This window comes from Garra rufa, chromosome 10 (genome assembly GCF_049309525.1).
Source record: "Garra rufa chromosome 10, GarRuf1.0, whole genome shotgun sequence".
NCBI lineage: Eukaryota > Metazoa > Chordata > Actinopteri > Cypriniformes > Cyprinidae > Garra > Garra rufa.
The window spans coordinates 25,821,250-25,943,145 of NC_133370.1; the positions used below are offsets into that span (position 1 = coordinate 25,821,250).

The 121,896-nt window shown below is 36.6% G+C and overlaps 8 protein-coding genes, 1 long non-coding RNA gene and 4 other non-coding genes across 13 annotated transcripts in view; 5 read left to right on the forward strand and 8 right to left on the reverse strand.

Annotated features, from left to right (window-relative positions):
• glis1a (GLIS family zinc finger 1a) overlaps window positions 1-16,484 on the forward strand; it is a 17,384-nt gene extending 900 nt beyond the window's left edge. Inside the window, exons 2-6 of the mRNA XM_073849407.1 lie at window positions 1-382; window positions 9,230-9,391; window positions 11,965-12,075; window positions 12,793-12,937; window positions 16,351-16,484. The exon at window positions 1-382 is cut by the window's left edge and continues 688 nt beyond it. Coding sequence (XP_073705508.1) covers window positions 1-382; window positions 9,230-9,391; window positions 11,965-12,075; window positions 12,793-12,937; window positions 16,351-16,484 — 934 coding nt within the window. The remainder of the gene's footprint in view (window positions 383-9,229; window positions 9,392-11,964; window positions 12,076-12,792; window positions 12,938-16,350) is intronic.
• A 22,559-nt stretch (window positions 16,485-39,043) lies between these two features.
• LOC141344191 (uncharacterized) lies at window positions 39,044-48,407 on the forward strand. The gene is made up of 2 exons (XM_073848987.1): window positions 39,044-39,182; window positions 44,362-48,407. The coding sequence occupies exons 1-2, from the start codon at window positions 39,170-39,172 to the stop codon at window positions 45,555-45,557; spliced, it is 1,209 nt and encodes a 402-aa protein (XP_073705088.1). The 5' UTR covers window positions 39,044-39,169; the 3' UTR covers window positions 45,558-48,407.
• A 2,142-nt stretch (window positions 48,408-50,549) lies between these two features.
• On the forward strand, window positions 50,550-65,064 carry best4 (bestrophin 4). Its single transcript, XM_073849034.1, has 10 exons — window positions 50,550-50,587; window positions 50,671-50,831; window positions 51,412-51,506; window positions 51,596-51,829; window positions 54,354-54,508; window positions 54,590-54,667; window positions 54,757-54,912; window positions 54,999-55,079; window positions 55,159-55,295; window positions 62,719-65,064. The coding sequence occupies exons 2-10, from the start codon at window positions 50,680-50,682 to the stop codon at window positions 63,008-63,010; spliced, it is 1,380 nt and encodes a 459-aa protein (XP_073705135.1). The 5' UTR covers window positions 50,550-50,587; window positions 50,671-50,679; the 3' UTR covers window positions 63,011-65,064.
• Window positions 64,872-65,004, reverse strand: LOC141345049 (small nucleolar RNA SNORA47). The gene has a single exon (XR_012356915.1). It is a non-coding gene; the product is annotated as a small nucleolar RNA SNORA47 (small nucleolar RNA).
• Window positions 65,065-65,100: 36 nt separating the features above from the next.
• rps8a (ribosomal protein S8a) lies at window positions 65,101-67,482 on the reverse strand. The gene is made up of 6 exons (XM_073849035.1): window positions 67,459-67,482; window positions 66,401-66,507; window positions 66,091-66,190; window positions 65,725-65,900; window positions 65,393-65,522; window positions 65,101-65,260 (listed from the first exon to the last, which is right to left on the reverse strand). The coding sequence occupies exons 1-6, from the start codon at window positions 67,460-67,462 to the stop codon at window positions 65,151-65,153; spliced, it is 627 nt and encodes a 208-aa protein (XP_073705136.1). The 5' UTR covers window positions 67,463-67,482; the 3' UTR covers window positions 65,101-65,150.
• On the reverse strand, window positions 65,604-65,672 carry LOC141345041 (small nucleolar RNA SNORD38). Its single transcript, XR_012356906.1, has one exon. It is a non-coding gene; the product is annotated as a small nucleolar RNA SNORD38 (small nucleolar RNA).
• LOC141345043 (small nucleolar RNA SNORD46) lies at window positions 66,259-66,365 on the reverse strand. The gene has a single exon (XR_012356908.1). It is a non-coding gene; the product is annotated as a small nucleolar RNA SNORD46 (small nucleolar RNA).
• Window positions 67,483-69,409: 1,927 nt separating the features above from the next.
• LOC141344529 (serine/threonine-protein kinase pim-2-like) lies at window positions 69,410-70,928 on the reverse strand. Its single transcript, XM_073849408.1, has 6 exons — window positions 70,866-70,928; window positions 70,558-70,608; window positions 70,088-70,457; window positions 69,806-69,982; window positions 69,598-69,686; window positions 69,410-69,439 (listed from the first exon to the last, which is right to left on the reverse strand). Exons 1-6 carry the CDS (start codon window positions 70,926-70,928, stop codon window positions 69,410-69,412), a joined length of 780 nt encoding a protein of 259 aa, XP_073705509.1.
• A 14,526-nt stretch (window positions 70,929-85,454) lies between these two features.
• LOC141344881 (uncharacterized) lies at window positions 85,455-87,706 on the reverse strand. The gene is made up of 5 exons (XR_012356860.1): window positions 87,661-87,706; window positions 86,744-86,804; window positions 86,368-86,528; window positions 85,988-86,163; window positions 85,455-85,780 (listed from the first exon to the last, which is right to left on the reverse strand). It is a non-coding gene; the product is annotated as an uncharacterized lncRNA (long non-coding RNA).
• Window positions 85,865-85,934, reverse strand: LOC141345042 (small nucleolar RNA SNORD38). The gene has a single exon (XR_012356907.1). It is a non-coding gene; the product is annotated as a small nucleolar RNA SNORD38 (small nucleolar RNA).
• A 1,668-nt stretch (window positions 87,707-89,374) lies between the features above and the next one.
• Window positions 89,375-103,180, reverse strand: hectd3 (HECT domain containing 3). Its single transcript, XM_073849064.1, has 21 exons — window positions 102,569-103,180; window positions 102,160-102,320; window positions 99,217-99,309; window positions 98,520-98,655; window positions 98,299-98,420; window positions 97,937-98,050; window positions 96,067-96,149; window positions 95,808-95,973; window positions 95,641-95,722; window positions 94,410-94,592; window positions 93,856-93,908; window positions 93,610-93,674; window positions 93,415-93,518; window positions 92,944-93,057; window positions 92,770-92,859; window positions 90,585-90,791; window positions 90,366-90,495; window positions 90,025-90,099; window positions 89,851-89,932; window positions 89,689-89,760; window positions 89,375-89,601 (listed from the first exon to the last, which is right to left on the reverse strand). Exons 1-21 carry the CDS (start codon window positions 102,914-102,916, stop codon window positions 89,517-89,519), a joined length of 2,565 nt encoding a protein of 854 aa, XP_073705165.1. The 5' UTR covers window positions 102,917-103,180; the 3' UTR covers window positions 89,375-89,516.
• Window positions 103,181-104,660: 1,480 nt separating this feature from the next.
• On the forward strand, window positions 104,661-110,025 carry acadm (acyl-CoA dehydrogenase medium chain). The gene is made up of 12 exons (XM_073848739.1): window positions 104,661-104,752; window positions 105,255-105,366; window positions 105,457-105,554; window positions 105,644-105,713; window positions 107,153-107,253; window positions 107,778-107,858; window positions 107,972-108,102; window positions 108,173-108,281; window positions 108,956-109,096; window positions 109,171-109,266; window positions 109,356-109,604; window positions 109,683-110,025. Exons 1-12 carry the CDS (start codon window positions 104,729-104,731, stop codon window positions 109,752-109,754), a joined length of 1,284 nt encoding a protein of 427 aa, XP_073704840.1. The 5' UTR covers window positions 104,661-104,728; the 3' UTR covers window positions 109,755-110,025.
• Window positions 110,026-113,275: 3,250 nt separating this feature from the next.
• Window positions 113,276-120,593, forward strand: rabggtb (Rab geranylgeranyltransferase subunit beta). The gene is made up of 9 exons (XM_073848986.1): window positions 113,276-114,113; window positions 114,401-114,508; window positions 114,589-114,786; window positions 114,865-114,970; window positions 116,356-116,408; window positions 116,515-116,625; window positions 116,717-116,842; window positions 117,265-117,414; window positions 119,324-120,593. Exons 1-9 carry the CDS (start codon window positions 114,111-114,113, stop codon window positions 119,462-119,464), a joined length of 996 nt encoding a protein of 331 aa, XP_073705087.1. The 5' UTR covers window positions 113,276-114,110; the 3' UTR covers window positions 119,465-120,593.
• Window positions 120,594-121,896: the final 1,303 nt, after the last annotated feature.

Sequence of the window (121,896 nt, forward strand, 5' to 3'; positions counted from 1 at the left end):
TCTTCAGTATCTCTGCACTGACTCAGATTCAGCCAAGGAGCAAACTAAGCACCTTAAGCTTCAGACAGAAGTATCAGGAAAGCTTCCTACACTGCAGCAGTTGAAGAATGATTTGGGACTGTGTGGGCTTCCTGGAGCTGAGGGATTGAATGAATGCCTGAGTGAAGAACAGCCATGCAAATGGATGGATTGCAGGGCTACCTATGGGCTGAAGGAAGAACTGGTGAGACATATAGAGAAGGTTCATGTTGATCAGAGGAAAGGTGAAGAGTTTACCTGCTTCTGGGCAGGATGTGTCCGTCGACACAAGCCCTTCAATGCTCGATACAAACTGCTCATTCATATGAGAGTGCATTCTGGTGAAAAGCCCAACAAATGTATGGTAAGTTCAGTTATTTTTATGCATAAAAACTGTCCTGATCAAGTGAATGTACAATAATGTTTAGTAGCATGCATGCATATTTGCCCTGTAACAAAACAGGAACAGGACATAGTTTCATAGTCTCAAAAATACTCTCAAAATTCCACAAATATATATATATATTTTTCCAATTTTTACACAAACTGTAGTGTTGACTGAAAAAATGATCAAAGATTTTTCTAAAATGCAAAATCTGAATTTTTCAAAAACAACAAACTAACATTTTATCCCAAACTGGAGATCAAGGCTCCTAATGATTTTTGTTTGTATATTTTATGTATTTCATTTTTATATTTATTGCCTAGACATGACTAAACTATACATTTAATATAAAGTAATATAATATTTACATGACATCCTGGGATGGACAAATAACATTTTCTGGTGTGTCAGGCTCTTTTTCTGCCATTTTCAATGAGCTCATTTGTATAACCTACAATATCTACATTGCTATTCAAAAGATTTTTAAAGGAATAAACCCTTTTATTCAGCAAGGACACATTAAATGAATAAAACAGATATTTGTAATGTTACAAAAGATTATTATTTCAAGTAAATGCTTTTTTTTTTCTATTCATCAAAGAATCTGGAAAAAAATGTATCACAGTTTCCACAAAGGTACTTTTAAAATACACTGCTGTTCAAAAGTTTGGGATCAGTAAGATTTTTAATGTTTTTAAAGAAGTGTTTTCTGCCCATCAAGGATGTGTTCATTTGATTAAAAATACAGAATAAACTGTAACATTGTGAAATATTATTGGTATTTAAAATAGGGGTTTTCTATTTTAATATACTTTAAAATAGAATTTATTCCTGTGTTGCAAAGCTGATTTTTTAGCATCATTACTCCAGTCTTCAGTGTCACATGATCCTTCAGAAATCATTCTGATATGCTGATTTATTATTTTTATTATTAAATTGCTGCTTAATTTATGTATTTGTTAAAAAACATAGTTTGGAACCTGTGATACTTCTTTCAGGATTCTTTAACGAATAAAATGTTACAAAGAACAGCATTTATTTAAAATATAAATCTTTTTTTTTTTTCAAAGTTTGGGGTCAGTAAATGTTTTTATTCAGCAAGGATGTGTTAAATTGATAAAAACATGATAGACAATATTTGTATTTTGAGTAAATGCTGTTCTTTTTTACTTTTCATTCATCAAAGAATCCTTAAAAAGTATCACAGGTTCCAAAACAATATTAAGCAGAACAACTGTTTTCAACATTGATAATAAATCAGTATATTAGAATGATTTCTGAAGGGTCATTTGACACTGAAGACTGGAGAAATTATGCTGAAAATTCAGCTTTGCATCACAGGAATAAATTACATTTTAAATTATATTAAAATAGAAATTTGTTATTTTAAATTGCAAAAATATTTTATAATACTTTTTTTGTATTTTTGATCAAAAAATGAGCTTTGATGAGCATTAAATACTTATTCACAAAAACATAAAATACTGATCCTAAACTTTTGAACGGAAGTGTATATCATATTAAAATACTATAATATACTAATTAAATATTATTATAATTATATTACGATTTTAATTTAAATAATTATAATATTAAATATTATAAATCGGCATATTAAAATGATTTCTGAAGAATCATGTGACACTGAAGACTCGAATAATGGCTGATAAAAAATCAGCTTTGTCATCAGAGGAATAAATGACATTTATTTATTAAAATGAATAAAAGCAGAAAACAGTTATTTTGAATTGAAAGCCTTGGTGAGCATAAAGGACTTATTTCACATTACCAAACATTTTTGGCAGGGTATATTACAATATTATGCCAGACACTGTATGCAGGTGTTGTTGTCCTAATACTTCTAATTTGTATTAATCAGTAAAAAATTCCAGACATTTTTATTTCAAACTATGCCAGTTCTTTGAAGTAAGAATTTGTAATAGAGAAAGACAGACATGTGGACTCAATCTCCCTTTACCTCCAAAGATGGATGGATTGCAGATTTGAGAGATTTAGACATTTTAGAGTTGTTTATAGTTCACTTACAAATTGCCTTCATGAAAGTATCCTGGAGACTGACATTATGCAATGATCAATTTATTCGACAACTTTGAAGAAGGATTTTTAGACTAAGCTTTTTTGGTGTTCATTGCCTGATTCATTGTCTGACTCTTGTATACAGTGTGAGGGAACTGCAAAATGTTCTTTTTATTCTGTTTATTGATATTGAATTATCATAACCAGAACTTAAGTTTCATCCTCAATTTTTGAGATTTGCAAAGATATATAATACATAGAATATAATATACAGTAACTGTCAGCAGTTTTATCCATTACACACAGATATTACTGTAGACAGGAATGACAGATTCCTGACCTTTAATAATTTAATACTTTGATGAAGCTGTGCTTTATTTCCTTCACCATGTGCCACATGGGAAATGTGTTTTTTTTTAATGATGTAATATAGCCATGGGATATTGTTTCATCCATTTGCTGTTATTATATTTGTTTATTTTTCTTTTTAAACTGTGGTGGCCGGAGGACTATCATTTGGGAAGCATTTTATCCTGAAAGATAATCTATTGGTACAATTAAATTCTGATTTTTAATGTAAACAGCATGGCTAATAATATACATGTAGGTTTTTTGTAATTCTTTAATGTTCTTTTTGATAAAGTTTTACAATTTAAACATTTTAAATCTGCATTATGCAGAAATTGTCTGCTTTAACAGACTGAGACATTTGTTTTTTATTGTATCCACATTCATAACCCAAGTCTCTTCTGCTCAAAAGCATTTAATTGATCCAAAATACAGCAAAAGAAATATTGAAATATTTTTACTATTTAAAATAACTTTTTTATTTGAACATTTTTTTAAAATGTAATTTATTCCTATGATCAGAAATCATTTTCATGTTCAAGAAACATTTATTATTAGTATTATTATTATCAATATTTAAAACAGTTGAGTATTTTTTGATGAATAGAAAGATCCAAAGATCAGCATTTATCTGAAATAAAAAGCTTTTGTAACGTTAAACACTATGCCATTCAAAAACTTCAGTCAGTGTATATATATATATTTTCAAGGAAATTATAGAAATTAATACATTTATTAGGCAAGGATGCTTTAAATTGATCGAAAGTGATGTGATAAAAAGATTTGTAATTCAGATAAATGCTGTTCTTCTGAACTTTCTATTCATCAAAGAAACCTGAAAAAAAATCCACTCAGCTGTTTTCTACATAAATAATAAATGTTTTTTGAGCAGCAAATCAGAAAAGTAGAATGATTTCTAAAGGATCATGAGACTGGAGTAATGATGCTAACAATTCAGCTTTGAAAGCACAGGAACAAATTACATTTTAAAATACACTATATTGCCAAAAGTATTCACTCACCCCCTTCTAATGAACAGGTTTGACTACTTTAGTAATTTCCATGAGTACAAATCTTAATGTTTAAGTATAAAATTATATTATAGGGAATTATTTGCTTCTAATTTTATAGCAACAGTTTGGACAGGACCTTCTTCAATTCTAACATGACAATGCCTATGTGTATAAGGCAAGGTTCAAATCGAAATGACTGATTCAGTCAGTGTGGAAGAACTTGTCTGCAGAAAGCAAAGTCCTAATCTCAGCTGAACACCTCTGGAGTGACTTTAAATGCAGACCTTGAGCCAAAAACTCATCACCAAAGACCAATGATTTGTAACTATGGGTACAGTCATTTTAGACATATCCAAAACTTTTGCAACAGAGATGGAAATACAATTTTTAAATACATTAATTTTGTTTCCGTATTTGTTGCCACAGTTTTAGAAGTGCCTGTTTCTATTTTAAAGAAGGGTTGTTCCAATACTTTTGTCCATGTAGTGCATGTACAGTCGTGGCCAAAAGTTTTGAGAATTACATAAATATTGGAAATTGGAAAAGTTGCTGCTTAAGTTTTTATAATAGCAATTTGCATATACTCCAGAATGTTATGAAGAGTGATCAGATGAATTGCATAGTCCTTCTTTGCCATGAAAATTAACTTAATCCCCAAAAAACTTTCCACTGCATTTCATTGCTGTCATTAAAGGCCTGCTGAGATCATTTCAGTAATAGTCTTGTTAACTCAGGTGAGAATGTTGATGAGCACAAGGCTGGAGATCATTATGGCAGGCTGATTGGGTTAGAATGGCAGACTTGACATGTTAAAAGGAGGGTGATGCTTCAAATCATTGTTCTTCCATTGTTAACCATGGTGACCTGCAAAGAAACGTGTGCAGCCATCATTGCGTTGCATAAAAATGGCTTCACAGGCAAGGATATTGTGGCTACTCAGATTGCACCTAAATCAACAATTTATAGGATCATCAAGAACTTCAAGGAAAGAGGTTCAATTCTTGTTAAGAAAGCTTCAGGGCATCCAAGAAAGTCCAGCAAGCGCCAGGATCGTCTCCTAAAGAGGATTCAGCTGCGGGGTCGGAGTGCCACCAGTGCAGAGCTTGCTCAGGAATGGCAGCAGGCATGTGTGAGCGCATCTGCACACACAGTGAGGCCAAGACTTTTGGAAGATGGCCTGGTGTCTAGAAGGGCAGCAAAGAAGTCACTTCTCTCCAAAAAAAAACATCAGGGACAGATTGATCTTCTGCAAAAAGTATGGCGAATGGACTGCTGAGGACTGGGGCAAAGTCATATTCTCCGATGAAGCCTCTTTCCGATTGTTTGGGGCATCTAGAAAAAGGCTTGTCCGGAGAAGAAAAGGTGAGCGCTACCATCAGTCCTGTGTCATGCCAACAGTAAAGCATCCTGAGACCATTCATGTGTGGGGTTGCTTCTCATCCAAGGGAGTGGGCTCACTCACAATTTTGCCCCAAAACACAGCCATGAATAAAGAATGGTACCAAAACACCCTCCAACAGCAACTTCTTCCAACAATCCAACAACAGTTTGGTGAAGAACAATGCATTTTCCAGCACTATGGAGCACCGTGCCATAAGGCAAAAGTGATAACTAAGTGGCTGGAAACTCCCCAGATCTTAATCCCATTGAGAACTTGTGGTCAATCCTCAAGAGGCGGGTGGACAAACAAAAACCCACTAATTCTGACAAACTCCAAGAAGTGATTATGAAAGAATGGGTTGCTATCAGTCAGGATTTGGCCCAGAAGTTGATTGAGAGCATGCCCAGTCGAATTGCAGAGGTCCTGAAAAAGAAGGGCCAACACTGAAAATACTGACTCTTTGCATAAATGTCATGTAGTTGTCGATAAAAGCCTTTGAAACGTATGAAGTTCTTGTAATTATATTTCAGTACATCACAGAAACAACTGAAACAAAGATCTAAAAGGAGTTTGGCAGCAAACTTTGTGAAAACTAATATCTGTGTCATTCTCAAAACTTTTGGCCACGACCGTCCAAGTCATTGGTGTTTGGTGATGAGTTTTTGGCTCAAAGTCTGCATTTAAAGTCACACCAGAGGAGTTCAGCTGGGATTAGGACTTGGCTTTATGCAGACCAGTCAGGTTCTTCCACACTGACTGAATCAGTCATTTCGATTTGAACCTTGCCTTATACACAGAGGCATTGTCATGTTAGAATCGAAGAGGGTCCTGTCCAAACTGTTGCTATAAAATTAGAAGCACACAATTCCCTAGAATATCATTTTATGCTTAAACATTAAGATTTGTACTCATGAAAAATGACTAAAGCAGTCAAGCCTGTTCATTAAAAGGGGGTGAGTGAATACTTTTGGCATTATAGTGTATATTCAAATAGAAAATGTTTATTTTAAATAGTAAATCTCTTTCAAAATTGTCCTGTTTTTTCTGTGCTTCGGCTCAAAAAAAACAGGCTTGGTGAGCAGAAGAGATTTCTTTAAAAAACATAAAAATCTTACTCCAAAAACTTTTGACTGCTAGCGTAAGTGTACTTCACTGAAAGTATATTTGATTTGGACAAACGTGTGTGCTAAATGAAAAAAAAGTCGAAACGTCAACTTAGTTAATTTAAATTTTATAGTCGTAAATGCATTAATGCAAAGATGCCCAATAAAACCCTGTTCATTTTTCATATAACCTCATCATGACATCACACCTGTGACCGCCAAAATGTGTTTTATAATTTTGCAGAATTGCTCCAACCAAAAGTCTGCATGACTGCGGCTGCCACCTTGAATCAGCTGGGCTTATTACTGACTCCCTCGCTGGCCTCTCTCCAACTCAAACATCTTAGCAGAGCCTTGTTCTAACAGGAACCAGCTTTGAACATGTCTGCTTAATAAACTTCGTAGTGTGGCATGTGTGTCTGTGTGCGGAACAAGCCTCATAAATGTGCATGAATTGACAACATGAATAGCATTTATAGTAATTTACAACTATAGGAGCATAACAGTTTTATGTGGCTTAATGTCTTTCATTTCCCAACATCATTTTCAGCTTAAAGCAGTTAATCACCCTCATGCCTTTCAAAACCTAAATGACTTTCTTTCCTCTGAAGAACACTAAAATTTAAATTCTGTCATTAATTACTCACCCTTATGTCGTTCCAAACCCGTAAGACCTTCGTTCATCTTCATGAAACAAATTAAGATATTTACTAAAACAGAACACAGGAAATTGTTGAATAAAGTCGTTATTTTTGTTTTCTTTGTGCACAAAAAGTATTCCTGTAGCTTAGTCAAATTAAATGCGTCATGACATGGATTTTTTTTATTTTAATATGTTCCTTGAGGAATTCTGACCCTCTGTCTAAAGCCTTTAAGGATGACTAAAGCCTTTAATGACTATTCGTCGATGTCTTGCTGTGGAGGCAGTGTTTATGCAAATGTTTGTGCCCTCTTGTGACTAGGGTTGGGTATCGAGAACCGGTTCCATTTTAGAACCGGTTCCAAATTTCCAATAACCAGGTATTCGATAAGACACGTTTAACGATTCCTGTGTTCACATTTTAATGTGATTTTTAAAGTATTTAAGTGCAGGAAGGAAAAGAACTTGCAAACTGTTTGCGTGCAGCGAGCACGGAGCGATGCAGGTTCCAGACCTGTGTCCGTTCTCAAACAGTTCCATGCATTTCCACTGCAGAAAAGGTTGTTCCGTCCCGGAACTGACTTCTCTTTCACATTTATTGACCCTTATGCATGAAATACGTCAGCATATCCTCATAAACACAGCGTTTTTTTTGTCTTGAGTGAATGTAAACAGATGAGAAAGAAAATGCATGTGTAACAGTATTTTTTTAGATCTGTGTTCAGTGTTAAAGAGACAGTCGTCTAATAAACGTGCCGCCTGTCATTAATGTTAATCAAAGAACAAAAGAAAATCATTAACTGGCTAAATATCTTTTATAAATTTAATGAGGGTTAATCAACATTTTATTTATGAAAAGAAAACTATGCAGTGTTTTTAAACTTTTGATTTCAATTTCTGTACCGGACATTTGTTTGGTTTTATTTATTTATGCTATTGCTTATTGATTTGTTTGTTCCTATTTTATTACTTGTCTTTAACAATTTAATGTTTGAAATTGATATTAGTCTAGTTGTTTGTTTCTGTGGTATTTTTTTTTTTTTTTAGTAAAACCATAGGCAAAAGATAAGTATGTTTGACATCTAAGTGTTTGACTTAAAACTTTTTAATGGATTTTTTTATCTTATTGGAATCAATAAGGAATTGATAAGGATTGGAATCGATTAGCAGAATCGGAACCAGAATCGGAATCAAAAAAATTCAAACGATACCCAACCCTACTTGTGACATCATCTTGCACCTCAGATCCAAACAAACTGTTTTTGGAGCTTAAGTAAATAAATGCTTTGTTTATAATAAGGAGGATGTTTTAAGCTATGAAACTTGCAGGATGTTTTTTAATGGTACAAAGACCTCTGATATACCAAAAGATCAAGGCAAATGTGATTTCTCACGTCATGACGACTTTAAGGTTGAACCACTGATGTCACATGACTATTTTAATGATGTCCTTACTACCTTTCTGGGTCTTGAACATGTCAGTTGCGTTGCTGTCTATGGATTAGAAAGCTCTTGGATTTCATCAAAAATATCTTCATTTGTCTTCTGAAAATGAACAAAGGTCTTCTAGCTTTGTAACGACATGAGGGTGAGTAACTAATAACAGAATTTTCTTTTTGGGGTGAACTATCCCTTTAAGTGTTCAGAAGAAACTTGGAATTTGGAGCAAAACTATAAAGTCTATAGGTCACATCAAATTTTTTTATGATGCTGTTACTGTGCTTTTTTGTCACTTTGGAGTTTGACAGCCCTTGGTCCTTATCCACTTTCATTGTACAGCAAGAAGCAGCTTTAACATTCTTTAAAGACTCTTTTTGTGTTCTATGAAAGAAAGAATGTCATATGGGTTTGTAACAACATGAGGGTGAGTAATCGATGGCAGGATTTAAATTTTTTGAATTCAAGAAAATTCTGTTTTTCACATCTTTGCAAACGTTACATAACTGTCACAGTAGCAAAAACTTTTCCTGTTCCAAAACTGATATCAATTTGAGCTTTAAAAAAGAGCCATGGAAAACATTTCATGCCACCACTTTCTTACTTTTCTACTTTGCGTAACTTGGTATCAGACAAGACATGTCTTCTAGCTTTTTGGAATGGCAGTAAGTAAAAAAAAAATCTGCTTTGTGTTTAATATCTTCTTCCAATCAATTGCAAGTGCATATATTAATCCCTGCTTACATACAAAGCATGTTGTATGCCACTAAAGCATAAATCGTAAAGTGCAATTACATGTAAATACAGTAACATTTTTGTAAGACTTTTTCCCCTCACATGTTCTTGTGCTTGGGTGTTGTCTTCTAGTTTGAAGGCTGCAATAAGGCATTTTCCCGTCTTGAGAACCTGAAGATCCACCTACGCAGCCATACCGGAGAGAAGCCCTACATTTGCCAGCATCCCGGCTGTCTCAAGGCCTTCAGCAACTCCAGTGATCGGGCCAAACACCAGCGCACACACCTGGACACGGTATGTATGACCACTCTTATGCGTCTATAAAATTAAAACACAAAAACATTAAAAAAGCACTGCGGAAAAAAGTCCAAATGTCTCAGAATAACATTAATATTTACACGCACACATTAGTTTAGCTCACTTTTCTTCATTTTTAGGAGAAAAGTTCTTCAACTAATTATAAATATGCAAAATATGCATTTTTTATTAGTGATTCTTGGACCCCACTATATATATATATATATATAATTGTGTTTCATCACGAATTTGCACTTAGACCTAGTCTGCGAAAGGTGTACACCACTAATGAAAACAAACAAGCGAGGGAAGCTTACTTGTCATTTTTTCCAGACATGGTAGTAGTAGTAATAACAGGGTTTTATTTACACTAAATTCAGAGTAAGGAATTATAGTCTGGAACACTGGTCAGATCTCCTTTCACTTTAATGGCTTAAGAAAAAAAAAAAAGAGAGCCACTTTAGCGACTACCAGCTCTGGCTGCACATCTCTCTCCACAACTCTCCCACTGCGGCTCTCATGCCAGTCTGTAGAGTTGTGTAACAACCAGCCTGCGAGTGATATCGGTTTTCTCAGTGCACTTAAGTCAACAGAGCTGATTTATTCAAAGCAGGGTGGTTTCGTTCACTGCTGTCAGTAAGCTTCTGATGGCAGCCGTCGCGCTTCTAATTGGAGATGTGCTAAGCGTGCGAATGTCGTGATTCGTCACGTAGATGAGTGGAGCACATCTGTGGAAGTGATTGCTCAGGGTTGTTAGAATTATGTCACTCTGTGTTATATCTGTGTAATGCAGACTTTGGGAAAGTTATCCAGGAAAGCATTCACTTTTTCTTCGCACTCTCTAAAAGTGCAGCTGAAATGCATGATGTAAGAAGTGCGTTTTTAGAGACTCGACATTATTGATTAGTCAGTGCTTTTTTAAGAATTTGTGTAGCTCTGGGTGACATGTGCGATTAATATTTGAAGTGGACAGATGCGGCGATTTCATAATATTTACTGAATCTTTTTTGTGTGTGTATCGCTCTGCACCTGTGTAATATCCTGTGGAAGGTTTGTTTGATGAAGCCATGTGAAGCATCGGAAAACATTTTTTTTTTTTCGTGAACTGTCCTATACTTTGAGTTTAGAAATTAAAGTAGTTCTTTATCATTTTAATACTGTATTTGCTGCCTAGTCAAAAGTCAAAAACAACAAGTGCTACAGATGCTATTCAAATAAAGGATTATTTTGTAATGTTTTTTTAAGTCTCTATTGCTCACCCAGGCAGCATTTTAAAAACAAAATGCAGTAAAAACAGTAATATTTTACTGTTAACTATTTTCTATTTTAAGAGTTTTAAAATGTAATTTATTCCTGTGATGGCAAAAGCAGAATTTGCAAAAGCATCATCACTTGTTTTCAGTGTCACATGATCCTTCAGAAATTATTCTAATATGATGATTTGATTTTTTGTTAAAATATTATCAATATTTTAATTATTTTCATTGAATCAAAGTCATATGGTGCAACCAAATTTAGAAAAAAAAATGCATATATACACAGTCAAAAGTTTTTGAACAGTAAGATTTTTAATGTTTTTAAAGAAGTCTCTTCTGCTCACTAAACGTACATTTATTTGACCCAAAGTACAGCAAAAACAGTAAAATTTTGAAATATTTTTACTTTTTAAAATTACCGTTTTCTATTTGAATATATTTTAAAATGTAATTTATTCCTGTGATTTCAAAGCTGAATTTTTAGCATCATTACTCCAGTCTAATATTCTGATTTGCTACATTATTATTATAATTATGTTGAAAACAGCTAAGTAGATTTTTTTCAGGTTTCATTGATGAATGAAACGTTCAGAAGATAGAAATAGAAATCTTTACAACATTATAAATGTTTTTTTTTTCATCATTTTCGATCAATTTAAAGCATCCATTCTAAATAAATTATTATTATATTAATTTCTATATATAAAAAAATTATTATCCAAGCTTTTGAATGGTATAGTAATGTTACAAAAGCTTTTTATTTCAGATAACTGCTGAGCTTTGGATCTTTCTATTCAGCAAACAATCCTGAAAAAAGGTACTCAACTGTTTTAAATATTGATAATAATAATAATAATAATATTAAATGTTTCTTAAACAGCAAATCAGCATATTAGAATGATTTCTAAAGGGTCATGTGACGCTGAAGACTGGAGTAATAATGCTAAAAATTCAGTTTTGAAATCACAGGAATAAACTACATTTTAAAACAAATAAAAAACAGTTTTAAAATAATTTTTACATTTTTTTTATTTTAAAAAGTAAAAATATTTTACATTTTTACAGTTTTTGCTGTACTTTGGATCAAATAAATGTGGGCTTGGTAAGCAGAAGAGACTTATTTAGAAAAATCTTACTGTGCAAATACTTTTGACTGGCATTGTACAAAACAAGAAATGTAATATTTATTTATAAATTATTATTATTTTCAAATTCTATTTTCAGTTCATTGTTCATTAACATTTGAATGACTAATTTACCCTTTTCTCTTCTGCTGTGCCTCTTGCTTTATTATTTTATGCTCACTTTTGGTAGAAACCATATGCATGTCAGCTCCCAGGGTGCACCAAACGTTACACCGACCCCAGCTCGTTGCGCAAACATGTCAAGGTCCACTCCAGTAAAGCCCTGCAGGCACAAGACAAGGTAACAATTTCAAGTGTTTGTTAGTTTTGCATCAAACCCTCAGCCTCATTCGATAATTTAATAACCTAAAAACAAAAATACATGCACACACAGCGTGCAGCTAATTAGATGATCTTAATGACCTGATAAATGAAGTCACATCGTTTAATGCATTAACTTCATCAGTAATCTTCATCCCAGAGATCTTTGATGAAAAGGCCTATTGTTTTATGGGCTGTTCCTGCTTTCCAAACAAAGGAGAATGAAGGAGATCTTTGTGTATTCCCATGGCTTTGGCATTCTAAGCAGGAACACATGTGTTCCCGTAATACAGTTAATAAGCAGTGCAGTGCTATTCCTCAAGAGGCCAGATGTGACATGCAAATAGCAAACATGCTCAGCAGCTCTGCTGAATGCTCAAATGAATCAACAACAGAAAGTTGTTTAAGCCTCAATAAGATTTCGCTGCTCTCACTGTCAAGCAGTACAGGCAAAATGCAGTAAATGCGCCCAAATTGGAACTGAAAAAAGGCATTTCTTTTAGTTGAATTTTTATTGATCTCATGTCAGTTTTCACTCTGTTTTCTCTTTTTGACTTTAGTTGGGCCAAATCTGCCACAGATCATAGTTTAGTTATGCCTTTATAAATCAAAGTGCAGTATGGTGTCTGCTTTAGGAAATAGGAAGTAGAAAATGAGTAATGTACATTTTATGCATTTGTTTTCTATATCTTCACAGGTCCAAATACACAATAAGGTGGAGCAGGAAGTTGTGGATGTATGCCTTGGCTTGCAGCATCTCCATGGCTCTACTCAATCAGTACAGAGTCCAGACCACAGGCACCCTGCATCCCTCACTGAGATTCATCAGGAAGGCTTTACTGGTAGGTGTATTCTCCATAGCTTATGGTATATCCTGAATTGGGCTTTTTGACTTTGGAAGGCTGAGAGACATTTTGCCGTTTCAACATTTTACACAGTTTGTGGTGCATAACTGAAGGTGTGCCAGATAGAAATGACCAGCATATTGTGTTTTTGATGCTTGTCCTGGCATCCTCTTGACATTTCATACAAACCAGCGTCCTCAAAAGGAAATTCATGCTGGTCTTTTCTGCTTGGAAAGTACATATATTTTGCAGAAGGACCCATGTTTTGTTTGTTATCTTAAAGGGATAGTTCACCCAAAAATGAAAATTCTGTCATTAATTACTCACCGTCATGTTGTTTCAAACCTTTAAGACCTTCATTCATCTTCAGAACACAAATTAAGATATTTTTGATGAAATTCGAAAGCTGTCTGACCCTGCATAGACAAACAAAACTACCATGTTAAAGGCCCAGAAAGGTTGTAAGAACATTGATAAAATAGTCCATGTGACATCAGTGGATCAACTGTAATATCATGAAGGTACAAGAATACTTTTTGTGTGCAAAAAAAAAAAAAAAAATAACAACTTTATTCAACAATTTCTAATCTTCCATGTCACAAGTACTGGACAAAAAAGCTGCACTTGAACACACCGCACAGACTACAGCTGACTACAAAGTATAACGTGTGTTCTGTGCCTGCATGAGAGGAATTAGCTGTCTACATCAGCAGCTATCAATATTATATGTTCGTCGTTCAAAAGGAAAAAACTAAACATTGATATACCTGATATACGCAGATATACCAAATTACAAAGCAGTGCTTGCTTACCATTTTGAATATCAGTTACGTTGATAATTTTCTGCATTTTAAGCGTTTTGGCGTCTGTGTCGCCTTTATTGACTTACTCGTTTTCATCCCTTTTGCTTTAATTGTCTGACACTGGCTCATTCAGTAAACTGAACATCCAATCAGAGTTCTTACTCGCACTGACGGCCCCAACGGCAATTCTCCCGCCAATTGTCGGCTTGGTGTGTCCTGGGCTTTAGTTCATCATTTGTATATTCTGGTTTGAATAAGTAAGGCTGGGCAAAAAATGGCAAGTCATCCTCTCTGTCAAAGTCTTTAGACATGTTTACAAAGACTGTTCGTACAGCATCCGTCTTCCTCTGCTTGTAAACAAGGCACAGAATAATTTTTATTTTTTGAAAAAATTACAAAAAGACTGTAAAGGGGTCATCGGGTGCAAAACTCACTTTTACATGTTGTGTGAACATGAATGTGTGTTGGCAGTTTGTGTACACAACCACCCTACAATGATAAAAATCCACTCAGTGGTATTTTTTTAATCTTTAAAAGTAAAATCCCCTTTTTAAAATCAGGTCATTCTCAGCTTCTTGTCATTGTGACATCACACCGACGGAGACAGCTCCCACGATTGTTGATTGACATGAGTGTCTTACCTTAGACCCGCCCTCACCGAGCTGAAACAGTCCGACTCTGATCGCCATTGTGTGACTCAGGTGCAGGGGAAGATGAGAATGTCTCCAATTGAGCGATTGAGGTGTTTTGTTGTTGGATGTAATAATGAACATAGCAGTCATTTACTCCCGACATCTGAGCTGCTGAAGATGCAGAGGATAGCGTTACTTTCGTTTTTAAAAAGGAAAGCGCCGATCCTGATTTACATATGCGTCTATGTTTGTGCGAATCGCTCCTGATGCAGCTTCACCCACAGCAGAAGTGAGTTTAAGGGTTTTTTATGCATCTTTGCAAATGGCCTTTCTTAATAATGTGCTTGTTGCCAAGTTTCACCTTTAAATACGGCTATACGAGGCTAAATGCGGCTAAAGTAAACATTACGGCTCATAATCCCACATCAGAGAGGGGCGGGCTGAGCAGAGCTCATTTGCATTTAAAGGGACCATGCAAAAAAATTAGTTTTTTGCAGAGCTGATTTTGACAAGGTAAAAGGGTGTTTTTTACACTACTATTGAGAATTTTTAACCAAAGTATATTATAGACTTTTCATTAAAACCCTAAAGAATCATATGAACTTGTGGAAAATGGGCATCTGATGACCCCTTTAAAAAAGAATTAGCATATTTGAAATTTAGATGTGTGGCATTTAATACAATTTAATTATATGGTTTATTTTATTGTTTAGTTTTTATTTAATTTTTTGTACTACAATTTTCTGACACAAGTATTTGGCCAAATTTCTCAGTTCGAGCATTACTGTGAAACTCAGAACTTCGAACTTTGGTCTAATTTTTGAACAATTTATTTCTGAGTTTTAGAATTTGAAATCTCCAACTTTTTTAATTTTTAAAATGTATTTTAATAATTTTTCATTTATAATTTTTTTTGTATATTTGTAATTTGAATATTTACTACTACCTTACTAACTGTTAATAAGCAGCAAGTTAGGAGTTTATTAAGGAAAAACTCCTATTTAATAGTGAATATGTGTTCCCTATTGTACATTTTTACCTAATTTTTTTTCTAGCTGAGCATAAAACTAAACATAATATTAATCATGATATGCAAAAGATAAGACAGTGTAATATGCAGTACAATTTAAAAGTTAAAATAACCGCAAGTACAAGAGTGTAAATTAGCATTAAAATGTAAATTAATTATGGATTTAAAAAAACGCACCCGAAAGAATTTTTACCTAGTAAAAATAAAAAAAATAAAAACCTAGTATTTTTACCAGCTAAAAAATTGTTTAAAGTCAGTTATTTCTATCTTTTGCTGTAGTGTGTCAGTGGGAAATACCAGTTTACATTTACAAATATTTATTTTGCCATTAATTGGATTAATAATAATAGTTTAGACAAGAAGTTTGACACCAGCCAGTGCTCCACACAAAGATCTGATCTCATCTTTATCCAGTCTGTCTGAAATTACATGAAGAAACAACAAACTGAGACAGACTAAATCCAGAAGAACTGTGGCAATGTCTTCAAGATGCTTCAAGAATCAAATGCAGTAAAATTATTTTTAATTAAAAATCTGAAATATTATTACTATTTGTTGAATAGAATTTTTTTTTAAAAGAAATTGTAACATTATAATATGTCTTTACTGTCTTTTAACCTTTGAAGTGCATTTTTGTGCTCATTTCATTTCTTTCAATAAATAAATAAATCATACTGACCCCAAACTTTTAAACGTTATAGTGTAAAAGAACCCAATGCTAGTGAAAGATGACATTGTAAAACCCTGCACACAAGCAGTCTGTATAATTCCAGCCACTGTCCAATTTTAACCAGTGCGCAGAAAAAAAAATTGTTTATATGTGCATGCCATTTAGCATTACAAATGTGTCCAGGGGAGAATGTGCTCAGACCAGTGAGCCCCGTCCACTCCCTTCCTCATTTCCCTATACCCATCATTTACACTACGTACTATTTCTGACATCAGCTGTTCCGACGAGCTCAAAAGAGCAGTGTTTGCGCAGCCGCTGGGCACCCACCGTGGGCAAGCGGCCACCCCACGCATGTCTCTCACACTCCAGAATCTTTTCCATTCCAGCCGCTTTTCCTTCAGATGCTTGAGACCGAGTCAAGAAGCTGTCAGACAGCGCTGGGCTCCTTTATTCAACACCTGAAGTGAAAATCCATGAGGGCAGTCCGCACTAATTGCCTTAGACTGCTCGCGACTTTTCTAAGAGATGTGGAAGGCAGACAGAAGCCACAGATATTTCAGTCGTCTGATTCTGATGAATAAGAAAGAAACAACTGTGTTTCCAGTGAAGAATGACTGTGAGGGATGTTTAACATCAGCCAGCCAAGCTGACAGCTTTGTTCATTCTGACCTTGATAATCAGGAAGACTAAGGGAAATTAAACCGCAGTGTTATGAGGTTCACTTCTTGTTCGGTTTTAAAATTTAAAAGCACATTAACATGTTGTAATTCTCTCAGTGAACCCAGATTTTAGGTTTCTTTGAACATTTTTGCCAATGAATGAGCAAGACTTCACACAGTTTGCAATCATGTGATATGTGTTTTAAAGTTCGCATTTAACACTTTGGTAACACTTTACAGGCTAAACCAGTTAACATGAACTAAGAATGAACAATACTTCTACAACATTTATAAATCTTAGTTGATGTTAATTTTTAATTAATAACACATTATTAAAATCAAAAGTTGAGTTTGTTAACATTATTTAATGCACTGTTAACTAACATGAACAAACAATGAACGATTGTATTTTCATTAAGATTAATAAAGATTAATAAATAGTGTAATACATGTTTTGTTCATGTTATTGTAAAGTGTTACCAATATTTTAATTGGCTGGATATGCTCTCATGTGACTGTCTCTTTCTCAGAGCAACATGTTGTTGTTCTTTTTTTGGAAACATATTGAAGCTTGTTTTTGTGTGTTTCATGATCTCTTAAAATCCCTTATTAGACTGCAACAAATTAAACAGTATAGAATTATAAAATTAACTTGATCATAGATGTACACTATTCAAAAGTTTGAGGTCTGTAATTTTAATGTTTTGAAAAGATGTCTCTTATTTCAGGCTTCATTTATTTGATCAAAAATACAGTACAATGTAATATTGTGAAATATTATTCCAATTAAAATTGGTATTGATCTATTTTAATATATTTTAAAATGCAATTTATTTTTGTGATGGCAAAGCTATTTTTTTCAGCAGCTACATTTACAGATACATTTGGTTTTAGAGGGGTAGTAAACCCAAAAATGAAAATTCTGTCATTAATTTCTCACCCTCATGTTTTTCCAAATTTGTAAGATCATTTCTCTTTGGAAAACAAATTAAGATATTTTTGATTAAATTTGAGTGCTTTCTGACCCTGCATAGACAGCAACATAACTGACACATTCAAGGTCCAGAAAGGTAGTAAGCACAGCATTAAAATAGTACATGTGACATCAGTGGTTCAACCGTCATGTTATGACTTGGCTTTCATCAAAAATATTATAATTATAAAGACATCTCTTTTTTCCAGTATACCCAGAGGAGGATGAATCCTGTAGCAGAGCCATATCTCTGGAGCAGCCCAGCAGACACTGCATCATGGAGCACAGCAGCATCAGCCTTCACAACTATCTGCACAACAACAAGCTCAATCAGCCGAGGTGAGGATAAGCAATGTGTCAGTGTAAGCATCACACTATATGACCAGGAACATCATTATACAGTATAAGGCTTTTCACGCTGTGCTCAACCCCAGGTTATCATCATTCCAAACCCAGCTTTTAACCCCAGGTAAAGAAATGTTATTTAGATGAGCGTTTTTTTTTTTTTGTTTGTTTTGTTGTTTTTTTTACCTGGGCTTTAAAGGAATCCTATTATCCCCAGTTTTACAAGATGTAGTATAAGTATCAGGTCCCTCAAATGTGTCTGTGAAGTTTTAGCTCAAAATACCATAGAGATCATTTATTATATCATTTTATACTACAGGGCCGTTGAATGCTTGAATCTGATTGGCTGACGAACGTTCTAGAGGTGTGCATTATTTTCAGGGAAACGCACGGCGAACGTAGTTCCAGTCAGCTTTTGACCGCAGTACATGTCTATATCACTTCGCCACACGATTTCAGTTATTTCAAAGGTCCTTACAGCCCAAAACTAGCCTGGGTGTCCCCATGCTGCCTTCGCGGGGTAAGCTGTCCGCGAAGCGCTCGGCCAAGCGGAAAAACGCGCTGTTGCTGCCAGATCCTGATTGCCGAAAATCATATTGTGTTTGATGAGCAACTTACTCGACTAAATCAAATGAAAAAAAAAAAAAAAACATCCTAACTGTATATTATTTTAAAGCCCACTGAAAAAAAAGCCTATATAAAATGTCTGTAATTTTTTTTAAATAATAAAAAAGAGGAAATATTAAAATATGATTTCGTCTCTGATTTTATTGGTATCTAAATAATCTAAAGATATTATTATTTTTGGTATTACTGGTGGTTTTAGCACTAAGCATTACTGGTAAAAAAAAAAAAAAAAAAGTCACCGCTCGCCACTGCTGTGCATTAGTTTGAATGCAGCCTGTTAAAGCTGCCTGTCTATGATCTCATCAGTAACAATAAAACTGCAGTAATGCTGAGGAAAAAGTTGTCTGTAAACTTTCAGATACCTAAAGAACACTTATTTTAAATAAGTACTTGTTTTAAAAAGTACCTTGCTTATATAATTTAAAAAATAAAGTAAAATTGCCACAAAATAAATTTGACATAAAACGTATATGAAAATGTAGCCATGTGCAATACTATTGAAAACTGAGAATGTGTCCCATTGTGATATTTAGTTGATAATTAAAACAGTAATTAAATTGAATCTTGAAACCAGTGAAGATTGACACACCTACTTTTACAGAGATTTCAATAAACAAAAAGCATAGAAACTGCAATTTTACATGTTTTAAAATTCTAAAGTTGTATTTGCACAGCAGAAGAATTAATTGGGGAAAAAATGTAGATCAAGAATCGGACTCCTCGTGACTCCCAGAATCGGAATCGGATCGGATCGTGAAGTGCCGAAAGATTCCCACCCCTATTATTAACTGCATTAGTTTGCTATCAACGGCTCAAGCGTCGTTACTAGGTCTAAAATGACGTTTTGAAATTAGCAACGAAGCTGTTGGCTGAGCTGCGTAAGAAATTAATCCTACTCACAATAGCGTTTTAAGGATAAAAACCCGACGATTGTCTTGAAATATATCATCTGATCGATGTCTTGAGGTGTGGTAACTGTAGTATAAGCGGAATAATTGACTTCGGGCCGTAGAATTCTTAGAAAATAATACACACTAGTTATGGGTCGTTCTTGAACGATTTGTTCATTTTGAACGAATCTTTATGTGACTCGAGAAGAACGAGTCGTCTTGGGGAGTGATTCGTTCAGTCGCGCATGCGCAATTGCGCAACTATGAACGAAGGACTCAAACCCGAAGACTCGAGAGATGAGGTGCGTTCCATTCGACCGTAAGTGGACTGCGAAGTGGACTTCACAGGGTGTTCCGCCATCTTAAGTGAGATTCCAAACCGAAGGGAGCGAACATGTTCAGTTCGAAGGGCACTGCGAACGTCATAGGGAATAAGGGAACATCGCTACTTCACTTCACAGGAAGTGGACGGGGAAAACTACCCAACTGTCATTGCGCACCGCGTCACTAGTTAGAAGTAATGATGGAGCAGAGCCGTTGAAGTTTATTTAAAGGCTCTGAAATGGAGCGGTTGCAATAAATGTTGTTATTATTATACAAATTAGAGTGTTTATGAATGGTTATGGCGATTCATGTTACATTTGCATATTGTATTTTATGAATGAAAGTAAAACTGGCGGGGTGAAGCTCTGTCTTGTTTTATTTAATGTTACCACAGGATAGTTAAATATAGGCTGTGTGTGGGGAATAAAGTGCCTGAGATAAGACCACAAAAATCTGTTAATCTGTTAACGGTCTAAACATATACATTTGGACTATATTTTTTAGATACATGTGTTTATATGTATTTAAATTTTAAAGTAAAATAAATTACAATATTTATTTATGTTAAATCATAATCTGCGTGACCCTGCCGTTGAATTGCTTTGATGACGTTTCAGGGCATTCCAAATGAGCGATTATTGTCAGCGAAGTCCACTTCAACGGATATACCGTGCTAAGGGAGTAGGGAGCAGTGAACACTGCGTAGGGACCCTGTCGATCGGAACGCACCTATGAACTAATCAATTCTGTTTCCGGCTCCAGCAGCATAGGTTAAGCGTATGGGGCTGTCACGTGATGAACGAACGACTCGGACCCGAAGACTCGAGAGATGAACTAATCAATTCTCTTTCCGGCTCAGACTGCGTTAGTTAAGCTTATATGGGTTTGTCACGTAATGAACGAACAACTCGAACCCGGACAGATAGAAGTGAGGGAGCTATAATCATGAAGACCCAGGTAAACAATGCATAAATCTTTTGTTTCTAATAGCTTATAGTTTTGTCTTGTTTGTGGTGTGATCAACGTTATATAAATGTGTATGAGCATTACATGTGTTATGGAAGTAAAACATGGCTTTTTAATTATATTTTGGTAAAATGAACGAAATGACTCGAAAAAAGATTCGTTCATTTTGCTGAACGAGACTCAAAGATCCGAGTCGGTAAAATGATCCGAACTTCCCATCACTAATACACACCCGAGGTGGAACGGCCACTCCGCTTCGCGTCATGACCGCATCACCACCTCGGATGTGCATTATTTACTAAGAATTCTACGGACCGTCGTCAATTATTCCTTACTTGAAAAATGCCTATTTTGACTGGAAGTAGAAACACGCTGTTTTCGTGCATGGCTCTCTAAATCCAAATGAGGCTTTGTGCTTTGTTACTTTTATTCTAACACAAAGTCTCAGCCTATTAATAATGTCAATTTTATGATAAATTAAAATACAAACAATAAATGTGTTTTTATGCTCTTTAATTTGTAGTTAGATACTGTAATCATCTCAGTTCAAGTGGCATGTGAATCAGTGATCTTTTTCTCTTTAATAGCCTACTTGCTGCGTGAAGTAAACATTAATAAATCTTTGAATGCATGCTGAAAAAAAATCTGAACAATTTAATAAAAATTAAATAAATTGTTTCATGTCTCATCATGAAATCAATCTATCAGCCTCTCAGAAAAGCCAACAATATAACTTTGCCAACATTGTTTTATTATTCTCATAAATCAGCCAGTAAACCAAGTTGAAGCATACGTTTTTATTGCTGTTTTTTATGTTATGTGAAGAATGACACTTTGGATATAGTTACGCAATATAACATGATTTTATTATTGAAATTTTACTTTATTCCTAAAATATTATGACAATAATCTTATTTATTTAGTTACTTGTTTGTCAACATAGTACTAAAATGCTGCCGTAGGCTATTTGTCCTGCATGCAAACACAATATTAGCCCAAAAAACAAACAATAGAAAAAAAAAAACAATTCCTCCAGCTGCGCAGCTGGAAGAACTCCACGTTCAAGCGCATGCAATAGGCTAAAGCTTGTTTCAAAACCCCAGCTAAAGTAATTAGCCTACCTTGAATGTGTTGGGGGAAAATAGTAAGGAGATATTTGAATTATTTATTAATAAACTAGATTGTTCTGTCGCAAAAATGAAGTTGCTGTTGCTTACTCGCCAACTCCTCATTGGACGCGCCTTTAGAGAGAAATTTGACGGATTTACAGATATTTCTGGATTACAGAATGAAAGAGTTTTTGTTTTTGATTTGAATTATTTTGTTTTAAAATAGTAATTTAAAGCTTTCTACAGATGCATTTATCATGCACGTATTCGCTGAGTTTCAGTTTAATTTTTTGTGAAGCCTCCTGTTTAAGAGCGAGACGGCAGAAAGCACATCCTGTTTGTTTGTTTTTTTATTTTACAGAGGCGCAACGTTTTGTTGGTATTGTAATTTTACAGAGGCGCAACGTTTTGTTGGTATTGTAAGTGCACACAAATAAAAGTAAACATATATCTAAATTAAGATCTATCTAAATAAAGAGACAAAATATAGTCACTTTGCCATTAAAAACCCAAAACTGAACTATTTTAATGGCTGCAGCAGCAGGTAGTGTAGTGGAGAAGAAAGAGAGAAAAAGACATGAGCTTCAGTCATATTCGGGCCAAGAATTCTGTCTGGGTTAGGTCCCGAGCATCTCAGCTCAGCTCAGCAGGTCCCTAATCTGACTGGGTCTATATGCACCTGCATACCCTGCCGATGCCTCAGATACTCTGCCAAAAATCATCTGTTTGGTTTTGATTATCATATCTATTGCGCTGAAATCATTCGTTTTAAACCATATTTGTTTTAACTTTTGATATACGGTTTTCTGAGCGCACACATCTGAAGCATGCGCACAGAAAGCAGCTGTCACATGCATCTGAGTACTAAACTAAATTGTCTTTCATGTCGTATTGCGCTTAAACTGTCAAATACAATAGTTTATGTTAAAAACAAAAACTGTCAGTTTTGTGTGTGAGGGAAAATTAGCTGGGAAAGAAATTGCAAGTTTATATTAGAAAACACAATGACAACACTGTGGTTGGAAACGTACGGTAATATTATAATAAGATCCCGATTTCTACTTCACGGGGGGAGCGAAATCTGCAAGACTTGTTTGTTTCACATGCTTGCAGAGAAAGACTTGCCAAAAAAATTACTTTTTCTGTGTTTATAGCACTTAAACACAGAAAAAGTCAGAGTTTCATAAAATGTCACCTTTAAAACCCTGCTCCGGTTAGCATTGCTTTTGTGGTGATACCCAGTCATTGCGGTGACAAACTTGTCTTGTTTGTCTTTGTTTGATGCTTAGCAACAGACACCCAATCGCATGCCTAATATTCACGTGTTTCGAACAGTCACGGAAACAAAGCGTGTTGTATAAACAGCTGTTTCAGCATTCGAGGGAAAAAGTCAATCAGAGTGAAGAAGAGAAGAGAGTTTCATTCTTACCTTAATAGTCCGAAAGGGCAAATTCAGGAAAAATGTATCAGCAGTCGACAACATATAATGAGGATGCACCGTTCCAGAGCTGTTATGTAAACAAGTCACATGCTACATTCTTCCGATAAATGACACTGAAACATGCAAATATTAATACCCAAGATAAATTGTTAACCCCAAGTATAGTGAGAAAAGTGATGCTCATGCATTTAAAGAGATACCCAAAAATGTTTACCCAAAAATGAAAATTGCCCCACGATTTACTTTTACCCTCAAGCCATCCTAGGTGTACTGTATATGACTTTCTTCTTTCAGACTAATACAATCCAAGTTATAAAATGTCCTGGCTCTTTCAAGCTTTATATATTATTATATTATTATGCATTCGCATGGGTCTTTTTTACAGCACACAGTTAACCCGTGACCTGTTTTCTGAATGTTACTGTTGCGCTGTCACGCAAATATGTCCCGATTGTGAAGGGATTTGATCTAATCCGGATGTCTTGCATTAAATTTTAGCTTTATAATGGTATTGAAAGGGTGTTGAGATTAGAAAATTAGAAATCCAATAAAGTGCATCCATCCATTATAAAAAGTGCTCCAGATAGCTCTGGTGGGTTAATAAAGGCCTTCAGAAGCAAATCAGTGTATTTGTAGATAGCCATATGTGACTCTGGAGCACAAAACCAGTCATAAATCGCATGGATATATTTGTAGCAATAGCCAACATTTAATGGGTCGAAATGATCGATATTTTTTTAATGCCCAAAATCATTATATTAAGTAAAGATCATGTTCCATGAAAATATTTAGTAAATTTCACACCATAAATATATTAAAACTTAATTCTTGATTAGTAATATGCATTGCTAAGAATTTCATTTAGACAACTTTAAAGGCGATTTTCTCAATATTTCGTTTTTTTTGCACCCTCAGAATGCAGATTTTTAAATAGATGTATTTCTCCCAAATCCTAACAAACCATACATCAATGGAAAGTTTCTTTTCAGCTTTCATATAATGTATAAAACTTAGTTTTAAAAAATTGACTCTTTTGACTGGTTTTGTGGTCACACATACATTTTAGCAAACATACAGCATAGGAAACATCCAGTTTGCTTGTCTGATACATATGGGAGCAATTTAACTTGAGTCTAATTGGCTATTTGTCACTGAGTGAAGGACTCCATCTGCAGTGCATATATGTGCGTCAACCACAGCAGTTAGCAACATGTGCTTATGATGTGAAACATTAAAACAGCACAGCCGATGGGAGCAAATCGTCCCTGCCCCAAGATCGAAGACATTATGAAGTGTGGCAACACGTGTTTCTTCAGTAGAAAAATATTATTATTATTCATTCGCATGGGTCCTTTTTACAGCACACAGTTAACCCGTGACCTGTTCTCTAAAAGTTACTGTTGCGCTGTCACGCAAATATGTCCCGATTGTGAAGGGATTTGATCTGATCTGGATGTCTTGCATTAAAATGTTTGTACAATCTTACGCCATATGGGCGATTCAGAGATCATAGGGATTTTTTTGCAAGTGTGGTCACTGCTGTGGTCACTAAAATTCGGTTCTTAGAAATGGCAGTAATGATTCCTCTCATTATTTCATTTTTCTTTATTGCTGTTGTTAAAGCAGTGTATTGTTATGCTGTCATTCACCACAAACAGGCACTGTTTGTTTCCGAACGTTTGCTTATCCAGACGCGTCCGGAAAAGAAACACATGCCATGACTTGCTTTGTGTAAACAACAATCACTCTTGAGGTGATGTGACAAAAAACGGCACTGCAAACTCTGTGGCTGTAAACAGGAAATCTGTTTTATCAAATAGCAAAACATATCAGCAGAACCTACTTAACACTTCACGCACACTCTCTGTGCCAGCTGAAAGCTTGGGTTTGTGGCTTTTTTTTTTCTCCCAAATGCGTTTTAAATGATATTATAGATTTTATAACTAAATTATCTTTCCTAACTCCTGCCATCAGAATCTGATCTCTTGCTAAATCTGTTTCTTTTGGCAGAAAATAAGCATTTAGGAGACTTTGCTTACTAAGTGTTGTTGTTATTTCAAAACCTTGTTATGAAATGTGAGAGTTTGAGTGATTTGCGGTTTCGTTTTGAGTAAATGTGCGTGAATGCTGATGTCTCTCTTTTAAAGCAGAAGAGATGCTATCATTTGGCCTTGACAAAGAATTCATACACTACCAGTCAAAAGTTTTTGGACCGTAAGATTTTTAGTCTCAGAAGACTCTCAGAAGGCTCACCAATTCTGCATTTATTTGATCCAAAATACAGCAAAAGCAGTAATATTGTGCAAAAAACGTTCTTATTTAAAATAACTGCTTTTTATTTGAATATATTTTAAAATCTAATTTATTCTTGTGATCAAAGCTGAATTTTTTAGCATCATTACTCCAGTTTTCAGTGCCACGTGATCCTTCAGAAATCATTCTAATCATTCTAAATCATTCTTTTTTTAATCAATATTTCAAAAACAGTTGAGTACATTGTTTTCAGAATTCTTCAAAAATCAGCATTTATGTGAAATAAAAAGCTTTTGTAACATTATACACTATACCACTCAAAAGCTTGGAGTCAGTATATTTTTAATATTTTTTAGGGGGGAAAGAAATTATGGAAATTAATACTTTTATTTAGCAAGGATGCTTTAAATTGATCAAAAATGATGATCAAGACATGATGTTACAAAAGATTTCCATTTCAGATAAATGCTCTTCTTCTGAACTTTGTATTCATCAAAGAAACACAACATAATAATAATAAATGTCCTTTAAACAGAAAATCAGAATATTAGAATGATTTCTGAAGGACTGGAGTAATGACTAAATATTCAGCTTTGAAATCACAGGAATAAATTACATTATTAAATATATTCAAATAGAAAATATTTATTTTAAACAGTAAAAATATTTCAAAATGGTATGTTTTTTTATGTACTTTTTATCAAATAAATGCAGGCTTGGTGAGAAGAGACTACTTTAGAAAACATTACCAATCTTACTCTCCAAAAACTTATTGCTGGTAGTGTTTGTTTATTAAAATGTATGAGTAGTTTGCATGACAAGCCTTGTGGTGTAAAATACTTTACTAAAACTATTTTAAACAGGTTTTTCCACATTATTTTATCATTTATATTCATGCAGTTTTATCATACTAAATTGGACTACAGTGACTTTATGTAAATTCATATATGAACTATATGAACTATTGAAAATAAAAAAGTAAGTTTCTTTTGAGAAATGTATTATTTTTTATTTGAATTTTATCTTAAAGAATTTTGGCAAGGACACATTCAATTAAAGGTAAAACATGTACAATGTTACAAAAGATTTAAATTAAATGCTGTTCGCTTGAACTTTTTATTAACTGAAGAATCCTGAAAAGACAGTATCACAGTTTCTGCAAATAATTTATTTTATTTTAATTTAAGCAGTTCAGCTGTTTTCAACATTGGTAATAATAAGACAATGGGGTAATGGCTGCTAAAAGTGGAATTTATTGCAATTTAAAATGTATTCAAATATAAAACAGTAGTACTTTTCACCATATTACTCTTTTTGCTGTATTTTTTCATCAACAAATATACAAAGCTTCTTTATAAGGTACACAAATCTTGATGTTTATACATGTAAAAATGCTTATGGACCATTACATCTTATATTTAACCTAAAAACGTGATGTTTATGAATGTAAAAAGCTCATGGACAAGTATTAAATCGGTAACACTTTACAATAAGGTTCCAGTAGTTAATGTTACTTAATGTTTTAACTAACATGAACAAAGAATGATTCATATACGTACACTGTACTGTTTATTTCTCTTTGTTAATGTTAGTCAATAAAAATACAGTTGTTCATTCTTTATGTTAGTTCACAGTGCATTAACCAGTGTTAACAAGCACAACTTTTGATTTCAATAAAGCATAAGTAGGGTAAATTCAGGTTGATTAGGACACATTTTCTAGTTGAAATTACTTGGAAAAATTGTCCCAATAAACTTGAATTCACCCCTAAATGTTAAAATAATGTTAACTAAAATGAATAAATGCTGACGTATTGTTCATTCTTGTTCATGTTATCTAAAGTAGTTAACTAATGAACCTTGCTGTGAAGTGTTACCATTAAATCTTAATTTAAAATGATCATTGGCAAGAAATGTATTTTTCCTGCCCAATCCACTTAAACTCTTATTATGTACCTGCTGTTTTTAATGAAGAAGGATGACTTAATGATGCTTTTGGAGCTCCTTTGGTAGTCTGAGCACTGTTTGGTAGTAGTAATATGTTTTCGTCCACCTGTGTGTTTAAAAGAAGGACTGTTGGATCCATAAAGTCTTTTCCGAGATGAAAGTTCCTGCCCTGTAAAGTTGAGTCATTTCATTCACTTATTTAATGAGCTCCTCAAACATGACAGGATACCTTACCCAAACGCCTTTAAGCAGGTCTTTCAGTGCCGAAAATAACACAGTGTCAACCGAGAGGAGGATCAGTGTGATGGGTAAATTGGGATTTTTAAAAGCTGCATGAAAGATTCCTCTCATTCCAGCCTAAGGGTGCGTACGGGCAGCTGGCTGCGATTAGTGCGTATAGAGAGGCTCGCTGTGAAAATATGAAGAGTGGAGCTGTTTTCCGAGTTTTGTGCTGACAGCCGCTCTATTGGGACGCAGCCCTCTGCTCCACACACATGGCAGCGCTGCAGGGCTCCCACACACAAACACACACACACATACACACACTCATACACTCACTACTTATCTGCTTCACTTATACTGTGAAGCCCAGTGATAGGATACAGCACTGCCAGGAACATGATGGATTTTGTTTTCTTTTCACCAGTTTTAAACATTTTGCTGCTAATTTAATTGAAAATATAAAATGGGTGAGTTGGAGTTACATTCAAAACAAAGTAAAATGTATGATCAAAACCATCATGTGCAAAATTTGAGTATATAGAAAATCAAATTGAACTGAAATGTCTTTTCCTTAAAGAAAACATTGTCTGGGACTACTGGCTCTGTACACATACACAAAACAATGTCACAATCATTATATGAATAAGAGCAGTAAAATAATACAAAATTAGATAGAATACTAAAATAAAATAAAATGTAATAAAATTAACTAAAATAAAAATGTTATAAAATATGACAAGATTACAAAATAACATTATAGAAAAAAATGTAAACCAAATAATAATGTAATGTAATATAAAAATATTACAAAATAACAGTATAAGCATCAAGTTAAACAAAACATAATGTAATACAAAAAATAATACAAAATATTAGTACAAACATTAACGTAAACAAAATAAAAACAGAAAAACAAAAAAGTAGTAAAATCAACTAAAATCAAAATTTTATAAAAATGACATAATTACAAAATAACAGTATAATCATACATTATAATGTAATGTAATACAAAGAGTATAAACATTAACATGAGCAAAATAACATTGTAATGTACTAATAAAAATAACAAAGTAGCAGTACAAACATTAATTTAAACAAAATAAAAACATGAAAGCAACTAAAATAAAAATGTAATAAACAATGACAAGATTACAAAATAACAGTATAATCATATATTCTAATGTAATGTAATAATACAAAAAATATTACAAAATAACAGTATAAACATAAACGTGAACTAAATAAAACAAAAACTAAATAAAATATAATAAAATCAACTAAGATAAAAATGTTATAAAAGAATGACAAGATTACAAAACAACAGTATAAACATTAACATAAACAAAAAACGTAATGAAACAAAAAATGTTTAAAAATATAACAGTATAAACATTAACAGACAAAATAAAAACAAAAAATGAAAGGAAAAAACCAAGTAAAATAAAAATGTTACAAAAAAGGTTAAAAATAACAATATGAACATTAACATAAATAAAATATAATATACTGCAATAATACAAAAATATAAAAAACCAACAGTATAAACATTAATGTAAACAAATTAAAACTAATTGTAATAAAAATCAATGAAAATTAAAAGTTATAAAAAATTACAAGATTACAAAATAACATTATAAACATTAACATGAACAAAATAACATTATAATGTAATGTAATAATATAAAACAAAAACTTACAAAGTAGCAGTACAAACATTAATTTAAACAAAATAAAAACATGAAAAAATGAAAGTAATAAAAGCAACTAAATAAGAATGTTATAAATGACAAGATTACAAAATAACAGTATAATCATACATTCTAATGTAATGTAATAATACAAAAAATTACAAAATAACAGTATAAACATTAATGTAAACTAAATAAAAACAAAAAAATTAAAGAAAAAAAATGAAATCAACTAAAAATAAAAATGTTATACAAGATAATAGTATAAATAATAACCTAAACAAAAAACGTAATTAAACAAAAGTTGTAATAATATATAAGTATAAACATTAACATAAACAAAATAAAAACATAAAAAAATTTAAGAAAAAAAATCAACTGAAATGACAAGGTTACAGGATTACAAAATGTACATTAACATAAATAAAATAACATTATTATGTAATGTAATAATACAAAAAATATAAAAAAACAACAGTATAAACATTAATGTGAACAAAATAAAAGCATAAATGAAAGTAATAAAATCAACTAAAATTAAAATGTTATGTAATATAAGATTACAATATAACAGTATAATTATACATTTTAATGTAATGTAATAATACAAAAAATATAACAAAATAAGAGTATAAACATTAACGTTAACAAAATAAAAACGAAAAATGAAAGAAATAAAAATAAAATAAAAATGTCAATATATATTATAAATATATAATATAATATTAATAACAAATATAAAATAACAATATGAACATTTACATAAATAAAATGACATTATAATATAATGTAATACAAAAAATATAAAAAACAATATAAACATTAATGTAAACAAATTAAAACAAACTGTAATAAAATCAACTAAAAAGATTACAAAATAACATTATAAACAATAACATGAACAAAATAACATTATAATGTAATGTAATAATACAAAAAAACAACAACAGTACAAACATTAATTTAAACAATAACAATGAAAAATAAAAGCAAATAAAATAAAAATTTAATAAAATTACAAGATTACAAAATAACACTATAATCATACATTCTAATGTAATAATACAAAAAAAAACATAAAACATAAAAATCGAAGGGAAAAAAATAAAATCAACTAAAATAAAAATGTTATAAAAAATGACAGGATTACAATATAACAGTATAAATATTAACGTAAACAAAAAAGGAAAAATACAAGTATAAACGTTAACATTAAAATAAACAAAATAAAAACATAAAAATGAAAGAAAAAAATCAACTAAAATAAAAAATGTTACAAAATAACAATATGAACATTAACATAAATAAAATAACATTATAATATAATGTAATAATACAAAAAATATATATATATATATATAAAAACAGTATAAACATTAATGTAATAAAATATTGTAGTTGTAATATTTTAGGTTTTCTTAAGTTTCTTTCCTTTTCTCTGAGATGTTTAATAAAGACTCTTTTAATGATTTGTACTTATTAATTTTACTTCTATCTTTTGTCCACACAGTAGGGTCTCTTCCAACATAGCACAATATTTGAATTAGAGGGGTTGATCAAATTTACTGGAAGAATTGTCCCAAATTTTTAAACAACTATTTTTTTTCTTTTGAAGATGTGTTCATGATTGGTTAGTTTTCTCTGTGGTGTAGCTCCATTTAAGGAGATGTGAGTTATATTGACAAAAACATCTCTTGTTGATGAATAACACTGAAGATCTTCCAGAAGGGCTGAACACCCTCAGGCCTCTTTGTAAGGGACCACATCATTTAAGTGAACACTGTGCTCCACATAAAGAGAGCATCATGACGGTTCATCTCTCAAGAGGAAACGCTTACCAATAGTAACATTCTTTCATCGGTTACTGATCTTTGCATAGTTGGAAAAATATATTAGTCATAACCACAACTTTTAGTACTCTTTGTATTAGAACTGTTTGTTTTTGTGTTGTGTGAGGCAATATTTTCTGACGTTTTTATATAATCTTTTAAGAAGTTCTTGAATCTGGCCTGAATTTGACATGTACTAGATTAGATTAGATAGAATAGATTGTTGTAATATTTTAAACAGTAATATTTTGAAATATTGTTTCATTGTAAAAAAATACTGTTTAAAATGTAAAATATATGTTTTCTATGCGAATATATTTTAAAATGCAATTTATTCCTGTGATGCAAAGCTAAGTTTTCAGCATCATTGCTCCAGTCTTCAGTGTCACATGATCCTTCAGAAATCATTCTAATATGCTGATTTATTATCAATGTTGGAAACAGTTGTGCTGCTTAATTTTTTTGAGTAACCTATGATACTTTTTTCAGGATTCTTGGATGCATTAAATGTTAAAAAGAACAGATTTTAAAAAATAAAATAGAAATCTTTTGTAGGACAAATACATTACACTACCTTTAATACACTACCATTCAAAGTTTGGGGTCAGTATTTTTTTCTTTATGTCTTTGTTTGAATGAAACTAATACTTTTATTTAGGAAGGATGTGTTAATTGATAAAAAAGTGATAGTAAAGGCTTGAAAAAGATTTGTATTTTGAATAAATGCTTCTCTTTTTAACTTTTTATTCATCAAAGGTCACAGGTTCACAGGTTCCAAAAAATATTAAGCAGTACAACTGTTTCCAACATTGATAATAAATCAGCATATTAGAATAATTTATGAAGGATTATGTGACACTGAAGACTGGAGTAATGATGCTGAAAATTCAGCTTTTCATCACAGAAATAAATTATATTTGAAAAAATATTAAAATAGAAAACTCTTATTTTAAATTGCAATAATATTTTATATTACTTTTTTCTGTATTTATGATCAAATAAATCAAACTTTGATGAGCATAAGAGACTTATTTAAAAAAAACATAAAAAACTTACTGATACCAAACTTTTGAACAACTGTGTATTAAAAAAAACAAAATTATATATATATATATATATATACACACACACACACACACACACACACACACACTACCATTCAAAAGTTTTTGAACAGTAAGATTTTTTTTTCAAAAACAGTAAAATATTGACACATGTTAACTATTTAAAGTAACTCTTTTCTATTTGAATATATTTTAAAATGTAATTTATTCCTCTGATTTCAAAGCTGAATATTTAGCATCATTTATTATTATTATTATTATGTTGAAAACAGCTGAGTAGAATTTTTTTAGGTTTCTTTGATAAATAGAAAGTTCAGAAGAACAGCATTTATCTGAAATAGATAATCTTTTATAACATCATGTCTTTATCATCATCTTTGACCTTGCTTAATAAAAGTATTTCTATAATTTCTTTCCCAAAAAAATATAATATTGACTTCAAGCTTTTGAATGGTATAGTGTATAACGTTACAAAAGCTTTTTATTTATTCAGAATGATTTCTGAAAGATACTGAAGACTGAATTATGATTGAATTCATGTAACCTTGAATATAAATTGTCACCCCCATAATTCCCTTATAATAGCTCATGCTGTAGAGCATTAACCCTCCTGTTATCCTTGGGGTCAATTTGACCCCATTCAATGTTTAACGTATGTACATATATAATTGACTTTTTTTTTTTTTTGCTTCAGATTGAATGACTTTTCCTAATTTAATGGGGAAAACTTGGTAAACATAAAACTAACATGATATTATTTGTTCAATGCCCTGTACACATTTTTGTTACATCGGTGTTCTTTGGGGTCAATTTGACCCCAGGTTCTTTTAGCTGTATAAAACATAAGAAATATAAAAAATTTACACACATTTGTTTTGGGTGATATTGAGGTCACTATAACATGCTATGATTTTATAATATGCACTATAATTTTATATGTTAAGTATAATAAAAATAAAAAATAAAACTAACACAACCATACCTGTAGTATTGCGAGAACCACTGTCAGTTGAATTGCTCTCTCAATCGAAAATGGCCTCTACGCAAAGGTTTTCTGTCAGTGAGATTTTGTCACAGGTTTTTGACAGTGAAAGTTGGGGGGTGTTTCAGAGTGTTGTTAAGTAGTCAACAAAGACATCAATTACCTGACACTAACCTTTTAGCAAAAAAATATCATATTCTAGAGGTTTTAAATTTGGGGTCAAATTGACCCCAGTGGGAAAAAGGTGTTAGCGGATTTTAGGGTAACAGGAGGGTTAAAGGGCATTCAATAAATAATTCAATACATGTTTAGGCTGCATGATTATAGACATGAATGCATGAATTTAAAAGCAACTGCTGGGTTATTTCAGACTTTCTCCGCTGGTTTGTGGAATCAGCCTGGTCAGTGGTACCAATGAGGTCCAGTCTGTCCCTGACAAGCACAGCTCCTTCCCAAACCCACATCACAAACTCAACCAGATGTTTCATGAAGTACCAATAAATCACCACGGTAAGAAATCTATGCTGTATTACCTTCATTAATGTTAAAAAAATGGTGCGAGGCGTTCTTCACTCCGCTGCTATATACTCCCAACATTTCCGCAAACTGACAACTTGTTGGCACTAATGCTGGAATATGCATTAGCTTTACAAAACGCAGCAGCGTTAGTCAGCAAAGTAAGTCTGGGACAAATACCTCCTTCAACTGATTTTACAGCCTGTTTCAGGAAGGCCTTCATTTACGGGAACACAGAGCATTTCATGAAGAGGCTCATTGTTGCCGTTAAAGATTTATAGCATGCATTTGCTTGTTTCCCATTGTCTACGTGGTTAGTTTATAATAACAAGTGGTAATGATTTAAATCTGGCTCTGCTGAATCAGTGTTCGACGACAGCTCGAAAACCACTAAATTAGATCATTTAATCAGATCCATGTGCATGTTAACTGGGGCTAAGCAGGAAAAACGATGATTAGACCCGTTTGTAAACAAAATATATTGAGGTGATTTTAATTTTACAAAGATGTTTGTTCTTTTTTTATTTGGGGAATATAAACTAATATGAAGTATTAAACACCAATAAAATCTGTTTCGCTAATTCAGTTCTTTCTGTGTCTGTATCTAGTTTTTCAGGCCACGATTAATCGAGCCGAGCCGATTTCCAGCAATGGAAGAGATGAACCGCATCATTTTGACCAAAATGGATTTCCTTTTACGTGTATGAACTCCTCTGGTAAGTGTCAGGTTATGTCACTCATCCTTTCACCTTCATCATCTCTGGCTCAATTCTGCAATCTCTCTCTCTCTGTTGGCAGGCTACAGCCTAAACCAGGACATACAGTCAGGGAGTGGGAATCGCCCTCCTCCCTGTCCTGTTCCAGTTGGGATCTATGAGCGCTGCCTCAGTCAGATCTGCTCTCTATAAACTTGAGACAAACCTTTGATCTGCTGCACCTGAGAGCAGCAGTGAAGGAATGACATGAAAGCATGGACCTTCGAGGAAGAGCAGCTCTGAATGAAGACTCTTTAAAGAGAACTGTGTGAGGAAACGTCCTCTGAGAGATTCCTCGAGCAGTGAGTCAAAGATCGGAGAATCTCCTCAGATTGGGCACTGGTGATGGTGATGATGGTGTTGTTGCAGCCTTATGTTTTGATGTTAAAGGTACAGTTCACCCAAAAATGAAAATTCTGTAGTTAATTACTCACCATCATGTTGTTCCAAACCCACAAGACCTTCGTTCATCAACACAAATTAAGATATTTTTGATGAAATCCGAAAGCTTTCTGACCCTGCATAGACAGCAACGCAATTGACACGTTCAAGGCCCAGAAAGGTAGTAAAAAGGTAGTAAAGTTTAATCTGGATCAGAATGATCTGGATTCGGTAACCCATCTTACTTTTGTGCTGGTTTTTCAAAATTGGATTGGATCACTTTGATACAGATATACACTTTTTCAGATTTCCAAATCTGGATTACTAGTGCTCTACAGAGCCCCTAAAGGGACATGGTGATGGGAAAAAATGCCAATGTTTTGAATTCTAATTTTGCATTGCATCCATCTCTGATGATTGTGCCAATGTGAAAAAAAGTAATATATTTTTGTTTGATATTGACAGCTGTTTGGGGATTTGGAGATATATTAAACACTGTAAACAAAATCTGCAAAATTTACGGTAAAAAACAGCCGCTGTAGTTGCCAGAATTTTACTGTAAAAAATACGGTAGCAACATTTTAGGTTTTACGATTTTAACTTAAATTAACATTTTAATATCGTAATTTTAAAAACTGATACGATGCTAATATACCAACCTATTTAAAGGAGTAGTTCACTTCCAGAACAAAAATTAACAGATAATTTACTCAACCCCTTGTCATCCAAGATGTCCATGTCTTTCTTTCTTCGTATGTTTTTTGAGGAAAACATTTCAGGATTTCTCTCCAAATAATGGACTTCAATGGTGCCCAAAGTTTGAACTTCCAAAATGCAGTTTAAATGCAGCTTTAAATTGCTCTAAATGATCCCAGCCGAGGAAGAAGGGTCTTATCTGGCGAAACAATCAGTCATTTTAAAAACAAACAGACAATTTATATACTTTTTAACCTCAAACACTTGTCTATGTCTGCATGAACTTTTTTTTTCAGGTTCAAGACAGTTAGGGTATGTCGAAAAACTCCCATTTCGTTTTCTTCCCCAACTTCAAAATCGTCCTGCATCGCTGCAAAAGTATTGACCCAGTGTTTACAAAGGTAAAACAGAGATGTAGGATGATTTTAAAGTTAAAGAAGAAAAGAGATGGGACTTTTTCAACATACCCTAACTGTATTGACCCGGATTACACAGACTACGCATGCGCATCGCAGAGACGAGAGAAGACGAGCATTTGAAGTTAAAAAGTATAAATTGTCAATTTGTTTTGGAATTGACCAATCGTTTCGCTAGATAAGACCCTTCTTCAAACTTAGGGGCACCATTGAAGTCCACCATATGGAGATAATTCCTGAAATATTTTCCTCAAGAAACATAATTTCTCTACGACTGAAGAAAGACATGAACATATTGGATGACAAGGAGGTGATTAAATTATCTGTAAATTTTTGTACTGGAAGTGAACTAATCCTTTAAGAACTGAAATCTGTTTTGTATCTTTGTAATACACTGATAGCCTCCAAAAGCAGGTGCTGATGAGAAAGTCACATAATGAACCAAAGCCCATCACAAGCAGCTTTTAAATACTAACATATTAGAACAGTACAGTGCCATTTACACAAACACTAAACACCATTATGTTAACACACATGAAACTGATGCAATAGACATTATTTTAACAACGTAGGATGTAACATACAATCCTAATGTACAAAAATTAAGAAGAAACAGTTATTCCAACAAAAAAACATTAAATTTGAAATGTAATACAGGGAATTCTGGGAATGTCAATTTATGGTTATACACTGTAAATCTTATGTTGTTTTTTCACTTATGAAAACGGTATACTACCATAAAATTATATGCGATGTCCAATACAGTTTTTCACTGTATAAAGTACCCCTACTTACCGTTGACCATTTAACAGGTTTTTACTGACTTTTTACAGTCTTTTACTGTTAAATTCAGTCATTTTTTACAGTGCATGTTAAAATTTTGTATTTTTTGGACCAGTTTTAAAGTTTTATTACATTACTGTTCCTGAAATCCACCCTAATGCTGAGATCAGAATAATCCACTTTTTTGGCTCAAAAGTATCCCAATCTTACTAAAACAACACAAACTGAGCATTTTTTCCAGATCAAAACCAATATTAGATTTTGTGATCTAATCCAAATTCAGAATCTTTTTTTTTTTCTTTTGAATTCTGAATTCTGATTCAAATAAATAAGGCTGGGCAAAAAATTGCAAGTCATCCTCTCTGTCGAAATCTTCAACTTTTGTGTCAGCAAAACCACACACATGTGCCAGATTACTCTTGTCAACAAGCAACGAAAACTGATACAGTAGAAAAGGAATTATTGAATAAAGTTGTTAGTTTTGTTTTCTATTCTAATCCCGTGGACTATTTTAACTATGTTCTTGCTACCTTTCTGGGCCTTGAACGTGGTAGTTGCATTACTGTCTATGCAGGGCCTGAAAGCTCTCAGATTTAATCAAAAATATCTTAAGCTGTGTTTTGAAGATGAACAGGTTTGGAACGACATGAGGGTGACCAATTATTAACAGAACTTACATTTGTGGGTGAACTATCTCTTTAAATAGACACTGTAATTTTCTGTTGGAGGGAGTGTGCACAGAGAATGTTGAGGAGAGATGCTGTTTACTTTGAGTTGGTAACATTTCTTTATGTTTTGTTGTAATTTTAAGCATTATATTCCATCGCATATATGTGATGTCAGTATCACATCATATGGTGTACCATTTTGCCTTCTTTCTCAAATAAATTAGAGAAAATCAATAAGAGCATACCACTGTATCTATCTATCTATCTATCTATCTATCTATCTATCTATCTATCTGTCTATCTATCTATCTATCTATCTATCTATCTATCTATCTATCTATCTATCTATCTATCTGTCTATCTGTCTGTCTGTCTGTCTGTCTGTCTGTCTGTCTGTCCTGATTTTTTTTTTTTCAGGTGTTTGACCTTGAAATGCTCGTCTTCAGGCGAACAGAAGAAACGACTGCTAGAAGAATGCAGCCATCTTGTGGTTAACTCGAATATAGCTTCTGAAAAGTTTGTCCTTTTTCTACTCCAACAGTTTAGGATTACTTAAAGCTAAAAAAAAAAAAACTCTTGTTATTATTTTAAAGCTCTTGTTATTATTTTATTGTCACATTGTTTTTTCAGCTTTCTGTAGGATTTTTAAAACGACTACTTTACTTGCTCACTGGACTTAAACAATCATGCTAACGGTATGAAACGACACAGTATAAAACAGCGGCGTTATAAAGGTAAATTTTAGTGCCTTAAGTAGCTAAACGCGGTAAATAAAAAGCAAAAACGCTTTTGCGATTGGAAAATTAGAGTTGAATAAATAAGCTTTTCATTTGTTAGCATAGGACAATATTTGGACGTGATGCAACAATTTGAAAATCTAGAATCTGAGGTTGCAAAAAAAAAAAATTGAGAAAATTGCCTTTAATATTCTCCAAATTAAGTTATTAGCAATGCATATTACTAATCAAAAATTAAATGTTGCTATATTTACGGTATGGAATTTACAAAATATCTTAATGGAATATGATTTTTACTTAATATGGCAATAGAAAAATCAATAATTTTGACCCATACAATGTATTTTTGGCTATTGCTACAAATATACCCGTGCTACTTAAGACTTGGTTTTGTGGTCCAGTCTTTAGCATAGTGGTTTGTGGACTGTTATCTATCTTTTGGGATAACTAACGCTGTTTGAAAATCCTAATAAAATTAACATCTTTGTAGTTATATGTATGAATCAACCAACCAGTTGACTCTCCTTCCTAACATTCAAGCCATTAAAAGGGGGGTCAGACCGTACAGTATGAAGCAAATGACGGAGGTCTGCCTTGCCAGGTAAGTTTGTTTCCCTAACAATATTCACTCACACTTTCTCTCTGCATCACACTCACAGGAAGCAGAATTTCCACATTCCAGCCGGTGTTGTGATCAGGACACACCCAGCGCGCGCGCACACACACACAGAGGCTGTACAGTAGAGAGCGATGAGACTGCTGCTCTAAGCGCTTTGTGTTGCGGTGATCTGAATGAATGACAGTTCCACCAACAGCTCACAACAATGACACGTGAAGGTAAGCATCACTTTTTACACTTTACAGTTGCTCCGGTACGATTGCACCCATGTGGGTAAATTGTAGTAAACTTAAAATTGCTTCGGCAAAATACTTTGCACATATAGAGTTGCTTTAGTCAATAGTTTATGAATAATAAAGGTCTTGCGTTGAGCGTTTCTGCTTATTTGCAGTCATAATCGGATTGTGTTATGAACTGATTTATTGTTGTTTAATGTTGTGAACCAGACGCATTGTGCAGTTGCGCTTGAGTAAAATAAAAGATCCGCTATCTGAGAGGAAACTGCTGGAACTGGGTGTAACAGTGGACATTGTTTTGCCATGAGATCATGTAGGATAGGTTTGATCATACCCGCTTTTTTCATCCATTAGTTTAAAACTTTCATTTAGTATGCATATCATAAATAACATGTTCTTCTTTCCTGTTTAGCTGGAGCAAACCTTGCACTCCAAATACACCTTTAACCTCACAGAATTGATCTCCCTTGCACAATATGGATAACTCAATCAGTCAAAATAACTGTCATGGTTTTAAAGAAAATGTTTCTGTATTCCACAGAATAGCCAAGGCCCAAATGTTTACTAGTGAGTTGATATTTTCAGGACTCCAGTTATAGCTAATAATAAATGAATGAATCCCTCAATTCCTCTTTTGCTGTCACATCTGAATAGAAGGGAAACAGAAAGACCGGAATTGTTTTATTATTATTTAGTTTGAAAAATATACAGTCATAGCTGAAAGGAACCGAAAGGAACTAGTTGTTTGTTCGGGTCAAGTTTTTCCCACATTGTGGGAAAGGTTTCTGTAATGGTCCGGGTTAGAAAATATCATTCACTCAGTATAAAACAATAGAAGTTGATGGAAATTCTCCATTGGGATAGAAAACAAACCTGTGTGCATGCTTTCTGAATTTAAGCCAGTATTCTTTTCAATGGTATTGCTTGAAATAAAGAATTTAGAGCACATAATGAAAGACTTAATGTGGGTGTGGACATCAAATCTTGAAAAGGTGATACTGCATTACCTATCATTACGTATTAGTTGTTTTTCGGTATTAATTTAGAGTCATGATGTACGTCACTGCCTGACACAGCCTTTTAATATCAGTGACACAGAAAATCTTTAGGCTGGTGTTGGGTAAACAAATAGCTGTTGATGATATCTGAACTAAAGTGAGTGTTTCAGCAGTATTGACTGCAAGGCTGGATTGGCTTGGTTCCTCACCCCTCGTTCCTGATGTGGATAGTCTGTGTTGTCAGGGGGTTTGCACATTCCACTCCCATTGTTTACATCAGGAAAGTCTGATGCCAGGCCTATACTTGCGGGGGAACGAAAACATGCACAGTCCTCTGCACAGCAGGGAAAAAGATACTGGCGCAAAGTTCTCTTAAAGAAAGCAGAAGTAGCTTTTTTGTGAAATCGTAAAGTAGTCTATAAAACCTAAAAGTATTATTTTAACTAATAAAAGTTTGCATAGCTTCAGAAATTATATTACACACTTCTGTTTAATGTACATGAGCAGGAAAGCACTTATTGCTTTTCGGCATCAAAGGATGTGTGATATATTTGTTCTGTTCCCAACCAACCGTGAGCTGCATGGTTGCCAGATAAGATGTTTCTCCTTAAGTGTGGACTCCTGATCCCAGACTCACCTCATCTCCATGCCAACTCGCACACAAATGACAACAGTGCCGAAGCCCCAGCCATGTTGCTATGCGCACAGGATCTTTACCTCACTGCTCAAGCTGAGCGAACAGATCCCTGGAGATCACGCTAGAGCATGCATAACAGAATGAGAGAAAATATAATGAGCGTGCATGTGATACAGTTGAAGTCAAAAGTTTGCAGAATCTGAAAAATGTTAATTATTTTACCAAAATAAGAGGGATCATACAAAATGCATGTTATTTTGTATTTAGTACTTACCTGAATAAGATATTTAACATAAAAGATGTTTACATATAGTCCTCAAGAGAAAATAATTTACAAAAATGATCCTGTTCAAAAGTTTACATACACTCGATTTTTAAGACTGTGCTGTTGCCTGAATGATCCACATCTGTGTTTTGTTTGTTTGTTTGTTTAGTGATAGTTGTTCATGAGTCCCTTGTTTGCCCAAGGTGTCCGCTGTTTTTCAGAAAAATTCTTCAGGTCCCACAAGTTCTTTGGTTTTTCAGCATTTTTGTGTATTTGAACTAGGGCTGGGCAATTTGGCTTAGAATCAAAATCTCGATTAATTGAACATTTTAACCCGATTACGATTAATGAACGATTATTTTATTTATTAATAAAATTATATTTAATTATATTTATATAATATTTATTTTTTTGCCCTCATAGTTCACTGACAAGTTTTGTACAGTAAATATGTTCACATATTACAAGCGAGAGATTTTTGGATGAAGGGTGCATTACTTGATTTTAAAATAATTGAAGGAAACACACTATCTACGATCTATGATTATTAATTAAACATCAGTGTTGAACAACTGAAATTAAAGCAAGCATTGCTTAAAATGAAAAGTCACATTTTTCTTAAATTAGTGAAAATAAATAACTTGCACTATTGGAAACAAAATAAATAATTTTCAATGTTTTTCATATTAAAAGTAGAAAATAAGCAGTATCTCCTCTAAATAAAATTACCCTTGTATATCCTGTAAATACTTTTTACTGTATAAATACTGTTTAAGCTCTCCATCGACATGTCGGCGGAATAACGGAACGGAGCGCTAGTGTTTTTTAAAGGGAAAGTAATTGAAATAATCTTCCTGGAAAAATTTTAACGATTATAGGTTCTGAATGTCGATTTCGATTATTTTTCGATTAATCGCCCAGCCCTAATTTGAACGCTTTCCAACAATGACTGTACGATTTTGAGATCTTGTTTTCACACTGAGGACAACTGAGAGACTCGTATGCAACTGTTACAGAAGGTTCAAACACTCACTGATGCTTCAGAAAGAACCATAATGCATTAAGAGTCAGGGGTATAAACTTTTAAACAGTTTTGACCTGTCTTTAATGTGAAATATCTTATTCAGGTCAGTACTAATTAAAAACAACATGCATTTTGTATAATCCCTCTTATTTTGGTAAAATAATTTACATTTTGCAGATTCTGCAAGGTATGTAAACTTTTGACTTCAACTGTATTTCTAGATGTAGAATAAGCATGAAATCAGAAAGTCTTAAGACTGTGTAAGTGCTGTTTTTCTGTAGCACTTTTTTGTTTTAGTGGCCCAACTTGTCAGCATTATCTCTGATTATTTTTGATGCACATTGTTATATATACAATGTTATTGACAGTATCAATATTATTGGCAATATATACAATGTTTTTGAGTTCTCCAGCCTTGAGTCCTCATCCTATTAGTTCAGTATTTTCCAAAATGTTCATGTCTTTCTTTCTTCAGTCAAAGATTAAGGTTTTTGAAGAAAACATTCCAGGATTTTTCTCCATATAGTGGACTTTAATGGTGGCCAACGAGTTAATGGTGGTCCAAATTGCGGTTTCAATGCCGCTTCAAATGGCTCTACACGATCCCAGCTGAGGAATAAGGGTCCTATCTAGCTAAGACAATTGGTCATTTTCTAAAAATGTTTTTAAAATTTATATACTTTTTAACCACAAATGCTCATCTTGCACTAGCTCTGCTTTGCGAATGCACATCTTCATGCATTCAAACTGCCTTTACATTGGAAAAGCGTGATTTTTCCAATGTAAAGGCAGTTTGACTTTCTTTGCACGTTCACTTTGTAAACACTGGGTGGTCGGTACTTCCGCCTACGTCACACGTAACCTTTTCAACGTGATTATGTAATGCGTGAAGTCAAGCTAAATCAAGACAAGCATTTGTGGTTAAAAAGTATATAAATTAAACAATTTTTACAAAATGGCCAGTCGTTTCGCTAGTGTAGGGCCCTTTTAAACTGCAATTTGGACCTTCAACCTGTTGGGCACCATTGAAGTCCACTATATGGATAAAATCCTGGAATGCTTACCTCAAAAACCTTAATTTCTTTTGACTGAAGAAAGAAGGACATTAACATCTTGGATGGCATTAGAGTAAGCAAATTATCAAGAATTTTTATTCTGGAAGTGAACTAGGGTTGTGACGATGAGGAAATTTCCCCACCGGTTAATCGGCACGTGTAATACCGGTAATACCAGTATCACCGTGGGGGTGGGGGTTTCCTCTTTTTTTCTGCTTTTAAATAGCTTATAAATGTGTGCGTATTATACTTTCACTTAGTTTTGCGGGAATTGGCAATTCGGCGTCAATTGTTTGAATGGACGACAACGAAACTACAAAAAAAAAAAATCACTGATATTAAACACAGAAATTTATTAACATAACGAAAAAAAACAACAACAATGCTGCAGGCTGAAAAAACTGTGGAAGTTGGAACCAAACAAATAACAACCATAGAACGTTTATTACGTAGCCTATGTTAGAATGTTTTTAAACCGAATAAGAAAATAAAATAGAAAGATAACTAAATAAATTGCACAAAGTTGAAATAAGATTAAACGAATGAACAAGAAACGAATATAAAAGAAAAACTTCCAAAATGACATTAGGCTACAAAAATGACAAGTCAGCAGTCGGGGCACGCTTGAAGGTGCGTGTATAAATTAGTTGTGTTTCCTCCAGATGCTGCCACCTTTGTCAGGCAAAGTTTGCAGATTGCCTCATTAACGTTTTCAGGTTCCCTTTTTGCATTTGGTTTGAACCCAAAATATTGCCAAACAGGCGCTTTTGCATTGCGTTTTGACACTAAATCGTCCGCCATTCTCTTTCTGTAAATTCGACTCCTCTCGTTCTCCTCACGTGATAAATGAAATATGACGCATTGTAGCTATGTTCAGTTTTTAATTATAGTGCATGCTCTCGTCTTAAGTAAATTATTTAGAATTATATTTTCCATTTAATTCAAATAAATATTTAATAAAAAAACAAATACTTTAAAAAAATGTGGGGACGGTGTCATGGTGGAAAAGTGATGTCACCGGTGTTGCGTTTTAAAACCGGTAACACCGTCAACACCGTCTATCATGGCAAGCCTAAAGTGAACTAATACTTTAAATGCTGTCAATAAATGAATGCTTCAGTTCTGGGAGATAAGTGTGAAGTTATTTTTAATCATTTGTTGTTGTTGTTGTTGTTGTTATAGGAGTTGTCTTTTTATCCTGGTTTTGGATTCTCCAAATGCTGCATGTGACTGAAGGAAGTGCTAAGGAATGTGGATGTCCATCAGTCAGCATTTTGTCTCACTTTCCATCTGAGGTACCCAATGACACTTGCTGCTTGAACTACTCAGGATCCACATTCAGCCAGGTTCCCTGGGAGGCTTTTTTGTCACATACACACTTGCAGGTTTTAGACCTAACTAATTGTAATATCAGTCACATTGATCACAGCGAGGTCGGTGATGCTGTCAGTTCATTGAGAGAGCTCTATCTTAGCCAGAACAGACTTACCTCTCTTCCAGCTGATTTCCTAAATAAAGCCTATAGTTTGGAAGTGCTGGATCTGGGGGAGAATCGTCTGAAACATCTGCCCGAGCAATTTCTGCAAAGCTCAGATAAACTACGAGCGCTGATCCTAGAATGGAACCAGCTGAGTGCTCTACCTCATTCAGTGCTTAAGCCGTCACTCGAGCGCCTGGAGCTCGCCGGAAACCCTTGGGCCTGCACATGCTCGCTGTGGGAAGGTCTTCAAACTGGTCTACATGACAACTCCAGCAACCTTCATGACCTTGTAGGTAATCTGTCCTGTGCCGCTCCTCAGAATCTGGAGGGACGCTCGGTTTGGTCTTTGCAGACCAGTGACGTGTGTCATTTGGCCAACCTGACCGCTCTCTTCATCCTGCTTCCCCTGTTCCTCCTCCTCAGTTTGGTGCTCTGCTGGTGCTGTGGGAGGAAGAAGAAGAGGAAAGAGAGCTCATCCTTCAGCCCGACTCGCAAAAGATCCAACAACTCCCATTGCAACGGACGCTGGCCACATGCCAAACTTCCCGCTAGCGAATCAGCAGTGGCTGCAGACGGTGGAAAAGAGGTCATACTGAGGAACCAACTGATTCTTCAGCCCTCGTCCAACTTGTTGGGCAGCACTCGGGATATTTATGAGGAGGTGGAGATCAAACTGGGTTCTGTGGACTCGCTGGCCCCTCCGCCGTCAACTTGCTCCACAGAAGGGACGGCGGGAAAGCAGGACCTGGACACAGTGAGCGTGAGCGAAGTGATGAAGGACTCAGCCGATCGGGAGAAGGCGTATCTGACCCAGTCCACTGAATACTACAGCCTGGTTCCTGGGATTGAAATCGAGGACTCCGATCATGGAGAGTATGAGAGCGTGGACCTCTCGTGACAGTACAGGAAATGGTGTTTGACTGACATACTCAGAGATGCTATCAAGTACACTGGAGTTTTGTGAATAAGTCTGAAGGTGCAGTCACATTTACAGTACATTTCATGGAAGAAGCCAGTCATTCCAATAAGAATCTGCATAGTAGAAAAGGAGGTAAAACAGACTGCTCATGTTCAAGCAGACCAACAGAAAGCTGCTTGGTTTGAAAGTGGCAGATCATTTCTCTAGATAAGTCTGTTATTCATTGGCTCGGATCATGTAGATCCCTTTGAAGCTGCATTGAAACTGCAGTTTGGACCTTCAACCCATTGGCCACCATAGAAGTCCACTATATGGAGAAAAATCCTGGAATGTTTTGCTAAAAAATCTTAAAGGGACAGTTCACCCAAAAATGAAAATTTGATGTTTATCAGCTTACCCCCAGGGCATCCAAGAAGTAGGTCACTATGTTTCTTCAGTAAAACACAGACAAAACCAAATTAAACCCTGTGTCTTGTGACGATACATTGAGGTCTTAACACACAAAACAATTGATCTGTGCAAGAAACTAAACAGTATTTACATCATTTTTTACCTCTGATCCACCACAATGTCCAACTGTCCTGAGCGCATTCACAACAGCGCCAGCTACCATAACTTCAGTCGATCAGGCTCAAAAGTTGGGAGTCGCTGAAAAGTCAACACTCCCGGATGAGTTTCGTGCAAGCAAACGTAATTTTTTAGTTTTTAATCGGTTGCAACAATCAGGATAAGCATAAGTAATTTTGAGTAGTCATCGTACCCACAATCTCTCTGTGTAAACAATGAGTGACGTATACAAAATGATATAAATACTGTTCAGTTTCTTGCACAGGCCGATTTTTAAGTGTGTTAAGATCTCAATGTATCATCACGAGCCGCAGAGTTTAATTTGGTTTTGTGTGTGTTTACGGTTTTTTTGACTCTCAAAGCCGTGGGTCCCATTGATTGCCATTATACAGTATGACTGACAGACTGCAATGGTTTGAGTTAAAAATCTTAATTTGTGTTCTACTGAAGAAACAAAGTCACCTACATCTTGAATGCCCTGGGGGTAAGCAGATAAACCAATAAATCAAATTTTCATTTTGAAAATCCCTTTAATTATCCCTTTAATTTCTTTTCGAGTGATGAAAGAAAGACACAAACATCTTGGCAAGAAATTTTTATAAGAACCCACAGAAGAAAAGGAGTTGGAGGGCGAAACAAACCAACACAAAGCTGCTTTGTTGAAAGGGACATCTGTGTAAGAAGTGCTATTGACAGTGGACCATAATGGATATTTTTTAGTACTCAAATTTTTTGCTGAAATGTGACTACACCTTCAGTCAGGACTTTTCCCTTTGGTTGCAAATGCACAGTGAACGCTGGTGTTAAAGGAAGTCACTGCGCCAGTGCGAAACCATTACTTTTGCATACATGAATGAATTACTGTACTGACAAAAGTGTCAGATGGAGCTGTTTGCAGACTCTGTCTGTTGCCAAGATAAGCTATCATATAGCTGTCGCCTGGATATTTTCATTATATTGAGATTTTTATATCTTCGTCCTTTACTGTAATTTAGACAGGACGTTTTATTATTGTAAAATTGCTTTGTGTTTCACATTCAGTTACAGTGTTTAGTGTCAATGTAAAACATATTTGATGTCACATATAATTTACATATATCATCACGAAGAGGAAAAGTAACAGTAGAGAGCCAGAGAACATTAAACAGAACCACCTAGCCTCTGGTCTTTATCTTGACTCTTGAGTAATCAAATCTGCTGAAATTTGACATGATGGACTAACATTTCTCTCCTACACAGACGTTTCGAGGGTTGCTGTTTATGTAACTGTAAATGTTGAAAACACTGACTGTTTAGTCAATAGTATCTAGCCTGTATCCACAGCTGGCCACAGCTGATGTAATCATTTTGGCCTTGTTAATAATTAATGCACTCTTAGGGAGTTAAAAACGTGTAGAATCAAATAAACAGAAACAGCTATACTAGTCAAATGAAGTGGCTTTCGGATAAGATCAGGCTGACTCAGCAAGTAAAATTTAACATAAGCAGGTTTCAGTGGAAAGCCTAAATAAAGTAGGAGGGGTTGAGTACACCATACAGAACAAACACTCAGCTTCTATAAAATTACTTTTACAGTACGGTTAATTGAAGTAAAGCTGAAATTCAATAAAATATAAAATTAAATAAAATAAAAAAATAAAATATAATAATCTAAAATAAAATTTAAAAATGCTGCCTTGGCATTTAAGTTAAAGACATTTAAAGTTCACCTAAAAAGGAAAATTCAGTCATTAATTACTCACCCTCATGTCGTTCCAAACCCATAAGACCTTAGTTCATCTTCAGAACACAAATTAAGATATTTTTGATGAAATCCGAGAGCTTTCTGAACCTGCATAGACAGCAATGCAACAATCACATTCAAGGCCTAGAAAGGTAGTAAGAACATCATAAAAAATATTCCATGTGACATTAGTGGTTCAACTATAATGTTATGAAGCTACAAAAATATCCACTTTTATTTAACAATTTTGTCTTATCCGTGTCAGTCTTCAACGTGCATTCACGAGAGTAGCGCGACTCAATATTACTCAATAATAGAGTAATTAATGACAGAATTTCAATTTTTGGGTGGACTATCGCTTTATGTTGAAGTACTAAAATTACTAACTAAAACTGAAATAAAAATTTAAAATTAAAATTTATATTAAAAACTAATAATAAAACTTCAAATCAAAACAAATCTTGTCCAATTTCTAACAAGGTCAGTGACAGAAAGGTCAGAAAAAGAGTGATGGTCAAACAACACTGAACAAACACACATTTTTTGTCATTTGAATGCATATGAGTTGCACTGGACTTTCTGTATGAATTTATGACAACTTGTGACATTATCAAACAATCCTGAAAATGAGAAATTATATTTAATTCATGGCTTCAAATAAAAAATTTTCACACAACTGTTGTTTTGCATGACTGAACTCTTTCAGTGTTAGTTAATTGAACCACAGGCTCTAATAATTGGTTGCTTAACTGAAATTGTGAAAACACTTCAAATTTGTTAATTATACTCAGTCCTAAGGGACCAAGTATGAAATTAATGTACAGCCCTTCCAGAGTCTCACACTGGCCTTCACAAGATCTGCTTCTGTGTCCCCATAATGACCCAGCCCATTCATTAGTGGCTGAAATCACTCAGCAGTAATAGAAAGGTAGCTCTGATTTCCTCCTGTGTGGGAGTTTGTAATTATAGCATTGGGTTACTCCATCCCAGTAAAACCTGCAGAGCTGTAATGGCCTCACAGGCATCTCTACCTGCCCTGCTGTGGAACAGTGTGTAATATTTTGTACTCTGTGTGCACTTTACAGTTGTGACATTTCTATTTTTAAAGCTTGCCTATACAGAAACAATTAGCACAGAGAACAAAAGTTTGTTCTTTTATTTTGAAGCAATCTAATTATTTAAACCCCTACTGCATTTATGAACATGCTTTAAAAGTATAGTTTATCCAAAAATTGAAATAGTCATGTCGTTCCAAACCCGTAAGACCTTCATTCATTTTCGGAACACAGATGCGAAGTAAGAACATCGTTAAAATAGTCCACGTGACATAAGTGACTTCAGGATCAGTAATTAATGACAGAATTTTCATTTTTGGGTTAACTATCCCTTTAATTCAATTTATTAAGTCTCAAAGTTTTGCAAATTTTAGCAAAGACGTTATTTTAGTGATTTTACGATTTTGCTTACAATTGTTAAATTATGTTTTCCTGAATAACCGCTTCAATCTGATAGCCCTCAGCAGAGATGGTTTTTTTTTTTTAGAATAAGAAAACGTTCCTTGAAGAGCAAAAAGTTCTCATATAGGCCTATTATTGCTTTTAACATATTCATGTATTACTTAAAAATGAATTGTGTATGTTTGACTGTCTTGATAGATATCTAAAGAAAATGATATCATGATTCTTCTTACCTAATTGAATTCAGATGGAAAACAGGATATGTAAACATTGTCTCAAGAGGAAGTCTGAGGGGGGAAATGTGATCAAGCTTTTGCTTTATTTAACAAGGAAGAGAAGGCGTGTTCAGTTTGTATGAAGTGAGCTGATGCTGCCAGTGCCGTGATGGAGTAAACTCTAAACTGGAGTAACTCTGTAGGCCTACTTTCTTTCCCTTACAGTGTCTATACTGCCCCCTACTGTTCGCTGAAAATCTGTGTAACCTTTTACGTTTTTGATAGATAGAGTTTGAACTTTAAGGAATTCAATTAAACAGCAATCAGTGTAAACAAACGATCTCGCTTCTCTTAATTATTTTTTTTGGTTAGATTTAACTCATTCCCGTTTTCAAAATAACTTAGGCTACTTTGTTTGTCGATGAGCAGTTCACACGAGAATGGTTTTAAAACTGCGACGTGATCTTCCGTGATTTATAACACAGATATTTTTACCAGTTACGTGTTTGCACTTGATATCATCTACTATTATAATTACTTACGGCTTTAAGGCCTTTCAGGAAAGTCGTGTTTTATTTGATATGTTGTATTTAAAAAAAAAATCCAACATCCTTTTTATGCTTGCTTCAATATTAATATTAACATGAATAACACTTAAAAAATAAAAGTTATTGGCATCTCCAGTTACATGAAGAACCGTTTTCCATTGCACAAAAGGACATCAAATTGTTCACACTAAACAATTTTTTTTCACTAAAGGTTCTCTGGGGATCATCTTCTATAGAATCTCTGTGAAAAAAAAAAAAGCGCAATCAAGTAATAAATACCTAGTCATAAATTATACCTTTACTGTGTGTTTTCCACAGTAATCATTCATATTGCTGACCTGTGTGAAACTGACATTGACCATGACATGTTCTTTTAAAATGGGTTCCCAAACCATAAATCACAGGATGGATTGATAGCTTCACATTTAAGACAGGGATATAAAGGAGAAAACAAGAGGTGTGTTTTCTCTCTAAAAGAAGACGGGCTTGAAACACCAAGGTAAGAACAAAAAAATGACTATTATATATGAAAAATGTGACGTTGAATTGTGAAAACGTATTAATTCTTTGAGTTTTATCTAGAACTCCACCATGACGGTATCCTACACGCTGAAGGTGGCCAATGCTAAGTTTGGAGGCTTCTCAAAGTTGCTCTTCCGATGGAAAGGAAGCATTTACAAGCTTCTCTACAGAGAATTCCTGGTCTTCTGTTTATTGTACAGCTTCATCAGTATTCTATACAGGTATCATGACATTCCAAACATTCTAATAATCCACATTTTTTTAACAATTGCACATTCAGATTCACAGACGCCACTTTTGTAATGCCAATACAGCCAAGGTTAGCTAAAAAAAACTAATTCAAAAGGAAGACACTGCAGGTTTTTTCATGCACCTGTCAAGTTTGAGATTTTGGGCTTTTCCATAAAGTGTTTTTTCAGACTAGTGGAAAGAAAACACCCTAAAGACACTGTTGAATGTTTCTTTTATAGCACTTTATCTATTTGTGTCAATAAATTTCAATTACAATACATATTTTTAAGGCCGTTTTCTCAAAATGAGTTTTTTCTCCTACACTGAGCCATAAATCTCCACTTCAGTAGCGCTTACACACACCAAACTTTGCATTTTTATTCCTGTCTATATTCTGAAGGTTTTTACAGAGGGATTTGTTCATATCCAATTTGCTTGATTTTATACAACATTTTATTCTCCCCAAAATTGTAAAAAATACATTGTTTCCTGTCTACATTTTTTTAAATTATGGAGTGACAAAATGAGATACCCCAAATTCCCTCAATCTATTCCTGTTGCATCTTCCAGGTGTGTCCTCACTAACTACCAACAAGAGGTTTTTGAGCGACTTGCACGTCATTGCAACAAGTTTGCTAAACTCATCCCTATGTCATTTGTTCTTGGTGAGCATACAAGTTCTGACCGTAGCAATATGACTACTAATTTATTAGGTTCCTTGTAGTAAGTTAAACTGGTCTGTTGTCTTTGTTAGGGTTCTATGTCACCCAGGCATTTCAGCGTTGGTGGGGTCAGTATACGAGCTTTCCCCTGCCAGATAACCTGATGATGGTTGTATCTGGGAATGTCCACGGCACAGATGAAAGAGGCCGTCTCCTGAGAAGAACTTTGATGCGGTACGCAAACCTGTCATCTGTCCTCATTTTGCGGTCCATTAGTACACGAGTACGCAAGAGATTCCAAACGCTGGAGGACATTGTGGAGGCAGGTAAGAACTTTGAGTCTGAAAATGTTTGGGAGAAGCAGAAGTAGTGGATTACTTTTAAAGGTGTTTCATTATTGTTTATATAGCCTATATATGTGACCCGGAACCACAAAACCAGTCATAAGGGTCCATTTTTTAAAATTCAGATTTATACATTATCTGAAAGCTGAATAAATAAGCCATACTATTTGAAAATCTGACATCTGAGGGTGCAAAAAAATTAAATTTGTCCAAATGAAGTTCTTAGCAATGCATATTACTAATCAAAAGTTTTAATATATTTTTGGTAGAAAATTTACAAAATATCTTCTTGGACATGATATTTTCTTTGGCATAAAAGAAAAATCGATAATTTTGACCCATACAATGTATTGTTGGCTATTGCTACAAATATACCCGTGCTACTTATGACTGGTTTTGTGGTCCAGGGTCGCATATGCTCGGTAATACTATTGACACTAAACTTTTTTTATACGGACACAGAAAGTAATTCTAACTTGCAGTTCAGTAAGTGAGTCAGACAATGATTCAATAGCTTCTCCGTTGTATTTAATTCAGTGAAAGGATTTCCTAGGCTGATTCAAACCTAATTTGTATGTATGATTTATTAATTAAAAGAACCAGCCTATAATATAAGATAAGTAATTTGTTCATGAGTCAGGCTTCCTCGTAAAGTATGTTTTAGTTTATTAAAAAGAACTGACCCATAAGAGCTGTTTGTTGGAGAACTTTACTTGACACTGTCCCACATCCATCATACATGACTCATACATTACCACTCAAGAGATTTTGAACAGGAAGATTTTTAATGTTTTTTTAAAGAAGTCTCTTCTGCTCACTAAGCCTGTATTTATTTGATCCAAAGTACAGCAAAAACAGTAAAATTTTTAAATACTTTTACTATTTAAAATAACTGTTTTTTTATTTGAATATATTTTAATTTATTCCTGTGATTTCAAAGCTGAATTTTTAGCATCATTACTCCAGTCACATGATATGGTCTTATAGCTCTTTACTGACTTGTGAGCAGCCACAATGCGCAGCCGCAGGTCCTCAGTGAGCTCCTTTGTCTTAGCCATGACTGTCCACAAACCAACAACCGAGAGTTTCTGTTTTTCACCTGTTGAGTTGATTAAAACAGCTGTTCCCAATGAATCAGGGTAGGATGCTTTAGAACAGCTTGGACTATTTGGAATGGTATAGAACTTTGGATTTTCCCATAGACTGTGACAGTTTGCAAAGGGTATGAATAATTGTGGACATGCCACTTTTTGTTCAAATGTAAATAAAAGCTGAGAATTTTTTCCCCCACAATGATGCCTCTAGTACATCGTCTTTTGGGAGAAGCCTGTGTCATTTCCGGTCAAAAAAAACCCATGCTGGTTGAATAAAAGTAACTTTAAGTAAGAATTTGCCAAGTGTTTGAATAATTTCAGGCTTGACTGTATATATATAAAAATATAATTTATTTTGCCTTGGAAGTGAAGTGGTACAAGAAATACTGAGCAATTGGTATTTGCCATTCTAATTTTCTTAATTTTTCCTCCATCGCGATACAATTGGATATGACTGGTTATGTTTGGCTGTAATTGGTTCATGCGATAAATCCTGCCTCTTGTGTTCAAACTGTTCATGCGTGTGTTCCACATTCGTGAATCAATCTGAATGGCCAATATAATGGCGTTAATGGGAAGACTAATTAAATAAAGTAAATAAAGAACTCAAACACTTAGATATAACCTCTTTGTTATGTCAAAATAAGACTTAAAATGGCCAGAAAGCATGATCTAATAGAGTTTTTAGTGAGTTATCGGCTTGGCGAAATTTAAAGTAAATCTCCATGTCTGTGACCAATATTTACTGAGCTTTGATGACTTGAAAATTTTTAAATAAGTTAAGAGTTAACTATTAAGAAGAATAGCTAAGCATAAGTTCACAAATAATATACAGTACAGACCAAAAGTTTGGACACACCTTCTCATTCAAAGAGTTTTGGAACTATGAAAATTGTAGATTCACACTGAAGGCATCAAAACTATGAATTAACACATGTGGAATTATATTTAATTCTATAAAATATTTAATTCTATATATACTTCTGCACAACACAACTGATGGTCCCAACCCCATTTATAAGGCAAGAAATCCCACTTATTAAACCTGACAGGGCACACCTGCGAAGTGAAAACCATTTCAGGTGACTACCTCTTGAAGCTCATCAAGAGAATGCCAAAAAGTGTGCAAAGCAGTAATCAAAGCAAAAGGTGGCTACTTTGAAGAACCTAGAATATGACATATTTTCAGTTGTTTCACACTTTTATAATTCCACATGTGTTAATTCATAGTTTTGATGCCTTCAGTGTGAATCTACAATTTTCATAGTCATGAAAATAAAGAAAACTTTGGTTCAAAGGTGTGTCCAAACTTTTGGTCTGTACTGTATATTGTTCAAATTATTTCTGTAAATGTAAACTGCTTAAAAACTAACTTGATAAGAGTATTAAGTATTGTTTTTTTTTCTTTGCAGGATTCATGACCACAGACGAGCTCAAAAAGTTAAACCATCTGTACTCTGACTTCAACAAATACTGGATGCCACTTGCATGGTTTGCAAATCTGGCATCACAAGCGAGAAAAGAAGGCCGTGTGAAAGATGATATAGCCTTGCGACTGCTCATGGATGTAAGTGTGTTCAAACATGTCAAATTGATGCATATGTGCAATAAAAGCACAATAATTCCTTTCTTTGTTCCTCTTTGTCAGGAGCTGAATAACTATCGATCAAAATGCAGCATGCTCTTCCACTACGACTGGATCAGCATTCCCTTGGTGTACACACAGGTGAGGCTCATCTCACAAATCTTTCTTTCATGGGTGTAGCTCATTGTATGCACCTCAAGTCACCTCATCTTCATCTTCTTTGGATGCAGGTAGTGACCGTGGCTGTCTACTCCTTTTTCACATTCTGCCTAATTGGTCGGCAGTTTGTAAAACCTGAGAAACCTGATGAAGACAAAATTCATCTGGACCTGTATGTCCCAATTTTCACTCTACTGGAGTTCTTCTTTTACGCTGGCTGGTTAAAGGTATGATTGCTAGTATAAGAGCATTTTTTTTTTCTACAAAATTGGTTTGATTTCTCTAACATGAAGTGTACATTATGTTCTTAAAGGTAGGGGAATTAATTATCAACCCATTTGGAGAAGATGACGATGATTTTGAGACTAACCAACTCATAGATCGAAACATTCAGGTTAGTAAATCAATACTTCAATTCAACCGATGTACACAATGGATCAAGCACTCATGGGAATGTTTCTACCTTTATCTAGGTTTCCATGCTAGCTGTAGATGACATGCATCAAAATCTTCCGCTCCTTGAGAAGGACAAATACTGGGTGGATAAGGGTCCTTCATATCCTTCAGCTACTATGAAGCCTGTCTTCATGGGTTCCACACATGACATGAGGTACTATGACGGACTGTAACACCTAACAATTTAGAAATATTATCAAGTGACCAGATTAATATGCTGGTGGAAAACATCAAAACAAAAGATACGGTAATGCCAACATTCAATATATTATTCCAGTCATACCGAAACACAGTAATAATAATTTAATTAGAAGGGTTATATGTAAGGAATAATTGACGATGGGCTGTTAAATTCTTAGAAAATAATGCACACCCAAAGTGGTGATGCGTCATTATGCGTCATCGTATTTTAGAAGAATTCAACGGACCGAAGTCAATTATTCCGTTTATACTATGGTTACCACACCTCAAGACATCAATCAGATGATATATTTCAAGGTATTCGTCCGATTTTTGTCCTTACAACGCTGTGAGTAGGATTAATTTCTTATGCATCTCATAATTCCAAAACGTCATTTTAGACGTAGTAACGGAGGTCTGTGTCCTTGTCAAAAAATCCTATTGGAATTTCAGTTTATCCTTTAGGATCTTACTGGATTCTTAGAATCCTTTTAGACATTCTGATTTATTTTAAAGGAATTACACTTTGTCCTGTAGGATTTTATTGTATTGTTAGAATCTTATTGGACATAGTTTTAGTTAATAGGATTTCACTTTGTCCTGTAGGACTTTGGTTCTTAAAATCATATTGGACATTCCGATTTATTTTAATGGAACTTCACTTTGTCCTGTAGGATTTTATTTGATTCTTAGAATCCTATTGGACATTCCGATTTATTTTAATGGAATTTTACTTTGTCCTGTAGGATTTTGTTTGATTCTTAGAATCCTGTTGGACATTCTGATTCATTTTAAAGGAATTTCACTTTGTCCTGTAGAATTTTGTTTGATTCTTAGAATCCTGTTGGACATTCCGATTCATTTTAAAGGAATTTCACTTTGTCCTGTAGGATTGTATTTGATTCTTAGAATCCTATTGGACATTCCAATTTGTTTTAAGGGAATTTCACTTTGTCCTGTAGGACTTTGATTCTTAAAATCCTATTGGACATTCCGATCCATTTTAAAGGAATTTCACTTTGTCCTGTATAGGATTTTATTGTATTGTTAGAATCTTATTGGACATAGAGTTTTAGTTAATAGGATTTCACTTTGTCCTGTAGGACTTTGGTTCTTAAAATCATATTGGACATTCCGATTTATTTTAATGGAACTTCACTTTGTCCTGTAGAATTTTATTTGATTCTTAGAATCCTATTGGACATTCCCATTTATTTTAATGGAACTTCACTTTGTCCTGTAGGATTTTATTTGATTCTTAGAATCCTATTGGACATTCCGATTTATTTTAATGGAATTTTACTTTGTCCTGTAGAATTTTGTTTTATTCTTAGAATCCTGTTGGACATTCTGATTCATTTTAAAGGAATTTCACTTTGTCCTGTAGAATTTTGTTTGATTCTTAGAATCCTGTTGGACATTCCGATTCATTTTAAAGGAATTTCACTTTGTCCTGTAGGATTTTATTTGATTCTTAGAATCCTATTGGACATTCCAATTTTTTTAATGGAATTTTACTTTGTCCTGTAGGACTTTGGTTCTTAAAATTCTATTGGACATTCCAATTCATTTTAAAGGAATTTCACTTTGTCCTGTAGGATTGTATTTGATTCTTAAAATCCTATTGGACATTCCGATCCATTTTAAAGGAATTTCACTTTGTCCTGTATAGGATTTTTTTGTATTGTTAGAATCTTATTGGACATAGTTTTAGTTAATAGGATTTCACTTTGTCCTGTAGGACTTTGGTTCTTAAAATCATATTGGACATTCCGATTTATTTTAATGGAACTTCACTTTGTCCTGTAGGATTTTATTTGATTCTTAGAATCCTATTGGACATTCCGATTTATTTTAATGGAATTTTACTTTGTCCTGTAGGATTTTGTTTGATTCTTAGAATCCTGTTGGACATTCTGATTCATTTTAAAGGAATTTCACTTTGTCCTGTAGAATTTTGTTTGATTCTTAGAATCCTGTTGGACATTCCGATTCATTTTAAAGGAATTTCACTTTGTCCTGTAGGATTGTATTTGATTCTTAGAATCCTATTGGACATTCCAATTTGTTTTAAGGGAATTTCACTTTGTCCTGTAGGACTTTGATTCTTAAAATCCTATTGGACATTCCGATCCATTTTAAAGGAATTTCACTTTGTCCTGTATAGGATTTTATTGTATTGTTAGAATCTTATTGGACATAGAGTTTTAGTTAATAGGATTTCACTTTGTCCTGTAGGACTTTGGTTCTTAAAATCATATTGGACATTCCGATTTATTTTAATGGAACTTCACTTTGTCCTGTAGAATTTTATTTGATTCTTAGAATCCTATTGGACATTCCCATTTATTTTAATGGAACTTCACTTTGTCCTGTAGGATTTTATTAGGGCCCGAGCCCAAAAGGGCGAAGGCCCTATTGTTCTTCTAAGGGTTATTATTTTTTTTTTTTTTTTTTTTTTTTTTTTTTTATTTTTTTCAACCTTCCGGGCACTTTTGGGGGCCTTAACATACTCAAAAACTCTTGAAAATTTGCACACACGTCGGAATCTGCGGCCATCAGGACGCCACAGAGGCTGGGACCCGGGCGTGGTTCAGGGCCTCTACAGCGCCCCCTGGAACACAGTTTGAAAACTTGATGTACTGCGCACACATACTTGCGCGTATTGATATGAAACTCGGTACACATATAGAACTCATCAAGCTGAACAACTTTTGTACTCTATGTCATGGGCTCCACGCAACAGGAAGTGAGATATTTAGGGCTGTTTAAAAAGCGCATGCTCTGGAATTTAACGTACTCCTCCCAGGAATTCCATGGGATTGTCACCAAACTCGGTCAGCATGATCTCAAGACATTGGGGACGCTAAATTGCGAGGAGATTTTTGATATCTCGAACGGTTTGGCCGTGGCAAGGCGACAAAGTTATGGCGAGAAATGAGAAACAGGAAGTGTCTAATAACTGTTGCACACATTGCCTGATTCTGATGAAACTTCACCAGTTTGTTCGTTGTATGATGCCGATTCCATAAATGTGACTATTATGAGTCAAAGTTATAGCGCCACCAACTGGCAGCAGGAAGTGTGTCATTTTCAAAATGCTTTGATATCAGCCTCTTAATTTTACTCGATTTTCTTTAAACTTCATCAAAATCATGTCAAAACACGGCCGATAAGAATATGTAAAGGGGTCGATGATAAATCGAATGCTGTTGCCATGGCAACATGTCAAACTTTAAAATTAGATTCCTGTCTTTTCGAGGCAGATAACATGCTTAGAATTTCATGAAACTCAACACACACATCAATATTTATGATAGTTAGACACTGGCAAAAGGTCATAAATGGGCGTGGAGCAGGCACTCTATAGCGCCATCTTTTGACAAAAGTTGGGGGGTTAGTTTTTCCTACAGTCACTAAACTCTGTACATATATTGTTCTCATCAATTTGGACAACTTTCTAAATCAAACTCATTAGCTGAGACCAACAGGAAGCCGGCTATTTTGATTTGAATGTGGATTTTTGGAAAAATCAGGCTGTAAACAAATGCACACTACTTCTAAGAACAACCAGCTGTTCACACCAAACTTTTTTAACATGAAGAGAATATTCTGAAGATGTTAAATTGCGACCGGATTTTGGATATCTTGAACGGTGTGGACGTGGTGATTTTTTAAAGATATAGTAAAAAATATTTTTATATCTTTAAAGTGCAGCATCCAAACTCTTTAAAACTTTTTTCACACAGAGATCTAATCATTCTGAGCAAGTGCTGGAAATAAAAAATGTATACAAGCTTCTATGAATTAAAGAAAATTTAAAAAAGAACTCAGAAACCTGCTGTCACTCTGGTGAATGTCTCTACAGTATGTGTGTGCGTTCAGTCAGGCACAGAGAAGCTCATTATTGCAGGGGGGAGGGGTGAGAGGCAGAGAGGGTGACAGAGTAGAGAGCCATCCTACAGACCATCTTTGAACAAAATGCACATACTGTATGTAGTGTAATTACATAAATATGTCTGATCTTTGAGAGTCTGATATTTTGAGAAAATATAAAGGGTCACTAAGTCTTTCATTGTTCATTTTTTGCAGTTGTTGTTTTTTATTTATTTTTTACTTAACTGTACCATGAACTTGTCCTATTCAGTCACATAGCAAAAGATTTTAAAAAATACAACTTTTTAGCATGATCAATTTATCTTCATTGATAGACAATATTTACATAGTGTTATTTATTGAATATAAAATCATAATAATAAAAAATTAAGACAAACTTTGACAACAAAACAAACTTTACTGTTATCTCTTCAAAACATCTGAAAACCATAATTTTAAGATCAGTTATAAATATATATATCACCCCGTTAAAATACTCAACTTGATTTTTAAAGATATTTTGAAAGAATGAAGAGTTTATAGAGCACTTTATTGTGTATTGCTGTACACCCACATGAACTGTGTTCATGTTCATGCTAATTCACAGTACATAAACTATATATGAATACTTTTTTTTAGCTTAATATTAATTAACATTAATAAATGCTATTTATTTATTGGTCATGTTAACTAATATAGTTAATGCTAACAAATAAAACTGAATGGCAACATTTTATATTTTGTGTGTATGTGTCTGTGTGTTGATTTTAAAGTCTAACCCTTTCAATTCTGTAAACTTTAAATCCAAACTAGCAGAGGGTTACTTTGAATGCATGTGCCAAGTGGGCACCGTCTTCATTATTGATTCTTAGTAATGTAGCGCTTAAGAGTGATGTCTTATAACAGGAGGAGTCACCAGCAAAGCAATATCCACACAAAAATTGTACAGATAGGTAACGATGACATTTCAGCAGAAGTGGTGGACGTAAAGCAAGCAATAATAACATTTTGTTATCATGAATCTTGTTCTTACTTGTTAGCAGCAGGATATATCATATCTTTCACTAACTCAAACATACCAAGGTCAATCTGCACCAAACTTCATATGTTTGATAATAGTGCTGGCCTGAACACATCTACATGCCAATAATTAGTTACAAGCATAGCGCCACCATCTGGCAGCGGCAAGTTTGGCACATTTAAATGACTAATGACTTTTTTCTATATTTACTGTATTAAAAGCATACTGCCCACCGTTTGCTGATTTCCTGAAGCCACCGGTCGGCGGTGAGCCCAGGTGCGAGGGCCCGTTCATCGCTGCTCGCAGCTTTAATTTGATTCTTAGAATCCTATTGGACATTCCGATTTATTTTAATGGAATTTTACTTTGTCCTGTAAAATTTTGTTTTATTCTTAGAATCCTGTTGGACATTCTGATTCATTTTAAAGGAATTTCACTTTGTCCTGTAGAATTTTGTTTGATTCTTAGAATCCTGTTGGACATTCCGATTCATTTTAAAGGAATTTCACTTTGTCCTGTAGGATTTTATTTGATTCTTAGAATCCTATTGGACATTCCAATTTTTTTAATGGAATTTTACTTTGTCCTGTAGGACTTTGGTTCTTAAAATTCTATTGGACATTCCAATTCATTTTAAAGGAATTTCACTTTGTCCTGTAGGATTGTATTTGATTCTTAGAATCCTGTTGGACATTCCGATTTATTTTAACCCTCATGTGGTGTTCATGTCATTTTTGACTGGAGAAGATTTTCTTTTTCCTGAAAATACTAGTTAATGTTATCGCATTGAACTGAAACTTAGTGACTTTGTTCACAGAGACTATAACAACTTGTCCACATTTTTTATTTATTTATTTTTTACTTTTTTGTGTTGTTTTTTTCACCTTGTTACACCTATGGTGTTCCCGGTCAAAAATGACAGGCCTACACAAAATAGCTTATAAATCCCTCTTTATGCTATATTATCCCCAAAAATTGGATTCAATCTTTTTATCAACTTGTTTTCTTTCAATTAAGACTGGTTTTGTATTCAATTTTCAAACAGTTTAATTGTAGGAGTCATTTATCCGAGCTTATGCACCTCAGTTTTTGAGTGAAAAAAGCATTATTTGTTAATAATTTTGCCAATATTGAGAAAAATATGAAAATAAATTGCACTGTTGATCACACTAGTCTACTTTAATGTTTAACCAGGAAATTTCTTTTGAAATGCTTTTATTTTGTACAAAATGACACAGAGTCACACTTGTGGTGTTCCCGGTCAAAAATGACGAGCCTACACAAAATAGCTTATAAATCACTTGTTATGCTATATTATCACCCAAAATTGGATTCAATCTTTTTATCAACTTGTTTTCTTTTAATTAGGACTGGTTTTGTATTTCATTTTCAAACGGTTTAATTGTAGGAGTCATTTATCCGAGCTCCTGGTCATTGAAAGTGAATGGGGGAGACTGAAAATTAGAGAAAAATTTAGTTGTCAGGAGCATGTTTATCATGTTCACATATGTATATGTGTGCTTGCAGACATAGAGCCATTGGACATGTGCATGCATGGATACATGTATGCCACAAACACACACACACACACACACACACACACACACACACACACACACACACACACACACACACACACACAAGTTGACAAAAAGATTGAATACAAGATTGGGTGAAAATGTGGTTAAATGAGTGATTTATAAGCTATTTTTTATAGGCCTGTCATTTTTGACCGGGAACACCATAGGTGTAATAGGATTTTGAACACCACATGAGGGTTAATGGAATTTTACTTTGTCCTGTAGAATTTTGTTTGATTCTTAGAATCCTGTTGGACATTCCGATTTATTTTAACAATAATATGTTTATTGAAATTCATAATATTCATAATAAGTAAGGCAAAGATAATAAATATGATATTTCATAATGTACGAATTCAAATGTATTACACATGACTAAGAATTCACAGAAACTCAAACATCTATATGCATCTCTCAACAGTGTTTGGCTGCAGGGTCTCTACTTATAGTGAAAATTTAAGTTCATCTTCTTCAAGAACAGTGCCATTGTTGCTTTGCTTGTGAGAAATGTCATGTAGTTTTTAAATTGTCTCCCTGTGAGGGAGAAAGAGAGTATGTGCTCTCCGTACATAATAAATCGTAATTTTGTGGCAAAAACATGGGAATAATCTGTCGTTTTTATCTCATTGTGTATTGTATTTATTTGTTTGGCCAGTGTCTTTGTCGGTTTTGGTTATTTTTCTGTTGTAAGACCTTTGAAATAATTGAAATCGGGTGGGCGAAGTGATATGGATGTGTAATGATGTCAAGAGCTGCCTGGAACTATGTTCGCAGTGCGTTTGATGATTTTATAGATAATTCTGTAGCATGGGATATATATTTGCAACTTGTATATTGTAAATTTATGTATAAATCCTTGAAAATGTGATTCACTCTCTTAAAGATTTCTTACATTGACTTTAGTATTCTGTATTTCTTAGGATACTTGAGGATGATGATGAGGAACCTTTACCAATCCCCAAGACACAAATGCTTGCCATCAATGTGTGGCCGACTACACAAAAAGTCAAAAAGCGGAAGAACAAGAGCTTTGAACAAGTATGCCTTTGCTCCAGATCTAGATGTGAAGACGAGCACTCAAGACTCAAACAGCCTTCCAAAGCCATCAACCCATTACCACCGCAGCAACAAAACATGACAATTCAACCTGTCTTCCATGAAAAACTCTTGGGGTCGCCTGAAACTACAGAACAAGCAAACCAAGAGCCATAGATAAATATGTAACTACACAGTCAGATTTTACTTATGTATTTGTTGAGGATACTTGCTGCAAAATTTAAACCCTCTCCCCTGCTTGCACTTGTGACTAATGTACACATTCAAAGGTTTGGGGTCAGTATGATTTTTATTGTTAAATAAATTGTTTTATTCTTTAAAGCTGCAGTCAATTGTTGAAAAGTTACAGTGAAGAAAATATATTCTTAGGATTTCTAATGTTGTTCTTTTAAACTTAAAGAATCTTTTTTTTTAATGTATCACTGTTTCCACAATAATATTAAGTAGCACAACTGTTTTTTAACATTAATAATGTGAAATGTTTCTTGAGCACCAAATCAGCATATTAAAATGACTTCTGAAGGACCATGTGACACTGAAGAAATGATGGCTAAACATTCAGTTTTGCCACCACAGGAATAAGTTATATTTGAAAAAATAATAAAACACAGTTGTTTTAAACTATTTTACAATATTACTGTTTTTATTTCAAAATAATGCAGTCTTGGTGAGTATAAATGACCTCGTTTCAAACACACCTACCAACCCCAAACTTAAATTGATTAATCCAATGATTAATAAACTAACAATGAATAGCATTTATTAATCTAATATCTAAGTTAATATATACACTATTGTTCCTTTTAAGTCATTTGCTTATAATACACTTACACATCTTGACATTTTAAAATGTAGAAAATTAACATTAACCTATAAAAGCTGTCATTTATTTATCATACTTAAAGGCTTAGTTCACCCAAAAAAATGAACATTCTATCATTAATTACTCACCCTCATGTTGTTCCAAACCCTTAAGACCTTTGTTTATCTTCAGAACACAATTTTTGATTAAATCCTTTCTGACGCTCCATAGTCAGCAACGTAATTAAAATGTGCCCAGACCCAGAAACGTAGTAAAGGACATTGGTGGTTCAACCACAATTTTACAAAGCTACAAGAACACTTTGAGCACAAAAACACCAAAAATATCTTTATTCAACAATTCTTCTCCAAATCATGTATTCCACCATCAAAAGTACCATGACGCATACACGTGAATTGTTTACGTGCAGAGGTACTCTCAGCAATAGCAGAAGATTTGAGCTGTAGGAAAAGAACTGTTGAATAATGTAAAAGAAAATATTCTTGTAGCTTCCTAAAATTACAGTTGAATCACTGATGTCACATGGACTAATTTAACAATGTCTTTACCATGTTTCTGGGCCTGGGAACACTATGCGGGTCGGCTCTCAGATTTGATAATTACATTAATTTGGGTGAACTATCACTTCAATACATTAGCCAAGTTGTTAGATAAAACTGCATATGTAACCCTAGACCACAAAACCAGTCATAAGGCTTTTTTATTGAGATTTTTACATCTGAAGATTCCATTGATGTATGGCATACATCAATATGGTTTGTTAGGATAGAACAATATTTAGCAGTTTAGTTACAACTATTTGAAAATCTGGAAGATCAAAATATCACCTCTAAAGTTGTCCAAATTAAATTCTTAGCAATGCCTATTACAAATATATTAAGCTTTGATATACTTGGTAAATTTCCTACAATATCTTCATGCATCATATTTAGGTATAAAAGATTAGTTTATTTTGGCTAAACAACGCATTTTTCACTATTACTACAAATATACCGTGCTACTCAAGACTGGTTTTGTGGTCCAGTGTCACATTAAGTCTATAGATAATCTGATTTTTCTTTTTAAATATTTTTAGAAATCCAATTTATATTGGAAAACCCATTATTTTGTAGTAAAATAAAACATGTCAGATATATTACATGTAAAGGTGTGTAATATTTATAAAAAAAATATATAATAATAATAATAATAATAATAATGTACACAAGTATTGCAATGACTACTTTTATACAGAAAAATAAAAGCACTTCAGCACTTGTGTTTTTTTTAGGAGGTTACAACCAGTTAATGCAGTACAAAACAGCTGCTTAACTTTCTCAATCCTCCTTTCAATAAAAGTGTATGATGCAAAACGTTACTGCAACAACCAAATCTCTTCTAATCAAAAGCTTTGTCGTTTAAAATAAGAACAGAAGCCACATACTGAGTTGGGGTGTATTTTCTTTAATGGTCGTATCAAAGAGAGCTGTACATTTATTTGCCTTTCTTGGCTTTAATCTTCCTCAGGTAGAACTCCAGTTCTTTGCCCTCAAGGATGTAGCCATCAGCCCTGCCACACTGTCCTGGTCTGGAGGCAATGCAGGCTAAAAAGCAACAAAACCATAGATAAGACACTTAAACTGAAAGGCAGCGTTGCTGCAAGTAGAATGAGAGTGGTTGTCAGAATTTGGTATAAACTCAGCGCTGTCACATTAAGAGTCTGTAACATGACTTACCAAGAAGCTTCCCCTGCAGGAACTGCTCCTCCAACAGAGGACTGATCTTGCTCTTCTTTCTGCGCTCATCAAACTTCTTCTGGACCTTTTTTGACCTCTTCTTGTTCAGGACTTCATCTTCCTCAGGGGTCTGAATCAATAACACAAATGAGAATTAGCAATATACGATTACACATGTCTTTGGTATTGAGAAAGTTTAGAATCTAGGAGTCTTCCTCAGAGTCTTAAACGTCATCACTTTCATTCAGCAGCAGAACTGACAATAGTATCATCAATGAAAGACCATTATTAAAACACCCTACACTTTAATAAAGAAAACTGATTGAGCTTACCAGCTTGGCACCCTTCTTCCTGCCAAGTGGAAGAGCGTAGTGAGACTCATACCACTGTCTGTAAGGATTGCTGTCCACAAGGATAACGCAGTTCTTTACCAGGGTCTTGGTTCTCACCAGCTCATTGTTAGAGGCGTTGTAGACCACGTCGATGATCCTGGTCTTGCGGGTACAGCCTGAAACGTCAAAACCATAATGAAACATCCAACAAAACCTCAGGAAAGTCACTAAAGATCAGGTTGAACACATCTTTCTCAGAGAACTTAAAGATATCCATCAAACACATTCAGCAGCAGAACTGAACAGATTCATCTTCACTGAAAAAACTACACCTGAATAAACAGCACAAAACAAGCTTAAACTTACATTCTGAGCCCCATGAGAAGTTGCCCACATCGAGCCTTAAAGCACGGTATTTCTTGTTTCCACCACGGACTCTTACTGTGTGGATGCGGCGAGGTCCAATCTAAGGACAGGCATACAAATGTTTAAGTAATGTGACAAAGACCTGCGAAGACATACTTTGAGCTTGAACATGTGTCAGTGTAACTATGACTAATCCTAACATTGGAAGGTCTAAGCCTTTGACCAAAACGGCCAAAAAAAGACCAACCTAAGGACTTGTTTTCATCACCCACATTTTTACAATAGCAGAAGACATCAGAGTCAGATTTACCTTGGTGTTTGCAGGAGGACGCCCAAGCTCATATTTCCTTTTCTTGTGGACGGGCTTGCGCTTGCCACCAGTCTTGCGGCGTTTGTGCCAGTTGTCCCTTGAGATACCTTTAGTGTAAATGTAAGAGATGTATTAGAAACAAATCTGAGTGAAATTAAACTCACATTTTCACCACATACTTGAGTGTTCAGTTCTCCAAGGTTTATCAGCATGAACAATCAGGTTCCGCAATTGGACTCATCATACACACTCAAGCTTAAATGTATAACGTTAATTGCAACTAAAGTTGTTTACTCGCACTCTTGTTGTTCAACACCTGTATGACTTCCTCAATAAAACACAACCGAAGCCATCTTGTCTAAAATCTACTTTTGCGCTCCATGGAAAAGTCTTACTGGTTTGTAACATGAAGGTGAGTACATAACATTTCCCTGCTTTTCTGTAACGGTCCCGTTAAGTACGTGGAGATTCACATTAGCAATAAGCTAACATTTTAGACGTAAGCTTTAACTTCACAAGCGTCCACAAATAACAGCATTGGTAAAGTAAGCTGCAAGCCTGTTTGTGTCGAAAATGTGAAATTAACGACAATTGGTTAACATATACAATCCACCCAAGCCTAACGTTACTTTTCACCTCAGGTTAGCTGGCCATGCAGCCTCCATTGGTTGACACATGCATCTTCTATCAGTTTAGCCTTTCACGCTAACCAGTTTCTCGTATGAAAGTACACTTTTTTCAATCACAAAGACTGTTTATTTACGAATAAAACCGCGTTGTTTAAGTCTCGGAGTACAACTACCAGCCTTATTAGCAGTGTAAATGCGGTTTGAGAGTATAGTACCCCATGCGCGCAGCCATCTTAGGCAATGTCTCCAGCCACTTTTCCCATCTCTTCTCGTAAATATGCTTTAAAAGCCATCAAATCGTCCAATTTGCCACTATATCCCTTGAAATCTATTTTTGTGATATAGCACTGAGCGAGTTTTATTAAAAGCATCATCGAATAGCTCAGATGAAGACGGATTGTTTCAACGACTAGAATCTAAAACACGTACCCATTCTCAGGCGCCGGCTAGAAAGAGGGCTCGCAAAGGCTCATGGGGCGGGTTTCAAGCTACCACATATCGCGAGAGTACCTGGAGAAATCGCGAGAGTAGTCCTTCTGGCTCAGTGGGCAAACACTTGGCTGCCACCACGCGTTTAGTAGTTCATAATCAAATTGTATGTTTTCATAAAAACATTTATCTTAACCATAAGGAATATTAAAAAAAAAAGAATATAATTTGCCGCACCCAAGGTCATATGTCTTAAGTAGCACGGGTGTATTTGCAGCAATAGCCAAAAAACATTGTATGGGTCAAAATGACCAAGTTTTGTTTTACGCCAAAAATCATTAGGATATTAAGTAAAGATATTGTTCCATGAAGATATTTTGTAAATTTTCTACCATAAATATATCAAAACTAAATAAGAAATGTATTTACATTTAATAAATCAAATTTTTGATTAGTAATATATATTGCTAAGAACTTAATTTGGAGAACTTTAAATGATATTTTTTATCATTTTATATGTTTTTCTTTTTTTTTCTTTTTTTTTTTTTCTTTTTTTTTGCACTCTCAGATTCCAGATTTTCCAAAAAATGTATCCGTAATGACTGGTTTTGTAGTCCAGGGTCACATATATAGTGTGGTAGGCCTCTGTAAATTGTAAATCCTTTTAAAGCTAAACTAATTGATTTTTTTTTCCATTACTTTTTAATTGATATATTAATATATATATATGCTATGGATGATGTCAGCATGCCTACTAACTATGCACACAGTGATTGGCTGATAGGGGAGGAGTATCTGTGGCTAAGTGTCACTAATTAAACAACAGTGTTGGGGAGTACCTAGTTACATGTAATGGAATTACGTAATTTAATTACAAAATAAATGTAATTGTAATTAGTTACAGTTACTGAGAAAACATGTGTAATTAAATTACAGTTACTTCTGAAAAATGCCAGAGATTACAAAGGGGATTACATCTGATTTTTTTTTCACACACTCATATGCAACCATTACAGAAGGTTCAAATGCTCACTGATGTTCCAAAAGAAAAAAAGTATGCATTAAGAGCCAGGGGTGTAAACTTTTGAACCGAATGAAGATGTGTATATTTTTCTTATTTTGCCTAAATATCATATTTTTTCAAGTATTACTGCCCTTCAGAAGCTATACAAAAGATACTTATATGTTTCACAGAGGACAAAATAAGTTCAGTCTACCCTGATCAACTCTGACTGTTTTTGTACTTAATTGTTATAGTCCGATTTTTTACTTCACTGCCTAGAGAACACTGGCAATCAGTGTTTGTTTTGCAAGTCAATGTCTATTACGTCACACAGCATACATAGATAGGTGCAGATAAATTGAAATAGAAAAGTTTGCTTCTATTACACTACTATATAAGAAATTAAAAATGAAAGAAACATACAGTAACTCTAAACTCAATTGCGTATTTCAGACTGTCATACCCTACAGTCTGAGAAACTCAGCTACTTCAAAATGTATACATGATTTTGAATTTGTGTTTTATTTAATGTATTTTTGATAACTGTCATTTATTAATGTATTCAGCTTATAACTGTTGTTAGAGCACTGTAATTTTTGCTACAGTCTTACATTTCAATAGAAAAGCGCACTGACACATGTTGTTTTTTATTTATTTATTTTTTTTTTTGTAATGCAATACAGGCTACAAGACATAGGACCATACAAGATACAAGGTACAAGCTTATACAAAAAAAAAAATAATAATAATAATAATAAACAAATACAATACTAATATGAATACCTTAATATACTAACATTAATGAAAACATACATGTTATTAAAAGGGTATAGTCCTATACATTTACATATATACTTTTTTTAAGTTTGCAAGGATGGAAGCTCTGGGTCTTGATGAGCTATCAGTACATGACAACACCTGGGCTGGCTGTGACTGGGAGCATGACCACTATTTGCCATATTTATCCATTTTTGTGCCCTGAAATGAAAAGCAAAAATCAGGTTTATTTTTTAGTCATTTTTTGACTTGGAAACTGTCCACCTGCTGTGTTACAACTAATCATCTATATGTACAAGGACTGACTATATTACCAACAAAAAGCTTCCAGATCTATTCAAATATTTTTAGTTCAGTACCTTAAACCATTCATGGTGCAGAATCTTGCCCAAATCGAGTCGATCTGCTGGATCACTCTGCAGACAAGAGCAGATCAACTGGCAGCAATCTGTGCAGAAAGAAAGAAGAGAAAACAGATTATTACTTTTAACTTCATCCCTTTATTAATCTAAACTGTACAACTAGATGACTGGAGGTTAGAAATAATTTGTTGTCATGAGATATTACCTAGTGACAATCCGGCTATGAACCAACGATTCACATTGATCATAATCAGGTCATCGCTGTCTGGAAATGTCCCGCATACCAGCGAGAACAAGAGCACTCCCAGTGAATACACTGTCGCTGGCTCCCCGTGGTACCTGCCCTCTGATTTAAATTCAGGTGGAATGTACATTCGTGTGCCTGTAAGGAAAAAAGATTTTGTGTTACAGCATTCCACAGCATTTTGTCTAGGTGCCCATTAGCATGATACCTGAGTGATTCCTATTCTATGGCTTCAACACTTACCCATAAATGTAGTATAGGGTGTGCTTTGAAGGAGGTCGCCGCACCCAAAGTCAATTAGTTTGACTTCTAAGGTGTCCTTGTTGATCAAAAGATTTTCCTGTTTGATGTCCCGGTGCAGCACCCCACGTTGGCAGCTCATGTAAGCGGCTTGTGTCACCTGCCGCATGACAACCCGAGCCAAGTCCTCGTTGATTCTGCCTCCGTGGTGCTGCACAAAATCAAACAAGTCCTGGCAGGGAATAGGCCGCTCCAGAATCATGATGTAGTACTCACCCAGATCCTTCCAGTCCAGCAGCTGGATTATCTGGGGAACTCTGGGGCCTTCATTTGCGAGGATTAAAAGAGCGACCTCCATTGGAAGAGGTTCAGGCTGGAAGAAGAACAAGTTTTATGATGGTTAGATGGAGGTTGATTCCCAAATGCTGAATACAGTGACTCAAGAGAAAATATATAGAAAGCAGTCTACTTACAAAGTTGATGTATTGTGTATCCTCTGTTTTCTTCACAAATTTCACTGCCACCTGATCATTCAAAAAAAAGAAGAAGAATTTGTGTGAGACGTATTTATAATAAACATATAGAGTTCATATCATTGCAATTATTAATCCTGTGCAGACATGTAAAGTGTTGTGAATATACATTCACACACACACAGTGTATTTGTTCTGTCTGACAGCTTTAAGAGGTTAGCTGCTCTAAACAGTAGACATAAGATACACTAGAAGGACTTGCAAAAAATACAAAAAGATGCTAAGTAAAAATAGATAAAAAGTGATACCTCAAGGCCATCCGTCAGACGCCTCCCTTCGTAGACGGCTCCAAATCCTCCTTGACCCAGCATGTTGCCGACTTCATACAAGGCAAAGATGTCTATAAAAGATAAATAAGAGTATTTGACATTAAAAATCAAGCTGTGACATTTTGACAACTCCTGCAGAGTTATATTTAATTAACATAAAACTATGATAAACAATTATCTTTAATTTTATATAATTTACACATGTGGTTTTATGAGCTCAAATGAATTGAAATTCATTTGGATGTTTTTGTTAAAAGTAAAACAAACCTTTTTTTACATAAAAGCTTCAAATTCATATTCATCAACTATAAGCTGACATAGTATACATTTTCAAAGTGCAAATAAAAGACTGCTTCATACCTGAGCAAGGAGTTAATAAGGACTTGGTGAGGCCTTGAGTTTGTAGACCATCCGCACTCCAGTCGAACACAGCACAAACTGGACCTTGGAAGGCATCAACGCTCCAGTCGGACTCGATGCGGACTGGAGCTTGGAGTGCGTCAGAACTCCAGTCGGACTCGATGCGGACTGGAGCTTGGAGTGCGTCAGAACTCCAGTCGGACTCGATGCGGACTGGAGCTTGGAGTGCGTCCAAACTCCAGTCGGACTCGATGCGGACTGGAGCTTGGAGTGCGTCCGAACTCCAGTCGGACTCGATGCGGACTGGAGCTTGGAGTGCGTCCGAACTCCAGTCGGACTCGATGCGGACTGGAGCTTGGAGTGCGTCAGAACTCCAGTCGGACTCAATGCGGACTGGAGCTTGGAGTGCGTCAGAACTCCAGTCGGACTCAATGCGGACTGGAGCTTGGAGTGCGTCCGAACTCCAGTCGGACTCAATGCGGACTGGAGCTTGGAGTGCGTCAGAACTCCAGTCGGACTCAATGCGGACTGGAGCTTGGAGTGCGTCCGAACTCCAGTCGGACTCAATGCGGACTGGAGCTTGGAGTGCGTCAGAACTCCAGTCGGACTCAATGCGGACTGGAGCTTGGAGTGCGTCAGAACTCCAGTCGGACTCAATGCGGACTGGAGCTTGGAGTGCGTCCGAACTCCAGTCGGACTCAATGCGGACTGGAGCTTGGAGTGCGTCCGAACTCCAGTCGGACTCGATGCGGACTGGAGCTTGGAGTGCGTCCGAACTCCAGTCGGACTCGATGCGGACTGGAGCTTGGAGTGCGTCCGAACTCCAGTCGGACTCGATGCGGACTGGAGCTTGGAGTGCGTCAGAACTCCAGTCGGACTCGATGCGGACTGGAGCTTGGAGTGCGTCCGAACTCCAGTCGGACTCGATGCGGACTGGAGCTTGGAGTGCGTCCGAACTCCAGTCGGACTCAATGCGGACTGGAGCTTGGAGTGCGTCCGAACTCCAGTCGGACTCAATGCGGACTGGAGCTTGGAGTGCGTCAGAACTCCAGTCGGACTCAATGCGGACTGGAGCTTGGAGTGCGTCAGAACTCCAGTCGGACTCAATGCGGACTGGAGCTTGGAGTGCGTCAGAACTCCAGTCGGACTCAATGCGGACTGGAGCTTGGAGTGCGTCCGAACTCCAGTCGGACTCAATGCGGACTGGAGCTTGGAGTGCGTCAGAACTCCAGTCGGACTCAATGCGGACTGGAGCTTGGAGTGCGTCAGAACTCCAGTCGGACTCAATGCGGACTGGAGCTTGGAGTGCGTCCGAACTCCAGTCGGACTCAATGCGGACTGGAGCTTGGAGTGCGTCCGAACTCCAGTCGGACTCGATGCGGACTGGAGCTTGGAGTGCGTCCGAACTCCAGTCGGACTCGATGCGGACTGGAGCTTGGAGTGCGTCCGAACTCCAGTCGGACTCGATGCGGACTGGAGCTTGGAGTGCGTCAGAACTCCAGTCGGACTCGATGCGGACTGGAGCTTGGAGTGCGTCCGAACTCCAGTCGGACTCGATGCGGACTGGAGCTTGGAGTGCGTCCGAACTCCAGTCGGACTCAATGCGGACTGGAGCTTGGAGTGCGTCCGAACTCCAGTCGGACTCAATGCGGACTGGAGCTTGGAGTGCGTCAGAACTCCAGTCGGACTCAATGCGGACTGGAGCTTCGAGTGCGTCAGAACTCCAGTCGGACAAAATGCGGACTGGAGCTTGGAGTGCATCAGAACTCCAGTCGGACTCGATGCGGACTGGAGCTTGGAGTGCGTCAGAACTCCAGTCGGACTCAATGCGGACTGGAGCTTGGAGTGCGTCCGAACTCCAGTCGGACTCAATGCGGACTGGAGCTTGGAGTGCGTCCGAACTCCAGTCGGACTCGATGCGGACTGGAGCTTGGAGTGCGTCAGAACTCCAGTCGGACTCGATGCGGACTGGAGCTTCGAGTGCGTCAGAACTCCAGTCGGACAAAATGCGGACTGGAGCTTGGAGTGCATCAGAACTCCAGTCGGACTCGATGCGGACTGGAGCTTGGAGTGCGTCAGAACTCCAGTCGGACTCAATGCGGACTGGAGCTTGGAGTGCGTCAGAACTCCAGTCGGACTCAATGCGGACTGGAGCTTGGAGTGCGTCAGAACTCCAGTCGGACTCAATGCGGACTGGAGCTTGGAGTGCGTCAGAACTCCAGTCGGACTCAATGCGGACTGGAGCTTGGAGTGCGTCAGAACTCCAGTCGGACTCAATGCGGACTGGAGCTTGGAGTGCGTCAGAACTCCAGTCGGACTCAATGCGGACTGGAGCTTGGAGTGCGTCAGAACTCCAGTCGGACTCAATGCGGACTGGAGCTTGGAGTGCGTCAGAACTCCAGTCGGACTCAATGCGGACTGGAGCTTGGAGTGCGTCAGAACTCCAGTCGGACTCAATGCGGACTGGAGCTTGGAGTGCGTCAGAACTCCAGTCGGACTCAATGCGGACTGGAGCTTGGAGTGCGTCAGAACTCCAGTCGGACTCAATGCGGACTGGAGCTTCGAGTGCGTCAGAACTCCAGTCGGACTCAATGCGGACTGGAGCTTGGAGTGCGTCAAAACTCCAGTCGGACTCAATGCGGACTGGAGCTTGGTGTGCGTCAAAACTCCAGTCAGACTCAATGCGGACTGGAGCTTGGAGTGCGTCGACAGTCCAGTCAGACATGGCCTGGACTGGAGCTTGTTGGGAATCAGTGCTCCAGTCGGGCTCGGTACGGACAGTAGCTTGGAGAGTGCCCACACTCCAGTTGGATTTGGCATGGACTGGAGCTTTGAGGGCATCATCTACCCAGTAGGAGTCACCGCGTTCTGGAACTTGTTGGGCACCAACGCTCCAGTCAAACTCGACGTGGACTGGAGCTTTTTGGGCATCAACACCCCAGTCAGACTCGATCCGGACTGGAACATGTTGGACATCAACACTCCAGTCGGACTCGGTGTGGACTGGAACATGTTGGACATCAACACTCCAGTCGGACTCAGTGCGGACTTGAGCTTGTTGGACATCAACCCTCCAGTCAGACTCTGCGCAGACTGGAGCTTTTTGGGCATCAACAATCCAGTCGGACTTGATATTGACTGGAACTTGTTGAGCATCAAAACTCCAGTCAGACTCTGCGCGGTCTGGAGCTTGAAGGGCATCAAGACTCAAGTTGGACTCAGAGTGGACTGAAGCCTGGAGGGTATTAAAACTCCAGTCAGACATAGTGCAGACTGGAGCTTTTAGGGCCTCAAAACTCCAGTCGGAGTCAGTGCAGACTGGAGCTTGGATGGTATCAAAACTCCAGTTGGACACAGCATAGACTGGAGCTTGGAGGGCTTCATCACTTTGGTTGTTGACAGTGTGGACTGGAGCTTGGAGGGTCTCGACATTCTGGTCGGCCACAGTGCAGGATGGAGTTTGGAGGACTTTTTTACCAGGTCTCATACGACCAAAAAGTACCTTCCAAATGGATTTTTTCTTTTTACATTTCTCCTTTGTTCCTGCTTTTGCTCCATCCACATTAGAGGCACATGGCTGCACAGGAGCTGACTCTATGCAGGCTGTAGCTTGGAGGAGGTCTTGGACACTGGAAGTCTGGTCTAAAGTGGAATGACATTAACCAAAATAACTATGAATACAAGATAAATATGACATCCTCTTCTTAGCACCTACTCATATTACTGCATGAACGCTATAAATTATAAAGTGATTCTTTTCTGATCTTCGGCAGGGCTCTACAGTGCAAGCATTTCACTCTCATGTGCAAGTGAAAAATTACTTCAGCGCAAAAGTGCAAGTGACATCTTACCAAAACATCACGTGCCTCACAAATGAAATATTAACAACTTTCAATGACAACTTTCATATGCAATTAAACAAATTCACATTATGTACATTAATGGTTAACAGACCTTCAAATAATTTAAATAGTCAAGTATTCAAATGATTAATGCCTTTCAAGTTTGATCATATATTTTCATATGTATTCATATTTGACTGGTGATAGACGACTGATCTGTTCATGTTTTTTTTTTTTATGAAAATTGTTTTAGTGCTTCCTGATCATGGACTGATTCATGTCTTACAGAGAAAACTTTAGCAAATAAATGCATTTCATATTCTCATAACATGGTCCTGTAACTTACTCTCAGTGTTTCTCCTAGCCTGTGGCACAGCTGCATCAGCTCCCTGATCCTTTTTCTCACCCTCAGCTGAGCTAGTCTTCTGGATGTCTTTTTCACTAGCTTGCCTATTGCCAAACAGTGCCTTCCAAACCCTCCTTATATTTTTACATTTCTTCTTCATTTTCCCTCTTTTCTCCTCATCCACATTAGAAACCTGTTGGTGTTGTGGATGGGTTTCCACTGCATCGCTGGAAGAATGTGGTGCTGTACGTTGCTGGAAATCGTACATTTGTCCACAAATTTCTGCGTTTTTGCAGTGAGATTTTTGCTGTCTCATTTTTACAGCTATTCTCTACACGGCAGATGTGAAAAGTTGTAGAGACCGAAATTGCAGATGACCAAAAAGCAATTTGTGAGAAATAATTAGTTGTAAGAAGTAAGAACTAATGAATGCGTTGAAGATCACCAAAATCGCAAACCACTAAGTAATAGTGCGAATGAACAACTGCACTCTTTTTCCCCTTACTGTCATTGTGATGTCATTTTAGAACGTATGACAATACATTCTAATAATTCCATGGTTATTTTCTCTGTGCGGGCGGGGCCACCGCTTAAGCGCGGAAATGTAGGCACGTGTACTTGACACTGACAGAAAGGATTTTTTAAAATATCTGTCATTCCATTTTTGATTAATAAAAGACTTGCCATTCATCTGTGCCAGTAAAAAAATGTTGTAATATTTGTGTTGATTATTTTTCTCCAAGTAAATACTTAATATAATGAACATATCATTAAATGTAATTGAGAATGAATTAAAATGTGCGTTTGGTGGCATTTAAAATACATCTATTCATTCTTTAATACACAAATGAGCAGTTTATATTATATCTGTTTATAATGTATGTGGTGCACATTTTATATATATATATATATATATATATATATATATATATAGACCCTGCAGTTCCCGGATGTGCATGTTGAATATTGCCGAATTTGAACCACTGAATTTGTGGAATCGAATTTGTAAAACATAATGGACCAAAAATTTCCTGTTTAATATTGTAGATCGTATTTTTAAACAGACGGAAGAGAGCTCTGGAAGGTGAATATGTATTATTGAATTTTGAATTATGAAAATATGTGCGAAATATATAGGCCTAACCATGTTGAATTTCAGCTCCTAAAATACAAGCCCTGAAAATACACAGCATCAAAATGCAAGCTCTGTTAATGTAATGCATTTTTATTCATGTTTTCTTTTTGTACTTGTACTTTTATACTTGTGTGGGTAGTAGTGAGTCAAAAGTTTACATACACGTTGCAGAATCTGCAAAATGTTAATTATTTTACCCAAAAAAGAGGGATCATATTAAATGCATGTGTTTTTTAATTTAGTACTGACCTGAATAAGATATTTCACATAAAATGTTTACATATAGTCCACAAAGGAAAATAATAGTTAAATTTATAGATTAGCCTACCCTGTTCAAAAGTTTACATACACTTGATTCTTAATACTGTGTTGTTACCTGAATGATCCACAGCTATGTTTTTTTTTTGTTGTTGTTGTTTAGTGATAGTTGTTCATGAGTCCTATGTTTGACCTGCCCGCTGTTGATCAGGTCCCACATATTCTTTGTTTTTTAAGCATTTTTGTGTATTGATTTGAACCCTTTCCAACAATGACTGTGTGATTTTGAAATTCATCTTTTCACACTGGGGACAACTGCAGGGACCTCATTTATAAAACTTTCTTACGCACTGATTTGATCTTATTGATCAGATTCCAGCTTGGCGTACGACCGTTTCCTTGTGGTAATGCCTGGTATTGCAGATAGTTCAGCCTCACTTTGATTTCTTGCACTCCTTTTTACTTGCCATTGTCACAGAGTTTTTGCTTTAGGAATGAGCTCATTTTATATGTTAATTAATTAAGCAGGGGCGTTTCGACGGCGAAACATTCAGCTGCACACAATTCCACGATCATTTGTGATTTATGACCGAATGACTGGCGTACGCATGGATTTCGTGGTACGTTCGTTTTCTCTAAATCGCTCTTACGATCAAATCAGAAAAGTTCTTAGATAAAATCAAGGATGGTTTCTACGCAAGTCTTTATAAATGAGGCCCCAGGACTCATATGCAACTATTACAGAAGGTTCAATTCTTACTGATGCCCCAGAAGGAAAAAATGATGCATTAAGAGCCAGGGGTGTAAACTTTTGAACATTTGTGCGCATTTTTCTTTTTTTTTTTTGCCTAAATATCATATTTGTTAATTTAGTAGGCTACTTACCTTCAGAAGCTACACACGTTTCCCAGAAGACAAAATAAGTTAAATTTTACCCTGATCAGTGAGAGGTTGAACCCTCTGTAATAGTTGCATATGAGTCCCTCAGTTGTCCATAGTGTGAAAACTCACCCCCACTTACAGATTTAATTGACTTCTTCCATAAATTGCATTGACTGCTCTAAAATGAGACACCAATGTTTCAGGAGTTTAGGACACAGAATAGGACACATGCTTATTCGATAACTGTTTTATTTCATATTTGGGTTTATAAATAAACTTTATTTTTTAAGATAGTTTTTTTCCAGGGCATTGTTGCTTGTGTTTCCTGTCATAACTATGCAAACATTTAATTTCAAACCCAGTATCACAGCTATTAAACTATTTCTCATGATGTTATTTATGTTATGATCTTGTTATGATATATAGTGCAACTGTGCTCACGATGATCCTAGTTTGATTCCCGTCTCGAGGTCCTTTGCCGATCCTGCTCCCCTCTCTCCTCCCAGCTCTTTCCTGTCATCTCTCTACTGTCACAATAAAAGGCATAAAAAGACCCCCCCCAAAAAAGTAAAAAAAAAAAAAAAAAAAATGTGGAATGCTTAATTCTGATTGGTCAGTCACGACATTCAGGGCAACAAGTCAGTGCTATATGCTTGATAATTTTTCTTGGCGGAAGCTTTGTGTTTGGTTAGCTAACAAATTATTAAAGCTTAATTCAATATTATGTGGACAATTTCTTAATTATGTCATCCTGGTATCGTGGACTCACTCTATTGTTTCATACAATCGAAGCTGCTGCCAATTTTTTTTTTTACACTGTAATAGATTATAAGATAACTAACAAACTAGTACTACTTCCTTAATTATTTATGTGGTGAAATGTTGTGTAAGAAAACTGCTAAGACTGCACTGTATACCTAAAATGTCTAATTTGAACTTGCCGTTTGCTAGCAACTGATTTCTTCATGGAAGCTTTGCGTTCAAATATTTCAACTCAGATTAGTATTTCGTGTCTAATAATTTTGACCTAAACGTCTTAATAATCTATAAAGCAGTTGTGTAATAAGTGGAAGAATGTTGTTAATAATGTAGCCAGTTGTTACCGCAAAATAAAGATGTATATTACCCCTTACTTAATTCAAGTGATGAAGGATTTTGAAAGTCTGACAATAAGCAATGTTGAGTGCTACTGTAAGATGAACTCTGCCTGGTTTAATTGTTTCAAAATGAATAACAGTTGAAAATATTCGAAATTTAGAAAAGTAATCAAAAAGTAATTAAAAGTAATAAGTTACATTACTTTTATAAAGTAATTGAAAAGTTACACTACTTATTACATTTTAAATCAAGTAACTTGTAATCTGTAACCTATTACATTTCCAAAGTAACCTTCCCAACACAAGTATATGTTCAGCTGACTGTCAGCCTTTTACATGTGTGCTTCTCATAAACAATTAGCTGATATGCATATAAACAGCCTTTTTATTAACAGAATAGAATAATCATGGCTGATAGTAAGATATACAAACTGTGGCGGGAGTCCCGAGGCACAATCAGCGTCGCCCTGGCAACTCACGCCAAACACCTGGACCTCATCACCACGGACCAATCGTTCACGGACGCCGCCCCTACAAAAGCCGGTTGCTCACCACAGATCACTGAGAAACTATCTCCGATGAGGTTGAAGCTTACCTGCTCTCTGCTCTCATTTCCCCCTACAGATTCGCCGTGAACGATTGGCCACCGTCACTTCTGGACACCGCCACCACCGCGAACTCACCTTCAAGCACCTACCCGTTTGCTTGCACCTTCCTGGGGAATTCTGCACGACAAGGACTTCACCTCTCACGGAGCACCGACGCACATTCACCTGCCACTTCACCGTTTCACTTAAGTCTGTTCAATAAACTCACCCTCCGGGGCTCAACTAAAAGTCTTGTCTTGTCGTGCTGTTCCCCGCCCGGCCACAAGGTGGTGGAGAATGCGGGCAAGTTTCCGGGCCTGAGAACACCGACGAGCAAGACTCACTGTTTGTTTACACCGCCATCTTGCCCCCATTCACTTCCGGTTCTGTTTTTTTCAGGGCGCGCCGCTCCCCGAGATCATGGAAGAACTGGTCAAACAACTCACCGAGGTTAGCGTCCGCCAGCAGCAATGCTTTGAACTGTTGACGGAGCAACATGGACAGATTCAAGGATATTTGGCAGAACTACGTGCCCCGGCTGCTCACACCGTCCCGCTGCCGGACCCCCGCGCCGCCGCCGCTCGACTACTACCTAAACTGACCGCAGATGATGATATTGAGGCTTACCTCAAAATGTTTGAGTCTGTCGCTCGCACAGAGGGTTGGGCGAGAGGAATTTGGGCGGAGATATTGGCACCGCTGCTTTCTGGTGAGGCCCAACGGGCGTATTTTTCATTGCCAGCAGCAGCACAAAATAACTATAGTGAATTAAAGAGAGAAATTTTAGGGCGTTTGGGGCTTTCAGCCGTTGCGGCTGCACAGCGTTTTCATGACTGGGAGTTTAAAGCACGGTTGCCAATTCGCGCTCAAATAGCCGATCTGATGCGGTTAGCAGAGCATTGGTTACTAGAGAACTCGCCATCTCCGGCCCAGGTAGTCGAGAAAGTAGTAGTCGACCGGGTGCTGAGAGCGCTACCGCGTTCAATGAAGCAGGCGGCCGGGATGAAGGGTCCAAGAACTCTAGCCGAGCTGGTTGACGCCGTGGAGCTGGCGGACGCAGCCTTCCACCGGGAGGCCGGGGAGCGAGCGCCGCCTTTCCCCCGGAGGGTGAACCAGGAGCGACGCACGCCAGAGGCGCACCCCCGCGCAGTATACAGACCGCCCAGTCCCCGCGACGAGCCAATGCCCACCGATCCACCATCACCGACCCCCAAAGCCTGGATGACCGGCTGCGTGGTGCACCGGGAAACGCCACCAGGAGCCCCCACGACCTTCGTCATGATTCGAGGACGACGGTATCGGGCCCTCCTCGACTCCGGAAGTTCAGTCTCCCTCGCCAGGCCCGGACCCCTAGAACCCCGGCCAGCCCCCAAGTCAACGATGCCTATCACGTGTGTCCACGGTGACACCCGTCAGGTACCTACAAGTCTACTTACCTTTCGTAGGGATGGAAAAGCCTGGACCCTGGAAGTCGGAGTCGTAAGCGACCTGCCGGTCCCATTGCTGTTGGGGCGCGACTGGCCGGGGTTGGAGGCTGCCCTCGCCGAAGCTGCCCGGTCCCCTCGTCCTCGGCACCACCAGCATCGGCCGCCGTCGCGGGGATCTCGAGGCCATACCAACCTGTTGACAACCGACAGTGGGAGAGATGGTGAGTCCCCCTCCCGTAATACTAACCTCTTCCATGATGTCTTCCGGCAGGTTACGGGCGGGGGAGACTTTGGCCGCGCCCAGAAGGAGGACGACCGGCTGAAGCACTGTTGGCGACAGGTCCGCATCCTGGAGGGAAAGGAAGTCCTCCCGGCACCTCACCCTCTCCCATATTTCGTCGTCCAGAACGGTCTGCTATACTGCGTCGCGGAGCGACGGGGGGAGGTCAAACACCTGCTGGTCGTCCCAAAGACCAAGACGGAGCTGGTCCTAGAGTTGGCACATTCGCACCCCATGGCTGGTCACCTGGGAGCCCAAAACACGACGCAACGGATTCGGGATCGATTCCACTGGCCCGGCCTGGAGGCCGAGGTCAGGAGGTTTTGCCAGGCCTGCCCTACGTGCCAGCGCACGTCACCCAGAAAACCTCCCCCCAGCCCGCTGATTCCATTACCCATCATCGGGGTGCCCTTTGAGCGAATCGGGATGGACATCGTGGGGCCGTTGCCGAGGTCTGGCCGGGGACACGAGCACATCCTCGTTATCGTGGACTACGCCACCCGGTACCCAGAAGCAGTCCCCCTCCGCCAAGCCACCGCCAAAGCCATCGCTCGCGAGCTGTTCCTGCTCTCCAGCCGGGTGGGTCTACCGTCGGAGATACTGACCGACCAGGGAACCCCCTTTATGTCCCGGCTAATGGCTGACCTCTGCCGGCTGCTGAAGGTAAAGCAAGTGAGGACCTCGGTCTACCACCCCCAGACCGACGGGCTCGTCGAGAGGTTCAACCAGACCTTAAAACAGATGTTGCGACGGGTGGCCGCCGAAGACAAAAAGGACTGGGATCTGCTCTTGCCTTATGTGCTGTTCGGCATCCGGGAGGTACCACAGGCCTCCACAGGGTTCACTCCCTTCGAACTCCTCTTCGGCCGGCAACCCCGTGGCCTCCTCGACGTAGCCCGAGAAGCCTGGGAGCAGCAGCCGGCAGTCTACCGGACCGTCGTCGAGCACGTCCGAGACATGCGGGAGAAGATCGACCGGGTCATGCCGTTAGTCCGGGAACACCTGGTGAAATCCCAACAGGCCCAGCAACGTCTCTACAACCGGGCGGCCCAACCGCGGGAGTTCCAACCTGGAGATAGGGTGATGGTCCTGGTCCCCAACGCAGCCTGCAAGTTCTTGGCCCAGTGGCAGGGGCCCTACACGGTTGAGGAGCGAGTGGGCCCAGTTAACTACCGGGTAAGACAACCCGGCCGAAGAAGAGTAAACCAATTATATCACGTTAACCTGTTGAAGAAGTGGATCGGGGACCGGGACCAGCTCGCCGCCCTCGCCTCCCAAGATCCCGCGGTTGTAGATGTCAATCCCAACCTGTCAGCCACACAGAAGACGGAGCTGCGGCACCTGGTCGGTCAGTTCCTGGACGTCTTCTCCGACAGCCCCGGCCAGACTAATGTCCTAAGCCACGACATCTGCACCCCTCCGGGCGTCCTCGTCCGGCAACGGCCCTACCGAGTCCCAGAGGCCCGCCGGCAGGCTATAGAGGCGGAAGTCCAAAAGATGCTCAAGCTGGGGGTAATAGAACCATCACGGAGCCCGTGGTCCAGCCCGATTGTCCTGGTCCCGAAGCCCGACGGCACCCTGAGGTTCTGTAATGACTACCGACGCCTAAACGACATCTCCGACTTTGACAGCTACCCCATGCCCCGAGTGGATGAGCTCCTGGAACGGTTGGGGAGGGCTCGGTACATCACAACACTCGACCTCACCAAAGGCTACTGGCAAGTCCCCCTCTCGGCCGACGCCAAGCCCAAAACGGCCTTCTCGACGCCCTCGGGGCACTGGCAGTACCGGGTTCTCCCCTTTGGCCTGCATGGGGCCCCCGCCACCTTTCAACGACTAATGGATGTAATCCTCCGTCCCCATCAGGCCTATGCCGCAGCGTACCTCGACGACGTGGTCATCCACTCGGAGGCGTGGGAAGACCACCTGGAGCGGCTGCGCAGGGTGCTGTTGGAGCTTCGCCGGGCTGGACTAACCGCCAACCCCCGCAAATGCCACCTAGCCATGAACGAAGGCAGGTACCTCGGCTTCAAAGTGGGAAGAGGACTCATCCGGCCTCAGGAGGACAAGGTCAAAGCCATTATGGATGCCCCTAAGCCATCCACCAAGTCGCAGGTACGTGCCTTCTTGGGGTTGGCGGGTTATTATCGGTGCTTTATCCCCGGCTTTTCCTCTATAGCCGCCCCTCTGACAGACCTGACCAGGAAGGGACAGCCAGAGCGGATCCGTTGGTCTGGGGAAACCGAGGAGGCCTTCCGGCGCATTAAGGAGGCCCTGACCACCGAGCCCGTCCTGCGTGCCCCAGACTTCAACTGTCCCTTCCTGCTCCAAACGGATGCCTCCGACACGGGATTGGGGGCCGTGCTCTCCCAGGTCCAGGAGGGAGAGGAGCATCCGATTGTGTACATCAGCCGGAAGCTGTCCAAGGCCGAGCGCAACTACGCCGCGGTAGAAAAAGAAGCTCTCGCCATCAAGTGGGCAGTCCTGGAGCTGAGGTACTATTTATTAGGTCGACATTTTACACTGTTTACAGATCATGCACCGCTACAGTGGATGGCCCGGGCCAAAGACACTAACGCCCGGGTCACGAGGTGGTTCCTCTCGCTCCAGGACTTCCACTTCGATGTGCGCCACCGGGCCGGATCCAGCAACTCCAACGCTGACGGACTCTCTCGGTCTTGGGCAGCGTATGCAGGTCTGTCAGGGGTCATTCCCCTCCCACCCCCTGTCTCCCCTTTTGTTTCTGCCACCAGGACCAGGACGTCGCTTGGGGGGGGGAGTGTGGCGGGAGTCCCGAGGCACAATCAGCGTCGCCCTGGCAACTCACGCCAAACACCTGGACCTCATCACCACGGACCAATCGTTCACGGACGCCGCCCCTACAAAAGCCGGTTGCTCACCACAGATCACTGAGAAACTATCTCCGATGAGGTTGAAGCTTACCTGCTCTCTGCTCTCATTTCCCCCTACAGATTCGCCGTGAACGATTGGCCACCGTCACTTCTGGACACCGCCACCACCGCGAACTCACCTTCAAGCACCTACCCGTTTGCTTGCACCTTCCTGGGGAATTCTGCACGACAAGGACTTCACCTCTCACGGAGCACCGACGCACATTCACCTGCCACTTCACCGTTTCACTTAAGTCTGTTCAATAAACTCACCCTCCGGGGCTCAACTAAAAGTCTTGTCTTGTCGTGCTGTTCCCCGCCCGGCCACAAAACTTAAAAGAAAACCAAACTGGACGCAAGAACAGCTGTGAAAACCAGGATATAATCAAAGGAAAATTTGGAGTTGGGATAACCTCCAAAACCAAAGTTGCGCGGGAAAACACGTGTGCAAATAAGGTTTAAGGATCCATTTTAGGATAGTTGGGATTTGGTCTTAATGATTTAGGAGTGCTCCTCACTACTCCTAATGTTTCACGGATTTAGGTGCTAGTTTTAGTGCTAATATGCTTTGTGAAATACTCTTAAAGCAAAAATTTAGGACTAACATACCCATATTTTTAAGCTTTTCTCTAAAATCGTCAATGTTATGAGCTACTTTTAGCCTCAAGATGTTTTGTGAATAAGGGCCCAGAAATTCATGTTTGATGTTGCCCATAAACTTTTTTTTTTAGAAAACAAGTGGTAACACTTTACAATAACGTCATTTAATAATGTATTAACTAACATGAAGAATAAATTAGAATGTTAAGTAATCTTTGTTAATGTTAATAAAAACAGTAGTTTTTCTCATGTTAGATCACAGTGCATTGACTGTTAACACAACTTGTGACTTTAATAATGCATTAGTAAATGCTGATATTTACATCAAGATTAATGAAAGCTGTAGAAGTATTGTTCATTATTAGCTCATGTTAACTAATGAAACTTATTGTAAAGCATTACTAAAGCTTACATGAGTGTAAGTTAACTGACATCTAGCCTAGAAGAAAAATGATTTGAAAATAATTGAAGCACAAGACAGTCTTTTCATCAAGTGTTCTAAGTTTGTGTTGCTTGACAGCTGCTGTCAGTAAAGCAAAAAAAGGGGACACAAATTTCTGAAATTAAAAGGATTTCATAAATGTTGAGCTAGAACAATGGACAATTGAGAGTGCATCTGTGGCTTTGGCCCTAGACAAATGCATTTTATTCAGACCACAGCTTAAATGTATATGACCACGGTGTTTTTTTCCCCTCCATGTCCTACCCTCGTTTTTCTAGGAAGGTTTAAACACAAACCACAAAAACCTGCTGCAATCCTCTGGTACAAGTGTAATTACACTAGAAAATAAATACAAAAATTAAAATTGTCTGAAGTGGTTCTTAGACTGATTTAGAAGCTTTTAAAAGAACAGCACACTAGGTATTGTTTATAACATTTATACTGTACAGGTGTAACTGACAAGTGTAAGCATGGTGCTGAAGGCTACAGTTCATTTATGCCAAAATCTAAGCATGTAAAATTTGTAAACATGGCAAATCAGGTCACTTAAAGGGTTCATGTCTGTACTGATGGCCACAAAGTTATATGCAGCAGAGCGAAGCTTCCCTTCACAAATTTTATCACGGTACAAAAACAGCTGCACATTTGTCTTTCTTGGCTTTAATCTTCCTTAGGTAGAACAGTTCTTTGCCCTCATAGACGGATCTTGCTCTTCTTTTTGTGCTCAAACTTCTTTTCCTCAAAGGTCTGGATTGACAAAACAAATGAGAATTAGCAATATACTGATTACACTGCATGTTTTGGTATTGAGAGCATTTAGAAGCTACAAGCCTTCCTCAGAGTCTTAAGCTGCATCACTTTCATTCAGTAGCAGAACTGACATAAATTATCATCAATGAAAGACCAGTATTAAAACATGCTATAGTTTAGCAAAAAAAACCTGATTGAGCTTACCAGCTTGGCACCCTTCTTCCTGTCAAGTGGAAGAGCGTAGTGAGACTCATACCACTGTCTGTAAGGATTGCTGTCCACAAGGATAACGCAGTTCTTTACCAGGGTCTTGGTTCTCACCAGCTCATTGTTAAAAGCGTTGTAGACCACGTCGATGATCCTGGTCTTGCGGGTACAGCCTGAAACGTCATTAAAACAACCCATGATGAAACATCCAACTAAATCTGAGCAAATTCACTAAAAATCAGGTTGAATGCGTGTCTCTCTCAGAGAACCTAAATTTATCCATCAAGCACATTCAGCAGCAGAACTGACATTGTTATCATCAGTGAAAGACCATTAAAACATTCTACAGTTTAATAAAGAAAACTGATTGAGCTTACCAGCTTGGCACCCTTCTTCCTGCCAAGTGGAAGAGCATAGTGAGACTCATACCACTGTCTGTAAGGATTGCTGTCCACAAGGACAACACAGTTCTTCACCAGGGTCTTGGTTCTCACCAGCTCATTGTTAGAGGCGTTGTAGACCACGTCGATGATCCTGCCTGAAACGTCATTAAAACAACCCTTAATGAAACATCCAACAAAATCTCAGCAAATTCACTGAAGATCAGGTTGAACACGTTTTTCTCAGAGAACTTAAGGATATCCATCAAGCACATTCAGCAGCAGAACTGAACAGATTAATCTTCATTGAAAGAAAAAAAAAAAAAAAAAACACTACACCTGAATAAACAGCACAAAATAAGCATAAACTTACCTTCTGAGCCCTTGAGAAGTTGCCCACATCACAGTATTTCTCCAGCTGTCCCTTGAGATACCTTCAGTGTGAAGAGATTGAGAGACGCATTAAAAACCAATCCGAATGAAATTAAACCATTCCCTTTCAACGCGTACTTGAGTGTTCAGTTCTCCAAGGTAATTTATCCGCATGAACAATCAGGTTCCGCATTTGGGTTCATCATACACACTCAAGTTTTAATGTATAATTTTAACCAAAAGTTATTTACTAGCCCTCTTATTATTCCACCCCTAAACGACTTTCCTCATACAACACGAACCACAGTTATCTTGCTTAAAATCTACTTGTGTGCTCCATGGAAGAGTCATACATGTTTGTAACATGAAGGGAAGTACAACACTTTTCCTGTTGTGTGTAACGTTAACTGTCCCTTTAACAGCAAAGTATTTGGAAACTCACATTAGTAATGACCTAACTTCATAAGCCTCCGCAAATAACACGTTGGTAAAGTTAGTTGCAACCCCGTTTGTGTCGAAAAACTTAAAGCAAACGACAATTTGTTAACATTTAAAACTACCTAAGCCTAATTTTCACCTTACCTTAGCAGGCCATGCAGCTTCCACATGCGCACGCACATGCATCTTCTGCGCTAACTGGTTAAATCTAAATTTCACTTTTCAACCATACAATAATTTATCTATGAATAAATTCGCAATGTGCACTTCTCAGAGTAACGTTAACGTTACAGCATTAGCAGTCTAAACGCTGTTTGAGAGTTTAGTACCCTATGCGCGCAGCTATCTCCAGCCACTCTGCCCATCTTCTCTAGTAAATCGACTACTTCGTTTAAAACTTATCTTTGTTGTACAGCACAGTGAGTTTATTGAAACGATAAAGACAGATCGTTCCAGCAACTACAAACTGAAAACACATACCCATTCTCGTGCGCCGGTTAAACAGAAAGAGAGCGTGCAAAGGCTCATTGGCGGGTTTTAAGCAACCAAATATCGCGAGAGTACCTGGAGAAATCGCGAGAGTAGTTTTTTTCTGGCTCAGTGGGAAAACACTTGACTGCCACCACGCGTTTAGTAGTTCATAATAAAATATTTTGTACCCGTAAAAACATTAATTTAAACAATTCTACATATCTAGTCATTTATTTGCTGCTGATAGTGTAGTAGGCGTAAGAGTACTGTATCACTTTGAAGCATTTGCTAAATTAACCAGTTTTCTTAATGTTAAACTTTCCTAGTTCAGTGGTCCAAATATCCTTGAAATTTCACTTGTGATTATCTACAAATTAAAAAAACGAGGATGATATGTGTATGTTTTTGGTTTTTTAAAGCTGTTGTTTTACTTGCTCTAGTTCATTAATAGGCCTACAAATTCACACAATGAAAAGTAAATAGTAAGTACAGATCAAAATAGTATTATAACAAAATTATGACTTACGAAAACACAATAAAAATAAAACAATATGAGAACATATAATAAATAAATTTACATTTACATTTTTTCTGACTGTTTTTAACATTTTCACAAAATCCCTGCTTAAAAAAAACTGCTATAATCAGCCTAAACTGGTTGGCTGGTTTTAGCTGGACATCCAGCCTGGTCTTAGCTGGTCAGTAGGCTGGCTTAGGATGGTTTTAGCTGTTTGTTTGTTTTTTCAGCAGGGCTGTGAGTATAAGGGTCATTCCTGGGATTTTTCTTTGATGTATATATATTTTCCAAGTATTAAATCAATAAAAAAAAGAAGAAACGTTTTTAGCTTGTCCCTCAAAAATTTTGTCCACCCTGTTATATTCGACTACTGGCCCTTAGAAGTTAGAAAAAGGAAATTACATCATATCAAACAGCTGAAATAATTTCCTTGAAGGGAAATCCAACAGGAAAATTTGAATGAGAGCCTATTAATGTTACCTATGTTAATTGTCTGTTTCTACTTATTTTATCTGATATGGTCAACTTTAACATGTCCACCCTGTTAAGGGGAATATGAAAAAAGTAAATATATATTTTTTAAACTTTCAATTCTTTCTGACAGACCAGAATTTTACCAGAAAAAAGTTGTTAACTAGAAATTCATCTGTTATTGCTCATAACAAGCCCATGAACATTTTTGGTTTCACAAAGAAGCATTTCTTGCTTACCTTTTTAAAATCTGAAGAACCTTATTTGCCACAAAGAACCTTTTGTGAAAAGTTTTTCAGATGTTAAAGGTTCTTGATGGACCCATTTAGACAAAAAGGTTCTTCTATGGCATCGTGAAGCACCTTTATTTTTAAGAATGTAGCCTAGAAGCAGCACCTCAGCACAAGAAATCATGGCTAACTTTAAACACTGGAGACACTTATGAAGAGCAATTGCTCATGTGAACACCTGTCAGATTTTCTGACTGACATCTGAATTGAAGCACAAGATGCTTTTTGGATCAAGTGTTGGATCATGGAGTTCTTAAAGTTCATGTATCTTCAGTGCTGCTGTCAGTAAAGCAAAAGGGGGACATAACATATGAATAAAATATAATAAAATAAAATTCTAAGTCATTTTTGTATGATATTAGAAATGAAACGTCTTAAATCGAACTTGTCCTGAGTGGTTCTCAGACTTCATTGCTTCATACGCTTGAAAAAATTGGAAACCAGGTATTGTTTATCACATATTTATTTATACTGTACAGATGTAATTGTAATTGGCAATAGTGTAGGCATGGTCATGTGCACGGTGCTGAAGGCTACAGTTCATTTATGCCAAAATGTGTAAAATTCGTAAACATGGCAAAATCCGGTCACTCCTCCCAAGGGCTCATGTCTGTATCGATGGCCACACAGTTATATGCAGCATAGCGAAGCTTCTCTTCACAAACTTTAGCACTGCAGAATAAATACACCATTAAAATGCAGTCAAAAAATTTTTATGCATCAGAAAAGTCAGATAAACATTGTATTACATAAACAGACCTTGGGTATTTGGGTAGATAAAGGGTGCTGGAACATGTGGAAGATTGAGGAAGAGCATCAGTGGTTTCGGATCTAGACAAAAATGCATTTGTTTAATGTTTATTCAGACCAGACCACAACTATAATCCAGATGATCTCAGTGTTATTTTCTCCATAACTCACCCTTGTTTGTCCGGGAAGATGTAAATCGGCGCAGGAAGACGACTTCTGCCAGTCACAAACCTCAAAAATCTGCTGCGATCCTCTGGTTAAAGTGTAAATAAATCAATATGGGAAAATTAAGTACTTTCTTTTGCAAGTTACTAGAAATAGTTGTTTCATGTACTCCTTACTAACCATTGGTGAAGTTCATCAAGGCTTCCCATAAGTACTGCACTCTGACATCTGTTTGTTCCAAGTCTTCATAGCGTGCTGATAAAAAGTAAAAAATATATTAGTTTACATGCATTACATTAGCAAACATGGACATAACATTCTAGCAAAACAAACTATTTTGGTAATGTGCAACTTGAAATCCAATTTAAAATTGCTGAAGTACAGCAAGTTGAGAGCGACTGCTGTACAGAGCTGTAATATTTTCAGTTTCATCCACTATTCGGTTCAATGCCTTCAAGAATTCATGCTGAGGCAGAGAATATCAATTATTTAATGCTCATGTCAACTGCTGTATGACTCACTGAGGCGTTTAAGGGCCTCCACTGTGATCTCTGGGTCTCCGCACACTTTCTTCTCCACTTCCTGCCATGTCAGGAGATCAAGCACAGCTTGCGGCACCACTTTCACCAGTCCTGCCTGCATGGCAGCAATCTGTGGTGCAGGAACACAGCACAGAGTTTTAGGGACTTGTCGAAAAAAATATATGCTTAGTCTCAATATACTTTGTAATGTGGCATTACCTGTTCCCTGCTCTCTTCTAGTCTTGATTTCTGTACAAGGCGTATGAACTCCATGCGGTCTTCATATCGGACCACCACTCCACTGCCTCCTGGAATCAGTTCCACGAGCCGCCCATCGCTCAGGGGTGTGGTGTACACAAGCTCCTGGCCGAACTTAAAATCAAATGTCTCCTTGTCCATATGCTCCATTGCTTCCAACAACTTCACCTAAGAGTTCACACCAAACATGTTTCATCAGTTCCACTGATTACACATTGGTTAAAAGGGATAGTTCACTTTAAAAAGTCATTAATTAAGCACCCTCATGTCATTCCAAACCTGTAAGACCTTCATGTTCAGAACACAAATTAAGATATTTTTGATTCATAAAATTATGGCTGAATCACTGATGTCACATGGACTATTTTACGTTTCCAGGTCTTGAAGATGTCAGTTGCGTTGCCATCTATGCAGGGTCAGAAAGCTCTTGGATTTAAAAGTATCTTAATTTGTGTTCCAAAGACGAACAAAGGTCTTACAGGTTTGGAACAGCATGAGGGTGAGTAATTAATGACAGAATTTTCATTTTTGGGTGAATTATTGAGCAGAATTATAAAGCGAATTATAAAGTTATAAAACATTTATATTTTTTAATATATATTTATATAAAGATATACAATTAAAAAATTGTAAAATTGGGTGAATTATAAAGCAGCTCTACAGAAGAAAATTGTGTCATAATTCATTTAGTTTAGGTTTTGTTCAGTTTTGGCCAAACTGATAATAAAACTGTAAAATAATTGTCTTTTAAAGACAATAGACAGTGGCAAAGAACCCAAACTGTATGGACCCTTTTCATAGGACTGTGATTAGGGCTGCACAATTTTGGCAAAAATCATAATCACGATTATTTTGGTCAATATTGTAATCACGATTATTTAACACGATTATGACAGGGTCCAAAACTTTATATTAGTAATCAATTTAAAGATAGCAATACATATGAAAAAAAGATACACAAAAAACAGTGCTTTTAAAATAAAAATAAAAATACTGAATACTTTTTTTAATGCAAGTCTAAAGAAGTCTAACATTATTACAGCAATTAAATGTAATAATTTGAATGTAAAATAAAACAGTGTCTTCACTGTAATAGTTAAACATGCTTTGTTTCTTATTAAAACTACTAAAGTCCTTCATTCAAGAGCGAGTGAGTGATTTTCTTTGTATTTTTACGTTTTATTAATATTAAGCACAGAGACGGCAGAAGAAACATCTGTTGCCGCTTTAAGTGCCACACGGATCCAATATACTGTTACACACGTATTTTCATTCTCAACTGTTTATGACCATTTAAGACATAACTGACAAGGGTTTACATGAATAATCACCAAACGCCTCATTTTGAAATATTTGACCGTTTAGGCGCATACACAGAACAGCAGAGTTTTCTTACGCGCTATTAAAACACAACATCAAAAAAAAACCATTAATAAATCAAGCATGTCCCGTTTTGTGAAAGTCACGTTACGTGATTTTGCTGATGTGCATGTGAAATTAGGCTTTTATAGAGGAGCAAAATCGCACCACTGTTAAGGAGGCGGAATGGGGCACAATAATCATTTCATCTCGATTACTGCATTTTCATTAAACGTCTGAAGCAGAAATCATAAACGAAACCAAATTTCGATTAATTGCACAGTCCTAACTGTGATGACATGTTTCAGTGGTCATCAGCGTCGTAAATCTTCTAAAGTTTTTTTATATTTTGATTTTTTTTAAATGTACGTACTTTTATAACACTAATACTATACTTTGTATTATATGACCTTTGAATCAAATGACAAAAAACGTGTTAACGCTAATGTTGTTTTTAATGCAGTGTCTATGGGGGAGACAGTAAATTTGACATCCTTCTCTCTTCTGACTGCCGATATCAGTCTCTCTCGATTGTTTTCCTTTTTTTGAAACTTTTGTGTTTTTCTTTTGCTAATTGAGTAAATGGAAATACAAAAAATGTATTTGTAGCACAATTCATTCACTGCTCTAGAACTTCCACTGCTGAGAAACCCGGAAATGTGAAAAAGGTCTATTAGATGATAGAAATGGAGACAAAAAAAACTTGGGAGAAACCAGGCTAAACTTAGAAGTAGTCAGCACCAAGATACAAAGAAAGGACTGAGGGAGAGATGCTTGAGCTTCTTACCAGCACTGAATCTACTGCTGGAAAGTCTTTAGTCCAGCTGACCGCTTCTCCAATTAGCTGCTTCCACACCAGCCCTGGCAAAGCCAGAACCTAAAGAATAAATATTGTGAAATCTCATTCTCTACAGAATGTTTTATTAACACTAAGGTCCAGCACAACAAGACCAGCACTGACCAGAAAGTCTTTTCCGCGAAGAGCTGCACCCATTAGTTGTCCAATCCACTCAAGCTTGTGGAATTCCCGGCATGAAGGATTTGGCACATAGAAGTCTCTGGCCTCTCCAGCCCCCTGATCCAAAACAGTTTATTTATTATATAATGATAAATTAATAACTACCTCTATCCACCTTATTTTTCCCATAGGAGTGGGCGCGGCCATTTATACTTTTTATAGGTCTGGCTTCCGGTCTCATCCGCAGCTTGTTTTGCTTCTTGATATTGCAGATTGGTGTGTCTTACCATATTATTTTAATGTAGTATCATAATTATTAACACATTAGTTTGTAGTGCAAACTGTTTTATTGTTCACTGCACATTGTTATTCTTCTCGTTACACAATGAATAATGTCTCGTCTACAGGCTTACTTCTGGGTTGAAGAATAAGGTGGATAGAAAGAAAACAACAAACTGTCAAGTTAGTTGTTACCTGGTTAGAAGTTCGTGTGAAGAATGGAAGTGGCATGGGGCACTCTGATGAGCTGGGACATAGCTCTTCAGACATGTCTGCCAGGCTGTCTCGAAATCCACCACCTACAAGACAGAAATGTCAAGTGAGGATACTGTGTGTTTATTGCAGACATAAGAATTATTGTGGGTGTGAGGAAGCCTATCTCGATATGACCTTGATCGATGATGCCTTCTGCAATGAATTTACACTCCCACCATTGATCATATCGTGCTGGCCACCTGTAAGAAATAGAAAAATATATATTTGTCTGTATAAAGTATAATAAAGCCATACTTTCACATTCATAACTTTTATGTCATGGAGCATTTTGAATATTTAAAAACAGTAAGTACAATAAAATTTAGTACAACTGAGATTTCACCAGCGAGAGAGAGAGAGAGAGAGAGAGAGAGAGACTACCTGTAGTCCAGAGTCTTCTCATACTTGTCAGACGGCTTCAGACCCTCATACACCTGCATAAACAATAAAGAGTATTTACTACAATACCCTTCAAAAGTTCAGGATCAGTAAGACAAATATTTTATAAAAAAAAGTCTCTTATGGCTACTAAAACAGTAATATTATGAAGTATTATTACAATTTATAACAACTGTTTTCTTATTTAATATATTTTAAAATGCAATTTATTTCTGTGATGGCTAAGCTGAATTTTCAACATCATTGCTTCAGTCTTCAGTGTGACTGAATATGCTGATTTGGTGCTCAGGAAACTTTTATTATTATTATCGATGATGAAAACAGTTGCGCTGCCTGATTTTTTGTTTTCTGTGATCAATCGAGAGTACAGCATTTATTTGAAACATAAGTAGTAATTCAATTTTGAATTAATTTTGATCAATTTAATGTGCTCTTGTTGAACAATTCAGCCTTCATTTCTTAAAAAAACTGTATGTGACACCAGCTTTTGAATGGTAGTGTGTACAGCAAACACAGACGCTTGTTTTGTGGACTACCTGAGTGAAGACAGCATTTTTACACGTTGGTTCCAGAGTGGGATTGTCCCGGTGTTCCATGGCAAGGCGCCGGTTGATGTAAAGGCGGGGCATGAAGTTAGGCTTACTGGTCTCAGAGTCCTTCAGGCACTGGGTGATGAGGGCAGAGCGACGCTTGGACAAGAGCAGGAACTGCTTTATGCTCTGAAGAGCAGCACAAAGTTTGAAGAAACAGGGAAAAAAAGTTAGGCACATAAATTCCTGACATATTTAGCACTATTTTAAGTAACTGTTAAAAACACTGCACACACTATGGTAGGGGTATAATTACGAGCTTAAGAATATGAAGACGTTAACATTAACATTGAAAAATAAAATTTAACATTAATATTATAATATTAAAAGATTAGTTCACTGCCAATAAGAATTTCTTGATAATACACTCACTCCTATGTCATCCAAGATATTCATGTCTTTCTGTCTTCAGTTGAAAAGAAATTAAGGTTTTTAAGGAAAACATTTTTCTCCACATAGTGGACTTCAATGGTGGCCAACAGGTTGAAGGTCCAAACTGCAGTTTCAACGCAGCTTCAAAGGACTCTACACATCACAACTGAGGAATAAGGCTCTTATCTAGCGAAACGATCAGCCATTTTCTAAAAAAAATAAAAATGCATATTCGTTTAACCACAAATGCTTGTCTTGCACTAGCTTGATTTCATGCATTACGTATCCGACCCTACCCAACCTTTTTGAACCTAGCTAGAGCTAGTGCAAGACAAGCATTTGTGGTTAAAAAAAAAAGCACATAATATTTTTGCTAGATAAGACCCTTATTCCTCGGCTGGGATTGCGCAATTTGGACCTTCAACCTGTTGATCCCCATTGAAGTCCACTATACGGAAAAAAACCTGTAATGTTTTCCTCAAAAACTTTAATTTCATTTTAACTGAAGAAAGAAAAACATGGATGTGAGTAATAGATCAGGTAGTTTTTATTCTGGAAGTGAACTAATCCTTTAACATACTGTATATATTACATACTTAAATGTTTTAATTATATTTTTTTATATATTTCATCTGTTGGTCAGGCCAATGGCAGACAAGGAAGCAAGTAGTGCAGAAAGTACACATTTCACCTTTATTTATAATTAAATTAAATGATGTAAAAGATGGAGGACCACATGCACACATATGCACAAACTATTCTGAGGGTGGTACAAAATAAATTCGTCCTATACAAGAGTACTTACTTTGATCTGGTTGAATGTTCCAAGGCTGTAGTCCCATGCAGGCACCATATGAGGCAACAGACTGTCCAGGAGTGTGATAAACCTACAAACACACACAAAAAAACCCATTGAGTACTGCTAAAAGTTCATATATAGGCCTTATGAAGTCAGATATTTCTGGGTGTTACCTCTGAATGACCAGTGCGCGGCGATAGAGGACATCAGGGGGTGTGCCCTCCAACCTCGGGTAGCGCACTAGGTTGGGGGACTGGAACACATCTGCATTTAGGCCCAAGTCACGCTCGCAGGATGATTTGATCTTTAGACCCCTGATCCGTACATCGATTCCCTCATCTACAGCAAAATATAATTACAGAAAATAAACATTATGAATCAAGATGACTGGTCACGAGTCTGGCTTCACATGCCATGTCAGATGAATCGTACCTCTGCATTCCTCAATCCTGATCTCTATGACGGGCAAATGTGATGTCATGTCCTCCAGAACACAAACCTCTCCAATTAAGTTGCTGTGGCAGAAATAAATCAGTAGTGTTGTAATATTCAGAATCTTACATAACCTTTACATATGTGACCCTGGACCCCAAAACCAGTCTTAAGTCGCTGGGGTATATTTGTAGCAATAGCCAAAAATACATTGTATGGGTCAAAATGATTGATTTTTCTTTTATGCCAAAAATCATTAGGAAATTAAGTAAAGATCATGTTCCATGAAGATTTTTTGTAAAATTCCTACTGTAAACATATCAAAATGTAAATTTTGATTAGTAATATGCATTGTTAAGAACTTAATTTGGACAACTTTAAAGGTGATTTTCTCAGTATTTTGATTTTTTTGCACCCTCAGATTCCAGATTTTCAAATAGATGCATCTCGGCCAAATACTGTCCTATCCTAACAAACCATACATCAATAGAAAGCTTATTTATTGAGCTTTCATATGATGTATACATCTCAGTTTTGTCAAATTTAACCTTATGAATGGTTTTGTGGTCCAGGGTCACATATACAGTCAAGCCTGAAATTATTCATACCCCTGGTAAATTCTGACTTAAAAGTTACTTTTATTCAACCAGCAAGTTTTATTTTGACCGGAAATGACACGAGCTTCTCCCAAAAAATAATAAGACAATGTACAAGAGGCATCATTTTGGAAAAAAATATTTCTCAGGCTCAGCTTTTATTTACATTTGAACAAAAAGTGGCATGTCCAAAATTATTCATACCCTTTGCAAACTGTCACAGTCTATGGGAAAATCCAAAGTTTTATACTATTCCAAATGGTCCAAGCTGTTCTAAAGCATCCTAATTATCCTGATTCATTGGGAACAGCTGTTTTAATCAACTCAACAGGTGAAAAACAGAAGCTCTCTGCTGTTGGTTTGTGGACAGTCATGGCTAAGACAAAGGAGCTCACTGAGGACCTGCAGCTGTGCATTATGGCTGCTCACAAGTCAGGAAAGGGCTATACGACCATATCTAGATCTTTTGAAGTTCCAGTAGCTACAGTGCAAAGTATTATTAAAAAATACAAGACGTTCCGCACTGTGAAAAATCTCAGAGGACGTGGTCAGAAGCCAAAAGTGACACCTGTGCTGGCCAAACATTAACGTTTTGCAGTGGCCCAGCCAGAGTCCTGACTTAATCCAATTGAGAATCTGTGGAGGGAGCTAAAGATCAGGGTGATGGCAAGAAAACCCTCCAATCTGAAAGAGTTGGAGTTCATAGCTAAAGATGAATGGGCAAAAATACCAGTGGAGACATGCAAAAATCTGGTCAGCAATTATAGGAAGCGTTTGATTGCTGTAATAGCCAATAAAGGCTTTTCTATTGATTATTGAGAAGAGTATGAATAATTTTGGACATGCCACTTTTTGTTCAAATGTAAATAAAAGACGAGTAATATTTTTTTTCCACAATGATGCTTCTTGCACATTGTCTTATTATCTTTTGGGAGAAGCCTGTGTCATTTCTCGTCAAAAAAAAACAAACTTGCTGGTTGAATAAAAGTAACTTTAAGTCAGAATTTGCCAGGGGTATGAATAATTTCGGGCTTGACTGTATATAACTTGCAAATAGTTCTTCTCCTACAGCTTATATATATATATAAAATGGTAATTGGCCCAAAGTAAAAGTAATTAGACTTTTAAACCACATTTAAAAATGTAATGCATGAATGTTATTACATTAGATAACAAAATATCAAAGTGACATTTATTTCAGAAGAAAAATATTTTCCAAATAAAATATTACAGCAGAAAAGATTGTTAGGATTTAAATAATAAAAATGACTTACTCATCTATGGTTACATCACTGTATTTCTTGAGATTGTCTCCCTCACCACCATATACAGTCACTCTTTTGGGCATGTAGTTATCATCTGTTGAGTCCACTGTTAATATCAGTTTGCTAAAGGAAGAGAAAATAATATATTTTGTTTATGATCAGCTCTTTTTAATCTGACTCAACTCAAGTTTAGTTTTCTGTAGCCCGATGAGCAAAAAACATAGTTTATATAATATAATCATATAGTTAGAAATCCAATAAAAATCAAATTTTTTGGAACATGTCCCAATCTGAATGATCAGATCTGATTTCACTTGCAAAATGTCAGTTTAGACAGTCCCAAAGGTGACTAGCAGATCAGTTGTCCTTACTTGACCACAGTGCCTCTCTTCATGTGCAGCCGGATCCAGTGCTGTCCCTGCATGCCATCGCTCTCCCAGTATGTCTCTGTGTCTCCATCTGTCAAGCAGCTTGCGCCACCACTGGGGTCCTCCTTCAAACAGAAAACTCACTTACTAGTCTAGAACACCTGATATGTTCACGGCTCTCTGCTCTTCAATATAATTTAGAATAAAACTAAGGCCTCACATACCGAACTAGAAGACACATCAATGCTGGTCACGCATTGCTTCACACTGCCAAGGTTTTCATCTTCTTTCCCAATGTGGTCATAAAAATAGTGTACAAGGTCCTCATCGCATTCAAACGTCCACGTAGGAGGCACATACCTGGAAGACAGATTTTGCATACAGTCCAAAGGATAAGGCAGACTATTCATACTGTACATGTTGGATACACTTCTGCTACGACAAGCATGTTTTATATTTTCTGATCTCTAGGGATGTAATGGAATTATCAATATCATGGTATCGCAATAGCAAAACTCTCAAAAGTCTCAATATTATCATGGTCAAATGACGATACGAAATGAAAGGTCTTCTGGGCAAAAAGTGTAGTTTTTAAAATATATTTAAAATTCTTATGCTAACATAAAAGCTCTTTAAAGTTGTGTTTTGGGCCATTATGCTTTGGCACAGTATCTGTCAAACTAACTAAAACAGAAAGCACAATGTAGCTTAATCCCTTCATAAAATCTGTTTTTGCTGCATGTTTTCAAAACAAAGGACGCACTTCATACAGGCAATCAATTACTTACAGTATCATTACATCCCTAAAAAATGCATTAATATTCATATATATTGATTATATAATTGTTCACCAAATACAAGCCATGTGGTGCAAACATGTTGTTTTTTCCTTTAATATTGTGTGACAATGCATCCACTCACCTCAGCTTGCGAACAGCGGTCTCGTCTGGCTCTGCCACCTTGGGTTTGGCACCCATGTGTAAGGAGTTTTCCACATCCACCACCTGCTCCCACCTACAAAGCCATTCAGGAAAAATGTTGGTACTTTACATCCATTGAATTGTCAGAATACAGATATTTACAATCCACTCTTTAATATCTTAATATACATGTTTCACACAGACTGTGATTTCAAGTATTAAGCTGAATATAGTCTTAAAGAGAAAGTTCACCCAAAAATGAAATTCTGTTAATAATTAATTACTCACCCTCATGTCGTACCAAACCCGTAAGACCTACATTTGTTTTTTGAACACAAATTAAAAATTTTTGGATTGAATACGAAAACTTTCTGACCTCGCATAGACAGCAATGCAGCTACCACATTCAAGGCTCAGATAGGTAGTAAGGACATCATTAACACAAAAAGTATTCTCGTAGCTTCATAAAATTACGGTACGATATTTTTGATGAATGTGTTGTGGTACTCTTGTCAACGCATGTCAAATACGGACATGGAAAAGAAGAACTTTTTAAAATAAAGCTATTTTTAATAAAGTTATTTTTGTCTTCTTTGTGCACAAAAAAGTATTCTCGTAGCTTCATAAAATTACTGTTGAACCACACATGAATCAAATGGACTATTTTGTCAGTGTTCATGGTACTTTTCCGGACGTTGAGCATGGTAGGACCCTTGCCGTCTATGGAGGGTCAGAAAGCTCTTGATTTCATCAAAAATATTTTAATTTGTGTTCTGAAGACAGACAAAGGTCTTACAGGTTTTGAATGACATAAGGGTGAATAATTAAGCATTTGCACATGTGCAAATGCTAAACTACCTGGGAACTCATTTCTGATAATACTCCGCCTGCTTCGTCCATATTACGGCAGCAAACTTCCTTGACTATTACGCCGGAATGGAAGTGTAGTTCCTAATCTTATCAGCCTAGAAACTCGCAGCTTTGCATTTCCACCGGTCTTAGTACACGATATAACTACAGAAGAGTCAAGTTTTAAATACAACAAATATGTAAACTCGTTGGTCATTTTTGAACACGATGCTATTGGTCTAATAGGATTCAATGATCTATGCTAAGCTATGCTAAAAGTGATATCGCCAGAACAGGAGAATGGCTGAATGGATTTCAAAACGGTAAAAATCAACTTATTAACTCTGGGGGAGTTGAAGAATGAGCCTATTTCCAAAAAAAGTGGAGTGTTCCTTTAAGACCACAAAATAATTTTCTGCTATAAAGCTATACTATCATTCAAAGATCTGTGTTCTGTAGAATTTTATTATTCTTAGAATTCTTAGAATCTTAAGTCTTTTATGCTCATCAAGGTCGCGTTAAACAAACAATTAAAAATTGAGAATTTTTTTTGAATATTATTACAATTAAAAATGGCTGTTATCTATTTTAATATGTTAAAATATTTTAATTTATTCCTGTTATGGCAAAGCTGAATTTTCAGAAGCTATTACTCCAGTCTTCAGTGTCATACAATCCTTTAGAAATCATTTGAATATGTTGATTTGGTGCTCAAGACAATTTGCTTATTATCAATATTGAAAACAATTTAATATTTATGTGGAAACCATAATCATTTTTGTAATGATTCATTGAGTAATGAAAATGTAAAAGAACAGCATTTTCTTGGAACAAATATTCTGTAACATTATGTTTTTAATGAACATGTAATTACAACTTGTGAACTAGGAGTCTTCTGTGAGCTACGATTTGTACCATGTGACCGCTGTACCACCTGACCAACGTAGGCTCTGTTCAGGCATTGATAGTGTTGCCATAGAAAAAGCATAATTCCCAGTTCGAGGACGAGAACAGCTCCAAGTAGGATGTCACTTTAATTTTAAAACTTTAACATTTTGCCTGTGTAGATAGCATCACATTTGTGTAAATTATTATTCATCAATAATTACTTATTAATATTCATCACTGCTAATACACAGGTTAGAATGTCATCACAATACAATACTGTCCCTTTAAATCAGCACATGCGCATTATATTCAGAGATCGCTACTGCGCATGTGTCTATGACGTCGGCAAAACAAACCACTGTGCACGCGCCTAAAACGTCCATTACGTATTGGACTGATCCAGTGACGTCATCGCGCTACAGCCTGCAGCGAGGACCTCTTGATCCTAATCCCTCAGCAGAGAGGGGCGGGGCGAGCCGAGCTCAGTGGCATTTAAAGGGGCCATGTCTTAAAATTAGCTGAAATTTTGCAGAGCTGATTTTGACAAGGTAAAAGGGTGTTTTTTTTATACTACTATTGGGAATTTTTAACCAAAGTATATTAGAGACTTTTTATTAAGACCCTAAAAAATCATATGAACTTGTGGAAAATGGGCAACGGATGACCCCTTTAAAGTGATAGTTCACCCAAAAATGAAAAGCCAATAATTAAATATTCACTCATGTCGTTCCAAACCCGTAAGACCTTTGGAACACAAATGAACAAATGAATATATTTTTGATGAATGTGTCGTGGTACTCTCATCAACGCATGTCGAATGTGAACACGAATAAAGTTGTTGTTTTTGTCTTCTTTGTGCACAAAAAGTATTCTCATAGCTTCAAAAAATTATGGTTGATCCACTGATGACACATGAACTATTTTAACAATGTCCTTACTATCTTTCTTGGCCTCGAACATGTCAGTTGCTGTCTATGAAGGGTCAGAAAGCTCTCAGACTTACGGGTTTGGAACAAAATGAGTGTAATTAATCACAGAATTTTCATTTTTGGATGAACTATAATTTTAATTTCTTTAAAAAAAAAAAGATAAAAATACTGACCACAGATTTTTGAACATTTCGACCACAATTTTACAATTCAGTGAACTGAAGTAAATACAAAATGCATCAGTGAATTAGAGATTTGTGGCCAATAGTGACACAAACCTGCTACAAGGCTTGTGGTCATATCCAAACAGTTGCTGCTGGCGGCTAATAGTGTCGGGAGATTCCACAGGCACAAGCCTGTCTCCACCTTCTGTGTGTTTACACACCAGGATCCAGCCCTCCTCTATGTCCAGGCCAGGCCGATAGTCCTCCAGCTGCTCCTGTGATGAACAGAGCAGGCAAAAAAAAAAACACTGTGACAAACAAAACAGGCTGACTCACATTTGAATACCCATTGATGGGAAGAGTGGAAGATTCTGAGTTACACAAACACACCAACACAACCCATGCCGTGACGTCACGGACCAGGAAGTCCTGTATACTAATAATAGCAATAATGATACAGCAGATCACTCAAAACTGCTTCTGACACCAGTTATCAACAACACGTCATGCAAATAGTGCATACCTTGCTTATTTTGACCCACAGACCATGGCTGTTGCAGTACTCTTCCCCTGTGGTCCGTATGCATGTCCCTTTTTTAGGCTCGATGTTACACTTGCATGATTTCTTGTGTGGAGCCTGATGTGGGCTTTCCCACACGGACACCACACTCTTGCCACCTGAGTTGCCAGCTGTTGACGAGGACGCGGAAGCGGAGCCCGACGACGAGTCCTTACAGATTTTATAGCAAACCTCTTTCGGCACGTAACACAGGGACTCCGGCAGAGGTTGACTTTTTCGGAAACATTCAATGCACTTGTTTAAAAACCGTATCCTTCCCAGGAGGGTGTGAGGGTTGTCGTCCGGAGACATCTCCTCCTTAAGTTTGAGTGCGCTAGCCGGAGAGCTAGCTAAGGATGTGTCAACAACACCAACACTTAGCGGTTCGGCCGTCAGCGAGCATTACACTCACATATGCTTTCCCTTTATTTTCCGGTTTGTCAGCTTTTAGTGAGACCCTATGGAATTAACGAACCGTACGACAAGTCTAGATACAGTTGAGCATTGTTACTCCCGCCAGAGCTTTCTCACGGATACTGGCATCTGTCAAGACAGCTATGTATCTCCACCGGTCTAAAGGGCGATCCGCCCATGTGTGTTTACCACAGTCTATGGTGTTTACTCATTCCCCCTACTGGACACACTGCCTGTTACACTACATTTTGTCAATCAAGAATTAAATAAAACTGTACAAACTGAATAAAACTGAAGATGTTGAAATCTATTTATTTATTTATTTCTGTTTTGTTTATTAACATAATTTACACTAATATACATACACCACCAGTCAAACGTTTAAGCAGTAAGATTTTTAATGCATTTCTGCTGCATTTATTTGATTCAAAGTACAGCAAAACAGTCCAATTTTGTTTTACTATTTCAAATAACTGTTTTCTAATTGAATATACTTTAAAATGTAATATATTCCTGTGATCAAAGCTAAATTTTCAGCAAAATTAGTCCAGTCTTCAGAGACGCCCTCCAGAAATCATTCTAATATTCTGATTTGCTGTTCAAGAAACATTTATTATTATTTTTATTATCAATATTTAAAACAGTTGATTACATTTTTTTCAGGGTTCTTTGATGAATAGAAAGGTCCAAAGATCAGCATTTATATGAAATAAAAAGCTTTTATAACATTATACACTTTTGGAAAAAAATATAGAAATTAAAACTTTCATTTAGCGTGAATGCTTTAAATTGATCAAACGTTATGATAAATACATTGATAATGTTACAAAAGTTTCTTTTCAAATAAATGCAGTTTTTCTGCATAAAAAAACTGAGGGAAAATCTACTTAGCTGTTTTCAACATAATAATAAATGTTTATTTTTTGAGCAGCAAATCAAAATATTTGAAGGATATCTCTGAAGGATCATTCGATCAATGACTGAAGCAATGATGCTTTCCTGTGAAATCACAGGAAAAATTACATTTTAAAATACATTCAAATAGAAAACAGTTATTTTAAATAGTAAATATATGTTTTTGCTGTACTTTGAATCAAATAAACGTAGGCTTGGTCAGCAGAAGAGAATTTTTTTTAATCATTAAAAATCTTACTGTTCAAAAACTTTTGACTGGGAGTGTATTTCTTAGCATTTGGTATTTTAATAGTTTTCTTATATTACAAAATGACATTTCTTTTTTGAAAATCCTACTTTTTAACAGAATTATTAGGATAACTAAATTAAAATAAAGGCATCAGACCTTTTAAGCCCTCTCTAAGCTTACATATTTTGTTTTTGTCAAGTTTATAAATACATTTAGTTGATATTATTAATAATTAAGTATTATACTATTTGAATGTATTACTAACTTTTATTCAGTTAGCTGATTAATGCAAAACCAAAACGTAGGCTGAAGCAAGATTTTTTAAACTAAATATAAAAAGGGTACGTCTCTTAAGTCTATTAAGGTGTCGATGTGAAGAACTAGATGTAATATTTAATATATATAATACCATCGCTGACGTTACATAATAAAAGTAGGGCAAAAGTCATTGGAGCTACGGTGATTAATCACGTGATAAAAGAGCGGCCGATGATTGGTTGGTACTTCATGTTTTCTAGGGTGAACGTCGTAAGGGCATTGAAGGAGCTGAGCGTTGTCACCAAGAAATGACGACGATGATGTTTAATAAGGTAAATACGCATTTTTGTTGACGTTAACAGTTTTTATTTTGCACATACTTGCCATTTTAATGTCAAATTGAGAGATGGCTAGTCTAGTGCTAGATAGGTAACGTTAGATAAGATGAACTCCTACAGCTAGTCTACGCAATTAGTAAGAAAATCATTGCACCTGGGATAATGTTGTTTTCTTACACGTTAACGTGTTAATTGGTGAAGTTGAGAAAGTTTTCGTCTGCACGTAGATTAACTTTGACTTTTGTTACCCTGCCTTTAAACAAAAGTGCTTAAACCATATCTTGTCATGATGTAACGTTACATATCGTGTTGTCGATTTTATTTTATACAATTAAAATAATATAAAAGTGATTACGTGCAATGTTGTAAATGGGCTAGTTTGATTATCATTTGGATCACTTCCTTGTTTGCTGTATGTGCACTGTGCTAAATCTTGTGGTAGAACTTTGGTCAGTGGAGAAATGTGTAATGATGGGTATTTATTCATTTCTAACAGGTTTTAAGGGCAGGTTTTCAGGCTGGACTTCGGTTTCAGAGTACTGGCCCTCAAGCTAGTGCTAAAGCAGCTGTTGCTGCCTTGAGAGAAGGTCATGGAGGCTTCAGCTTTGGTATGTATAATCATCCTCTACTTACTATGTTTTATTTAAAAATACCAAAGTGTTGTTACACCATTCCAACACACTATATCTATTTAACAGAACTAACTGAGCAGCAGAAAGAGTTTCAGGAGGTGGCAAGAAAGTTTGCACGGGAGGAGGTTGTCCCTGCTGCCCCGTCATATGACAAAAGTGGTGAAGTAGGTTATCTAAATCCACCTGTTCACCATTTTGCATTTGCATATTTTTAGATTTGCAAAAAAAAAAAAATCTGATTTCCTCCTTGCAGTATCCATTTCCTCTCATTAAGAGAGCATGGGAGTTGGGTCTAATGAATGGACATATTCCAGAGGACTGTGGTAGGTTCTTTTAAAGACTGGTGCCCAAAAATGATCATTCTGTTATTTATTCACCTTGATTTAATTCTGAAACCTATATGACTGACTTTTGTGAAACACAAAATGAGACATTTAATGTACTACTAATTGCTGGTTTCTATGCAATTATACCATAAAAGCACCATAAAAAGTTATCATAAAAGTATTTCATATGACTTGTGCTATGCCAACTTGTATTTGAAACCATACAAAAGCTTTGGAACAGACTGATATTTAGCGTGCTATGAGCTAAAATGTAGCGCAGCTGTCATATGAAACCCTTTTATGCTGCTTTTTCTGTAATTTCAGAGCTTGGCAGCATCTAGTCTTGCATAGCCAGACCATTAGACTGATGGCAGAAGGTCTGGACTCCATTGCAGTTTTGACCAAGGGCTTCCAAGAGGGCATCTTACTGACATGTATAACAATTAGAGTTCATTCTGTTGAGTTTCATGTTTAGGAGTGTGTTCACTACTCACTGTTTGTGTACACTTGGATGGATGAAGTGCAGAGTACAAATTCCGAGTATGGAACGCCATATTTGGCCCCACTTTTTGTCCTTTCCTAAAGTCGATGGGCAGCTTGCGGCCAATCATTTATTCAAGAATGTCTGTCGAAATTCACACCTTTAAAAGCTAGATTTTTCAATTGATCCTGACAAGCACTTACTGTCATAGTTGTAAACATGATGGCTGTCTTTTGTGAGGGGGGTTTGGCCTCACTAAGGATTTGTTTCCAGGTGAGCCATCAAAGTACTTGACGCGCATCTTCCAAAAATCCTGTAGAATTCAAACAAGGATTCAGATAACTTTGAAAGCCCAAAGTGTTTCCCATTTTGTGTTTAATAGGGATGTAAATGGAAAAAATCTATCTAATGTACTTTGAGAGCTCAGAGCCGCTCTTAGGTTTGCAAAACATTGGATCACAAGCTGATCGCCTGAACGAAGTGGTTTAGTTTGTTTGACAGGTACTATGCCAGAGCATAATGGCCCGAAACACAATTTTAAAGACTGTTTATGTTAGAATGTTATGTTAGTTTAAATATATTAAAAACTACACTTTTTGCTCTGGAAGCCCTATCGTTTCATACTGTCATGTGACCACGACGATATCAAGACAGTTTTGCTATCGGGACACCATAATATTGCTAATACCATTACATCTCTAGTGCCTACGCATCAGATGTTCAACCAGTAGTCTGTGGGCATGGCATCTAAGACTCTGACTAGGCAACCTCAGACTTCTGTCTTTTTTTTTTCTTTTTTTTTTTTTTTTTTTTTATGATATTGAAAAGTGTCCAAGATATTCTTAACAAATGTACATTTTGTGTTTGATGGCACAAAGTAAGTCATAGAAGTTTGGTACAACATGAGTACTATGCCTATAAATTTGACGTTGTTGGATATCGCCATATGTTCCAGGTGGAATGGGTCTGGGCATATTTGATGCCTGTCTCATCACAGAGGAGCTGGCCTTTGGCTGCACTGGAGTACAGACAGCCATTGAGGCAAACTCTCTGGGAGTAAGTGAAGTTTTATGAACTAGTAGTCTTCAAGTAGTAGTAGTTTACTCAAAAAGGAAATGTCTGTCATTTATTACTTGCTCTCATGCTGTTCCAAAGCCGTAAGACCTTCATTCATCTTCAGAACACAAATTAGGATATTTTTGACTAAATCTGAGAGCTATCTGACCTTCCATGGACAGCAAGGGTCCTACCTTTTTCAATGTCCAGAAAGGTATGGTTGAACCACTGATGTCACAGACTATTTTTGTTCTTGGTACCTTTCTGGACCTTGAATGTAAAAGGATCCTTGCTATCTATCGAGAGTCAGAAAGCTCTTGGATTTCCGTCAAAAATATCTTTGTTTTCTGAAGATGTCTATTAAAAGAGAATGGGTTTGGAATGACATGAGGATGAGTAATTAATGACAGAATTTTCATTTTTGGCTGATCTATCCCTTTAAATTAACTGGTCACTTGTGCATGGAACTTGTGCCAGAACATATTGCTATAAGTTATATTTTAATGTGTTTTTTTTCCATGCAGCAAATGCCCGTCATTATTGCTGGTAATGCTGCCCAGAAGAAGAAATATTTGGGCAGAATGACAGAAGAACCACTAATGTGTGTAAGTGTGACATCCCTTTTCTAATCCTCCATATTTTTATGATTTCTGTAGCATTTCCTATAGTAGTACATGAGCACACAATTTTGCTTATCAATATATGACTTTGTGGACAGGCGTACTGTGTGACTGAGCCAGGAGCAGGCTCTGATGTGGCTGGGGTAAAGACCCGGGCTGTTAAGAAAGGAGACGAGTATGTGGTCACTGGTCAGAAAATGTGGATCACCAATGGAGGAAAGGCAAACTGGTAGGTGAAACTTAATTCTTTAAGTAACTGTGTTGTGGATCCATTACAAACCTTCTGTTTGATTTTGTAGGTACTTCCTGCTGGCCCGCACAGATCCTGATCCCAAAGCCCCTGCTAGCAAGGCTTTCACAGGCTTTATCGTTGAAGCTGACACCCCAGGAGTCCAGCCTGGCAGAAAGGTACAAGCTGCTGACAAATGCAGTCTGATTGCGCTCAGACAATACTTGTACACTATATTAATAATGTTGTAAAGAAATTGTTTTTTGTGGAAAAATTCAGGAATGTTCTTCATATAGTGGACTTCTATGGTTTCCCCCCCACGAGTTTGAACTTCCAAAATGCAGTCTAAATGCAGCTTCAAAGGGCTCTAAACCCATCTGAGGAAGAAGGGTCTCATCTAGAAAAATGATCCGTTAATTTATAAAAAAACCACTTACAATTTATATACTTTTTAACCTCAAACATTCTGCGTGAACTCTGTGTGTTCCGGTTAATGACAGAGTATGTCAACTCCCATCTCATTTTCTCCAACTTCAGAATCTTCTTACATTGCTGTTTTACCTTTTTGTAAAGGGTGTTTGATCCTCCTGCGCGTTCACTTTGTAAACACTGGGTCGGTACTTCTGCAGCGATGTAGGATGATTTTGAAGGGGAGAAAATGAGATTTGACCTGGAATGCCCCTTAAAGCTGCATTTAGACTGCAGTTTGGAAGTTCAAACTCGTGTGCACTATTGAAGCCCACTATACGGAAAAAAAATCTGAAATCTTTGTCTCAAATGAGTGAATTTATCTGTTAATTTGTTTTGGAAGTCAACTTCTCCTTTAACACTATGATGTTCTTCTGTTCAACAGGAAATGAACATGGGCCAGAGATGCTCCGACACCAGGGGCATCACGTTTGAGGATGTTAGAATCCCAAAGGAGAATGTTTTGATTGGAGAAGGAGCTGGCTTCAAGATTGCCATGGGAGCATTTGACAAGACCAGACCTCCAGTAAGTGTCCTTATTAAATTGCCTTTGTCTAATACATCATGGTGTCATGTCAACCAGCTCTTGATGTTTTTCAGGTGGCTGCAGGTGCCGTAGGACTTGCACAGAGAGCACTGGAAGAGGCCACGAAGTATGCTTTGGAAAGAAAGACCTTTGGGAAGGTTATTGCAGAGGTAGGTTTCTCTTTTAATAGACAAGTTTGGCAACCCAAACTGATGCCATGAAGTTAGTAAGACAGCTGCGTTTGATGTCCGACCCCCAGCACCAGGCAGTGTCATTCATTCTGGCTGAAATGGCCATGAAAGTGGAGCTTGCCAGGATGGCTTATCAGAGAGCAGCCTGGGAAGTTGACCAGGGCCGCAGGAACACCTACTATGCCTCGATTGCCAAGGCTTTTGCTGGAGACATTGCAAACCAGTGTGCCGCCGATGCCGTCCAGGTCTTTGGTGGAAACGGTTTCAATAGTGAATATCCTGTGGAGAAGCTGATGAGAGATGCTAAGATTTACCAGGTAAGGATTGTAGACCCGACTTGCAGTTATTTGAATTCTTTGGTGATGCTAAAATGTGACTTTTGTCTGCATCCACAGATTTACGAGGGGACTGCGCAAATCCAAAGGCTCATCATCTCAAGAGAACACCTTGGGAAGTACAAACAGTAAAACTTTAAACCTCTGCCATAAGCAAATTGTTCGGTTAACCGTCTTTTGTACAAGATATTTTTGATCAATAGATCTCAGGATTGTGTCTCACCGATTGTGAATTGCCTTCACAGAGCTCCAGTTGCCTTTTGTCATATCAGCATGCCTTGCTATCTTTGAACAACTAAGTTGATCAAATGTTGAGCTAAACAAAGTAACAAAGTTACACAGTTCTTCCTTGTATTCTTTTTGTAACTTATGTCCTTAAAATGAAAATAAATCTGCTTAAACATTTTAGTCGTTTTCTTGCTCAAATATCCATACCCCACTTTAAAAATGTTAATTATTTCCCTACAAAATGTAATATTTAGCTTCGTTACAATGTTGGGTAGATGAGTACCGACCTCATTGTAATCACTTTGGTTTTTTTTTTTAACGCAAATTGTAAAATTTTACTGCATTTGTCAATTCAATGCTATCACTGAAGTTATTAAATTTCTGGTAAATATTTGGTTATTTAATAAATGAATCAACACTTGGTCCCAAAATACAATAGTTTATACTGAGTGATATCTTCAATTTAGCTAAAAATGTGTATTTGTTTATATATTGAGATCACACAAATCAGAATTTTTAAATGGTTACATGTCCCAAATCTTGCTAATAGGGTGCAGAAAGTAAATAACAACTAAAAACAAAAATAATTGGTAATGTTAACTAAACCAAAATGAAGATTTATATCTTAAATCCTGAAGCCATTTAAGATGTTCTCTTCTTTAGAGCCCCCAAAAATGGATGGCCTGAGGGGTGACTACAGTGGCAGAAAATTTTCATTTTTTTTGACTGACTTTTCTTTTAATACAGATTATACATTTATAATACAATTTATTACTTTCAGAAATTACAACTTGATGCCCTAATTGAACTGAAACTTGGCAAAATCGATAAATTGCTGGTTCTAAGTTTCTCCACATTGTAACAAAAAATATTGAAAGCAGTTCAGATAAACAATCTGGGATAAAATTAATTTTCTTTGTATGAATTTTTTTTTTTTTTAAGCTTATATGCTAATGACAATTTAACATGCTTCAGTAATTATTATTTGCAGTAAATTATTTGGTAACACTTAATGGTGTCATTTGTTAACATTAATGTATTATGAACAAACAATGAATACATTTATTTGTTCAGTGTTAGGTCATGTAAGTTCAGTGCATTATTAAACACAATTTGATTTCACTAATGCATTAGTGAATGTTGAAATTAATATGAACTAAGATTAATAAATGCTGTCGAGGTATTGTTCATTCTTAGCGCATGTTAACTTAAATTAACCTTATTTGAAGGATTTTAAATTGCTGACAGGCCTACAAAATATATTTATAAAATAAAAAAATTAGTCACCTGTGCCTTTTTACATTTCTAATCTTCCATTCACCAGGGTTTTATTTTACCTCAGTTTGCAACATTCAGGTTGTTGTTACTCTACTAAATGACATATGTGTTATTAATTCAAACTACATGTTATACAGTGCATGCAAAATTATTAGGCAGGTTGATTTTCTGGTTGTATATTTTTTATTTTATTTTTTTTTTTTTTTCCCCCCAAGTACATTTTCACCAATTACAAACCACATCAATCTTAACTACTATAGTAATAAAGTGATTTATAATTGTACATGAAGGCTGGAAATGCCTTATATTCAGGCGTTGTTATTAAGCATGTTTTCTTTTACAGAAAAAATTAGGGGAAAAAGATTTAACTCAGACTAAAAGTCAAATATTATTAAATGCCCACGAGAAGGATGCAATACTAATGCAGCTAAGGCATGTCCATTGAGCAATGGAAAGGCTTATTGGGTAGCACGGTCAGAAAAAAACAGGTGGAGAAAAGTCAATTAAGATGAAGGTTTAAAACTATCAGAAACCATTTAGTCTCCATTGCCAGCATTTTCCAGAACTGCAACCTACCTAGAGTCACCAAAAGTGCAGGTGCAGATGTGTCAGGTTCTCAGAGGAAAAAAAAAAGACCCTCAATAAGAATAATATGTTGTGAAATACATAACTGTTTTTTTTTTTTTTTTGTATAGGCTTTATAGACAGATCAGTTGAGAGTGACTTTTGGAGGACCAGCATCACATCCTCTTATACCACTGTTTGAAGAATGTATCTTCCGAGATCTGACAGTAAGGTTTGGGAGTTCATTTTTTGTCTCCTATCCTGAAAAGTGTCTTGCAGAGATAGACTAAAAAATAACTCCCAAAAACTTACTGTCAGATTCTGGAAGATACACTTTTCAAACAGTGGTACAAGAGGATGTGATGCTGGTCCTTGAAAAACCACTCTCAACGTATCTGTCTATAAACCATACATAAAAAGTCTTCATGTATTTCACAACATTTCAGCGAGTTCTTAGAACCTGACACATTGCACTTCTGGAGACTTCAGGTATAGGTTGCAGTTCTGGAAAATGGTGGCACTGGAGACTAAATTGTTTCTGATGGTTTCACACCTAATTCTTCACCTTAATCTTTTTGCAGTTGTGTCTTTTCCTCTCCACCTGTTTTTTCTGACCGTGCTGATGCAATGAGCATTTCACTGTCCACATGTCATGGCCTTACCTCTGCAAATTCTATTATTGCATTAGTATTGCATTCTTCTCATGAGCATTTAATATTTTTTTACTTTTAGTCTGAGTTAAATATCTTTTTCTCTGTAAAAGAAAACATGCCTAATAAATATGCACACCTGAACGTTTTTCACGTCCATTCATAAAGGACAATTATCACTTATAAATGGTTAAATACAAAATCAATAGTAGTTATTAAGATTGATGTGGTTTGGAATTGGTAAAATGTGCTTGGACAAATAAATATGACCAGAATATCAATAGCCTAATAATTCTGCACTGTATATTAAAAAATACAACAATTTTTATATTTTTTTAATCTGGCATTCCCCAGAGTTTTATGTTGGCCTACCTCAGTTGACTGGCTGCATCCTATTGCAACATCCAGCTAGATGCTATCCCAACTCCAAGTAATTTAAAAAATATACACAGTACAAATTAAAACTACAGTTTGTAAAATAGAGAACAGATATGTTTTTAAAATAGTACTCATCTCTGCTTTCTAATGATTTATAATCTGGCATTCACAGTTTTATCTTACTCAGTTGACTGGCTGTTTTCTCTTGAAACATTTAAAGGAGTAGTTCACTTTCAGAACAAAAATTTACAGATAATGTACTCACCCCCTTGTCATCCAAGATGTTCATGTCTTTCTTTCTTCAGTTGTAAAGAAATTATGTTTTTTTTGAGGAAAACATTTCAGGATTTCTCTCCATATAATGGACTTCAATGGTGCCCGTGAGTTTGAACTTCCAAAATGCAGCTTCAAAGGGCTCTAAACGATCACAGCAGAGGAAGAAGGGTCTTATCTAGCAAAATGATTGGTTATTTTCTAAAAACATTCACAATTTATATACTTTTTAATCTCTACACACAGAGCTAGACAAGCATTTAAGGTTAAAAAGTATAAGAATTGTATTTTTTTTTTCTTTTTTTTTGAAAATAACTGATCGTTTTGCTAGATAAGACTCTTCTTTCCTCGGCTGTGACCATTTAGAGCCCTTTGAAGCTGCATTTTGGAAGTTCAAACTCGGGGGCACCATAGAAGTCCATTATATGGAGAAAAATGTTGCTCAAAAAACATAATTTCCTTACGACTGAAGAAAGAAAGACATGAACATCTTGGACAAGGGGGTGAGTACATTATCTGTAAATTTTTGTTTGGAGAGTGAACTACTCCTTTAAACAAACTATATACCTCAGGGTTTTTGATAAGATTTTCATTTTACCTCAGTGGACACCCTGTTGAAAAAAACTGCATATGCTGTAAGGTAGTTTTTGATGCTGGGATGCTGGTCCTTTGCTGGTTTATGATGGCCCTTGACCAGCAACATGGACAGCATAAACCAGCAAAAGACCAGAATAAACCAGCTAAAACCAGCATCAAAACCTACCTAACCAGCATATACTGTTTTTTCAACCGGGCAGGTTTTGTCACTATTCACAGTCAAAAATCACATTTTCAAATCCAGACAAATGGGACTTTATGAAAGTATGTTTGAAAAATACAGTTGTGTAGTGACTTTGGTGGTTATTAAACGTAAAGATTCGTGTTCACGAGGAAGTTTTCATGGTGCCATACAATGATTTGCTGAATCAACTTTAGCTTCTTATAATAACACAGCGACGCCGTTTAATGCTTTTTGTCTTTTACGGGCATCCGTAGAAATGGCGAGGAACGTGATGATGTAATATGTGTGTGACTGTTGAAGTCAGCCTGTAGTCCACTCTCTTGCTTCTCCGCCAGGATGGTAATGTTAAACACACTCATTTGTTTTTACAGTTATTTGTTTATACAGTTATAGTTAATTGTGTATGAGATAATGTTTTCCCCATAACGAAAGAGCGTGTGGTTAACTGCGATTGTGAAGAAAACAACAGCGCGCACTAAAAGATAAAAACGAGAGCAGCAAAAACATGTCATGTCATCCGCCCAGTCAGTTCAGCACAGCATACAGTCTTGACTTTAAATGACTCTGTCAGACTGTAGTTTTTTAACTTATTGTCAAAAAGTCATAACTGCAACTTTATTTTGCAGGGGACCCAGGTTAAAGACGTGATCATTAAATCTGATGCTCCAAACACCCTCATCCTCGACAAACATGCAGACTATATTGCAGCCTATGGCTCTAAGAAGGATGATTATGTAAGTTGATAGCTTGCAAAAATGGTCTTTCTTCTATAAATCTATAAAATTAGAGTTTAATTCTCAGGTATCCTCTGCAGGAATATACGCTGTCAGAATACTTGAGGATGAGTGGCATCTACTGGGGGCTGACAGTAATGGACCTGATGGGTCAGCTGTCTCGAATGAACCGTGAGGAGATCATAGAGTTCATCAAGTCCTGTCAGCATGACTGTGGAGGCATCGGCGCCAGCATCGGCCATGACCCTCATCTTCTCTACACTCTCAGTGCAGTACAGGTTAGTAGGACTATACTGATCATAATAATTGGTTATGAAAAATACTCCCATGAAAAAAATGTGTGTTACTCCCTTTAGATTCTGTCCTTGTATGATAGCCTTAATGTCATTGATGTGGACAAAGTGGTGGAGTATGTTAAAGGACTGCAGCAGGAGGATGGCTCATTCGCAGGGGACAAATGGGGTACATTTATTTATTTATTTATTTTCAGTCTTTACTGGAATAAACAATTTTAAGTATTATACATAACCAGTCGAAAGTTTTTGAATAGTAGGATTTTTAATGTTTTTTTTAAAGAAGTCTCTTCTGCTCACCAAGCCTGCATTTATTTGATCCAAAATACAGCAAAAGCAGTAATATTGTAAATATTTTTACTATTTAAAATACATTTTTATTTGAATATATTTTTAAATGTAATTTATTTCTGTGATCAAAGCTACATTTTCAGCTTCATTACTCCAGACTTACTGTAAGTCTGTCTCACACGATCCTTCAGAAATTATTCTAATATGCGGATTTGCTGTTCAAGAAACATTTTTTTATTTGTATTATTAGTAGCAATATTTAAAACAGTTGAGTACATTTTCTTCAGGATTTTCTGATGAATAGAAAGATCCAAAGATCAGCATTTATCCAAAATTAAAACCTTTTGTAAGATTCTACACTATACCATTAAAAAGCTTGGAGTTAGTATATTTTTTATTTTAGGTCAAGAAATCAATACTTTTATTTAGCAAGGATACTTTAAATTGATCGAAAGTGATGATAAAGGCATTTATAATTTTTTATAAAACAAAACAAAAGATTTCTATTTTAGATAAATGTTGTTCTTCCGAACTTTCTATTCATCAAAGAAACCTGAAGAAATTCTACTCAGCTTTTTTTTTTAACATAAATTTTTTTTTAACATGTGCTAATACATTAGCCACATTTAAATGCAGACTCAAAACTCATCTGTTCAGTTGTGCATTTATTGAATGAGCACTGTGCTACGTCCGAACAGATTGCATTATTTTATGTATAATCATTTTACTGTGCTAATTAATTTTAAATCATTTTTTTTAAATCAGCTTAAATGTTCTTAAATTTTGTTTTTATTGTTGTGATTATTATAAATTTGTATGATTTTTATGCTATTATGATTTTAATTCCTTTTATGTACAGCACTTTGAATTACCATTGTGTATGAAATGTGCTATATAAATAAACTTGCCTTGCCTTGCCATAAGAATAGTAATTTGTTTTTTGAGCAGCAAATCAGCATATTAGAATGATTTCTGAAGGATCATGTTCATGTGACAATGAAGACTGGAGTAATGATGCTAAAAATTCATCTTTGAAATCACAGGAATAAATTACAATTTAAAATATATATTTTAATAGAAAACAGTTATTTTAAATGTTAAAATATTTCAAAATGTTACTGTTTTTGCTGTACCTTGGCTCAAAAAATGCAGACTTGGTGAGCATAAAAGACTTCTTTAAAAAAACATTAAAAATCTTACTGTTCAAAAACTTCTGACTAGAAGTGTATGACTTCATGAATGCTTACTTTTTTTTCTTAACAGGAGAAATAGACACACGGTTTTCCTTTTGTGCGGTTGCAACGTTGGCACTATTGGTCTGTATTCTTTTGTATTCAAATATTATATTTAACGGTCTTTTTTGTGGTTTCCTGCAACCTTTCAAGGTTTTAAATGCTTATAACAAAACACATTTCTGTGTAGGGCAAGTTGGATGTGATCAACATGGACAAGGCCGTTGAGTTTGTGCTCTCCTGTATGAACTTTGATGGTGGGTTTGGTTGTAGGCCTGGTTCAGAGTCCCATGCTGGTCAGGTGAGGTGTTTAAAGTATTTCATGCCCACCTTTAAACCATTTTACTGTAGTTATGCATTGTAATAATATGTTTTTCTCATCCTGTCTCCAGATTTACTGCTGCACAGGTTTCTTGTCAGTCACTGGGCAGCTTCATCAAGTAAATGCAGATCTGTTGGGTTGGTGGCTCTGTGAAAGACAGTTACCATCAGGAGGCCTGAATGGGAGACCAGAGAAGGTAAGATGTCATTTAGATCAAATATATTTAAGAGATTGTTCACCCAGAAATGAAAATTTCGTCATTAATTACTCACCCTTATGTCGTTCCAAACTCGTAAGACCTTTGTTCATCTTCAGAAGACAAATTAAGGTATTTTTTGATGAAATTCGAAAGCTTTCTAAACCTGCATGGACACGCTTAAGGCCCAGAAAGCTAGTAAAGACATTGTTAAAATACTCCATGTGACATCAGTGGTTCAACCCTAATTTTATGAAGCTACCAAAACTAAAATAGCGACTTTATTCAACCATTTCTGCTCTTCTGTGCCACTTTTTGAAGCATGTTCATGAGAGTACCATGATGCATATTTATTTAGTAGACGTTATTACATATGAGAGACCAAAAACAACTGTGCATGATATATTTTCCTCATATTTCAGCTGCCTGATGTCTGCTATTCCTGGTGGGTTCTTGCCTCGCTGAAGATCATTGGCAGAATTCACTGGATTGACAAAGCGAAACTGCGCAGTTTTATTCTTGCTTGCCAGGATGAAGAGACTGGAGGCTTCGCTGACAGGCCTGGAGACATGGTAAGCTCTCTCTGGGGTTTGTTACATGAAATTTTGCATATGCTTAAATATTTTGCATGTCATTTCTCTAGGACATAGCCATCTTTAAACAGAGCTTCTCAGTCTATGCTAGGGCTGCTCTATTTTGGCGAAAATCATTATCACGATTATTTTGGTCAATATTGTAATCACGATTATTTAACACGATTATGACAGGGTCCAAAACTTTATACTAGTAATTACTTTAAAGATAGCATTACAGCAGAAAAAAAGATACCCAAAAACAGTGCTTTTAAAATAAAAATACTGAATGCTTTTTTTAATGCAAGTCTAAAGTAGTCTAAAGGTGCGTTCACACCGGACGAGAATGAAGCGGCAAGCGCGAGTGATTTACATGTTAAGTCAATGCAAAGACGCGAATAGCCATCCTGCGGCGCGAAACGCGCGAATGAGGCGGCGCGAAACGCACGAATAGCGCGGTGCGCATTAAGCGTTTCAAGCGATTGCCGCGCCATTCGCACGAATCGCGCGAGTTCAAAAATCTGAACTTCGGCGGAATTCCGCGCCGCGGTAACCAATCAGGAGCTCGCTGTAGTAGTGACGTGATCAGTGAGTGGAGGCTGAATTTTTTAATAAAGATGGAGGAGAAAATCATTGTTGCTGTGTGCGGACACCCGGAGCTATACAAGCTATACAAATTTCAAATCCATAAATTAATTTATGAAAGCAGCACAGTTGTGCTTAATTTGGAACATTTGGAACAGGCGCTCTGCAGGTGGAATAGAGCGCCTGTAGTTGGTGTCTTGGAGGGAAATCCTCCCACCGACACGGGACAGCAGGTCATCAAACTGGGACCGGCTCAATCGGAAGTACCGCTGAAACCGGCCGTCATCCAGGCGCAGCTCTTGGAGGAGTCGGTGAAACTCACCAAGCTGGGTACGCCTCTGAAGGATCTGATGGACCCAGAAACGACGCCGAACAACTTTACAACGTTTTTCAGCCTTCCACAACAAATAAAGCGCAGCTACTCTCTCAACGAAATCCATGTCAGCCATTTTGCAACGAACAGACTGGCGGCCAGGCAGCAGAAGCCTCTCCCATGACGCGAATTCGCGTCTGTTGTGAAGTTGTTTGCACGCGCGAATGACGCAAATTTTACCGCGCGAATAGCGCGAGTAAACTCAAATGTTCAAGCAGTCCACTACGCGCGAATAGCGCGTTTTTTCCGCGCAAGTCGCGTCCGGTGTGAACGCACCATAACATTACTACAGTTTAATGTAATTATTTGAATGTAAACTAAAAAAAAAGTGTCTTCACTGTAATAGTTAAACATGCTTTGTTTCTTTTTAAAACTACTAAAGTCCTTCATTCAAGAGCAGTGAGTGATTTTTCTCTTTGTATTTTTATTTTTTATTAATATTAAGCACAGAGACGGCAAAAGGAACATTTGTTGCCGCTTTAAGTGCCACACGGATCCAATATACTGTTACACATGTATTTTCATTCTCAACTGTTTATGATTATTTAAGACATAACTGACAAGGGTTTACATGAATAATTACCAAACGCCTCATTTTGAAATATTTTTGCTTGTATTTGACCGTTTGGTGGCACCTTGAGCTAAAAGATAACTTTAGATGTCTGTGATCTGCTCCGTCTCTGAGCGCATACACAGAACAGCGCAAGTTTTCTAACGGGCTATTAAAACACAACATCAAAAAAAACACATTAATAAATCAAGCACGTTCCGTTTTATGAAAGTCACGTTACATGATTTTGCTGATTTGCATGTGAAATTAGGCTTTTATGGAGAAGCGAAATCGCACCAAGTAAGGGGTAAGGGGGCGGAATTTCGATTAATTGCACAGTCCTAGTCTATGCAGTTGATTCTTATGAGTATTATATGCTTCTCTTTTGTCTTTCCATCCAGGTGGATCCTTTCCACACTCTGTTTGGTGTGGCTGGTCTGTCTTTGCTGGGAGATGAGCAGATCAAACCGGTGAACCCTGTGTTTTGCATGCCGGAGGATGTGCTTCAGAGGATTGGCCTCCAACCAGACTTGCTGAGCTGAGTTTAAATTTTCAGCATGGCTGTTTTCCTCTTCTCCTACCACTGCACAGCCAGCCGCTTGGAAACGGGCAAACCAGCAAACCGTGGAAAGCTGTCACCTTCAACTTACGATCGGCACACCGTTTAGAGGGACCAAGGACTTTAGAAAGACCCTTAACGTTGTGTGCTTTTGTTCGGAGAGTTGTTCTCATCATCATGTAGGCACAGTATTACAATGCTTACTTATGTTAGTGGGCTTTCTCTATTTACTGATGCGGTTCAAAGAGCTATTTACAGCTTTCCCTGTGTAACTTTATTTATATGACTAATTCAACAGGTCACTTTTTGGTGTCAACCAAGAGTGTTTAGTCAATGACGGGAGAGGCCACTCACTCATCTCTGATAGCTTTTCAGTATACGAGACTAATAAATGTCCATGTTGCATCACACTTTAAGCACCATAAACATGAATTTCATGCATGAGATTAATTATGTCCAAATTGTCCTACTGTTGTTTGTTCATATCATTTGTTGGTTATCGTAATAACTATTGTGCAGCTATTTTAAAAGTCATGTTTGCTTTGCAACTGCTGGTATTTTTAGGGTTTGGGAGATTTTGCTGTTGTGGTATGAATGAATTCTCTCACTCTGTGAATATGCCTGTTGGGATGGAATAAATGACTTTAATATAAAAAAACCTCAAATAATTTTGCTTCACTAGTGTAGGCTAATTTGGATTATTCATTGTCAGGTGGTAAACTGTTGGTGTTCTCCACAAGGAATCGAGTGTTCTTCACCCCAGAGCGTCTGACACTGATTATGATGAAACTTTGTTGGCCTGCTGTTACGTGATGTTACTCAGTAGTGCTTGTGGATGTCTTTGCTCACTGTAGGTTAGAAATGTTTGTATCATATATGGGCCATTCTACAGAACTGGTCCGAAGTCAGTTGGAAATGTCTTGGGGGGGGAAAAAAGTCTATTTCCAAAAAATTTATTTGTATGCAAATTGTATAATATCCAAGGTACACATTTCAGTTAATTCTCATATTGTATACTCAGTAAGTTTTGGAATATTTTTCCTCTCCCCAAACTTGTCACCACAGAAACACAGTAATAATAATTTAATTAAAAAGTTATATTGACTTATTAAGATTTTGCCTTCATCTACATTGTAGACATATATATTTTTTGATATTTTATGATTTTTTTTCTGAGGTAAATCAATAACAATTACATTTTTAATAATATTTTAAGTGTAATTTCTAAGATTTACTGTATTCTGAATGCAATTTTTTTGGTAAAAGGCAAAAAGTTGGTCTTACTGATTTCAAAGTTGAGGATTAACATTAAAAACGAAATGTTAAATTTTTGTGAATAACTCCCAAAAAGTTTTTAATTATCGAAAAAATGGTGTTCAGTATTGAAGTTCCTTAATGTTACACAGATTTTTCAGACTTTTGAACACATTTACCTCAAAATGATGAGGCCTATCTATTCACCATGTGGCCATGAAAGAGAAGGACACAAATATTTCCTGATCATAAATGTTGGGGTGTAGTTAAAATTAGTCTCAGCCAATAGACTAAAACATACACTGTTTCGGTAGTGACAAAAATGCGGGCCACGTTGTTTTTTACATAAAGTTTTATAAATTACAAAGAAAATATAAAATACATATTTTTTTGAACTTCACTTTTTAAAATAATCAAAACGGTACTTTAAAAAATACACAAATTATTTCAATAACATTTTCAAAAGGTTAGGGTTCGGGACAGCCACCTCCCAATTGAAAGTACCCAATAAATCATGATTACATATATAAAGCTTACTGATATTTTAAATATTATTGTGGGTTTCAATAGATATAATAGAAGGATCTTAGTAAACATGTTTTTTTTTTTTTGGTGGCATAAAACCATTAAATTGAATTGATGACAAGTCAATGTACCATTTTAGTCAATCAAGCTTTGAATGTCACAGATTATCTTATGATGTTGTGTTTACTAAAATTTCCTTCAAAATAGGCCTTCCACACTATGCTTTAAAATTTGTATTCATATCTGATAGAAAAAAAATAAGCTATAAAACTTTCAAGTGTGAGCACGTAGTTGGAAAAGTGAAGAGGCAATCAAATCAGAGTGTGTGAATTCATCAAGAGAGCAGCAATCTACAGACCCCTGACAGATTTGCAGAAACAAACACAAGGGTTGTTAGGCTACGATGAAACCCCACTGGCTCTCATTACAACCTGTTCAGAGTGTGGGAGATGTGCCACATGTCGCCACAGTCTCCTGGCACTTATGTTTTTTGTTAGAACACCACACGTGCACAGACACACACAACCATCTAATGCCTCTCTTAGTTTAATAAAGACAGGATCACTTTTATGACTAAATATGATGTTGCATTTATTTTGGGCAAAAACTATTTTGCAAGCAACAAAAACTACATGT

Coding starts and splice junctions, on each gene's coding strand:
- best4 (XM_073849034.1), top strand. CDS start 50,680: ATGACGGTATCCTACACGCTGAAGGTGGCCAATGCTAAGTTTGGAGGC. Junction 54,509..54,589: donor CCTTGCGACTGCTCATGGAT/GTAAGTGTGTTC, acceptor CCTCTTTGTCAG/GAGCTGAATAACTATCGATC. Junction 54,668..54,756: donor TTCCCTTGGTGTACACACAG/GTGAGGCTCATC, acceptor CTTTGGATGCAG/GTAGTGACCGTGGCTGTCTA.
- rps8a (XM_073849035.1), bottom strand. Junction 65,901..66,090: donor CTTCTCATGGGGCTCAGAAT/GTAAGTTTAAGC, acceptor TTGACGTTTCAG/GCTGTACCCGCAAGACCAGG. Junction 65,523..65,724: donor GGAAGAAGGGTGCCAAGCTG/GTAAGCTCAATC, acceptor TTATTGATTCAG/ACCCCTGAGGAAGATGAAGT.
- LOC141344529 (XM_073849408.1), bottom strand. CDS start 70,928: ATGCTGGGTCAAGGAGGATTTGGAGCCGTCTACGAAGGGAGGCGTCTG. Junction 70,609..70,865: donor GTCTGACGGATGGCCTTGAG/GTATCACTTTTT, acceptor TTGAATGATCAG/GTGGCAGTGAAATTTGTGAA. Junction 70,458..70,557: donor ATACACAATACATCAACTTT/GTAAGTAGACTG, acceptor TTCTTCTTCCAG/CCTGAACCTCTTCCAATGGA.
- hectd3 (XM_073849064.1), bottom strand. CDS start 102,916: ATGTCTCCGGACGACAACCCTCACACCCTCCTGGGAAGGATACGGTTT. Junction 98,656..99,216: donor ACCGCTGTTCGCAAGCTGAG/GTGAGTGGATGC, acceptor TCTGTCTTCCAG/GTATGTGCCTCCTACGTGGA. Junction 96,150..97,936: donor AGTGATGTAACCATAGATGA/GTAAGTCATTTT, acceptor TTTCTGCCACAG/CAACTTAATTGGAGAGGTTT.
- acadm (XM_073848739.1), top strand. CDS start 104,729: ATGACGACGATGATGTTTAATAAG. Junction 105,367..105,456: donor TCATGGAGGCTTCAGCTTTG/GTATGTATAATC, acceptor TCTATTTAACAG/AACTAACTGAGCAGCAGAAA. Junction 109,097..109,170: donor TTGACAAGACCAGACCTCCA/GTAAGTGTCCTT, acceptor GATGTTTTTCAG/GTGGCTGCAGGTGCCGTAGG.
- rabggtb (XM_073848986.1), top strand. Junction 114,971..116,355: donor ATTCGCAGGGGACAAATGGG/GTACATTTATTT, acceptor TTTTCTTAACAG/GAGAAATAGACACACGGTTT. Junction 117,415..119,323: donor CTGACAGGCCTGGAGACATG/GTAAGCTCTCTC, acceptor CTTTCCATCCAG/GTGGATCCTTTCCACACTCT.